The 131,311-nt window shown below is 27.2% G+C and overlaps 4 protein-coding genes across 5 annotated transcripts; 2 read left to right on the top strand and 2 right to left on the bottom strand.

Moving 5' to 3' along the window:
* Positions 1-30,216: 30,216 nt before the first annotated feature.
* LOC132923091 (ABC transporter G family member 20) lies at positions 30,217-74,820 on the bottom strand. Of its 2 annotated transcripts, none has more exons than XM_060986898.1 (16): positions 74,359-74,820; positions 46,088-46,393; positions 43,786-43,945; positions 37,723-37,877; positions 37,534-37,641; positions 37,356-37,449; positions 37,086-37,256; positions 36,697-36,944; positions 35,933-36,140; positions 35,685-35,862; positions 35,478-35,593; positions 35,322-35,392; positions 35,168-35,256; positions 34,370-34,546; positions 34,223-34,309; positions 30,217-31,268 (listed from the first exon to the last, which is right to left on the bottom strand). In XM_060986898.1, the coding sequence occupies exons 1-16, from the start codon at positions 74,409-74,411 to the stop codon at positions 31,054-31,056; spliced, it is 2,436 nt and encodes an 811-aa protein (XP_060842881.1). In that variant the 5' UTR covers positions 74,412-74,820; the 3' UTR covers positions 30,217-31,053. The 2 variants fall into 2 exon arrangements, with proteins under 2 accessions (XP_060842881.1, XP_060842882.1); XM_060986899.1 differs by lacking the exon at positions 74,359-74,820 and adding an exon at positions 53,775-54,117.
* Positions 74,821-112,378: 37,558 nt separating this feature from the next.
* Positions 112,379-121,095, bottom strand: LOC132920055 (transferrin 2). The gene is made up of 15 exons (XM_060982100.1): positions 120,732-121,095; positions 120,355-120,512; positions 118,524-118,656; positions 118,300-118,442; positions 118,113-118,230; positions 117,675-117,854; positions 117,397-117,560; positions 116,983-117,159; positions 116,419-116,583; positions 116,255-116,343; positions 116,008-116,174; positions 115,671-115,937; positions 115,455-115,598; positions 113,716-113,887; positions 112,379-113,653 (listed from the first exon to the last, which is right to left on the bottom strand). The coding sequence occupies exons 1-15, from the start codon at positions 120,802-120,804 to the stop codon at positions 113,425-113,427; spliced, it is 2,379 nt and encodes a 792-aa protein (XP_060838083.1). The 5' UTR covers positions 120,805-121,095; the 3' UTR covers positions 112,379-113,424.
* Positions 121,096-121,346: 251 nt separating this feature from the next.
* Positions 121,347-125,954, top strand: LOC132920057 (small ribosomal subunit protein bS18m). Its single transcript, XM_060982102.1, has 5 exons — positions 121,347-121,436; positions 121,572-121,627; positions 124,851-124,990; positions 125,139-125,349; positions 125,745-125,954. Exons 2-5 carry the CDS (start codon positions 121,585-121,587, stop codon positions 125,834-125,836), a joined length of 486 nt encoding a protein of 161 aa, XP_060838085.1. The 5' UTR covers positions 121,347-121,436; positions 121,572-121,584; the 3' UTR covers positions 125,837-125,954.
* Positions 121,353-123,066, top strand: LOC132920056 (mitochondrial GTPase 1). The gene is made up of 3 exons (XM_060982101.1): positions 121,353-121,436; positions 121,572-121,627; positions 121,859-123,066. Exon 3 carries the CDS (start codon positions 121,912-121,914, stop codon positions 122,854-122,856), a length of 945 nt encoding a protein of 314 aa, XP_060838084.1. The 5' UTR covers positions 121,353-121,436; positions 121,572-121,627; positions 121,859-121,911; the 3' UTR covers positions 122,857-123,066.
* Positions 125,955-131,311: the final 5,357 nt, after the last annotated feature.

Below are 131,311 nucleotides of genomic sequence, written 5' to 3'. Positions count from 1 at the left end.
TCTTAACGTCGTATAAAATGCACTAACAATGTGCTTATGCAGCAAATAATACGATAACCTAGAAAAAATATAATGCGGTTGTATACCATTCCGATTTTATTATAGAAATCAAGGAATATTTATTTATTTATTTTTTAACGACAATTATAATTTTTGCTTTATAACGAACATTATGGTTATAAACTGTAATTCAATTCACTTGGAGCTTACGAACGAGCAGCCTTTATTTTTGCCGTCGATGTTATTCACCGCAGTAATCTATAATCTTGGTTTGACATGGCAATATCAAAAGTCTCTGGTTTTTACTAAAAACATGAACAAAATGTCGAGTTTCATTAATTCATGTCACGTTTTGCCAGACTATATGTATGTATATATATATATATATTGTGTAACTCTCTGGAACACCTTTATATATTATGTCTATTATTTTACCTAAGATAATTTTTGTGGTAGCTGGTGAGTAATAAAGTACACACACATTATTCATCATGCCAGTAAAACACCTTTACAATGTTACAGTAATGCTCGAGTTTCTAGCCAACTACAAACAATAGTTGATACTGTTTTTTTTTTTATTAAATGTTATTTTCGTCGAATTTTATTTTGATTTTATAAAAAAAAAAAATTGCGTGCTTTTAGTAGAAATATGGAGTGTTTGAGATCCCAACGGAAGTTTATATGCGCAACATTAATTGTCCAGTCGATCTTTCGCTGATTTGCTTATTAGTACTGTGCGCAAGTTCATCTGAGCTGTCTCTCGAGTACGATAAAATTATAATTTCAACGGGATGGTTTGTTATAGTCGTCTAACACGATATAGACTATTGAGAAATTAACATCAGATTTCATCAGATAGATTTATCGATACGACTTCTATAAAAATGAAAAATGAAATGATTTATGTTTAAAAATGTCTAAATCACGTTGTGGTAGTGTAGTGATACTCAAAAACATAATTATATAGTTTAATTATATCTAGTAACATTTTCAGATAATAATATTACATCACATAGTACAATAGTTCATGTCAATATAATATAATAATATATTATGTTACACAAGACAATCAAATTGGCTTGGAGCCATTTTAAGGAACAGTTTCAATTACAGAAACGGAAGTAATTTTACTGCCAATTATATACATGTATATAATATATATATATCATTTGTAAGCACATTTCGATATATTAAGTGTGTTTTAGAACGTTTTGAAGTCCAATTACACTAAAGAAGTTATTCATTTGAATAGTTTTTATGTTAATAAATGTACAGCAACATAATAGTTCATGGATTGAGTATTGGACTCAAGAACTAATATAAGGTATAATAGGGTCCGGAACATGATGCATTTGCAAAGTTTCTGAACACTTTTATACAAAACTTGTATTTATAGGAATTTTATTTAAGTTACTTAAAATCCAAAAGAATAAGTTTAAAATTTAATTTCTCTAATTTCCAAAGGTATTAATTATAACAAATTGGAAAAAAACACAGACGCAACATCAAATGTGACGTAATTTAGCTTAATCCTTCAATATTATTAAATACATTATTTATATTTTTGTAATTCTATACAAACCCGCTTTGAAGTGTGTAGATACCTATTTTATTTTTTTATTGCTATTTCGTAATGACAATATTATCGTGAAAAAATAATCTTCATTCGATTCATTTTCTTTTATAAGAAACATATTCATAATTTTTGAAGTTGTTAGAATATTTTTTTTGATGTTTTTTAATATTTTCTTTTGGTAAATTTTATAAAACCATTAAAAATTTTTAATCTTAAAATCTTTAAAGCCTTTTAGATCATCAAGTTCGATAAGATTCTGGCTCTCTGAGTCAATTTTAAAGTATCAAAATAGAACTTATATTTAACATTGCAACAAATTAATAGGCTTAAAATTACTTAATTAATGAGTTAAGTGTCTAAAATAAGTAACTCAAGTTTGAGTTCCAAAACCATAAAATTATGTATTTACAGCGTATGTACTCGTATTTAATAAAGTACGTTTTAATTTCTATGAATACTTATTTTGTATTATATGTGTAAGTGCAAAATATTATTCAATTGCCACATTTTATACATTCAGATTGTAGGTAATCTACAGTTATCCTTAGCTAGTCTCCAATCAATTTTTGAATTTTTAATAAATACAGTTATTAAGAACAATATTTTTGATGTCCTATTTTTTTTTTTTTTCTATGTACATAACTCAACACTTTAGTTATAACTTATATTAAAAATATTATGTAACTATGTATGGCTTTTCAGCTTTGATTGAAAACTAAATTAAAATCTTTAAATTGAGTGATAGTTATAAAATATTTCAATCCTGTACTTGATAAACGGACACTAAACCTGTCACCACACCGTCCTGCGTATAATTCAAATGAATATGTCCGTCGTCCTTCCACGTGCAATTAATAATATGTTTTATCTGTCTGTGTCGGAATACATTAATATTATCATCGTAGGAATGACACGATAGCAAGACAGTATCGTCTATAAATTCCGAGAAGAGAAAGTTAAACGTCAACATCACATGTGCATTCTCAAGCATGTGTCACACTCTTACTTTAAACACATTATCGTAGGATTTTTTCTATGAAATAAACATAACGGTAAGTTTGCAAAAAATCATTCTTAGATTCTGTAGAGGAAAATAAATAGCATATTCTATAATATATTATACCGTATTTCGACTGGGCGTTTTTATTTCGTAAGTTGTAGTAAAATCATATTCATATTCACTATGTAATATGGACCACAGGGATCTATGCCCTACAAGAAGGAGAGAGAGAGAGAGGAGAAATTTATAGAATAAGTCAATAATACAAATGTATAAAGCAATAATTTTTGCATTTAAATAAAAAAATATGTATTTTTATTTTTCATTAATTCAATAACTGGTAATTTTTTTGCAACAAAAAACAATGTTACAAGTCTGTTAGCAACGTTAACATCTCTAAACAGTTAAAAATCTTTAAAGAAAATTTATTTTTCAAATTTAAATGTTTCCATTAATAATATTTATATCAGTATTACATAATATCAGTGACTATATTATAATAGTATAACTATAATATAGATATATATTATAAATTATTGAAATTCTAATTTTTGGTTCTTTCGTAATTCTTGGAAATTTTTCGATGTTAATTAACATTTTTTTTTTTCAAAATCGTTCTTTACGTAACTAATGGTACCCTTTTTAAGTTTTAATCAAATTTCAATATAAGTTTACAATTTTTTAATTTAAATTACCGACTTGTAAATTTTGGTTGTCCTAGTAATAATTAATAAACCCATACTGATTTTCGATAATATGTTGTTTTGTTTGTATATACGTTCTTCCTTTTTTAAAATATTTTTCCAAGCTCTTTTTATCAACTAGGAGTTGAATACAAAACCCAAGACAATTCAGTTTTTGTATTTCTCAGTAGGTTTAGAGAAAATTACTTTTGGTAAGAGAATAGAAACTATAGTACCCAAAACATAGACATTATATTATGTCCAATTATTGAAAGATACGAAATATGTGAATATGTTTTCTATACATTTTCTTATATCCTATAACTGTAAAATTAGTATTGTTTTTTCATTTATACTAATAAGCGTTTCAAAAATAAAATTAGATTGATATTTTATTTTTATGAAGTATTTTACTTAATACTGTCAAGTCATAGCTTATTAAACAACTTGGCTTTTTTTGTTGTGAATTTGATTTTCAAATAAATTCCAACGTTAAAGGAAAGTCGTTTAAACTTTTCAAATTTTAAATACATTTATAATTCAGGGAATTTTCAACAAAGTGTCAACTAATAAATCCTGCTTTCAAAGTGTATATTACATATGACACATTTAACTTCCATATCTTCTCTTTGATACAAAATTTATAATTTCTAAAACAACTATTTTATATACCTACGTAACGAAACCGGAATGATTAATTAGTATATATTTACCCTTTTAATAACATAGCCGTTATAAAATAATATATTACAAGCCGTTTTAAGGGGTTTTACTGAAAAAGGTTTATCTAATAACCATAGTAGATGTTACTCTCTTGTTTTAAAATCGTATTTAACTCTTTTTTATACTAAGATAATTTACATAGTAATCAATACAAATATTTTTCACTCAAATTCCCTGAGTGGAACAATAAAATAATTAGTCTTATGAAAATAAGAAAACATTTTTAGTGACATTTTAACATAGTTAAAATAATTTAATAACAATGTATGTTATTGCTTTTATTATAAATTATTTGGATGATATTAAAATAGATAAATTGTCATTATTTTTGCTAACAAGACATAATAATAACTACAAATCACATATTTAATATAAAATTTAATTTTAATTGCATAATACAATAGTGAATGTCATTCTAGATTAGTATTAGTTCTAAATAGTGTAAAATTGAATTTTTGTTTTTGTAATTTACTCGTATTCTTTAAATATTACATTGTGCGTACTTATGTGTCTTACACATCTATACAGTATACGTATTAGGTAGTATTTATACTTGTAGGTATACATTTAAATATTTCGTATAAATTAAACAATTAGTCAAAATTGTACGTTTGCCAACAACTTTTTAATAGCTTTTTTGAACACGAAAACCACTAGTACATAGTACTTATGTGCTCAACAATCTCATTATTGTACGACACGGACAATTAATCTTATTCTGACCATGAGTTTTCAGTGTTTTCACGTTAGGCTGTTTTTGTAAATAAAGTTAAGGTCATTTATTTGTAGATTGGAAACTGTAGGTATCTACAATTATTCGAATGACGATATTATTTGGGTTTTTTTTTAATATTTCCGTGTAATAAAAAAATTAACGATCATAATATAGTCTATGATAACTCGAAATAACAACAAGACATTGCATAATTTTTTATAGTTGATTTAACAGAAGAAAAAAATGTATGAATCATATATTCCATGGGTACTAAAACATTGAATAATTCAAACCATGAACTATAGTTTGCATTTTTACACAGTCATGGTTCATGGCGAAAATCAAACCTTAAATAAGTAAGTTGTATTTCAAGGCAAGTTAAAAAGAGTAGCATAGCATAATACTTACTGGATTTGCACTGCAACTATATTATATTCCTATGGATAAAAAACAAATCAACAACATGTTTACATGTTAAAATATTGATTTAAAAGAAGAATTAAAAGTTGTCATCGTGTTATTTTTGATAATAATACAGATGCAATGGTTAATAAATCACACTTTAATTATCATATTCATGGCCGTTTATAAAACATTTAACAACGAATTAACAAGGAAATGAATCAAATTAAGCTCATTTTGGTGATATTGAATCGTGTGTTCCTTATAATAATCGAAATACAGGTTATTGTAATGATAACAAATTAATGTATTTAAGTCACATTGACGAGTTTAATGTACATAATTTGACTATCTATTCGCAATTAGTATCAACGTTTGTACATCTTGTATGATAATAATACTAATAATAGTAATAATTATAATATTTATTCAAAATAAAATAAAATGAACGCAATTGTAAGAGTATATCCAGTAGATAGTGAACTATAATTATGTGATATGCTAAAATATAAAGTAAAATATAAAAGTATTTTCTTTATTTCGAATAGCTGATATCAATATTCATATTCATTTTTACTTTTTAATAAAAACTTTTATCTGGTTTTCAATAGTATACTTTGAAATAATTGAATAATTATTTATCATATATTTTTAACAATAAATATTAAATAATAATATTTAAATAAAACTGTAGAAGAAAAACATTTTTAATGAAGGAGATTTTGTAGATAATATAAATCATTATAAACGTTTTAAAATCGTAGTTTTTAGTGGCTTTTAAGACACAGGTAATCAACTATTTGATGCGCAGAGACGCTTCATTGTTTGCGTGAAAAATGACTTGATGGAATTAATTTTATATACTCTATACCAATTCATTTGGTCTTTAAATGAATTCGAGTGGGATTAGTGAACTATAGATCTAGGGATTTATGTCTTGACATTTTTAATATCTGTTAACTATTTCTTTCTACTACCGACACAGTTAATGTGTTTAAATATAAAATAACCAATGCTGTCTAAATGTGTATTTAAAATGCTTATAAGAATTTTTTTTTAAATGACATTATAACTAATTTAATACGTATAGGATCTTGTATTACATTTTTGAGATTATGACTAAGTCTAAATATTATTAACTACTAAATAAAAAAAAAAAATTAAAAATTTTAAAAGCCTATATGAACAGTTTACAATTTTTCTAAATAATTTTCATAGTTTTATGAAAATAACACTGTGTAAAGAAAATAATAATTTGAGTCGAAGTGGTATGTTTCAAGTTTTTATGATTAATCATCATCAGATGAGAAAAAATTCGTTAAAGTTATTATATTATGTTTTAAAATCTAATATCAGCAAAATTTGATCTTAAATCATTCACAGAGCGAGTTTTCGCAAAACTTTTTTTAATTACCTTTGAATGAGACTTGAGAGGAATCTTTAATTAATTTTTCAAACTTAAGATATAAAATTAAAAATTATATGAATTTTCAACTACAAAAAAAAAATAGACTTTATAGTTGTTATTTTTATTTTTTTACAAAAACAAAATCGATATTTAAAAAATTAATTTTAAGAAATAATTTCTGATTTTCCATAATTTTTTATTGTTTTTCCTAATTATTTTAAAAAGTGGTTACTAGGAAATTTTGACCTCTCCCTCCTCAAATACCTGAAAATTATTCTAAATGTTTGAAGTATCTAAACTGTTCCAAAAGGTTATTGATGATACAATTAATAATAAACATACATCATTTTAGAATAAATACATTAGTCACTATGTACTGAACAGTCGTGATTTCTGATAAAAATTATGTGCTTATAAACCAATCAACGATTTGATAAATCTTAAATAAAACTTCTTTAGACATAATTGTAATTTACATCATGAAAACTACATTAGCATATTATTATAAAGGTTTTTCAGGTTTTTTTTTGTTATTATATTAATATATTACATTAGTATGAGTATTGAAGATAATAATTGTTTTAGTATTTATTTGAATGCGACATGGGATTTTCAATGTCAATTACATTTATCCTAATTTATTTAATAATTGTATTATTATTCAGTAGTTTTGAAGTTGTATTACCAAAGGTAAATGAATAAACGCAAATACGTTGATGAAAATAAAATAAGTAATTCTGACAAAGGATGACAAACAATACAATAAATCGCATTGGGTGGCTTCTCTAATAAAACCAACACTGGTAATTATTGTTACATTTATTTAAGCGTCCAATGTAAATTAAATATAATTTTTTAACAATCCTTAACAATAAGAACACAGCATAAGTAAATGATGTATTGGAACTTAATAATTTGCTGGTGGTAAATGTTGAGCTCTTCAACCACATTCCATATTTTAGTTAATGACAAGTTACCCGTCATGCAATTTCTAAATGCTTAGAAGTAGGGTTTCCATTATCTTTGCGGTACGTTTTATTTGAATTGGGAATATAATAATAATTTTGCAATAATTAAATGGCAATCAATTAATTAACTATGATGATAAATTATTATTTGTTATAAAGTTATATAAATAAATAATGTTATATGCATTTTAAAGTTTACCTTCTGTCCGCTTTAGGCTCTTAGCCACTATTCAATTTATTCTGAAAAATCAAACAATTAATATCGATTTTATTTTTCAAAAGTATTACCGAAAAAAATATTTTAAATAAGTGACACAGTGGGATATTTATGAATATAGTTCAAATGTTTCGAATTTGAATAGTTACAATAAATAATAATAATAAAAATATCCATTAACAAATACCATTAACTGAATAGTTGTTTTCTTAAATTCGTTTGACTCCGTGGAAAATACATATACATTATATTAGTTTAGTCCATCCAATTTTAATAAAACTTTTTATATTTAGTTTGCATTTATGAAATGACTTTTATTTAAAATATAAGATAAACTATATTTATATAAATGAATGGATATATTTAAAATTGCTCAACTTATATCCGTTATAGAGATAGCAGGTTTCATAAAAATTTTAATTATAGTTTATTATTTTGGTAGAAAATATGGTACAACAATTTTAAAATTACCTCACCGAGTTACTATAGGTGATATGCTATCACTTACCCTCTGATTGTTAAATTATATCTAAAAAATAATATGCATATAAATAAGTAATTAACTAAATTCAAGTAAATATTTAAATGATTATTATAAAAAGGTTCATTACTTTACTATTATTTAAATAGTTGATTAGTGTTAATTTTTAATATTTTGAATGATCACAGAGTAAGCAATAGGTCGTATTTATTATTCAAATATACCTACGTGGTTTCTATCTATATATATATTTTTGGAAATTGAGGCAGATTTTTTTGTGGATAATCATTTGAATATAAAATATGTGCATATCATAATATAATAAAATTAATTTTTAATTTTTAAAATATATAATTCGAATAATTTTTCAAACAAAAAATTATAAAATAAATAATGATTTTAATAACATAGAAATGACAATTATTTAATTAACATTTTATTTTTTTAAATCATACGAATTATTATGTATGCGAATAGTATCAATAATTCTAAAAAATACATTAAAAATAATTTAATTTTAATGATTTTTAAAAAAAATGTTTTTGCTAATCTGGTTATTTATCATATTATATTGTTCATATGAAATCCATCTTAAAAAAAATAATATATTAGAATATTAGTATAGTTATTGTACGTACATATAACTATTTCAGTATTATCAAATTAAAAATAAATCTAAACAACTATTAACAGTGTTTTTAAGATTAAATATAAAATGTGTGAATATTCTCATTTTATTTTTTCACTTTTATTATAATATTATAAAAACAGACCAGGGGATTAATACAAAATAGAACAAAAACATGTTTCAGATAAAATTGTATATGCAATTCACCGCAAAATGTTGTATTTCATCTGTCCGTTTTGAAATAAGAAATATTCAAATATGTATGGAAATGAATCGAACGTTGAACAAATGGAAAAATTTTATTTCAAACTGCTCAAGAAAATATCCGACTGACGAAAATGCATAAATTGAGGATATTTGAATCACAACTTAAACGCTTTATACGACGTACAAAGCAATACAGTTGTACTGTACGAATACATGATGTTTATCAAAAAAGTACTCATTAAATATTGTCAGAAGAAATTGTGATATGTTATCAATCAATAGATAATGACTTAAATCAGTTTGAAAACATTACGTATAAAATATTTTTTATTAAGCTTAAAATCATATATCATTTAATAGGTACTCTTAATAGTTCGGGTGGCCAACATAATATTTATAAACAACATTATGTTGATTCAATGTTTTAAATTTTGACGAGTGGTGTGTGAAATTATGTTCGTATATGTATCGCATTTTTTGATTTATAATATTTAATAATTTGAAATTATTGATAAAATTTAGATTGAAATTATTTAAATCCGATGAAAATCACCATTTATTTTACTTAAGAGTCGGATGTCATTTACGAAAACTGTATACCTAAGGACACTCGAATAATTATCGTTATTTGACTGCCTTTGTGCAAATAGTTTATGGATCGGATGAGGAACTATTGTAAATGTTTAAAATGAAATATTTCTCCTTTATAAAATCGATTCACGCACAACATTTAATTACTATCCACCGCAGATATTTTGCCAGGTCACATCAATGACTTAGCGATGTACCAAGGCCTGCCCGAATCTGTGGCCTGTTCGATCAATACTGCTTATTTGCTGCGGTCGCTTGTCCGGTGTCTCCATTTCTCTAAAGCCATTTTCTTGCTTACTGTACAGCGTTCCAATTTTAAGTGCTTTGCTTTAAAAAAAAAAACAGGAAATTGTATGCAGATGGCATTATTGTGATACGTCAAAATTGATAAATTACCACCGCTATTCTCCGGACGCGAACAAATAAACTAACCCGTATACAAAATGTCAAAAGTCTTAAAAACACATCAACGAATCTAGAATTTAAATTTTCAAAGTGCGTGTTTTATTTCAGATCGTGTTTCCTATAATGTACATATTCATAAGTTTAATTTAAAGTTAAATTCATAACGCAGACTCTACAATAGTAGCCCGACATTAATTTCGGTTAATTTTCAATGATCCGTTATATTTCAACATCGCACCGATATTATGTACCTCTATTCCTATGCATTAATTTATATCATATATAATACACACGCGTATATATAATAGGTACCGAGGCAAGCCAACAAACAAACATAACATTAATATAATATATTAATAATCGGTACTCCTATATATTACGTTACGATATCGGTTTTCCTTGTCTGCTCTCGTATATTCGCATAACGCATTTGTTTACTTCATAATTAGCATTTCTAATATCATTGTGTTGTCTCAGTGTATTACGTAATCAAGAAGTTGAACGGCTTTAAATATTCTCCACCGACATCTAATCTCCACCGCATTGTTCCGTACACATATAATACCTATTAATTATTGTATTGAATATATGATATGATCCGACACCTACGACAATACGATATTCTTATTGTATTGATGGTTGACGGATTTACTATATTTATCACTATAATAATATTATAGCTCATGTCGTTAATGCTATTGTCAAACGTGCGTAAATATAATAAAAGAACAATGTGTATAATATTATACTATGTATGTATCCTACTCAAAATGTATTATTGTAGTAATTATATGCATTATATGCATCGTCACTATTATAATATGTAATAATATAATAATAATAATAATAATAATAATAATATAATTTGAATTATTAGTTAATTAATCAACTCTAGAACATTAAATTATGATATTTAATAAGCAATACACATATGTATATGTCTTATTTTTCATATATTATAAAGGTATGTATGTAAAAAAATTTAAAGAAAATTTAACAATCTACTAAATATTTTAATTTTTTATTATAATATTATCATAACAGTTTTATTAAAAACAATATAATAATAAAAATTTGGTGATTCAAAAATGAGCCAAAATAATTATTTATTTATAAGTAAAAATGTTGTAATAATAAATATAAACTCTTACTAACTTAGGTTGTTTAATATATCACGTCCATTTATCATAGTTAATATTAAACATGTTAATACTTCTTGTTTCACTTTACTTATGCTTACTCGCTTATATCGTTAGTTACCGAGTATATTGGTCAAATTTAAAATGTTTAAAATGATATGTTGTATTTAAAATCTGGTTTTTTACATCATTTACCTATATAATCGAATCATTTTGGTAAAAGACGTCATCCACCGGAGAATGACGACATTCACCAATATTCATCTTTCACCGTAACATATATACCTAATAATGTTATAAGAATATAAGATACATTACAAAAAATATCTACAATAGAGATGTACCTAAACTGCCTACCCAAGTCGCCGTATTATCATATTATTATTATTATTATTGTATCAATATTTTGATTATGATTTTATTATTAAAACATAATAATTGATATTAATATGTTTAACCTTTTTTAAAATACCATAATAACATCTTAATTAAGCCTTTTTGAATAGTAATTACTAATTAATAGTAAAGACTAACTAAGTACAATAGTTTTTGAAAGGGAACGACACGATAACCATTGCATTTCGATTGAGAACATACTATCTCTTGGCCGTAGTGTGCATAACAGTAGATACAATAATAGATTGCTGTTATTATATTTTATAATGTAACAGAACAGGTAATTTTTTTTATTTATTTAATTTTGTATCCACCCTGTAGTAGTCGGTAGACTATAATCTACTGAAATCATTCGACGGCTGTCGAGGCCCGAGGGTCACGTGTGCACAGACTTCGTGCGATGGACGTTTTCATCCGTACGGCAATCGTCCTCCACAGCTACGCCCCTGCTCATATTATACACCCGAGTTGCATCCCACGTCCATCCTGACTGAAACATGTGCACGTACAACACAAGTTTCACGAGAACGAGTGAAAAGGCATGCAGGTGGTGGTGGTGGTGGTAAAAATGTCGTCACTCCTCTCCGAAAAACTTTTGGCAACAAGTATTATAGAACACCGCGTACATGATGGTCGAACGATAGAGGCGAGACTACCAATAGATGTGCCGGCAGAATAAATGTTGCGTGGAAACGTTTTTTTATGAGCAATTTCTTTGAAAATTGTATCAAAACTGGTCAAATGCGACCGGAAAACGACGGGTGTTCATCGCGGTGAACGCAAAAACCTACCCGCCCGCATCTGTACAGATTTCAACGATAATTGTTTTGATGTTTTATTTTATCATACTATGTTATTGTGTAATGTCGATTAATAATTCTTCTCACACTGCCGGTAATAACAACAAAACTATTTTAGTAATTACATTCGATTGGGAGAGAATTGCACGTTTGCAAAATATTCTACATCTACCATATTCTGTATGTTGTTATGCGTTTGTATGTGATGTATTTAAGTGTATCGTATGTGTTTAAAGACGTCGTATTTATCACATAATCGCATAGATCGTTTGGTGTTACGAATGCGTAGAGAATTAATTATTGTAATCACTTTGCTCGGTAAACAAATTAAATGAGTCATCTGAAATAAAAGGGAAATGTCTGTAATTATTTATAGGTACGTCACGTTTCGAAAGATTTATTTAAAGATTACATTAGTAATCAGTTTATTTTAAAATCATAAGTACAACAAAATTTTAAATGAGCGTGAAATTTCTACTACCTACACATGCAGTTTCCATTGAAAACAAAATAGTTTTATTGAAAATATGCGCTATGTATTAAATTAAATAAAAACTTATCTTTTAAAAAAATATTAATATAATAGATAAATGTCATTACCTCAACTTGTATATTACGATTTATTTAATAAGTACTAATTTATTCTATCTATAAAAAAAAATAATCAAATTGTAAAGCTAAACAATAAAAAAAATAATAACGATTTAATTAAATTTTTTACATTATATCTGAAATTAAATTATTTTAATTATTCGAAAAATTCAAAAGTAATAATAATAATATAATGAATATATTCATTCAAATTTAACATACAGGATTTAAACTGGTAATTTATTTTCAAAAAAAAAGTTCTGTGGAATAGTTTTTGATAAAAGAAATTTGGCTATCAAATTTTTTTTAATCGTCATTTTTTTTCCATCACCATAAAGCTTAATAACCCCTAGAAGGCGTATGTTCGGTATAAATAATTGTTTGAACTTTAAAGTACATCCATGTATTCTTTAGTATTTGTTGAATTATTGAAAATCTAGATTAAATGTCAGTCGGATGAATAATGTTACACGCGCAGTATTGCTGCACTGGTGTTGTAAAGCTGTAGGTTTAAATCTAAAGTTTATATTATTGATACACCTACAATATATTGTATATATTATATATGCATATACAGTATACACAGTCTACCTCCATGTTGTTTATGGGTTCACGTAATGAATAGTCATGGTAAATAGACAGCAACGTTGCATTATTACAAAGTCTCGAAAACGAGGAAATTACAGACACATTTCTTCGTATGGTTATTTTCATCAAATATATCGCCCTCAACTCTCAAGTATAATTCCATTCACTTGAACAACACGTATTTTGCAAAAACAATGTTTTCTTGCAATATTATATAATATTGTATAGTTATTGTATTTGACGACCTTGGATAGACAATAATGTCTGAGCTGATTTTATAAGCAGTTGAGCGAGCTTCATAACGTGGTACCTATAATTTATTATACATGTAGGATAAAGAGTGATTCACCAAGCATTCCAATTTAAATGCTGTATTTTGCAATTGAATTTATTAATTTAGGTTTATTACAAAAGTTGATAACCTAATAGTATGGATCAGAGAACGAAAAAAGAAAAACAATGCGTTTTTTCAAATTCTGATTTTTTAAATTTTTAAGTTAACTTACTTAAAGGCTATATTTTTAAGTATTTAGATTTTTGTAAAATTTAAGAAACGTCCTATAACGTGGACGATTTTTATAGTGAATTAAAAGATTTGGAAATTTATTAGAGTAATTAATTAATTTTTTTTAAATTGTTTGATCATAATAAATACTAGTTTCAATAATACATCTAATTTTTTTGTTCAAAATAATTTTAAGAATTATTGTTTTTAGTATAATATACAATGTACAAATTAAAAATTATTCGTTCAAATTTAAATTTGATTATATCAGCATTTGCAAAATAATCATCTGATTTACAATAGTTTATATAATATCTAGTCGAAATTAAGGTTAATTTTCGTTTGAAAAAAAGAAGTTTGTATTACCACAGGACAGTTCTCCAACGGTATAAAAAGTTTAAGTATTTGAAAATAAGTAATTAAATATTTGTAAATTAGAATTAGAGTAAATTTAACGTTAAAGAAAAATAGGGCTGATAATGATGCTTTGTGAATCACCCTGCACAAATATATATTATATAAGATGAGACTATTCCTTTTTTACAATTTGTTTATAAATATTTATTATATATTACTATTTATTTATGTATATTGTATATATTACGCATGGCATTAAATACAACCTAACACAATTTAATTTAGTTCACAGTTAAATCGATGACAAAATGTTTACTAATCACAGAAACAATAAAATCACCTAAAAGTGTATGTTGTTCGTGTAATAATTATTGATTCATACTTGTGTAATTACATATTTAAATATTCAATATACACATTACACAGTGTATAATATGTAGGTTGCGTATAATATTATGCGTAAAAGGTTGTCATCTGTCGGAAATTATATTTTAATGTTTACTATAAATTTTATAACTTTTCGACCAATTTAATAATAATTTAAAACGCAACGAATTTTCAAAATTTTAGACGATATCTAAAATCTGTTAATACGTAACTGGAAAACGTACTCATAAAATATTAATATATTCTATTAATAAAATTATATGTTTCTGTGATCCTCCGTAAACGATGATGGATTTAATTTTTGACTGACACATAAACCATTTTACACGTCATTCAAGTACCTTACACATATTTTATGATATTATTGTCACCACAAAATTGTATTGCGTTGTATTTACCTAACTATTGTTACACGGAAAATATATTTTAACAGAATGATTAAAATGTATGAAATAAAATATCATCTTTAGTTGAAGAGTGTATGAAATTTAGACATGCTTAAGTTGCCATACAATCATTGCTGATATTTAATAATAGTAATAATAATATTGTTTTATGTGAAACTCAACCAGGCTAATGAACTTTCCATAAAAAAACGTATGATATTTTATTCAACAATACATCACTATGCAGTAGGTACGTATGTAGATAATATATTAAGGTATATTGTTTATAAGTTTATTGATTTATATTGGAAACATATATTGGTAAACAATGCTTGAAGATATAATAAGAAAAAAAAATGAAAACTAATATAAAAATGTAACCGTATTCAATTTATCTTTTGTAAAAATAGATATTGTTATGCAGAGGTGCATTGTATTTTTTGTATGTAGAATAATCCACCGAAATTTCATCACAGCTTTTGTCTTTTCTCAATGTTTTATATATTTTTCATTATTCAACAAATAATAGTCATGGAAAGTAAATTGCAATAAATTATAAATAATATTATAAAATGTCAACAATTTTATCGTGGTATATATTTTTATTATACTAGAATTTTTAAATGTCATATTCTTAAGGTTTATAATTTAATTTATTTAAATCGATATTATAATTTTTTTTTTTTTTTTTAATGTATCCAAGTTAATTACAAGAGAGAGGTGGCTTTTATATTGATGAAAAATAGTGGGATAAATTGGGAAAGATTTTTTTTATCTTGCTGATTCAATTTAATCATTTCTTTTATCGTACTAAAAATGTAAAACACCATTCCCTGAGTTTAACTCAGAATATTATCTTTCAAATTTGAAGTGTCAACAAAACTTAAACCCATCCGCAGCTGAACAGAGAAAATCGATTGCCCGTCCTCCATATTAAATGTTTCGGCCAGCTAAAGTTGTTTAAAATAAGACAAGTACAGTACCCAAAACTGAAATCATTATCCCAGGCAAAGTCCAGCAGCAAATTTTTAATTACAACCTTTATAGATAAACATTAAATATTGTTTATATGATATTATCAATATTTGTTATTTATTTTATTTTTGTACACAAACCAGATATTAAATAGATTTTTTCAAACAATACAATTGATTTAATCGTTGAATCAATATTTTAGTTCAACTTCAAATATTTTGGTTAATAAATATAGTAAGTACATTATACTGTTTGTTCAACATTAAAATTTTCATTTCAGACAAAAAAATCACGATCAATAAATTATGAATTTTCTATTATAAAAATAAGGAGGTAAATATTATAAGGGAGGAAATTTGGGTAAAAAAAAACTGCTAAATTTTTAAAGCTATTTAGTATTTATGTATAGTACTACAAGCATTATATAAAACAATATTTATACTCTAATAAGAAAAAATGATAACATTTTTATACAAATATAAGAAAAATGTATGTGGAATCATGAATTAAAATTTTAAAAAATTTTGACCGAGCAATTAATTTTTTGTCGATATTTATAGAAAAACCATTTTAAATAGATCTTGAAAAGCCGAAATATTAAAAAAATTATACCGTGCATAGAAAATGATTATTTGTAAACGTTTGTTTAAAATTTCAAACATCTACGGTTATTCGTTTTTGTATTGCAACGAAATATTAAGTATTGGTTGACAAGATGTCAAGAAATAGTTATTTTACGGGTGAATATGCAATGTCGTAAGAATATGAACTTCAAACGCTCATAAAAAATTAATTTGAATTTCCGGTAGAAATGTTTTTTAATATTGGTAAAAAACGTATAAAGAGCTTTGTATTAAATTTTCAAATCTTAGTTATGAATGTTAAAAGTTGGTTTGAAATAGTAAATTTCAAGTTTATAAAGTAATTTGTTATTAATTATAATAAATAACCGTTTTTCCTATTTTTTTTTTTATTTTCTTAAGTATAAAGCTGGTAATTTTTTTACTTTTGATCCTCAAAAAACCAATTAGATCCAATTTGCTACCAGAAACTACCACCGGAGTTGAAAATCAAATCATTTTTACTGACAAATCATTATTAATTTTATTCATTACAAGTATACGAGTATAAAGCTATAGTTGTACCTATGGACGTAATAAATAATAATAATATTATGATAGGATTTACTCTCACACTAGCTAATACATCATACGTTTTACATATTATCATAGTATAATAATGTATTATTATAACAGACGGAATAAATCTATTCTGAAATTATTTAGCAACAAAAAGTAAAGTTTACCGCTTTCCCGCTGCCTTAACAATAAAAATTTCTCAAGTCACACCCACGGTGGCATGTCATTGCTATTAAATATATTTTATAACAATAATTAGAATAATATTATTCGTTTAACATGCTCGCAGTGCACAAATTAGTTAGCTGTTGTTACTTACATGGATATCGTGCGTTGGACAAACATTATACTGTAGTCATTAGGAACAAGATAGTACATTATACATATAGTACATTTGACCGATATGGAATATGGGGGCAAAAAACGACCCGAAATGTTGTACAGTAATCTCAAAATCTTAGATAAAGAAAATCATTATTATGCAATGCGATAGAGCAAGTTGGCATAATTAGATGAAAAAAAAATGTTCTGATAAATTTTAACTGTTGAGATTAAGATGACAAGTAAAAAATAACCATACAACTTGATCTAAAAAGTTACGTGATAAAATGAGAGATTAAAAATAGTCTGAAAGTATATTGAAACAACGTGTTAAATTATTTTCTTAAAAAAAAAATTAACAAAAACAATTAATTCTGAGTGGAAAACCGCTATAGTTTATTTTTATTCAAACATTTTTGGTGTCTTAAGTAGATTGAAAATCATTACTTTAACACAGAGTAACTATTGAGAACATTTAAGGACTATTTCTTCAAAATACTATCTGCACTTGATCAATAAAATAGATATAACATAATATGAAATATTTTTGAGTACACTTGTTTCTACCGCAAAGTTTCACGAAAAAAGCAAAATATTTATTTTACGGTTATTTGTTAAGAATATAAAAGAAGTTATTGTATTGAGAATTATAGTGTGACAAAGGTAGCCAATCAGAACATTACTTCCGATTTTCCGTGTATTTTTGTTAGAAAACATTTCCCATCAACTACTAAGCAATTTCTCAAGTTCTTTTGATTTGTTTAAATTATTGTTTTGGCTTTCCATCTTCCATCACATTAATTGAAAATCATCGTTTTATCGTTCGCGTTTATACAATACATTTTGTGGAATTCTTAGGATTTACAGATGATAATGTACATTTACTGTGGTATATTATATAAATACATTAAAAAAAAAAGAAAAAATGTAGTTGTCATATTTTTTTATAATTTATTAACAATAACAACTAACTCGAAATTGATAGAATTAAATAATTTTGCATGTTATTGAAATTATATTATAAAACTTATGAACAATAAATTATACGTTTATTTGACTCAGTGTTTTCTGATTAATATGCACGGGTAACTGCATTTAAACATGGGTGAATGGGTGACCGTAGGTAACATTTTAAGGAGAAAAAGCTAAATAAAAAAAAATCTCAATTTTAAACTATTTAAAATATATTTTTACACTTTTTAAAAGTGTAATATTATTTCAAAAATAAAAATATAAAATGCATATTATTATGTTATAATATTTGTATTTATATATTATAGTTAATTAAAATAAATACGTACTTACAGGGAAAAAATAGAAAATAGTTGAATAAAATATAATCAAATATATTATTCGATATCGTTCAATAAGAACTACTTACATATTTCTTTGTTCTATGATGCCTAGGCAATGACACAATTGAACTATTGAAGTATTTATTAAATTATAAGATAATATTATTTTAACTTTATTCTGACCAATGGTGTGCTGATAGTAGGGAGTTTAGATATTTATCCTCCATTCACCCATATCTAATATCTTGAATTTAAAATTTTGATATAATAAGAATTGTATAAGCAATTTTTTTTATTATATTTATCTTAACCATCCTCCTATCCTCGCCAAAAAAATAAATAAATAAATAATAAACGAATTCTGCATACTTCACTGATACTGATAAGTAATCGAATACTTCTCTTAAACTTCTCAACTATCACACGGTATTGAAATACTCATATTTCAAGTCACAAAGTTTGAAACACCCGTCTAACATATGACGTAACTTTACATTATTTTAAATGTGTAATGATTTGTGCTGTGTAATATATTATTATTTTGTCCTTGCAAATTCGAGCGTGTTCAAAACTTTGTACTTACCGAAAACTTTAAACATCCACACAGTGAAATAACTTGAAACGTCCGAAACAAACATTCTGACCGTTATCGGTAATTGAAATGTATTGATTATCCCTATTATAATTTATACTCGACGTCAGTATATTATATTATAGGTATCATCTACCTACATAATACATTTAGAATAAGTTATTTAAAATGTGCAGTGGATTAATTTCACATATCGATAAGGGTTGTTTTTTTTTTTGTCTTACGATGATGGTCGAGAAAAGTCGGAGGGGGGGGGGGGAGATAGCGACGAAAAACTCAAATTATGGCGTTTCTGTGCATTTTTCGGTTACCCATAGTGGTTATTTAATGCACGATAAAATTCTAACATTTTCAGCGTGTCATTAAAACGCAATTTAACCACAACGGGTACGCTCACTTAATGGTCTGTCGAGATGAAACCGTATAATAAATTACGTTTACCGTGACATATAAAGGTATACGTATACACGACCGCGCGTTGCATAAAAATCCTATGGTGGATTTAATGCGATATGACCGACGGACTAAACGTTACCACATATTATGTAAGATGATCAAATGTCTGGAGACTTTTTACGGAACATAACATTATGTATTGTCGTCTCGAATAACACGTTAAAACAGATATGGCTCCCTGTAAGTCAAAACTTTTCCTCGTCGTGTAAAATAAAATTAGTATCTGCAGAGATTAAAAAAAAAAAAAGTAATTTTAAAGTACTTAACGTGAAATATACGACGTGCCGAGTTGAATACGTACACTGTGGACGGGGTTGTCGGTGGAGGAAAGTGTAGGATGCTGAGTGGGGGCGGTTAGTGTGTCCGTGTGGAGAGGCGACAAGGCCGGAAGTTTACACATACCCGGAAAATATTTTCCGAGTTGAATAAATGTGTCCGTTATTTAGTGCGTACGCGGTACACTCATCTCGCGCGACGCGTTCCCGGTCATGGAAATGATATTATTTATTTTTTCACTTTTTGAATTTTTTACTCGTGCAGATACGTTTGTTTTCACACGGCAAATTATCCGCTTTGGACTTGAGTGTTATTACATTAGCACGGTGATTTCGTATGGTTTCCACCGCGTGTAGGTAGGTACATGTTATTATAAATTCCAACTAACAACCTACCACTCGCACTCGAGGTTCGGCGGCACGCGATTACGATGGAAATTATTTTCGCCATTATAACGTGACCGGGTTGCATTTTGTGATGTACACAAATTGTACGATATCACGACATTGTAACCGTTCAACACCAATATAGAAACCACACGCGTTACCTAATTATTGGCAACGTAGGCAGTATTGCCTCCGATAATATGGCGTAGTTTTAATATTTTAATACGCAGAGTTTTTCTTTTAACACTCATTTATTAAAAAACATTTATGGAAAAAAATTAAAAATTTTACTATTTTCTTATCGGCATAATTTTGTAAGTACCTACTCACTTTTGAATTCCTATTCTGGAGCAAAATATGAGAGATTGAAATAATAATAATTGAGACGAGTGGAGTATTGGGCTTTGTGGAGTACCACTGTCACATTCCACTTCTCTCATCTAGACTTTGAGTTCTTCTTAGTTTTTACTATTTTATTTAACTAATTGTATATTGATTATAATATTAAAATTTTAAGAACAATTATTTTTAGCAATATGGAATCATAAAAGTAAATAGACAAAAATATTAGAAATTTATTAATTACAATAAATATAATTTTAAACTACTTTTTTTTCCAGAAATAAAAAAAAATATTTTAATAATGTCAATACTTTTTAGAATGAATTCTTATTAAAATAATCATCCAGTATAATTATTATGATAATTATTATTGATGCTTGCGTGTGATACAAAATCGATATGTTCTACTGGTATAAATTATATATAAAAGCGTCTGAACGATAATAATTTATCATCATTTTCGACACCTGTAGAGTGGTCTATTAGACTGAGCGCCAAGCGTATAGATACTTATTTATGTATATATAATATGTATATATTCTATGTATAATATTGTTACTTACCTGCCTATAATACACGTGAATATGATTTCATCGGGTTTCGGGGCCGTCCATTTACACCTCAGTTTTCTTTCTCCTTGCTTTTCATTAATCTTCGTTATTGTCGACGGATCGTGCAGAATATCCGATATTTTGTAATATCTTCTTCGCGCCGCACGTCATTGATGTGCATGTCGTTTGGTTTACGTATAAAATCGTTGTCATGAGTCCGCTTAAAAGTATATAGATTTATAATACCGATTACATGTAATAGGTCTTACCCAAGACCTATTTGGTAAAGGTCCCTCACCATTAACTAAACAAAAATATAATTTTTTTAGCTTGATAACTTTTTTTTCCAACTTTCACCATTGTCAGTGGGGAGGTATATCATATGTGTAAATATTATTGTCCCACTGTAACTATTATTTATTTACAAACATTAGTAATACTACATTGATCTGGGAATGTATAGCAAGTCGACTATTTCAATATCTTACAAAAATGTAAAAATTATAAATAAATACTCAAATAATATTTGCATCAGGAAGTCTCCCTGCAGGCTCGATTCACAGAACCAGCAAGCCTAAAGACTTGGTTGATGGTCCTTTTCGCGATAAGGTGTCACACACTTTTGCAGCTGACCTGGACACTCATTTTTCTGAAGCCTATCTGTGGAGGGAAGGAGCTTAGTCGGCCAGAGTGGCTTTCGCCAAATGGCTCTTGTTCCACCTCTACTATCCTCTCGCCCTACTTCCTGCGTGCATTCCAACGTATACCATGACTTAAATAGACTATGAGCAGTGATAAAAAGTGGTAGATAGTTGATAATGTTTATAACGGTCGTTTTCACAAGATGGTATCTTAAGAACAATTAACTAATATGTGTTTGTTTAATCAATACCTTTATATACAATTATTTTTATTTTAAACAATAAAAATATATTCCCCAGCTTAATAATTTAGTTCACACTAATTTAATTAGTAAAGTATAGTTTCCCAAACCACTACAGCTAATGGGCAAGATAAGAAGAAATAATAGGATGCATTTTCAACAAAATATTTATTTATTCCTAATTTAAAAAAATATTAAAATTACATAAAATTCAGAACTAGGCTGATAATTTACACAACCAAACATACCTATTATCCAATTTTAATATTATTTTGTATGTTACATTTAGATTATAAACATGATATTGATTATTAATAGTAGTCAGATTTTTTTAATATGATTTTCATTAATACTTTAATTTCGGTACGTGGAAGGTATTAATAATCGTTTTAGAAATTATTGTTGATTCTTATTTCTTGCTATAATATCCTAAGCATCAATGGTAAAACCAGCTTAGATAATTTTAAAAATTACACAAATTGTATGTTTTATATCATGGGTCAGATATTAAGTATTTTGGTCACAATATTTCACTTTCCCTGCAGTACATGGAATAAATTAGCAAATGCGTAGTCTCGTAAAATAATAACATTTGTGAGAAAAAATGCTCTATAAATGCTTTTATAATAATTTTAATAACGATTGAATACAATATTACAATATTCGTTATCATAAATAAAATGTAATACATATTAACCTAGTGCTAATTAATTAATAAGAAAACACAATAAAAGCTTTATCGACAATTTTATTTCATTATTAAATAGTTTAAATTATTAAATATTTAATTCTGAAATATCCTAAAGTAAAATATCTAAATGGTATATTAATTCATTTTTTTTACCAAAACTACTAAAAATTATTAATGTAAATTATATGATACCAATATAAAATAAATTAAATAAATACTCTACCCTAAGTTATTTACAATTAAATATATTTCATATCATTCTAATAAATTAAAAATGTAATACCTTATTAAAAATTAAAAACATGTAATTTTTTAAATAACTTTCATTTTTGGTTTTTTTTTTTTTTTTTTAATATAATATACTACCTATTTTAGTATATTTTATACATTTAAAAAATAAATAATTGATTTTAGTCGAATAGATAATTTATGCAGACGCACTTTACCCTGTAACACCAATAACAACATTGGGCCAGATATAATATGCAAACTATAGAATATGAATAATGAGAATGTTTCAAGCAAAACCCTCAGGTGCCCGAAAAGTACGATCATTTTTCACGATTTGACGAGGAACCGATTGGGACGGAAAGAACACTGTCGAGTAAATAACACTGGGATGGCATGGTAACGCAACGCACTAACGAAAAATAAACTCTTCAAAGTAGGTATCACTACTAGGACGAAGCTAAGTGACAATAATATTCAAAAATCGATATGAATACTGATTACTGATGTTTGACTATGAATATTAAGCTGATGAAAACATTTATACTGTATAATTTAGTGTCACAATTGATCTTAAAATTTAATACAAAGAGACAAGAGTTATGCTACTTTTGTGTTTTCGCGTTATAAGTTATAACAGTGAGTACAATCGGATACAATCGATAGAATGAACTTTATACAGCAGTGCACAAGTCGCATGTTTCCACCATCATTTAAATATATTTGAAATTATCCGTATAATTTGAAATCGTTGTTAAATCGCAGCGTAGCACAACGTTATTTATTTAATTATGCCTTTCGTTTGTCCTCGTCTGTCTATATATCTACTCTTCTCGTCCCCTTACTGCTTATTTAATGGAAATTAAAATTGAATTTTTAAACATAATCGAAAAAAATGCTTGAAATTATTATAATGGAATGACTATACAAAAACACGATCTCGAAAAAAATTGCCAACAAACACTATGCAATATAATATAATTAAATATATATGTATATACATTTTTATAATGTTTATATTATTAATTTATTCTAGAGCTACAGTACACATTATGAAATAAATAAAACGTCTACGAAAAAGATAATTTGTTCAATCAGTGTAATTATAAATAATTGACTGTTGATCATATTATCATAATGCACTTATAATCACCGAAACCGGGAGCGAAATTATTCCATTGAATTCCCATCGATACGAACGTTTTCATGAACACATATTTTATCTGATATTTATAATTTTAATATGGTTATAAAGAATACCGATGTCATCCTGAGATCGGTATGGATTTTAAAGGGAATTGAATAATTTTAAACGAATAGTGATAGGGAAAGAGAGTGTAATTATTATAATCGTGAACTCGTTTAGATTATAATATATTAATATGTGTTACCTAAACACTAAGTAAGTTATACTAATAGATACATGGCAGTATGGCACATAAGATCATCTCAAGCTGCATGCATAAAATGTAAACAATTTTTTTTTTCCTTCGAGAAGAGGTTTTAGATTCTTGCATATCAACACGTTTTGACAGTCATAATCAAATTTCAATATTGAGAAAACTAAACATAATAATATAAACATAAACCGTACTTGTTTTAATAAAAACAAATGTTAAAAATACTAAATATATATAATTATTATTAAAATATTGTGTATACTTTTTATACCACAATATTGTGTAATCACACGAGAACATAAATTATATAACAAAAAAATGCTTTTCCAAAACACGCATTGATGTGAATTTACCCATAAGTCAAATCCTGTACAATTACCCTAAAAAACCACAGACATTGTAATGTTGATAATAATTTATATAGGTAATATTGTATATGTTATGTAATAATAACGATAAACAACCCGTGTGGCTGAAGTCCATGAATCGATACGAAGAGCAAAATATCATCGTTTTATTTTCGTACTAATAACTCGCACAACATATTATATTATTATAATATGTGTATTGTGTATCCCGTGTATTTCGTATTATCCGATCTCAACCGTTAACATTTTTTGAATTGAATTTTAATGGACCAATGGTGACATCGGTGAATTCCTAATTTTGTTTTTAACATGATCATAGGTTAGGCTAAGGTTTATGTCAATCTACTAACACAATACCTTTCAAGTCGTATTTTTATGTTTTTTCTTCTATGTACCTACATATATTATAGTATATAGAGTTATTGGTACGACAAAAAAAGTACTTGCGTATTAGCGTGTAGATTTTAAGATTTTTTCAAAAATATTGTTTCATAAAAGAGTGTTGCACATCGATACAGTGATTTCCGGTTGGTCACCGAAGGTGTGCATCGTGGTGCAATGGCTTGAGAAGTGGCCAGATACCCATCTCTCCGTAACGTTTCGCTGGTCAACGTTGTTGCGCTCCTCACTGTCAGTCGCTGCAGCGGTGGTCTTCTTCGTCCATCTGAAGTGAAATATTGGAAGACCAATAATATCGTATTATATAAAGATTGCACATAATAATATGTTTCTCGTGGGTTCCAATTTTTAGACGGGCGTAGTGGCCCCAGGGAGGTAGTTGTCCGAGTAACAAGATTATTATAATAGACACGTATAACAAGCCTTAGACTGATGTTCGGTCAGGGTTTGTCGTTATGTGGTAGAACTATTGTTGATTATATTGAGTTGACAGCCAACAGGAATACCACATGTAAAATATATAATATGTTTATTATTTTATTACGTTTAATATTATTTATAATAAGCTTAGTGTCAAGCCAATGGCTCCTTAATCAAGTAACTTCAATATTGTTTTTAACTCCTATTTAACATAATATACTTATCGTACTTATTTAATTGTATAGATTGTATATTTCGTAGAAAAAAAACTAATGTTTAATATTTATTAATTGAATTGAAATACATTTCCACTCGCTTACTGTTTTTTTTTTAAATTTAAATCAATATTTTAATATTGTTAGAACCTTGCACATCATAAAAACTATAGTATAATATATTATAGAAAAAACACATTTGTAGTCAATTAAGCATTAAATCTGAGTAAGCGATAAAGAAAAATAAAAGAGAATATTACATCTCTCATGTCATATTGATTACTGTTATTAATGGATAAAAACTAAAAATAGTAATAAAATAGAAAAACGTAGGTGTGCTCAGAAGTCTGTACGTAGGTATATAGCGTGCGATAAAATTATATTATTCTATATTGACTTATATCACTTTGAACTTTTTAAGACTGCTGTCTGCTTAATACTATCAATTTTATCATAATGATACATATAAGGTGATCTATTATTAAATGTTTACATTCTTTCTTAAAAAATGATTAACTTTTTTTTTAAATATTATTTTTTACAAAATTTCATTTCATTGTAAAATAGTATTTTGAATTTTATATTGTAATCAGTTTTTAATTTTTTGAATGACAATCTACATTTTTAATTTCATATATCACAGCGGAATATTTTTCAGAATGATTTATTACATAAAAATCGAAATTCAAACGAGGTAATTAATCATTTCTAATAGATTTTTAAAGTTTTCATGAATGGAGTAGTGGATCTTGTGGGGCGCTTCTGTGGTATTCTATACCTAGCACTCATTAACAATTAAATATTCATATCTACGTAACTACACTTTCAAAATTAAATCTGTATACACCAAAAGACTTTGAAAAATATTCTACTATGAAATATGTAATACAAATTATATGCAATCATTCATAAAAGTAAAACACTAAAACAATTATAACAAAAATTAAAATAATAATTTAAAAAAAAATAACTTTCAGTGTTGTTTTGCAATATCAACTAAGTTGAAACTTTCTGAAATGTTTGTAAACACTTCAGTGGAACACCTTGTATATAAAATATTGTAATAAATATATTGTTGTGGCGTATGCGTTTTTTATATTTTTTTCTATTCAGAATTGCTTTTTTACAAAGAAGGTATTTTTATTGAAAAAAGAAAATAATAATAATTTCGTATTGAACACATAAAAAAAAATAAGTATGACTGTATCAGTTCTCGTAAATGTATTTTTATTCGTCAACTGAAATATAATATTATTATATTGAATACTGTTTACTTATAGGCAACAAATTGTTTTTGAGTAACGATACCGTCGCATTCTTTCGTCCATTACTTGTGTACGCCATATTTTAACGATACGTAAAATCTTAAATTGCTTACTATACGCTTATACGATCAGAGAATTGTGGTCGGGGAGTTTTTTGGTAATGTAAATAAAATAATAAACAATATTGATTATGAACACGTTTGCAGTACATTTGCATAAACGTCGCATATTCTCATAGGATATATAATATGTATTCGGGAAATAACTTATCGAATGAAAACTGCTTTACGCTACAGAAATAAAAATGCGCTTGTGTATAGAGCTAGATCGAACGTGACTTTGTATTTATTTTCCCCCACAGATCAAGCTCTAAAAAAACGAATTTTTATTAATAAAACCTAGATTCGAAAACCACACAAACCTATTATACGAATATTATACTGTATTACCTATACACACATATATATTATATATATATAGGTACATGGTATTATACTTTAAATGTTTATGCACTTAAATTGGTGTATTTCTTATTTTTCAATTTTTTAATTTGTCACATCTTACTTTAGTAATAACTACAACTTTTCTTTCGAAGAAAGAAAAAAAAGCAGAAATCTTTTTTTTTCCAAGTTAGTGCTCAATTTGACCGTTAATAATAATATTGAGTTTATTATCCTTCTGATGTTAAATGGATTATTATTTTCATCTTGAATAATATTATTTGATCAAACAATAGTAATTAGTATAATATAATAATTATGTGTCGGAGTAATTTTAATTTTTAACACAATATGTTATTTTGCATTGAGTATTGATAATAACTCGTATTATACCTCTAAGAATTAAAAAGCCAAAATTGCGGACTAGGTTGTAAACAGTAATAGTTATACCTAATTAGTTATATTAGTGGTTGATATAATTTTTAAAATTATCAACGAGTATAGTCGTATAATAATTTTCATTTTATGGAATACACCAACAAAATATTTTATAAAATACAAATACTCGTACATTAATATAAAATTTTTGATTGGACAATTGTTTCGTCCATTTATAATATTTGGTTATATAATTATTTTACTTAACAACAAAATTCAATAACAATAATAAGATTATAATAATAATAATAATAATAATAATAATAATAATAAAATATACATTTACTTCATTTAAAAAATTAAATAGAGCCTTGACGTATATTTTAATGTTGTATTTGAGCAAAATAATATTAAAACATCAATAGTAATAAAAACAATATTGCTTAGCTTAGTCATAATAATAACAATAATAACTAAATTCATCTATAAAATTTTAAAAAATAAAATGTAAAATAATCATTAACGATAAAACCGTCCACACTTGGTCTCGAATTGATACCTTGTTCTTTTAGCCGTACCATTTCAAGTGTCGGGAAGTTGAACGTTTTGAATGACAATACAATTTCTATCTGTCCATATAAATTAGAAATATTATACTATATTTAAACCGTACACTAAGCAGGGATGATGGTAGCAGCGACAACTATGACGACGACAACATCCGACGAGAAAAAAAATATAAACGGAAGTTTAGCGACGACGGTAGAGGCAGCGGCAAATAATATTATGACGTCCCTGCTGTCAACCGCAGCCGGCCACCGAGCCATAATACACAGTCATCGACAATAATACAGCCCTCGGAATTTCATCTATATACATAATATACAGCACGACGATATTATTAAGTATTATCACCTACAGGTTCGGGAAAATCCCTTAGCTGCAAGTCCGGGATACCGAATAATCGAGTCACACATGCACCGGCTGGACAGCCCACTACGGACGGATAAATGTCAAGTTTGTTTACTAATAACGACGGTATTATTATAATGTTTTATGGTTTCGCACTCACCGTCGATCGTCTTCCGACTGTTATATTATTGAAAAAAACGTTAATTATGTCGATTCCGCCAAACCCGACGAAATTTATAAACAAACGTCAGCGTGCAATAATAACTATTTGACATACACGCACACCGCGGAATTTTAATCAGTACGAACATTTACTATAGATTTCTAATGACAATAATTAAATAACACTGCGGTGTCGGTTATGCAGCAGTTGTAGTACAACTTACAAAAGTGTGTATTTCGATATACGTATACCACGAGGTGACGAAATTAATAATTACATTATTATTGTATTAAACGGTGTGTACATAATATTGTGGTTTTCCTGTATTGGGTGACCCCGCTGCAAGATCAGTCCTCGTTGTCGTCGTCGTTGGCTATAGGAATACAAATAATATCAACAAAAACAATAAAATTTGTTTTATATACGATTCATATTATACACTGAATTATTATTATGTTATGATAAAAAGTGTAAAATTAACTTCGGTTCGCGACTGCGTTTTCCGACAGTAAGTACTTGAAGTGCGTTATTTTTATAATAATAACACACCGCACACTGAATGCTTATTATTCTACTGTAGTACAATGAAATGCAGTGTATTGGTTGTAGTCTGTGTGTTATACGATTAAAAACAGAATAATTGTATGTATAGCTGATCTCAACTGCAGCGCCCGGATACGCCTAAACGCACAAAAAGAAAAAAAATATCTAGTTTTTGGTTTACTATTTTTTATTAATTTTATTTTTTTATATCATTGTTTTTACTTGTTTATTTTTTTTTTTTTTTACTGGTGCCAGATTATAAATCGGCACCGAATAACGTTAATTTTCCACGACCTTAATATTAATAATAATAATAATAATAATAATAATAATAATATAGTACAAGATACATAATAAGATTTGAAAAAGAAGTACGGAAACGGCGAATCGATCGGTGTTCACCTTATCAATAATAACTACAGTAATTTACCAATCACAAAATGTATTTTAAAATAATATAATATACCGAAGGGCTGTAGACGTTGATACAATATTCGCGCGTTGATTTGTTTTTACGTGTAGATAGTACTATAACAACAACACTACAATACCTATAATACACGATATATTAGTATTATTATACACCGATAATGCCATTTGAATTGAAATCTATTGAAAACGATCCGCAGCCCTTCGATCTCACAAATGTTAACTATTTTGAAATAATTATGCGCGTGGGTGATGTAGATTACATAAAAAATATTCACACACATATAAATATATATAAATGTCTAAAAAATATATATATATAAATACTATATTGTATCCTAATTAAGTAATAAAAAGTCACTGGGTAAAAAAAAATATATATATGTGTACACCTATGTATGTGCGTTATTCGTGTTCATGGTCGCAAATTTGTCACAATATTTATAGACACGTTACACACACACACACGCACAGACATATGCACACGTACATTGTACATAATATAATTTTTGGACGGTAAATTTGATTAATTTATGTCACAAAAGAATGCTGAGCAAATATTATCGTTTTAATCTAAGAAATCATTATACACGTCACGATGATTCTGGTAAGGGGGAGTAGGTGGTGTTGCGGGAGAGGGGAGATACACAATTGGTGAGTGGGTGGAGGGGGGAAGCAGTGTACGCGTTCCCGGGCGGATCCACACAACAACAAAAAAAACATTAAAACTAACACTCGCGCAAACGTCCGGGCGAGACGTCCAGATCGGTAGCGGAACGACGGTGCAGGGGTTGACAAGTGACGGGGATGTGACGAGGGACTTGACACGGAGCTCAGCCGCGCTTGAACTTGAGCACGGCCATGCTGATAGACAGGAACAACACTATCCACGAGATGGTGGACACGAAGCCCAAGTACACGTCAGGTTCCAGCAGGTTCCAGCCACGAGTCAGTATGCTCCGTAGGGACGTCGTTGCCATGGTCAGTGGCAGACAGTAGCTGACGTAACGCAACAAAACGGGCATACCTTCCACCGGCCAGATGACACCTGAAATGAGAAAAAATAATTGTTAAAATTTTTGCGGTGTTTAAATTGCAACGATATTATTTGGTTATCGCATTAAAAACATCAAAATTAATAAATTATTGCAATATAATGTTTAGAGTAGTAGAAACTGCTCGATGGAATTTTTCGCTAATGAATTCCTTTAGTAAGTTTTCTTTAAACATATTTTTTTAAAGCCACTTGACCACCCCCATTTGCAACTTCGCGTTACGCCAAAGTGGGGAAGTATAGAATAACTCAATCTATCAGACGTTATGACATCAACATTTTGGTAATTGTATAATATATGACTACATAAATATGCTGTATGTATTTTATCGATTTTATAAAATAATTGTAATGGAAAAATTTATCGGTAAATCTTTACGATTCAGTCTCATTGAACTGGTCCAAAAGTAATGTTATGGTTAGTCGGTTTTGTAAAATATTGTGTATAGCTGTGTGAAAATGCAATCAATAATTATTAATACAGCTTTGTCAGCTTTTGTTATATTTTTATAATATTAATAATATTCTTTAAGCTGTTATACATTAAATAAAATAATTCCATTGTTCTAAAAACAATTATTTTATGTCGAAATAGTATTATTATTTTTATTTAACACGTCGACATTGTAAAAAAAAAATATAAAAAATATTTAAATTAGTTGTATGCATTACGTCACAAAACTTAAATTTCCTTATAATATGATGTCATCATAATTTTATTTAAATTTTCAAATTTATTTCATAGTTAAGAGCGATTACATCAAACAAAATTGTGTTCTAATAAAATCTTTCTTGATAAAAAAAAAATCGTGAAATTGTAGTGTATTTTTTCGAGTGGGTGATGTGTTATAAAATTGTATTTATCACTTAATAAAGAGAGTCCTAAAATATAGTTTGCAATAAAAAATTATATAAAAAATGTTAATGATCTAGAGCGATAAATTGAGTAATATAATCGTATGTATCTAGAACAGTTAATCCGAATAAATGATATATAATTTGTACTCTATAAGAAATAAATTATTTATTGTTTGTCTATCATTATAATGTTTATATGATACAACTAAATTCTAGGTAATTACAGAATAATCAAAGTGGGGCGAAAAAAAATTGTAAGCATTTTCTTCAAAGGTGGGCTGGTTACGTAATAATTGGGACGTTTACCCATTTACACCTGGTGAAACAAATATTATACTTACACTCGACAATAAAAGACTATGTCCGGTGTGCTGTTATTGCTAATTAGTGCAATATAGGGCGTTGTTTTAATTGAACGGAACTATTGAATCGTCAGTAATTCGGTCTGGGTGGATTTGGAGTGTTAACGCAACAACTCAGATATATAATATACTTCAAATTCAGCTACTCTACATGACTAGAATTACTATATTATAGTCTCATACTCAGCTCCTAACGATGGTAGTTATGTAAGGACAGTTGAAAATATTTTTGTTTATTTTGACCCTCGTTACGTAAAGTTGACTCGCTTTTTGTGTGTTGGTGTACCTACTATTGTTGATATTTTTATTTTATTTTCAGGTAATTTTGTCTTAGTCATTAATTGTTTATATTTGTGCAAAGTACTTTTTTTTTTGCCTTTGGTACGCGATAAAACAACATGTAATATTATAATAAATAAATATAATGTTGAATAAGTAAATATTTTTTATTGTAATATACGATTTAAAGTTCATATTTTAATGTTTGATTAAAAAAAGTACATATACATAAAAAAAAAATTGACTAAATAACATTAATTTCATGGTATTAATAACGCAATTTCTTGTTACTGTTACACCGAATGTATTGTGTATTTAATGTGTTATGCAGGTACTAATGATCATTAATGGCAATAATAATAATTCTATTTTTTGTTAAACAAATGTTTAAAAATATCAACCCAATTATTACCACCAAAATTTTTATATTTAACCTTTTTCTCTTTTGAATTACCATCTAGTAAACAGAATAAATTTAATAACAAATGCTATATCAAATAAAAATCTAGATTATAACTTATCATAAAGTATATTTTTATTTTTTGTGATACTAACAAATAAAAAAAAATCATACAGTATAGGAAACTACTTTAAAAATGCATATTATTATCGTATAAAATATAGAAAACTAGACTTCTTGACCCTAATTTCAAAGTATTTTTCAAGTGTTGTACCTATATTGAAAAAATATACTTCTGTATGGTTTACAACTATGTGAAATAAAGTAAAACTATTAATACATATAACTAAAATATAACCAATATTTGCATTCCATAAGCGATTTGTAAAAAATAATAATAATGAAATCATCTATTTTGGAATTAAAAAATTTAAACAGAGATATTATGAGAAAATGAACAAATTTTAAACATAAAATCATACCTAACTTATCAACTTATGTGAAATGTACTTTTACCGAATCGTGAAAAAATTGCTGAATCTTAAAAATCTAAAATTAACATTTAATATTTTATGTATACAATATTACATTAATACAGAGCACGTTTGTATATTATGTATATTTTAGTCACTCGATTTATATAAATGTACACATTGTTTTATCATAGTACATAAGTATATATTATAACCATCTATACTTAATATTTTAATAAAACGTACGACCTCAAATGTTTGTCGAGAGTTTAAATGATAAATATCACAAATATATTTTTTAATACCACACGTTGAGAGCTTAGTATTAATTCTAGTACCTAATTAAAATTTGATTAGTTAACATTTACAACAGTGAGTAAATTGAAGGTTACCGTGACATTGATATTTATTGTTTACTGACGATCTTTTGAAGGTAATTCAAGATTGCTAACAAATATTAAATAAATAATCATAATTTATTGTTTTTGATAAATGAGTTACGCTCTAACTGCGTGAGTTAAAATTTGTTTTGTTTAAATTCTAATTATATTATGTAGTTCAAAACTATTAACGTACCACTGAGCAGAAGTGTCGGGTAAAAGCTTCCCAGGGCCAACTGGATAGCGTTTCTTTCTAGTTCACATATGGCCGATATAACGAAACCTGTAATAAACAAAGTTTAAGTTTAAGTACGGGAAAATTTTTTATTTATATTTCACTTACCGAAACACATGCCGCAAAGACCCTGCAATATTGTGAGGGTTATGACTAAAGTAATGTCTCCTTTGCATTCCACACCAAATACAAGAATCATGAATATGAGTACAAGTGCTGTCTGTCCACACATGACTACAAATTGCGTAATGACATGGGAGAACAATATTTCTAATGGTGTTACACCTACAGGAATATATACAAAAAATAATATTAGTTTTTGTGTGAATAAATGTTTAACCGCAGATTTTCTCTTGGTTTAAAACGTTGAAATTAAAACCAAGTTTATGGAGGTTCCGATACCATATTATAATACCTCCAAGTTTTGATCGATACGAAATATGAATATAACAGGTATATTATGAAAGTTATAAAAAATAACCAATGATGATCGAACATACTTTTTCTGACAAAAATACAACTTTTTTCCGTTTCAATCATAACATTTTTCGATATAAAATACTGATGCTACTACAGCCGTACTTGTTATAAGATGTAAGATCTGCGAGTGAGTGTAAATTATGTAAAATGAAAGAAAAAACGGTACGCATTCAAATGTCCTATGTAAATACTGGTACCCGCAACAATTTTATTACCACCTCAAGAGCTCACGCCAAGATTAAAAGTCGTAAAACATATCTGATCTTTTTATCGTGTGGTGTGTAGAATGGTGGCTAAATATTCATACGCTTGCACCACAATGGAACTGTGTATACATAATACACGGTGAACAAAGCATACTTGAAACGAAAACTCCACAAACTGTTATAACATTTTATTTTAGTTGAAAATTATGATCATATTTACCGGCAACCCAACTCCTGTCCAACAGACCCTCAGTGCGCTCGATGATAAGTGCCGAAGACGTGAGCGCGACAGCCAAGAAGAAAACAATTCTAGATATAATAAAGCAACATTAATAATACAGATTGATAAGAAAATACAATTCAAGAATACTCACGTTAAAATGACTCCCGGCGCTACGAAATCCGTAAAACTAGGATCACTACTGCCGTATATTGGTTCTTTGAACTGCAAAATGTGAAACAATTATAATTATAGTTATTGTCGTTTTATATTTTTATTTTTAAAATATTGTTATAAAATTGCAATTCACCTGAATTGGAATATCCGCGAGTTTAGGATTTTGGTCACAGCTCTGCAGTAAACCTTGCCCAAAGTCTCTATAAGACAATTGCAAGTCTCTGTTCAACATTAAACCGATTTGTTGGTCTGAAAACGTTAAACAATATACATTTTACAATCAATTGTTTATATTATGTGCATGATAAAATATACAAAATAAATTTGATTCAATATTTACTCGACATGTCAAGCCACACTCGCACTTCACTCTGGTCCAATGTTTCTTCGTCAGATTCTCTACCTAACGCCATTCGTGCTACGAGTGCGTCAGTAAAGTTTTCAGTGAAGTATAGTGCACCCCACGCGTCACCCACTTTAACGGCATTTATAGCTTTCTCGGGGGTCTCATAATAATCCTGAGAAATAGTTTTTATAATCAAATATTCGTATGACACATAATATAATAACATTAATTAAAATACTTACTAATACTACGGTGTCTTTTGGTAAAGCGTTTAAGTACCTACACGAAAACATGTTAAGAGTACAATTATCATAAACTGGACATTCCATTGTATTCCAGTCCATTTCCTTGTTGACTACAGCCAAATGTAAGCCTGTTGGATCTCTACCGATGGCCAAACAGAAAAGTATGACTTGCATTACTGGTAATGCAAATATGAACAACATAACTCTGTAAGTATCATAAAATATTTTAATAATTTATTCAAGAATATTTTTTTAGGATATGTCAACAAAATAAATCTTTTAGATACATTGAACGCGTTTTTAAATGCAATGATACATTAAAATTGTTTACTACAATAAATACAATTTAAATAAATAGTATACGTATCAATTAATTAATTGAACAGAGTATCTAAGTTAAAGGTATTGGTCTGTAACTTGTAGACTATTTAGGACCAATTTATTTCAATTATCTAGAAAATAATGTTAAAAGATATCTTAGATTAAATAATAATATTAATATTTTTTTATAACTAGTTTGTAAATTTAATTACCCAGTTTAAAACTTTTTCATTATTGTATTGTTATATTTGTCATAATTTTGAATTATATATTATGCTATATTTTAATCTCTAAGGAAATAACTTCGTAATAACTCACTACCTTCAACTCAAGCTATGCTTAAAGAAGGTAGCTAAACCAAAATGTTTATTCAGTATACTAATTGTACATGTATTTCTATTATATTTAATAAATGGTTTAATATATAAAAAAAAACTTACCCAACGTTTCTCCACATTCTCAAAAAGTTCTTTTGCAACAATGCCTTTGTTTTTCCTCGAGTAGTGATTTCACAACAACTTGAGTCATATTGTGGCTCCATCATTTGCATTTCTGACAATTTACCATTTATGCCATTTGACTGATCTTGCGCAAGCACCTCCTTTGATTGATGGAAGTTCAAGCCTACTACACCACTCTCTTCAGTTACATAAACAGGTTCGTCCTTTTTACCCCAGTTTAACGTAGCCTGCAAAAGTAAAATCAATACCATCAGTGCTTCTGATAAAAAAACAAAATGTATATTGTGTGCCTACTTAAAACGCCGTATTTTAAAATGTCATATTGTTGTATTGTCCCGATACAATACAAATAATAAATAACTACTTACGAGTGAAATGTTATTCGATATATTGACAGGCGTTTCCTGCGGTTGTCCGTCCGTCCCTTGCTTTCTACTCAATTTTAAAAACACTTCCTCTAATGACTGACAGTGATACATAGACAGCAATACACGTGGAGATTCTTCGGCCAATAACCTTCCACTTCTCATTAAACCGATCTAGACAAACCAATCGATTAGTATTTTTTTATTTTTTAAGTATTGATTACATTTTACTATAATATACGAGTAATATTGTATGCTAATAAATATACTTACAGTGTGCGCTTGCCGAGCTTCCTCGATGTAATGTGTAGTTATAATAACTGTTTTGTGTCCATCTTTTGTGATCTGAACCAAATGATTCCAAATACTAATTTACCAAACAATAATATTCAGATGTAATTAAAAAAAAAAAATACTATTAATTTAATAATACTATCCTAAATAGTTATACCTTTGACGGAGTAAAGGATCTACACCAACTGTAGGTTCGTCTAAAATTAAGAGTTCTGGATCGTGCATAAGAGCCACAGCGAATGAAACTCTTCTTTGTTGACCACCACTAAAATATAATTTCATTTTTATTATAATAATAATAATCTAATATTCTTTAATAAGCATTGAGCTTTCAAAAATTAATTACCTAAGATTTTTCACCAATCTAGACTGGCTTGGCAAATCCAAAAAGTTCAAAAGAAACTGAAGTCGATCATTAATTTCTGACGTTTCCATACCGAATATCCAGCCAAAATACATCATTGTCTCTTTGATGGAAAACTCTCCATACAGAGCTATTTCCTATAAAAAAAAAAATAACATAAAATATTATTTTGATATATAAATCATAAAAATATAAAATATCACTTTTATAGACAAACAAAATATAAACGATTTTCGTGAATTAATAAATTTCAAGTTGAAAAAAATAAACTTTAACAACCATATTATTATTGTATTTAAATTTGAATTAAACTTATTTTAATTTCTATAACTTTTAGGTAATGGGTTATTTGTAATTATAATTTATATTATTTTACAATATTATTGATTGACGTTAGTATACAAAGAATGATACAAATAAATGCAGTTTTAATATTGCTGTTATAAAACCAGTGGTTTTTATATATATTTTTTTTTTTATCAATATCTATATTTAAAATATATATACATATTTATGGTTTATATGTTCGCTTTTATCCGTTACAGTCGGTGATTCTAGCAGGAAAAAAATATTGTGCAGTGCTGGAGAAATCGTGTTTCCACGTATTCATTTTGAATACGAGAGTTTGAAATACATGTGTATCTTACCCAGTCATAACGTTTATTATAATCGATAGAATTGTAAAAACTAAATATCTATCGATACATGCATTAAAACTAAAAATAAATTTAAAAAAAAATGAACAATGTGTTATATAATCATATCCGACTACGTGATAGTTCGAAATCGTTTAGAAAAGAACGTTTATGGTTTGAACAAATCTATATATTTAAATTGTTTGCATCAAAAATAGTTGCTTAAATTAAAACTAATATACAGATACGATGAATAACAACATTTTAAAAACTAACAGTAGGAAATTTGTTTTAATTACTTGTTCAAAATCGACTGTCGAAGACAATATCGAGTTATAATTAAGGATTTTTACCACATAAAAAATAAGGCTTTGTGGTAATTTTTTTTATATAGAAGAGTGTCATTAAGGATATAGATTTTTTTTCTATTTTTATAGCCTTCAAAGGCATTAAACTTGTTTTCTAAATATTTTAACGATTAGGACACAAATTATTCATCAAAACGTCTTCCATATTATAATCGCTTGTCCCCTCCTTTTCGTTATCGATCATTGTAATATCCAGCACAAACTTTAAAATACCAATTATGATGTCGTTACGAGGTCAGTAAAACGTTATGGATAATGACCAATGTTCAGTTTTAAAATATGAAATAGACAAAGTTAAATGATTTAATCTTTAAATATTTAGCAAAAAAATAAATAAATAAACAATTGAAGAATGAGTCCAAGAATAATAATTCTGTGATTAATCAATATTTAGTAATACATTAATGTCTGGAGAGTGAAGACAATTTTTTTTTGTCCTATAGAAATCAAAATTGTCATTACAAATTACTGATGCTACGTGGCGCCGAAGAATAATTTCTAAACAATCGACACGGACGTCGACTATTAACGTCATTCGAGTAATTGTCTAAAGAACGATTGAATACAAATTGAAAATATAAAAGTGTCAAATATTAAACCAGTAATACGATATCATTGATAAATTATCAAAACTATAATATATTAAGTACATAAAATTAACTAATAAAAATCAAATTTATTTAAACTTTTACTTTAAAAAAATGTTATATTATAAATACTTATAAAATAAAATGTAATCAAGACGAATAAAAATACATATTTATTTTAACTTACTTAGCGTTCGATAAAAGTTAATGATTATTTTTTTGGTATAATACCTACCACTTGGTAAATATGTATTTATACAAATAATTGTATACATTATACTTTAGATTATTACAAATAATAAAGTGAAAACATACTATTTTATTTTTCATAAAGAATAAGAAACTTTATTAACATAAACCATTATCAAGTATTTTTTTTTATTTCACATTATATTATTTAAACAAATACAAACTATATAATACGTATACAAATTAATAAATTATTATTGAATATTTTTTTGAAATATTCTCACGAATTCCCTTGAAACTTTAGATTAATTTTTTTTTTAATATAATGAAAGAATGGGGTATAACATAATAATGACAAAACGTAAAATTATGTCATTGAAACTATAGCTTCTTTGCATTGCTATTATTTATTGTATTTAGGGTATTAAAATAAAATAATATTAAAACTAATAACTATTTATAACATATTATAAAATAAATATAATCTTAAGTAATTATAAACCAATTACAAAATATCATTCTGATAAATCCTATTAATTTGTTAAAACCTTCAATTGGAAAAGGTAAATATTAATTGATTCTTTATATTATGCTGTGAATGTGTTACAGACACGGACGTTTTTATAAGTATGCACGTGTGTGAAAAAAATAACTTGAAATACGTGCTCTACTATTTCAAAACATTGCGGAACAAATATGGATTTAAACATGTTCTCTGAAGAGATGTCTTGTCATTGTTAATATAAGTTGACAATGTATTTGTTTGTTTTTTTAAAAAAAAAAAACAAAAGAAGTTGTTACCGGAAAAATTAAAGCTATTATGAAAATTTATCATGAATTCACAATGTGAGGTAATATTTTATAATATTAGACATTTTATTGTTAATAATATGACATAATAATATAGTATAAATACTAATCTAAAAAAATTGACTTATTATATTAGATTTTAAAACTACTTTATTTTATAACACATTTCAAACTTTTAAAGGTAGTTACATAAAAAAAAAAACCTATTTAAATAGAATAAAAATGTCTAGCCAACATGTTTTTAAGCTAAAATGAAGAAAGCTTCATAGCCATTAATGATTGAAATATCCAATACATAAGTATTGTTTTAGATTAAAAACTTGGTCTGATACAGGTTAGAGGGTTTTCATAAAATGTCAGTTGAAACTTTAATATTTTATTCTCAATCCTAGCCATCCCATTCGGCACATCGATATAAGTTCACACAAAATTGTATAAGGTTGTAAGATATTTTTTCACCGAGGAGATTAAGAGAAAAACCACATCTTATCCCAAAACACAGTATCTAATACATCACTATTTTATTACCAATGAATATAATATAATACCAAGAATTTGTATATTATACATACAAGTAAAATATTTGAGATATTTATAAATGTATAACTTAAAGTATTGAAATAATGAAAAATAAATCTTTATAGTCAAAACAAATATAACGTGAGTATAAATTATTACTGCTATTATAAAATGATCGATTTAAATAAAGACCTATAGTAAATACGTGTACAATAAACACTGCTTATGTTAAATAAAATATGAAGTTTTTTACCGGATAAAGTAACAAAACATCATCTTAAAGAAAATGAGTTCATTATATTTTACACGGGCTTTTTCTTTAAAAAAAAATAATAATAATAATGAATAAAATATAATATTTGCTATTAGTTATGTATTTTGTTAAAACAATTTAACTAAAACTTATAATTATACTATAAAATTTGAACAGGGAAAATCTGGAATAAATAATACTTAGATAGCAATTATTGTTTCCTAAAAATCATGACACTCAGAAAAATCTAGTAATATTTATCGTACAAATTATAACTCAAGTTAGAATATCTACTGATTATGTTAACGAGGTGTTTTTATTGTTTAACTTTATGACATGATTATTGACAATTGGTTTTTTTTAACACGTTCTGAAAAATGTTTTACGCAGTAAAGGAAAATCTTAAGTGACGTACTTTTCAAATTAATATTATTATTATAAACTTATAACTTTTTTTTACAACTTTTAAGAACACTAATGGAAAATTATGCTACCGACCAGAAAAGTAGATAGGTACTTACTAGTTACTATACTATCCCCATTTTAAAAGATTTTTCTTTTCAAATAGTCTTATAAACGTTTTAAAATTAAAATTGTGTTTAATTCTGCATAGGAATAAAATGTGCTTAGTTTACAAAACTTTTAATTAAATTATAACTGCAAGTTACATATTTATACAAACATATTTTTCTTGTTTGGTTTTTTGTTCGTCTTATTATTGTATTTTATGAAATAGTAAACGTTAAGAAATCGCTATTTACAGTAAACGGAATGCTAATCAGCGCTAGTAAGTTGCCTAGTTTCATTTTCGGCATATTATTATTATCGTATTATGTTGACTCCCGTGCAACGGGGTTATATTATATTATTATGTAGGAATGTGCAAGTGTTGCACACGACTCGGATCGATGCGTCCCGCGGTTTTAGCAACCATTACAGATAGTATAATAGAAAAGATATAACATTATATATTATATTTTTTATTGTAATAATAAACGTATATGTTGGTATTAACTGCAGTTATTTGTATCGTGGATATGTTTTTTTCGTATTCCGCACATTTACCAGACAATTGATAGCTTGCGGCGAAAGTCAAAGGGGGAAAAAACTACTCGACAATATTGTGTCGTAGGCACGAGATACTAAATATGATTTAATATTGATATAATAATATATCAAATGCAGAGTAACGCTCAGCCTTGGAGGCGTCCTCAAAAAAAAAAAATATTAAATTAAATTAAATGAGCAAAAAAAACTGAAGTTAGCGCGCGTTTGCGTGAACGCGTCTTTACGCCTTGAAAAGCTTTGACCGACCGATCAACGATTTATCTGCGTCGGCTAGCCTTGCTCTATCGGCGACAGCGACGACGCATGATACGGACACGTATAAACGACGTTTCGAGTTTCGACAGACTTTTGCCAAAACCCAAGGACCGTTTGGCGTGTACACGACGCTTACGTTTACTAGTTCGGCTGGGCTTGTGTTAGTCGATCGTACAATAACATACACTCTACAGTCACCACCGCTCTCGCTAGAGGTCAAATGCAAGCAAAGACCACACTCATGAATTATATCGTGATAATAATATTATATATTAGGTATAGTATGTCCCATCTCATTTAGTACTACTAAATATCTCAGCTCGTCGATATTAGAAAAATTTTAAAATATGATTTGCTGTTATAGCAAAATAGTATTTAAGTTTCACATATTTAACTCTTCCAATGCATATGTACGAAAATCACATGGGTTATTTTTTAAACAGAATCCATTATTTAAATATCAGATATAGATAGATTAATTTTTTTAATTAATTTTAATGACCGTGTTGTTAAACGTACAATTGATTAAATTATAACTACCTATTTGAAATTTGAAAATAAACCGATTTTTAAGTGTCTAGAATTGTATGTGACATTTTTACAAAATATGCGCTTTATTAGTACCTTTAAATATCATAAAAAAACAGTATTTTTGTCTGAAGTCATAAGACTGAGATAATTAATGCAACATAAAAGACGGAACATACTGTATACAATATATATACAATATATTATACTACGTCAAAAGTCACATGCACTCGTCGTCTAATAACAATAATAATAATAATGGATTTTGGTTTTTCCAACCAGGAATCCTATGAACTAAATGTAGAAAAGAGATCCAACCGCTTTTTCTGTATTTAATGTAATAATATATAATATTATATGACCTGATATTCGTTAGTTATTGCCCATTTAGTTTGCTTCCATTCCTAATCTGACTTTAAAACAATAAATTGCAACGCATCACGTTTTTCCGGTTTTATGGCAACTGGTTTTAAACATTATGTTTAAGTGCAGTGAGATTTGTAAATATTTTAAGCCTAAACATATTAAAAATATCCCAGTTTCGTTTTAGACCCATGGTACCAGTATTAACCGTTATAACGATAAATTTGTAAATTACTTCCAGCGAAGTATATTAAGTATTGAATTACTTAAAGTATGAAAAGTCCTAAAAATTCTAAGTATAAATAATTTTTTTTTGAAAACATTTAAAAAATTTGATTGTATCATCTATGTACACTGTTAGCGTCATAAATAATTCTAATTTTTCTTTTTTTATCGTTATTAATATTTTATTTTTTACTTGTTGGCTTTTTACTTGTGAAAAGAATAACATTTTAATAAACATTATTTACCTGAGGCATGTATCCAACGCGTTTTCCGGGAACTCCACTTCCTTTAGTTCCGGGCTTTCCTCCGAGTACAAAGATTTGTCCTGTGTTTAGTCGCCGCCGACCAACAATACAGCTGAGCAATGTGGTTTTTCCGCAACCACTAGCTCCCAGCAGTCCATATCTGTAATTTGTTTAAGGTTTATTAGAAATATATCAAAATTTCTAAACCTTAAAAAAACACAAAAAACGTCAAAAATCAGAAACGTCCTTCTCAGAAAATAAATTGCGATAGCTATTCCTAGTGAAGATAAATATTTTTTGGGGTAAATTTACGAAAAAAATAAATATATCTGCTAGGTACAGAAAATACATTTTTTATCAATTAAAATTGAAAATTCGATGAAAAAGTTTGACAAAGAGTACAAATTTTCAGGTTTTATCAAATTAAAAGTTTGAAAAGTCTGGAATATTGTTTTTTTATAAATCATTATTATAAATTTAAATTTTTATAATTTAGTAAAATGTATCAAAGTGTTGTAAACAACATGCATGGCGAATAATAGTAATTATTCGATATTATCGTTAAAACCAATATATTCACGATATTATGCTATTTATTATAAAAGTTCTTTCTACAAAAAAAAAAAAAAGCGATTCTGTAAATTATATAGAATTGATAAGTCTGTGTTTCAACAAGAGTTGTGAGGACAAATTAAAAAAATTTATTAAATCAACGCCGGGGGCATACACTACTAGCACGCATAGACATATACATTATTTAGACTATTAAAAATAATAACGATGCGAAATCACTGATCATCGAAATTATATCACGTATGACCGAATAATATATTAGTCACATTGTGAGATAATCGTAACGCGATCTCTTATACCCTTGGGACACTAAAAATTATTATTATGAAATTTTGTTTTCGATGACCTACGCCGGTCATCGAAAAATATGATTTGCAAACGTCGAATACCGCCATAGTCACTACCGCCACGCTTCGCCTCGTTATCTCTGTGATCAAATATACGATATTATTATTATTATTATTATGCCTATAATGTATGCGTATAACCTACGGAAGATTGCCGGGTCGGTGTAACCCACACAAACCGGTTGCGTCCGGAGGTCGTACCAAGGATAATGCGTCTTTACATGATATTAGTATATTATAGGTAATATATGTATTAGAAGTGCATGCTAGCATAAAAAAAATATACGCGCTTTGACGTCGACGGTTTTAAACTTATAATTATTGTTTGTCTGTAGTTCGCAAACACTACTCTACAATCGTTTAGGAAACAATATTCATGAACCTACGTGTTGAAAACCATACGTGGTATGCAGTGTGCACTTATTTTACTAACATATTACTATGTACCTGCTTAATCTGTTTTATTTGCAGTTTCATCCTGAAAGAAACTGACGTTTAAATTGCGTGACCTAATCGACGGACGAGAGAGTAAGAAAAAAAAAATACTATTATACACATGTGTTGGTTCGACAGCTTCCTAACGTTGTTGAAGACTACATAGCTTCTACACGCGCGAGGAATCCACTCAAAACGATATTACAGCGGTGTATTCAAGTGGTGCGTAGTCGGTATATCATACTTGAAACCGGTGCGAATCACTCGACTAATGTATGGTGTATACAGTGCCTGTGAGAAAAGCTTTTAGAATGACACCGCACAGCTTCCGCGTTTTGACATAGTTTTTTTTTTTTTTTTGACAAAACACGTTCAAAAGAAAACATTATTCTGTGACGCATTGATGTCGGACGATAGTAGATACGTATGATGATAATAGAAAAAAACTAATATTTATTACTTCTTATTTATGAAGTAACAATATAATTTCATTGTTGGTGCTCTCTGAAAAAGTGTAATGAAGCTCGGCTAAAATGTGGTCGCTCCCATACAACTGAATCACTTAGCATAATGATTATTAAGAGGAAACGGAAAGTGTACCGACCTAATATCTTAATGGCATGCACTGATATTATAGGAATATATATAATGAAAACTCCTAACAGAAATAGAATAGTTACAGGACCCGTCGTTAGTTTATATAGTAATAATAATATAATACAGTGTGCCTAATATTGGAAAAACCCATCGAAACTTTGAACTCTTCGAAAAAAAAATGCTCAGAAATTATCGAAGTATCCAGATGATTTCCTTTTTTTGTGGGCACTAACTGAGATAGAGAAAGAGAGAGAGAGAGAGGGAAAGGTTTGTCTCGCTATTCTACTATAAGCAATAAAGACACAAAATAAAAGTATACAAATTAAAAATACTATATCATTTATACTAACATTGTGCCTTTAGCAACCGTCATGTTAAGGTTGCTTAGCACGTGGTTTGGCTTGCTCGCAGAACCGTAGTGCTTGAACGCGTGTCGAACGCAAACGGCCTGCTGGCGGCGCGTCCATACGGTGCTCTGTTGGCTGAGCAATGAAGGTGGCTGAAACGCAGGGTTGACGATTCCACCGCCGCCGTCCACTATTCCCACGCTGACGCTACCGTTGCTGTTCCGGGGCTCCATGGCCACCACGTCCGGAGAATTGCCTACGCCGGACGTCATCGTCGCCTTACCACCGCCGGATTCTTCGTTTCCTTCTCTGTTGGAAAAAATAAATAAACCAAAAAATTAGATTTATATTATTGTTTTTGTTCTCCAAACAGAGTTTAATACAATAAAGCATATGGGGATGGGACCATAAGGGTGTACTACATAATATGGAGTGGTGTAATAACGACATTTGTCTGACGTCTATAAGTACGTGTAGCCATAGGCACTACCACCAGGTTTAAAAATGTGCATGTTTTTCTTTAATTTGTACCACTTAATCGTATCCGAGTAGATATCATTATAATATTATACTTCGATCGACCACACGCGAGAAACAACTTCCTTACACATTAATATTATACGTATTAAATGCAAGACAATCGTACGTTAACAATAATTATCGATTCTTATAGGTACACTTGTTATGAATAGGTGTAATCATTGATTAAGTTTACTGATTGAGTAAAGATTAAGTTAAATAAATAAACTGTTATCGTATTACAATAAACGTTTGTTTCCTATAATACGCACCAAATATATAATTTAATAGTTTGCAATGCATACAGCTCCGTCACAGCTCATTTACACGATTGCGCCGTGATAGTTTATTAATATTTTTATAATATCATATACTATTAACGATTGTATATTATACATAAAAAAAACAGTTTTCTCGTCACGAATAAGTTTTACTGTGTGGCGTTATTATCGATCCTTTAGTGAGCCCGTACTTACTTAATGTATTAACGCGCCAACCACCACTTTTTCACTTGAATCTGACATGTTTTTGAAGATATAAGTTAATTTAAATACTATTTTGATATCATATAATTTATTATAACATTTAAAATTAAACTTTGAATTGATTTAATTAATAAAGCGAAAAGTTTTTGCCTAGAATTAAACCTATAAACCTATATTTAGAGGTGAGTGGCGACGTTAGATCTATGCTGAAACTAACTCTAAAGGAGTTACGCCCTATATTTATATGATATCGATGTTTTAGTTTAAGAAGTGGAATTTACATAGATAGATAATCAATAAACATAATATCTTATTAATCGTTTTCGCGTGAAAACAATAAATGCCCGTTGGTCCAAAGGTATTAAATAGTATACCAGAAATAGATGTTCAGACGTATATTATATTGAAAATACCTACGAAGTCGGTTTACTATACAGACAGTCTATAACTCGTTCGATATTGACCTATACTTACACAAAGAGTTCAGCAATCGGCATTATATGTTTAGTCTTGTTCGCCGTTATATCATTATTATTCGTGACTGTATATTATGAAAAACATGCATTCGCTACCTATTGTGTTTTATTATTATTTTTATTTTTTCTAGTATACCTACACGACGTTTTCCGAATGTATTTAACGAGTGTTAATCGATATAATATATTTTATGCGCGTCTTGTTAGCGTTCAAGGAGATTCCGCTTCCAATGCAATGTTTGAAATAAACAACAGTGTACGATAGGTACACGTATGCAATTACCGTGGAATTTTCGTTGAAATCACAATCGGCCACTAATCGTATCAAAATAATTTTTATTTAAGACTTACATTTACGTGTATCGGAAAATCAAAACACAAATGAATCCATGGATGTTTCGGTTAGTATAGCTAAGACTGCTAAAAGGTCGATTGGTCAGTCACTCGATTTAAAAAAAACTTCCTTAAGTATTACCTTGATAAAAAAAACGCATAGTCTGACATCTCAACCACACACTTAAACAGAAGTGTCTATGTTATCGTTTCCTTACATCTGTTGACAAATCTATTTCCTAGTGAGGCGCTGTACGACGTTTTAATATTCATCGTGAGTGTACCTACATATTATTATATGTAAATACTAATTCGGCAATATTCACGACCTATCACGTTCGGGATGTTGTTTTTTCTCTCTCAATAATATGGTAATTAACGGGGCCCGACGAACAAATAAATGATTTTCTATAATACACGACTATATTAAGTCGTATGGTTTTCGGAATGTCATGCGACATGTTTGTTATACATTTGGTCAACGCGTTTTGACATAATAGTACTTATACATCATTACGTTAACCCGTCGTCAGCGACCGATCTGCGAAGCGCAAATAGATACATATAGCAGCAGTTGTACACCTTGAAAATGATGATTGCGTTGACCTTACATTTTGAGAATTCGCGGTCGGAATGCGAATATATTTTTCAGCCCTGAACACGAGACTGACTAGACGTTGTCGAGTTAGCATTAGTAATATTGTATATTCCCAAAATGTAATATAATATGGTTTATCAAATTATATTTGTATCAGACCTGTTACATATATAATATTATAATATATGAAAAGTTTTGATTTTGTTTTCATAAAACATTAATCAAACGAAAACAAAGTAACATCGTCTCGAATTCGAGATATACGTAGGCGTGATATCCGCATGACTGTATATTATTTAATGTCCAGCATCAAAATATTTCCATTAGCTCAATATTTGTCACCATTGTGGTTGATAGAATTGGTAGGGGGTAATTTCATACGTCGAATTTTTATGGATAGTGGGCGTACATTCATATAATATAATAATTAGCAATTTATCTTTTTTAAATAGAATCATTAATTATTGAAAGTCGGTGACGATAATCCTAAAACGTATTTTTGGTAAATTATGTGCTTTTACTCACATACACAGTTACACAGACGTTTTATTATTATTATTATTATTATTATTATTATTATTATTATTACTATTACTCAATCTCGTTAAAACACAGATATAGTGAATTCATGCATGATAATATGTATGATAAAACTATATTGTTCAGTCTTTTCTTACTATTAAAGATACACCTTTTAACCATTGGCTTATTGATGCGATTTGTCATACAAACTACAAGTAACTTTAGAGAAAAATATTAAACGATGCTTTGTCGGTAAAAAATAAATTATTAATGTAAAAAAAAACTTTATAATCATAGGTAATTATATGAAACAAAAATGTTGGTTAAAAATTGTTTGCAGCATAGTATTATACATATAATTTGTTTTTTTTTTACGGTGCTTTAAATAATACAGGGATAGCGTGTGTAGCCTCCGCTGCAACCTGCACCGTATTCACTGGTCACGCCTATGTCCGCATATATTTTACACATCGATATGGTCTGGGTGTATAATACAGCATTATCATACAGTTGTAGATTGTGGGCCACACCGATTACGCGGGTTACCTAATCCAAAGTGAATGTAAACGACCGATCCGGAAACGACGAGCGAGCGTCTCGCAACGGGAATATTATGCCCTGCGGCTTTGCGTGCGTGCGTCAGCGCCCGCTCGTAGCGAAATCGTTCGCGTTGACTTTGTGCCGTTCTCCTACCCACTCATCGCTACAACTCTCCTCCTGGCTCCTGTTATATACTATCCCGTGGTAATATATAGTCGTTCAGTCTTACCGACCTAAACTATCTGAAACCCATAAAATCCCGCAATAAAAAAAGAGAGAAAATACGATTATAGTATATATCATGTTTTATTTTTTTCTCGTACAAGTACTCGTGAGGACAACATAATAAAAATAATGCAATATTATTGTCATATGGGCATATGGCCGTTATGCGTAAGCGAGTTTTCGCCGCATCAAACGATACGTGTCGGGACGTTCCGGGAACGACCTCAACGTCGTTTCGCAATAGCACATAATATTATTATGATTATCGTTGTACGGCTTATATAGGTACGCGTTTCCTTGACCTCGCCAAACTTCAACGGTCCGAAAATGACAACTCCGGCGATGTGCTCCGGTCATTTTACACTGAACTGAAATTTGGGTTTTCTAATAGCGCCGTGATATACAACAATAATAGGTATCCGTGAAAATTACTCCATTTAAGATTATTATTATTTGTATTATTAATCGGTATACAGGGTCGTTTAAAATATGACAATATGCTTGATAAATAATATTATTCAATAGACTTAAATATATATAGCTATATGTGATGCACGGTCACTGACGTTTTTAGTTATCAATTTCGTCGTTGGAAAAAAAATTAAATATGATAGTTAAACATAATGATGCGACATTAGTATATTAAATATGAAACGTTATATTGTGTATATTATTATTAAGACAATGGATAATGGAGCTCCTCACACGTCCTTCTTATATCTTTATTAACGTTTCTGAAACCGAGCGTGGAATTTCAATGTTAGTAGTATTACACATTTTATGTGTGTATATTATGTGAGAATCTTTTGCAATAGTTTCTACGAATATTTCAACAAAGTAGACTACAAAATTACAATGGTAATATTATAATTTATAAGTAATAACATATCTACAAATAATTAGGGTGCTAATAACCAAAGTAGGTTGTGGATACACCTCGTTATAAGAGCGATCGATTGTAATAATTAGATTACAATAACCGATCATTGGAATATTATCCGCACGACAGTAACCTATATCCAATAATAGTATTTGTGCCATTTTTCATTGTTTACATGCGCGAAAAACGTCGTCTTCATTCATGTGACATGCCCTTTATAGAGCTATTCAACCTTGACAATATGTACAGTTTACGAAACATATTTTGTTATTAAAACTTGTTTGTATTCATTGAACCCCCGCCAACAGCCACAGTTTTAATTAGTCACCGAAACGCATACACATGTATTTGCTTTTTCCAAATTATTCCACGCGAGATTATGTCGGAGAAAATGTATGAAATAGCACAATGACGGTCTGACACAATGCTATATTTAATAAAAGACTACGATGTGAGGAGTTATTTTTTTTCTTATCGAATAAAACTTTTTTGTTTTTGAAATTTATGAAACGTATATACTATATATAGAGGCTTACAGTATTGATATATTACTCCTCAAAAAAGATTTTATACGAAAACGGTAAACTGTACGTAAACTTAAGCAGAAAACTTTAAATGTTTATATTATAAAAATGGAAATATCCAATAGCGAAACGTATTTATCGCATGAATCGATTCATGGGCTAATAATATGATGACATTACGAACAAAAAAAGCAATATCAAGAATCAACATTCATTAACGAAAATAAAAATTTGCCACAAATCGATTGTAATAATGCAATGGCATACAATATTACAATAACATTGGCAACACGAGTCTAAACAGTAGTCTGCTGCAGGTTAAAGGTGTAAGAATAAAGTTGAAATAATAGCAGCCACACTGGCGCGTAAACTATTAAGAATGGGTTGTTTTGTAAATCGTGTGTTTTAACAGCATAAGAAAAAAAATTGCTGACCGCACGTCGCATGCAAGTGGTGGTATGATTAAAATGTATATAATACATACCTATATAATATCTATTCCGTATAGCCGGTTATCTAATGACACACAGAAGCAGGTTATTGCAACAGGTATCCGAAAAATTCCATAAATATATCAATTATTATTCTACGCGCAGTGAAACACGTGTAATGTACCCAAGTAGGTACCTACGAGACTATATTATAAGTACTAAACGTTTCGTTGTCATCGCAAGCCGAGACGGTCAAAAACCGTGCAAAATATATAAGTAGATTTACGACAAAATTATGAATTTTAATGTTCGCATCACATTCCCAATTTTTATCAATCCGATTTTCCTTTTGTTAACTTTGTATCCTACTTGTCAGACAATTTGTTACAAGATACAGTATTTTTGCCGTTTATTGGACCCGCAGTTAATTTACTCATTCGTCAATTGTGGACTCAGCAAACAGAGGCTGGTTCCGATTTACACATATTTACTAGCTCATAGAAAAAAGTACATATACACTACACTGCTTAATGATGATCAAAATGTATTTGTAAAGATATATTTCCACATATTTTAGTCAATATCCCCGATTTTCTTTATCGCATGTATTTATACATATTCCTGAAAATTATTTGAAATTTTTTTTAAAACTAATTTATTCATTATGAAACAATATTTTAGAATTATTTTTTCTACAACATTCATAAGCTTGCACTCGTATATTTTTGCGAAGGGTTCAGATTCGTAAAATATTGTTATCGCACCCTAAAAATACCGCATATAAACAAAAACCAAGTAAAATATTATATTGCGAACTAGCGAGGCTTAATACTTAAGTATATATTATACTATTAAACAATAAAAATTCGTATATTATTATATCGTCATCGCGGCCCCGACCATTTCGTGGTCGTCTCTCGGTCTGGCCCCGCGGGCATACTATAATCTCGGGTTCGCGTCGGCCAATCAAAAATTACCCGTGCAAATATAATACAATAATCGTATAATAAACGGCAAAATACATATACCTGTAATATATTATTATATATATAGGTATACACACACGCGCTCGCGCATATTTATCCGACCACGGTTTTGTAACTTTACGATAATATTTCGTACACAACACAACCTGACTCGACTGACGACGACCTTGTTTCGGAATGGCTTGCGATTACTATGCGGAACGGCAGCAGCGCGCTGCGTAGTGAGCGTATAAATTAATTTTTTTCATTCGGTTTGGGAAAAGAAAAATTGCCAAGACGGATCCGATCGGAAACACATGACGTGCGACATTATAAATTTACCGACAGTGTTGTGTGTAATGGGTAGGTACACCTCTACGCCTGCTGCGTGCGTACGCCGGTCGAATGCCGTGTAAATACGATACGCATATACAATGTTACGCTGTTATTATTATTTCAATATTTCTACAATGATAATAATATAGTATCGTGTGGTAGGTACTGCAAATTGCAATACTATGATTATGATGACTATCGTCGACCGTCGTCACAATTACCGGAAAACGCGCGTCTGGTCTCGAAATCACGCGCACACCCGCGGACGACGCGCGACGGCGTAACCGGTTTATCGGTTTTAACCCGCCCGACGATGACGTCTTTGGCGGAGAAAAACCCCGCACGCGCGTCATCATCAGACCAATCGCATTTTTCGCCCGCCGACGACCGATTTCTACTAAAGTTGTTGTTATATTTTACGCCAACTCGATAAATAACGATACGTATAGTACCATCGGATTGACGAGCGAGCGAGGTTTTTGCGAGTGCAATTCCCGCGTAATGATAACAATAATATTTGGCGTACTGACTCGCACCACGGAGTCGCGTATTGACAGTTGTCGTTCGACCAGAAAAATAATTAAAACCTAATACGAATCGTAGTTTGCAATGCCGTATACACCGCGTGCACCAATAATCGCGACTAATTATTACTATATGATACAATATTACATTATATTATAATTATTAAATTGGTCAACGATTATGAAATAATGTCAATTATTAATATTATATATAGATCGATATCGCGCACAGGAATATTTTTTATGCGGCACAATACTCGATTGGCACGAGATTACGAATTATAAATAATCTTTTATGAGAGGGGAGGGTCTGGTAGAAATAAAATACAAACTTTGACAACGATGGTGCACGGTCCAGTCACCGCAGAAAATGTTCGCGGTGTAGAGTATGCAGTACGTATGATGATATGATTTGGAGACACTAATTATTCGGCAAACACTGGACGCACATTTTTCATTTAAAACGCACGTACGTGATTTTATCTGGAAATATTTTATTGTACCGTACGGACAATAATAATTATTAGACGACGAAAAAAAAATAAAAACAGAATGCACGAAAACGATCAACGAAAAAAAAATATAAACTAAACGAATATAAAATATAAAATTAAAAAAAAACACGAAGTGAACGTACCGGGGACGGACCGCGGCCGACGACAATAGGTAACTACTGTGGTGGTTAGGAAAGAACGACAGTGCCATCGACCACAATGCCTTCCTCGATGGACCCCACCATTTTTTTTTTCCTTTCTTCGTCCGAGCGACGAATAATATAACACAGTTGTCTATGTGTTTTTCCACTATCGTGTGTGACCCCCCGTCCATATCATATCATGTGTGTACGTACACGTTAACAACACGAAGAAGCGCCCAAGTCTACATAATAACACGGTGTCTACCTACCTGCTATATACACGACCCGTAATGTAATTTATTAATATTGCATGTCTTTGAGTCTTCAATACATAATAATGATGATGTACTACACCTACTAGTCGACTATATGTATAAACAACTATATAGTTTATCGATTTTGATTAAAATACCTATGTAATTATTGATTGGGATAAACAAAACTATACGATATTTCTCATGCCGGTATTGTTTGGACCTCATACACGCACTGCCCAATCTACGATAACTCCTAAAAAACTATTTAAAAAAATGTTTTGCATCATAAATATGATATAGAACTTTAAATTAATTAAACTTATCGTTATGTTGAAGTTTAAAATCAGTATTTTTATAATATTGAATTATTAAATCATTTTACGGTAAAAGGGAACGACTATAATCGTAAATCAATAATTTCCAGAAAACAAAGAATAACCTCTTCCCATTTAAATATATTTATACATTGACTGTAATGGTTTTTTTCATTTTTCATCGATAGCTTAAAATAAGAAAATTTAAAAATATTTGTTACTATGACAGTGGAAATCGCGTAGAACCATTTGTATACAAGATAATGTAATTACAAATATGTATTAATTTATAACTATTAACTATCCACCGTTCAATTGCATAAAATGTACAAATGTAAGAAGGATTTTGATTATTTTAACTAGGTGTATTAATTCAATCTTTTAAAATTCATATCGATAAAAATTTGGTATGTATTAATATCAGTTTTTTTTAGTAAAAACAAATTAATAGATCAATTAAAATTATTGTGTTATAAATTCAAAATATTACTGTATAGCATATTCCATTTTTTATTGATTATAATTTAGTATATAAAATAAGTGACTCGAAATGAAACATACATTATAATGAATAGAGTAAATTTCACGAAAGTATATTTTAACCATTATAAGCTAATTTAAAATATGTTTTGTAAATCAAATATTTATAAATAACTAGTTTTTGTTTTAATTTACAAATTTAAATCAAAAATGACATACGTTGACATAGTATTAATAAAGACACCGTTAACAACTACTAGAAATTACTAAAAACTATTATTTTCACTGATATTGAATAAAACTCCAATATACTTAACTAATAATTGTTCAAATGGATTTGTTAATTCATATAAAGAATTTATTATTGTTCGCTAAATAAAAATATGATGATAAAATCATTGAAATTTGGTAATGATAAAAATATAAATAAAATAACAAATCCTTATGCTGTATTATATTACTATTAGTCATCATTAAAGACATAAAATGTTATTATTTATTTTTATGTATATTATGTTTCAAAATAATAATTATTATATGAGAATTTATTTTTTTTATTATTATTAAACACAAATAGCGTGAAGAGATTACAAAATAATTATTTCAACGTTTTTATTATGAAATACATATTATTTTAATTATAATATAATTATATTTGTATTTATGCCATTTATGGTAAATCGTTTTAACCATATGATTTAAATACAAATATAAACTAAACGAAAAGGTTATTTTTATACTTAATAATATTAAGATTACCTAATTAAAAAAAATTATAATTATATTTTAAAATATAAAAAACTACTTATTAATTATAAAATAGTGTGATTCCCGCATTGCACAATAATTTTACAAAAAAAAATATTTTTACCGACAAATTGTCGGATTTTGTTAGAATAAAGTTTTTATATAATTTCATTGTGCAAAGATTAAAATTTGTCGATAAAAAAAAAATAATAACAACCTTGCAAAATTATGTTTCGGTTGCTGACAAATGAGCTTATGATATGATCAATTCATTTGTACATCAAATATATTATACATTGTGCAATTTTCATTATATTCTATGATTTTTTTTTTTTAAATATGATTTAATATTTTCAGCTGAAATGTATCGATAGGTTGTAGGTACCTATAAATAAGTTTAAAGTAAAATTCAAATGAAAACCACAAAATATTTTTAAAAATAAGTACTTAATTCCCAAATTATGCCATTTATTACCTATGTATAATATAGATATTTTATAACATAAGTAGTATAACAAGTAGGTAACATTTATAATTTCACCGTTCTATAATGAAGGTTAGGTTTTAAAATTTTAGCTGTTTAGTTTTTGACTTATTGTTGAACATAAATACTAATAAGATGAGAAAATAAAATCAAAATCATAATTTGTCGTTAAAGTTGGTTAATGATGAAAGTTGCTCAATTAATTAACTTGCTTGTATATAGGTAATACACATTGTACATGCATTTCTAAAACTTAAAAAGTCAATAAACCATTTAAGAACGATGCAATAATGTATATAACAAATTACGCTGCTACAAAGTGTAAAAGCGACTGATCTACATTAAGTGCTGTGTGCAACAACTCGATGAACTCGCTAAATACTGAATACGGAAATTTATTTAAGAAATAGGGTAATTAAGTAAAACACATGTTTTATGTATATATACTATATATAGTATATGGTTAAATTATTAACTGTTATTGTAACAATATAATATTGTAACTTATAATGGACATTAAATGAGCGAACTACTCTAATGTTTATGTAAGACGAGAAGAAATACTATACCTATGTATATAATAGTTTATGCCATCAAGCAAACGTAAATAATTATAAGTACTGACATTGTTTTATTTTGAGATGGACAGTTTCTATTGGTACGCACACGCAAATAATTAAAGAACAAAATATTTAGAATAACTACATGGTTTTCACTATAAATGTCGTTGTTATAATAATATACTAGCATTTATACTGATATTATCCGCTGATACTTTAATATTATAGGCTTCAACAAAAGAATATTATAATAATCTCTTATTATAAGCAAATTATATTCTATGCGTTTGCGCGTATATAATGACGTTATAATGTACAGTGTGTGTATACACGTGTAGCATGACGAAATTATATTATTTAGTGTGCAGACAGGCAGGTACGTTTGGAATTTCGTTTCCTCACCTGTAAATCGATTGAAACGGCGTTAAAGTTCGGTACAAAGATATTGGCGACGCGAAGAGAGTTTGCGGCACAGTCAATTAATAATGCATATTTTATAACTAGATGGAAACTCAAAACGCATAAATAGATGCAAGCCGGTGACGAACTGCGATTATCCGATTATCATCGTTCTCGTTGCAGGCTTGGAAATATTTTAGCGTTCATCTATTTCTACAAGCGTTGAGTAAAATAAGTTCCATACCTACTGCAGCACATAATAGAACCTAGTAGGTCGGGTTGTATGCACCGCGACGACAGCGTACGTTACCGTAGTGTTACATAAAACGTAATATAATTAATTATTACAAAAATAAATAATATTGGATTGCGCAATATTTGTTTCGTCTAAATACCATTCAATAGTTTTCACTTTTAAACGTTTGTAGTGGACAACTACAACCAGAAATATTGTTGTATAAGACATAAGCACATACACACGCACACTTGTATGCACGTACTCATGCATACACACGTATGAACCACCGTCGATACTATATAATAATTTACTGCGGTGACATTACGTTTAAATAAATATATTATGTACATGGTCGTAAATTATAATTTTTATGTTGGCTGTTGTATGATATAAAAGTGACGAGCGATCTGGGTTCGTCATAATATTGTTAATATTTAGAGAACCCCAGGTAGACCGGATCCTTATAAATATCATGTCAAACGGATGTTTAAACCATTTGGTTGGAACTTAATTCGTTATACCTCTATATTATTACACTCGATAATAATTAATCAGTTTTCGCACATCCCCGTGCGCGATTACTGGTCCGTGAATTGCTAATGGCGATGAATTTAACAGCTATTCACGGTAAGCCGACATTTTCAACGTGGTTGCTAGGTACTGAATTATCATCGTGAAACCCAATAATACTTCGCTACTTTAACGGGGAGTAGACGAATTTTACCAATTCCGTATATTGTTCGTTAAACGCCATAGATAATTCCACGAGAACCGTTGCATTATTTATCATTATCAGCATAATGGTATCAGCTCCATATACAATATAAATTAATTTATTGGTGAATTTTTTATTTAAATATAAATATTATTAATTACCAATGTAAGTAAACAAATTATAAATAACTTAAGAAACCACGACATCAAGCACGTAAGTAATTTACAATGTCAATAACGAACAGATCCGATTAATTATATTCAAAACTGCAGCTCATCGATCAGAGATCCAGAGTTCAGAAAAGCGGCGGCAACAGTGATTTTTATAAGTGATACGTACATTGGAGTGTGTACCGAGTAGGTACTTACAGTTGTAATAACTTTAATATCATGTGATTATGTAGAATTTATTCCGAGTCATACCCGGTCGTATTCGGCGGTCCAATCAAATGTGGAGTTTTTCTGACAATGATGTTTATATTTTAAGTTGAGTCGTCCAGTTGCTGTAACTTGCTGTACTCCAATGGAAAACTTGAGGTAAATCTGGTGTTGAAATGATGATTTGTTACAGTCCTAACCTAATCTACGGAGGTGACACGTATAATAGCGTTTCGACGAAAGCGATATACAACTGAATATTATATTTTATATGATTTAAGGTAATTTTTTACTTCGTCCATTCCAAACTATAAATATAACGCCACCGCCATAACTATGTTTTATCGTGATAATATATTATGTACAACACTATCATCATAATGCCACTATATTCGCGATGACGTCAACGACGACCGAGACCAAGACTATACCGCAATTACCGCGTTCTCCCACTGCGCAGTGTTAGGCCACCATAATATTTTAATTCACTATATATCGCAGTCAGCTTTTAATATATTGATATCAATAATATCGCTATCGATTTTTCCGCAGTTTGCAATCGCCACTTTGTAATCCTGTGTGTACGTGATGCCGGCGTGAGTGTGCGCGTGTAGCATTTCAAATCACATTCTACGACGACGACGACGATGATGATAATATATATTTATATATAGTTTTCGTGTGGCCCGAAGACCGATCGACACGAGACGACGACGGTCGTGGCCGTTCGAAAAACGACATTCTTCGGCACGCAAGTTGCATAATATGATGATCACGTCGACGAGACAGGGGTGCTCAAAATACGTGATTTTCGTCCCCCGGATCAGGCGAGATCTCCGTGTGTATGGGAAAACGTTCGTTTAATACGAAAGAAAATATAATAAAATCGTCTACGATTTTTCCCGTGAACTCGCACAAATTATTACGTCTGGACCACTATAATATGTATTATATAGTAGGTATATAGCTGGTACCTTGCCACGGGTGAAAGCGCCACGTGAAGGTCTCCACGGCAAATATTACGGTATGGATTTTACAGCAGACAATATTATATACACATAGTTTCCCCACCCTCTGTTTTCACATTGCTCTGTGATAAACATATCATAATATATTACACGTGTCTATATTTTATCGTACACTGTGATACGTGTATAAACGCACGCAGACGTGTGTAGCCTGCAGCGTATGTATTTATACGATTTTATGTATATTTCCCTCCCAGCGGAAAACTGTACGTTTGACGTGGCCGTCGGGGTCGTGGTGGTGCGGGAAAATCGGACAATACCAATAATATCCACTTGACCCACTTTCGATGTTTTCCCGGCGCGCGCTGAGAATGGAAATCGTATTAGATAGGTACGCATGTTATTTGGACACACGTCGGCTGTCGGGCCTCTGCGTTAGGCGACCGAGGAATATAATATCTGTACATGTCTACAGTACAACCACGGTCGTGATGATAACAATATTATGATTGAAATCGCAACGAGCCAATATCGTGGTGTTACAGGGGGTAGCACTCGATATTATAAATTATAATAATATAATATGTTGTGTTGTACGCTGGTGGTAAGTCGAACGGTTTACAACGAACAGCTTGACGTATTGATGAGCGGTGATGGCGGAAACGGTGAGACGTTTTCCGGTCCAACGATGTGATTTTGGTCGGGGGATTCTCAATCAGTTACCATACGTGCGCTTAATCTTATCGGCTCCAGTTGCCGTGGTTTTTACGTATGCTTGCCTTTGTAATAAATGTATACTCTTACGTGTCGAAAGCCAAAAACAACACATAGGTCGGTGGGTTGTCGGATTGTGGACATACAGCTAAAGCTGGTGGGGTTAGCCATAGTAGCCGTCGCAATGCTGTCAACGAAGTTTTCCCACGTGTGTTTGAGTGGATCGTTTATCACTTCACGTGTGTCATACGTATTACACGCATCGTATAAAATACTGTATACTTATACCCAAATCGCATTATTTTTTACGTTCCATAAACATTACGTATTATCTGTCCTGGACTGCGACCTCTGTCCGTACATCGACATTTTAAAGTCAGACCGAATCTATCCGGATCACGTGAAACAATGAGTGTGTTGGACCCGCGACGGAAAGAGCAAACGAGTTTATGTTATATAAATCGATTTCTTGTTGGCTTACGCGATGTTTACTAACGTGTTAATACGACAGGATTATTCAGTATCCGACGCCGGAAACGAGTTATGCGCATATACAATTCGGTAAAATTCGAGTATGTGTGGTTTTTTTCATAAAAAAAAAAAATAATAATTTTTGGAGTTACCTATTTCAATAATTTATAGTATAGTTGTACGAGAGATTTGTTTTTATGGATAATTGGTCAATTAAGCATAGCCATAATAATTATTTCAATACCAACGTTTAAAAAGTATGAACCAATTTATAATAAATTACTGTACAATATATAATAATATATATCTTGTAATCATTTAAGTCGTTTTCATAAATTTACCAACTGTTCTAAAAATATATTTATTTTTATTTTATAACTAGGAAGTGTAATTATTTATAATGTCAAAGTGTTAGAGATGGCGTATCTATATTCTATACAAAAACTAAAAAACTTACTATAACCAACACTATTATTTAAAGTTTATATCAAACAAGACGTTTTACTTTAGTTTGTAGAACTGGAAATATATATATATATATATATATAAATCAATAATCCTTTTGAAAACTAACGCAAAATGAGGTCGGACCCTACACAAAGGAAAACGTATTTGTCATTATTTCAAGTGTATATGTGCTCGTACGATTGATGAAAATCTTCTCTCTTAGCCATTGTATAACTCGATTATATTTAAGAACAGTGAAAATTGTTACTTTTGCAATAATCGGATGTATTTGTACAACAGTTTGAAAATAGGTTTTTAAATTCATCAAATTTCTTTATTTCTCTTTTTTCACAAGCGATCATCCAATTGAAATTGAAATATTTGAAGCTAAATTGATTGATCAACCGATCAGGTATTAATATTGCTTAATATAGTTCACTAACACTATCTACTAAAATAGTCACTATCATTATGTGTTATATAACAAATAATATATTATATTAAAGCATGTACTTGCTCGATGAAATCATTAACATAACTCAATGTGGTATACGTTCAAATACCATGTTTTAATAATATATTTTTATCGGTAATATTTATTAAACATAAATCGAAAGCTTATAATCTGTAATGCACACGTAGTTAATGTACGATGTACCTATGTAATATAATGTTTGCATAATTTATAATTCGTTGAAAACTAACTACGGGAACTCTAAAAATGGAAACGGCGTTTAAACCAATGCTGACACATTCATTTTATTTTAACACTTATCGTATATAAATGATTAATATCGCATAACTTATATTGACATTCGGCACGATGGTTTGTGTGTTTTATTCTAAATGACTTACGACAAGGTGTTAAAAACGCGTCGTGTGTATCGTCATCATCGTTATATACTAATAACACTAATAGTTTACAAGGCGAAGCCCTTTTTGGCGGCAACTGTTGCGCAAAACTCTTTATTCTCGCGAATGCGACAAACGATAAAGATGTTTTCATAATGTACGCACGTGACGTATAATATTATGATTGTTATACACCGAACGTTGTACGAGTAGGTACAGCGAGAAACGGTGCAAGACATTGTGCGGAACACCGGCCGACAATGAAAAGCAGAGACCGCGGGAAAAACAAAGCGAGGAAACTGTATAAGAATCACTGGAGTGCTGCCACGGCAACAAATGTAATAATATAACATAATGAGACGGAGAAAAAAAACCAATGACGACACGAGAGAGGAAAAAGAGCTTTCGCCATAGATATGTACGCCGTTGCCTCGAAACCAAATTATTATCGAATTACCTTCACGGTCACTACGTCCGATAGTACTTTCACTTTTTGCCGCCGCCTTCGGAAACTAAATATATATATATAATATAGTCGTACCGGTCATGTGTGTGTGAATATATACATATTATATTATGTTATGTTATAGTTGTTGCGTCTTCTTGTGTATTCGTCTGGGAAAATATGTACGTGGCCGAAGTGCGTCTACGTCACTACTTATACTCATTTATATTATATTAAATATTATACGATCGATCGCAATCCATATTCGATGGGTTAAAAGCAACAAAATGTAATATTATTATTGAGTTATAATATTACGTTCCGGGGCCGTGAAAGTCCGCGTTCGTCCCGTTCTCCTATAAAAGCTATACACGGGAACTGACTACACGAGCGTCCAGTGAAAATAATACGAGAAAAATGCAATAACGTGCCGCTGTCCGACTGAACGACGTAATAATAATAATAATAATAATAATTAATAACATGTATCATATTTTGCAGCGTCGAGTCTGTCGTTCATCACGTACCTATGTATACATCTAAATTACATATATATGTATATTATGGCATGTTTACCGAAAGCCCTTTAGCGACACGGCCGAAGTGTCGGCGACCCGTGTTGACGACGCCGCAGAAGGTTATACGGCGCTGAAAACAATATTGTGACCGGATATCATTATAATAACAATAATAGTATCACATCAGCAGCAGCTGTTTGTATATACAGCCTGTTTAAAAAGACCAGATACTCGTATAGTTGTACTCGGGAGACACTACAGTGTCTAAGCTTTTTTAACGCAACTATTCAGCCGTTGGTTCTTTGCCCTTACTGCACCAATGTCCATATAGTATATTATATACAATGTGACCTACAGATATCAAACGGTTTATGTATAATCTACAGGGTATTCATCTATATTTTAAGTTTAAAATAATATTTTATTAAATGTATTTACATATATTTTCATTAGCCACATACGCGCCATTTCAAGAACCCATAACTGCCCTCGCACCACTTTTGTACGGCACAGATCCTCAAATTCGAGTTGAAAGGGTCAGGGGCACATTCCCGAGGATCCCCTCTGCTCTTTCACACACCCAAGCGAATTCACCCTTATTTTATGAATTACATCGTGGTCAAAAACAATACGATCATCATATTATGCCTAACGTATTTTTTAAACAAAACAAAATGACATGTGATTGGCTAATAAGGCTAAAATATGAAAAGGCAATTGTTTTAACTGTAGAAATAACTGAGTACTACTTGTACAAAAATCATCTATCCTCCGTAGGCTACCATGTATTAATTTAAATCTTCTGCAAATAAGTCTACTACATTATTCTTATCATAATCTCGTTATGACATTGGCAAGGCACACGAACGCATTCGGATGGTTTGCGGTATATTTTGATCGCGCAAGCGCAAACGCGATGTCATTAACTCCAAAAATATATCGATGGTTTGTAGGAGCTATGCATTATTTGCTGAGAGAGAACATACTATGAAACAAAAGAGACGGCCGAATATCAAAACCGTGGAAACGTTGTATGCGGCAATAGCGTTCAGTCCGAATATTTACGAGCGTATAATAACGATATTATTATATTATTGTCGTTTGTTATATTACACTATAATCATCGAGTTGTAAACTAAAGCTATAAAAAAAAATGAAAGAAGTTCTGAAAATATAGAATACATCATAAATTACTATTAAACATGGTTTTTATGTCAAAAAATAATGACATAACTTCTAAGATAGACGTTCGCACGTGGCACAACTCCATATTTCCTCGAACCACAGATTATGCATTAATAATATTATTACTATTCCGAATTCCCAAAGTACGTAAGTATAAGTATTAATACACAAACCGACGAAAAGCGCGTATCGGATGCTGTCCGCGACGATATTATCTAACAAATTATGTCTTATTATTATCGAAAACAAACCGTCTGGTATAACGAATTTCGGGTCATCAACCAGTAAGCTCCGTTTCGTATTATGACTTATAATTTGTCCGAGTAAACATGTTTTGAAATAACAAACCTCTGATCGTCACAACTAAACATCTACCACCGTCTTATGTGATCGAGTTTGTAATTTGTTTATTTTTGTATGATTATGTTTTTAATGTCCACAAAAATTCAAATAATAATTAATAGGTACAAGATAACCGACAGACCTATTTATGAAAGTAATCGAAAATATAAGTACAACACAATAATAATAAATTACTTTCGCTGAAAACAAAATTAAAATAAAGAAACACCGAGGAATTTAGAAACAAACAAATTATAATTACTTTTTTAACAAGTATAATTTTGTTTTAAAACGTCATACGAAGAATATAGTATAAAATAAATTTGTGTATATTACAAACTACGTGAGTTAAAATTTAGCTCAAATACCGACGTAGAACTTAATTCAGTGCATTTTTCGCCTGAAAATAATTCGTCATGCACGGTTTTAAATTTTTCAATGTATTATTGTTAAATATTATAAAGAAAACGAGAATAAGAATGAATAGAAATAATTTTTTTCTGAAATAGCTTTTCCAATTTCATAGTATTTTGATATTTAAAAAATTAAATTTAAAATATTATCAAGTTAATATTAATTTATTGATTTAATTTCCTCAAATATAAGGAGAATAGTTATAAGCAGGGTTAATAAAAGAAACATTTTTATTTAGTATTTTTTTAAACGTATTAAACATTTTAATTTATAACAATACTTCGTTTCAAGTGTGATGTCTATGTATATTATAAAGTAACATCATTATTATTATATTGTCTACATCATAGTTTAATTGTGTATGCCGTAATATACAAACAATATGGATATTTCTTAAAAAGAAATAAGATACAATCATACATATATTATATATAATTTTAAACGTTTATTATTAAAATATTTTAATAATTGATTAAAACGTTTTTAACACAATATGCTAAAAATAATTTGTTTAAAATACATTCTATTTTAATTATATTATAGAGCACAAATTCCCTATATTTTTTACGTTAACTCTATTTTGCAACATCGCCGTTTTCTGCTAAAATTGACCTTCCCGTTTACCGCCAGTATAATAATATATGTTTCCGTTTTCTGCCAGCCAAAAATTTCAGTTTTTAGATGTTGATAACCCCTTATTGTAAGAATTGAAATATATAGACCATTTTGATAATATTTTCAAATCATGCCTTTTCTTTATTAATATAACAGAAGGAAGATTAAGTTCACAATACATGCGACGGAAACTGATAATTATTATCAGTTAAGATAAAGTGTTGCTATTTTATCTTTTATCGATTTTACGACATCTATTTACTTTTATTTTTTGATAAAATTCGTGAGAAACAAGTGAATTCAGCATAATGGAAAATATAACTATTGAAAGTAATGTGATAAAAAATAATTAATTTCAATAAATTTTAAATATAACACAATTTATGTCAATACAAATACATTACAACACAAAGCATGATGATGATAGCCAAGCGTTGAAGAAGCATGTGATAAGTACAATATATACAAGAAAATCTATTGGATATATAAGTGCATTGCACTTAGTGCAAGACGATAGAAAATTATTCTAACTGAAATAAAAAAAAATAGTAATTTATAAAATATTACTATTTTCGATATGGAATCAAAATATATATAATATATACATGAAAAACGACGAACAACTATACTTCATAATCTTACTAATATAGCTGATGCCCATAACGTCCTTAATTTATAATTGATATGAAAACGTTTTATTGATAAATAACAAAAAATACCTAAAATAATATTTTCATGTGAATCAAAGCTTAGATTATTGTCAATAGTTGATAGCGTTTTACGTTTATTATAAGAATGGAACTTTCGATTATTGTGTTCGTTTATTGTTTTTTTTACAATTTTTTCAATTCATGGATATTTTAATAGTCGTTACATTCCATTCATTTTTTGCTAATTAGTAATAAGTTATTACCAAATAAATGTACATAAACGTATATCTACATCATATTTTGAGCAACAATCAAAAAGTGCAAAGACTTGGAGTTATTTTTTCTCTTTAAAAGTAAATGATTACTTCGAAAAGGTTATACTTCATGCAGTTTCTAAAATAAGATCGCAAACCAATATTTAAAGATGCCGGTTTCATTCAACACAATCTTAATATCGTAAAATACAAAAAATCGGTTTATCAAGTGTATATAAAGACGTATATATATAGAGTGTATATAAATTCATAGCGTAAAACGTAGAAAAAAAAAATATTAAAATAACTATTTATAATAAAATACAATTTTAAATTATTTTAAAATCAAGAGTTTTAATTTTAGACTGTATTTTGTATAATTTACTGAGAACGACTTAATTTTGACGTTTTACTTGAATGTGTTATTTTAAATTAATTATACTTTTTAATAACTCCAGATATGTTTTCAAAGTAACACTGAAATTTGGAGTAGTTGAAAATATAAATAGTTATTATTATAAATATTATGTTGATAAACAGACTTGGCGGTAAACGGAAAAGTCGATTTTGGCGGAATAGTGGGCTACCCCTATATAGCACTGGTAAGGTTTATTTTATTGGTATTATTAGGTATTTGTTTACTATGTGCTAGAAGTAAAACGATACAAGTTTTTATAACAGAAAATATCTATACAAATTAATTGAAAACGGACTTGATCAATAAAAGGCAATTCAATCCAAGGGTAAAACAATATTACCCGTGATAATTTATACACGGGTACATTTGAAATTTACCTAGCCACTGTGGCACTATGCACACAATTATTGTGTAGGTACAATATCATTTTACCTATTTAATTTGGCCATTCACTAATATAGGTACATTATTATATTGTAGTAATTACTTATAAATCGTGTCGAAAATACCTACTGCAGTAAAAGCGTATAAAATTTTCAAAACAAGAAGTTAAAGATAAAATTACCCGTATTATAATTAACCCTGACCCTGTTGTAATACGGTAGGTACACCGTATAATATGTATATATTATATATACTATTGTTGGTCTGATATATAGATATAATATAACGTATTTGTCTTCAGTTGTTTATTTAGGTGTCATTCGAAACGTATACTTCAATAAACAAAAAATTAATAATAAACCGTAGTAGTTAAATAATAATAACGTTTAATTTATTTATTTTTAACATACGCAACAGAAATTAGTTTTTGAAACATTAATTGTTTCTAGAATGTTGTGCTTAAAATATATAATGGTCATAAAAACGTTCTTAAAAGTCAAATATACTATATACGCATAAAGTGTTTATTGTATGCAATTATTTTATTTGTAATATATTAGACATAGTAAATATATAGTCACACACTTATTTTGTATACATGTTAAAATTAATTAAAATCTTAAACGTCCATTTATCATTGATAATATATTTAGTATTATTGAAAAACCGACTAAAAACTAATACTTCAACGTGGTTCAATTAAATTGTATTAGTTTGCCACGAGGAAATGCTTATTTAGTCTGACGTAAATCAAAAGCAATAATTTTTCTTGACTATGATTGTTAATCAAATTTGATGACGTTTTGCAAATTACTGTGTATAATGTTCATTACGTTTAACTCTTAGGTATATAAAAATAATAAATCATAAAACCATATATTATGACATCTATTGTAATAGATGTCCTCATCTGTATTTATTTTTATATTTAGTATAGTTCTGTACGAAGGTTATTTATTATCTCTTTGGATTAAAACATTCCTTTGGTTTATTTAATTAAACGTTGTTTAGTTGTTTTCCAACAATTACAAAATTCATCAGTTATATACTTATGTTGCTCAATGTATATTATGGTATACAAATACAACAATATTAGTTGTTATAATACAATAAATATTATGTAGGTATATACTATCTGTTCTTAAAGGATTTTAAACGCAGTGTTTACTTACACATTAAAATTTAAAGTATATTCGTACAACCTTTATTTATATTGTATTTACCGAAATAAAACTTATTAAATACTGCAGCCTGTAGGCCATTTACTCGTTTAATTATCCGGCATAAGTGGTATATTTTAGTTACCAGGTATGGGAATAAAATATGAATAAATATGAATAGGTACAGCATTTATTTATTTTAATATCAACGTTATTACCACAATCGTTTATTAAAATAATATCTCTAACCTTCAAATTATATTATTATTTTGAGTCATGTTATCGTAAAATAACCTTACAATATGCTTGCAAATAACTCGTTAAATTTTCTCGCGCGTTTAATGTTCATATTTGTTTTTTATATGATAGTTCTTTTTTCATTTTAATTAATAAAATCAAAAACACATATACATTTAAATACATTAAATACTATTATTATACTACTGACTTCATTATAATTTGAGTTATTTTAAAATAAAATTAAAAAACACAGAAGCTGATTTAACTTTAAACGTAAATTCCTTCTTTAACGATGTGACTTGAACATCGAATTGCTTTTACACGGCGAAATAATAAATATGTAAAAATAGTTAGCGTTAACTTATATACCCTAAACATAGCTAGTATATATAGTAATATTAAGTACATATTTTTATAAAAAATAAAATTAAAAAACCAGAAGTAATTTTTTATACATCTTATTTTAGAAAACGATATTTGTGTATTTTACAAGATAATCATAATGTTTATATAGATAACTAAACTTGTAAGTGTTAAATAAAATAAATTGATGACTTCAGTAAGTATACCATGTTCTATTAAGTTAACTAAAGTATAAAAAAATAAACCACTAAAATAAATGAAGGTTTTACCTAATGTAGATTTATAATCAATAAAAACGTGTTTTATAATTTAGGGCAATCAGCAAATGGTTAAGGCAATTATATAATAGAATAATATGTATGTATTACTTGAAAAGTATTATAATTAAATCAAAACCAGCAAGGACGCTCTAAGTAATTATTATTTGTTGTTTTTTTTTTTAATAAATTTTGGTATCTTGATTTATAGTTTAAAAATATGATTATAATTACTTATATTGATCTTAAGTGAACACATTATTATAGAACATACTGACATACGCAAGTAGAAAATGAAATGGATAGAAGAAATTGTAAAAAGAAGTTTTGTCTACTGACCTACATTATCATTGTTCTGTTTTGTATTAATTTTAACCATACACATTTTAGTGAATAGTGATTTCTAGGAAAATATTACCGTGACTTGTGTCATTTAAACGAGATGCATTTAACCAAGCATAATTTAATATTGTAAACTTATATTCAAAATCATTAATGTCTAATTAATATATTGATGAGCATGAAAAATAAATTTAATAAAATGTTAGTTTTTGTAATTAATACATATTATCTTGATAGAATTAAAATATATAAAATTGATATTATTTATAAAATCTTGTGTAAAATATAGTTAGGTAGTTATATTAGTCAGGTACACATAATTAGAAAAATCTAGCATTTTTAGGTGACATTTTTTAGATAAGACAATATTTTCTTATGTTGATTGATAATGTATTCGATTACATTTATGAATGATTACGTCAGTTCTGAATAATCTATGAAGGTCAGTTTATAGCGATTTCGGATCTTACAACTACTTACGATACTTTTTTTTTATAATCGCGTAGGTAATAATAATATTATACATATATATCTAACATATTATTATAAACATTATACAATCATTAATAGTTATGATACATATATTATGTTTATTTCAAACGCTAATAATATGTAAGTACCTGTGTATATATAAGATAATATAATCGACTATATATTTATTTGTGAAAGCTATAACATAATTGACAAATATTATAATAAGATGAAGATCAATTTTAAGTAAACGTTTTATATCTTTCATCATTCATGAATTTCATTTTATAAACTTCATGATGTACACAATCACAGCACTAATAAAGTTAATTTCCATTAGTATTCTTACCTATTAAATTATTATATTATAGACTTAAATACATAAAATAAATGGTCATATTATAATTGTGATGGTGCTATTTCTAACGATTTTTGACGAATGCGATTTGACCTCGAGATAAAGCTATTTTCAATTTCTGTAGAAATATATATAGGTATATTACTTTAATTAACCTTTCATGATTTTTAACGAAAAATTATCAAGTTCTAGCATGTCTATCTAAATCTTGCATAATGACAACTTGAGATAAAAACTAATTTCCACTATTTATAAGTCTGCATATAATGTATGTGTTTAGACGTTGTTGTACTTTATGATAATTTACAAAAGTAAATTAAATATTATGTTATTTAAAATCTTGTATCTATTATTGACAGAGTATAATATAATTAATGATGGATCTTCAATGTCCAGTTCATAATAAATTTAATAGTTTGTAAGCACATGTACTGAAATTCAAATCACATTATCATACGAATGGCTATATAGTGAAACTAACAAAAACATTTTCTTAACACAAATCAGAGAGATAGACGATTAGATAAAAAATGAATTCCAATATTTTATCCCCTTTAAAATAAGAAAAAAAAATTGACAGTAAAAAAGATAAAATATACGATTTTTCTACATGGGTTTCTACAAAATAATACACTCAAATCTGATAAATACGATAAATATTACATAATCTTTAAAATGTGCTTTTATATAGAAATAGAATTTTTTCTGTATGAACTCCATGTTAACAAATCGCACACATTTTTCACCGTTGAAAGCTGCATATATACTCAGTTAATTTATTATATATTATGTAAAAGGATACAATCCGGACTTGGGTGGTGACAGATTTTTATTAAATTTAATAAAGATAAACATCATAACATTAGTTGACGTTTCTAGTAGTGCAATTTTTACTGACAGTATTTCGAAGATGAATTAGATCTTAAGAATAAAATATAATAATATACAAAACGTACTAAATCAATATATCATGAAAAAGCTAAGAAAAATTAAAATAACCAGCCAAATATTTGGAAGAATATAAAAGACGAAGTTAACCACATCAAACTTTATAATAGATAACTATGTAATACTTTACAAAAATCAACCCGTGATTCACAATATCATCAAACCTATTTTTTTGTAATGATGATAATATTTATTTTTTTATTTAACTATTTTCAATTCTAGATTCTAAATGACGAAGAGGTATTGGTTTATTGTTTATTATCTAAATCTTTTTACTTAAGTATAAACTAAACATTGGTAGGCATAATAATATTATGTTATTTACTTAATACCATTATCCTCCTTCCTACAAACTAAATTATTAAGGTTTCAATTTCGTTATCTTTTTTACCCTTTCACTTACGTTCACTTTTTTTCAACAATTTAGTCTTATACGGTCTTTCGTTATCGAATGATGTGTATTGTATATTTTAGTTAAATTAACGAATATTATTATTCACTTTTAGCTAGAGTTTTGTATTCACTTAAATCTCAAAAAAAAATATATTCGGTCAAATTATTGATTTTTAGATAATAATTGATCAAGTTATTTTCAGTATATTATTGTAATAATAGATATATATATATATTTCATAAATAATTTATAAAATGGTATACGTATACCTGGCATTAACTTAATATGCACAATATTTTATGGTGAAAATGTAAAATGATAAGTGATGAGAATTAAATAAACATTCAAGTCATAATTTATAGGTCACGACACTTTTTACAAGATCTGACCTTCGGGAGTGTGGTAACTAATAACTACCAAAACAAAAACCTATGTTTAAGACTATGTATTATTGTTCATACATATCTTATAATTTTTTTCTCAAAAGCTTGTAATAACGCAAAAAGTGAGCATATCATTACAAGCTTAAACAGATCTAATAATACTTTTACAATAATATTAAACAATATTGAATTATTCATGAAAGATTCTAAGTTCTGTTTATTTTATTGTATAATTATATGCATTACAAAAAAATAATAATTCATTGTGGTATTGAATACCGAAGTAAATATTAAGGTGTTTTTTTTATACCATGTGTATTTCAAGTATAATTCAATTGAGATTTATTGTTGGATAATATTGTGTAATGAATAAAAATCTAAAATAATACATAATGAAACTGATAAGAAAAATTTGAAATTCATAATTTTGTTTAGTTATATTTTATGATAAAAGAAAATCCCATACAAGAGTTATGTAGGATTTTACTATTGTTGACGAATGTTTGTATCATTACGAATGACCTTGACACGGATTAGCAGTCAATCAGCTTCCGGTGATAGCTATGATAACTATATGATATATGGTTAGATCTATTATAATATATTATAACAATATTTTGATGGTTCAATTAACATTATACACATTGGTATGTTTCAGACGCGTCATGTTTGACTATATATGCATAATAGGCTTATTAATTTCCGTCATTATAGTTTGCCAAAAAAATAAATTAATGGAATAATATTATTATGTATGCGAATGAAAGTCGTAAATGATTGAATAGTTTCATGTGACGGTGAACGTAAATAGTTGATAGAATATTAATATTATATTATATAAATAAAACATTAGATTATTTATTCTTACAAAATGTGTACCTATATAGTATTAGTATACTATTGTAATAGCCAATAGGACAATAGACAAAAATTGAAAAAACAACATTGAGCCGTAGAATTACTAGTGTAGGCAAATTTATATGACAACATGTATTGGTAATTATCTAAATGACGTATAATGTATATATTTTTTTTCGTTTCCGGAACTTCGATCGCTCGGGGCTTACAAAACGTAAACGGTAAAATAGTAACGTCGAAGAATAAAATTGTTAACAATATTTTTCCTGTATATTATATGTAATTGCTGTGCGTTTGTGCCAGTGACGTATGTAATACGTATGTACGTAAGAAACGCGCGATGCATTATTATTATTATTATTAATTGTTAATCAACGTGTTCAGCACACGCAAATAAAAAAAACTCAGTATTCATAAAAAGTGATCAGATCTCACGGCCGACACCCCGAAACCAGCTTTCCCGATGGTCGGCGCGTATGCAAGCGACGGCTACGGCATCAGTGGCGGTGGGAGCGCTCGTCGTCCGTGGCGTAACAAACCGGTATTCGCGGTGGTTGTCCCCCTTTGCCGGCCGCCGCCACTGGCTATACTCGCACGGCCGCCGCCACCATCGATTTCTTCTTCGGTTACGTAACCAAATGGTTAGGTTATGGACACTGTACGGTTGTAACATATCGTGTGAAACGGAAAGAAAAAATAAAAAAAAACGATTTTCTCGTAAAAAACCACAGCTACCTGAAGACTAGTAACTACCACGGTTAGTAAAAATTATACTGGACACATTAATAATATTGTGATATTTAATTAAGTGCTGTAATATTGCAAAGATCCCGAACTTGTGGTTTTTATACGACGATAATTATTGTCTAAAAATATACGCCGTAGACCGGCGCGATTAGACTATCAGAAATTAAAGAAGCGACAGCCAAGTTCACAGTTTTCAACTAAAAATCAACTTAAACTGTGGCTCTGTACACACATAATATTGTAAGTACAGTGCCAAATTTGACTGACTGTCACATCTTCTCGCGGAAATCTCAGCACTAACAGCGCGTAGACTTGAACGATCGCGGCGTATAGGTACTGGTTCAAGGTGAAAAGCGTTGTCGCAAAGGCGCCTTTTCAACACATCATCAAAACGGTAGCCAACGAGTAGACCAATCGTTGTTTTACTGTTCAATTTAATACTACAGTACTGTACACTGGTAGGGGCTGTCTGTGGGTTAGATACGGAGTGATGTCGTTGTATGTACTCACGTGAGGCTTGAGCTCCAGCTGAACATCTTCCGTATCTTATCCTTGTCGTCCATGTCGTCGTCGTATTAATCGTATTCGTGTGGCGAACCTTAGCGAATCGCGCGTCGACCACAAATATTATCGTATATGGACAGAAAAGAGATAAACCAAAAATTCCGACAGAAAGAAAAAGTTTATTATTACAATGTCGTTTAAACGTCGCGAGCGGACGCGTTTCCGATGTTATATTCTTATTATATTCTTATTATTGTTGTTGTTTTACGTTTCGACGCGAACGCACACTGCATTCACGCTCACACTGCACGAGTCACCGACGCGACGGTAGTGAAACGATTGTGCAGACTTGGCCACCGCCACCTCCACCGCAGCCGACGTCGTCCACAGGTGGCAGCGGGTTGGTGCCGGAAGAATAATAATATAATATAGGTAATATATAATGTAGCTGTATAGCTATAGCAATAAGAGGCGCTCTACGAGTTTGGCGAACGTATTATTCGCACGCGTAATAATATTTGTCCGCGTGTGCGTGTGTGTGCGCGCGTGTGTGTGTGTTGGTTACGGCGGGTCGCGAGCGCGCTCGTTTTCACTCTTCGTGGTGGGACCGTCCGTCCGTCGGGTACGTGTGCGCGCGCGCTCGCCCAGGAAGGTCGACCGGGTGTACCGGTTCACGTGCGACATTCCTGCGACGACATTCGACGATGGTCCTACATAATAGTAATAGTAATATTAATAATAATAATAATGTAACGCGCGTTCGCTTTTTTTTTTTCATTTCATTCTTTCTCTTTTATCACAATAACGACTTATCATCGAAGTCGTAACATCCGATACCCGAGCTGTATACGCGCATTAGAATGTTCGACGTACCTACTTCTACTAGTACACCTGTCTAATACTGTTTTTTTTCTTATTATAGTTTCATCTTTACGCGGTTTCCGGACGATTACGGGTTGGGTAAACGATATTACAAAAAAACGAGTTTGAAATAATATAATAATTACAGTACTTGTTATCATTATATTATATTATGATGTATTAAAAACGACAACATTATTACAAGTTCAAAAATTACATAAAGTCAAGTTAACTTTTCAGTTAAGAATTAAAAGACAAACTCTAGGTATATTTTACTATTAAAAGCTATACATTGTATTGTGTATTTATGCTGGCGTGTTGTGATACAAATTACGCAGGTTATTCGGACTGTTATGCATAATTTTATTGTGTATGAATATTTTAACTTAAAATAGATAAATGCATAACCTTGAAAATATATTCGCCTTGTTTATTATTAATATTTTAATATATTATTATCTAAATAACTTCAAGACTTTCAGAGTTGTCTGTATGCTGGGTATGTGAGAGTACGCAATAAGACAGACCTTCCGCGGTATATCTACCTTGGAACTTCGTATCTATATATATTGAGTTAACGTCGGTTTTTTTTATAGACGAAATTCACAAATCTTCCACCGACGGAGGATACGATAATAAGTGTCAGATGTGCGATATGTACCTATTTGGTAATTAATACGTGGTAGACCCGCAAATGACATTTCACGTAAGGAAAAATAAAATAATACCGACCGGCGACAATTATCATTTTTGTTGAACCTTCAACGTTTAAGGTTTTAAATTATAATAATAAGTTCCTATACTACACTTGTATTAATATCAATCAATAATCTTAATCACTGTACTGAAATTGTACAATATTTTTCGAATATTATTAATCTAATTGAAATCGTTTCATATCATCGATTATGATCAAATTATTAAACCTAGATATGCGCATATCACCAAGTATAGGTATAAAAAAATGTTTAAAAAAAATGTGACGAGTAGATTTTCTATAGTTTCGCTCACCTCGGAACAAGATATAGTGATGTATTATTTATTAAAAATTTGATCTTGACAATGTATTAATATTCGTGACCGTCGAAAAACCTACTCTTAGCGGAAATTCGTTGAATACGTAAAGTTACTGGTAAACGTAATAACGATTTAGAGATTTAAACATGCCTTGGACAAAACTGTAAAAATATGAGGTTTTAAAAATTTTAATATACCCGATCATACAACCTTGCATTTAAAGTTATTATCAAAAGATAACATTGATATGAGATTAAAAAAGAAATTACCATTTTTTTAATCTTAAATCTCGATAGAGAAAATGGTGAAAATAATTTTTAAAATGTGATGAATATCATATTCAATAACAGCATAAGGATAGCCTTGTTTAAATGATAAAATAGTTAGTTCTCAATTCATTAATATCTTAAAACAAGGCGATTTTATTAAATCTATATAAAATTAAATATTCAGAAGAAAAAAATTGTATGCTTAACATAATAGAAAAACTTTGAAATAAAAGTGTAGATATGCGTACTTACACGCAATACATTTAAATAATTAAAAAATATTTATTACGTCACCATATAATTATTTATAAAATTAAAATTATTGTGTAGGATACTTTCCTACGTTACTCAGTACTCATTACAGAATTAAACTTTTTAATGATGCATTTAAAATACCGATATTGTAATTTTATTGAATTTTTTACACAGGAAATCAAGATCTTATGTAAAATTATACATCAGGTAATATTATGTAATAGTTTAATTGTAATATTTTCTTTTCACAAAATACATAGTCATATAGATAATAATTTTAGTTAAGTTGTATCTATATTATCATTTAAAAATAAAATAATTCAATGTCAGTGATTGTACACATGTGAACTTTATTATAATATCCTTATCTAGTCAACTAGGTAATAAAATCAATCGGATTTCATTATAAAATTATTTGAGGTAAATAAAAAAATGACTAATATTAATTAACTTATTGCATTGCATTAAAATTAATTTAAATGCAATTATCAAATTGTTTTTAATATTTCCGTCAGTGTAGTCATGAATCATAAGAATAATATTATTGTAACCGGCTCGTTAAACTTGTGATGAAACATTTGTATAACATCAACAATTATTTTTTTTTTAATATAAGAGTGTAATTTAGTTTTAAATTATTTCTCAGTGCTTCAGATTTTTCTTGCGGTAATATTAGGTATCAAAGCAAATGTGGGATTAAAACTATTTCGGATATGCTATACGTACGTCTGCATTACCACTTACTTTGATATTGTTGAATTAAATGCATGATGTGTACTTACTATGCGAATTAAAAACTGCTGTGCTCACACTATTCTAAGTTTATATTAGACAAATACAGAACAAACAAAAAACTCGTATTACTTCATAATTCAAACATTTTATGAATAAACAACATTTAATTTTTAACATAAATAAAATCACAATCCACTATAATATAGTAAAATAATAATTATTATATGTTGCTGGTAAGAATTTTTCAGTGCATGACAATGTGCCGACATAACTAATTTGATGTATTAATTTGTTCATGTATAACATAGTGAATAATATGAGTTAATTCTTATCGTAATATAATAATAATAATAATAATAATAATAATGATAGTAATTATTAATGTAGCAACAGTGAACACTGTATTCTGTCGTTTTTTCAATTATTCTTGTAGATAAACTCCCGTAGGTTATGACTGACCTATTGGTTGGACCTATTTACATATTATGTATGATTTAATTCAGTAATTTGTTTAAACTCAACGAATTAATTTGTTATATAAGTACGTTATAGTTTGACAAATCATATTATAGTAACCTTAACGGTCGAGATTGTGTGACGATTAAACGGTTTTATAAATTGCACGCGAAAAATATGTTTATTACTTTTATATTAAATCTTCCGATTTAACAAATCATAAGATTCATACGTCAAGGACAGTTTTGGATGAAATTATTTTAAATTTTTTCTAACGCGTTCGTTATCAGTTGCTATATGATTATCATAGTATACACGTATAGGTTGTACTAATCACTAGAGCTATTAAAGTCGAGAAAGCCTGATATTCAGCAGCTCACATTAGTTAGTGTTGCAGTTATTGTGTACATGTTTCAGTGCTCTGAGGTAACTTCCGTAACGACTCCTAAATTTATTATAAATAAAAAATTGAAAAAAAATTTTAAATTTAACTTTTCGTTATTATATAACATTTAATAATATGTTTAATATAATTTCGATTACTAACACACAATATGAGAATACAAACTATATTCATGGTTGCATTTTCTTGACAATTGTTTGACATAATCATTATTTATTATATTACTAATAAACCACTGTGTCAATTAAAGGTTATTCAGTAATTAAAGAATTAAGGTTATATATTTTGTATTATTTTTCACATTTACTTTAACGTAGGTATTTCATTCATTTCATTTTCAATTTTACAACAAGTATAGCTTTGTCCTATTGTGTGTTTTTTTTTATGTTTCTATTATCTATCGTTGTTATTTGAGAGTAGGCAAAATAATATTTTACAGTCAATGCTAAATAATCTCATTTAAAATTGGTTTTAGAAAAATCTAACGATGACTTATAGTTTTATATTTAACAAAAATAAAATATGACGTAGTGCAGATGTGTATTTAAAATAAAAACTACACCATCATACACAGGTATGTCATTTAATATTATTATATAGAGAAGTAAAAGATTTTTACTCGGATTTTAGTCTATAGATACATATTTCGCAGGTTAAAATGTACAATACACCTACATTGAAATAATAAAAAAAAAATGTTTTCAATACTTATACTGATGTTTACTACGAACACTACCACAAGTATATTATACATAAATTACTTATGGACTAAAATATTAGTGGTTGAATAAGCCTTGATTATTACGACTCGACTTTTTCTTCTATTGTCCCTATACAGATATAATATAGGCCAATAATATTATCATTAATTAACTGCTAAAGTACCTATGTGGGTTTATGAAAGTTTTTTCTTAAAAATTAAAATAGGTTAATTGCGCATTTACTCTTCTTTCAGACTAATAACTCAGCCACTGATTAGCGACGGTCGTATATACATACTTCACTTAGTGTCTGTGGATAATGCGTTAAATGTGTTTTGTTATTTCAAACTTTTGTATGAAATTATCATTTTTTGAGAAACAAAAGTGTTTTACAAACAAATGCACGAAAGTCGATGCCCCTACTTACTGAAACAATGCAATGACACTTGATATATACCTATAAATAAAACAATTATTATAGATATATTAATATTACATGTATTGTAGTTTATATAAATCATAATATTATAATTATAATTTCTTCTAATTTCTACTATTTAAATTTAATTGTTAAAAGATTGATAAAATATCATCTAAAAACGTCATATTTGGATAAGTGACAAGGTGTCAGATAAATAAACTTTTTTTGGTTGCTTTCAAGAAGCTTCTGTAATCTAAGCATGTTTACTAGTTGTTTGATTATTATTCGTAAGTCATAAATCATGTCCTTCTTATAAGGATTCACTTTCGACTGATAAAAGTTTTTACTATATTTCATAACGATTTTCTAACTACAGTTATCAACGTGGCCCTTTTTTATCATTTTATCGCTGAATCTGGTTTCATTGTACCTACTCTAATTCTTGTCAATTTATAATTAATACAATTTTTATCTTACGATGACTTAATATTTAAAACACAACTTAAGTTTCGAGGTACTTATAATTTAATTATTTTTCTCGAATAAGAGTATGTAATAATTATAATACAGATTCAACTATATTTTATAGAACTATAATAATTAAAATTTTATACTTAGTTAAGAATTGTCAATTTTTTAATGTAATTTGATTATTCAAACATAAAAAATACAATGTTTAAAATATTACAATATTTTCTGTAAGTTTGCGTTTTGTGAGAATTTATGTTGATTGAGATTTGTACTGTGGTATTACATACTATATATGATATAATTTAAAGAATATATAGCTAGAAAATTCAACTTGATTAACCTCCCTCGGGCTAATCAGAAAAATATAATAACGGTTCTGTTGTAATTCATGACAATTCTAAAAATGAAGAATGATTTGAGTTAAATTATGCTCAATGCAGACAGAGAATATTTAATATATATATATACATAATTTTAAACCAAACTAATTATGTAAGTTTACCAGAGATTTAAGACATTCTGAAAAAACTTAAGCTTTCTTTAAAGTTTTTAATGAAAATCAAGTATTAAAACATAAACTACAATACAATTGAAAATAAATCATGGTTAACTGAAAATTATTTATATATTTTTTTAATATCGATAACTATTCAAGTAGGATTGATTATTGATTATATATTTTCTAATAAATAAAAAATATCGTATACTATTGTTCTTAAAGAAGGAAATTGATAATAATAAAAAAAAATGGGACGTAATTGACTTTTTTGGTTTATCTTTATTGTATTAAACTGTAATTTTATAATAATATGTACTTATTTGAAATAATTTTTATGTTTGAAAGAAGTATTATCGTATTAAAATTGTCTACTATTGTTCCCTGTAAATACACATTAAAATATTAAATTATTATTTTAAATACGTATTTTTTAAAATAAGTTGAACTTTCGCTCTTTAAACGCTACAGCTTATTTTTCTACTTGAATTTTTGGCATATGATAACTGAATTTCATTTTCAATATTAAATTAAATCATGTTTTTAAATTTTAAATGACTATAAGATTTATTACATAAATTAATACAGTTTTAATCGAGAATAAAGTTGTAGTTGGTGAATTGAACCTAATGAAAAATGTACAATTAGTAAATGAAAATAAAAATTTGCTAATTTAATGACCAAAGAGCAATCATACTCTATAAATTACAATACTAAAATAAAATAATCAATTTAAATTCAATGACAATTGATAAAAATAGTAAACGTGACTATTTATAAGACTGACTAAATTTTTTTTTTTAAAAATACACTCCTTTTTTTAATTACAATTATTAGTTTTTATAACAGCAAAAGTAGAAAAAAAGTTTTTTCTAACAAGGAGTATATGTGTATACAATATTATGTATTTTGTTAATTTTTAAACAAGGTAATTTTAATTTAAAATTTAACATTATAAATAATACTTTGTGGTATATTATAAGTAAACATTAAAAATATACAATATTTTAGTCTTGAGAATTAAGATATCTAGTGAAATACATTTTTTCTTGCAGGTTTACTGTAATAAGAACGAAATTTTATGTAAATAAAAATACGAAAATATCTCATACTCAAATTTATTGTAATATTATTTATCGCAAATCACAGTAAGTATATTTTTATTACAATATAACAGAAGTGAAAACATTGCTAATAAAATATTTTAATATTACTGCGTGGAAAAAAACTAATAACTATAAGTCTGGCAACAGGGTGTGGGTTATGTTTCTTGACGTTTTATGAGTTTTATAATATTCTGACTTTTGTATAATACATATTATAGTGTAATATATTATTTATTTATTTATTAGATGTTTAGATGGTGAAGTTCAAATGTGAACAACCTAATCATTATATAGGATATTTGATAAAAAATAAAAAATAAAACTCTATATTATTAGTAATCATATTGTATTTTTCGATTAATAATTAGACTCATTATATAACTATGAATATTTAAAACTGAAAATCATTAATGTAAAATATTTCAATTTGTGATAATCGGATAATATATTCATGAGAAATTGGCCAAATATTAAATTCCAAACTCGATATAGTCGTAATATGAGTAATATTATATTTATTTGTATTTTAAAATTATAAAATAAAAAACCGAGTAAATTACTCTGATATGTAGTAGGTTTTGAGTATGCAATGATGTACATCATCATTGAGTTGGTCACTTATTTCGTGATTATTTTTTCCGCTATTGTTTTGAAAAATTATTTAAAACCTATTGAAGTATTTTTATCATTCCTTAAAGATGGTAGACTAAAAAATATTCATCATTGTAATTTGTAAGATTCTTAGCTTAGAATTTAAAAACGCTGCAAGAAGATATAATCATTTACGATATGATTTATTATTATCTATTAATATTATTAAACGATAAGAAATATTAAATATATACAAAAATAATTTATATTATATCATAAGTCAAACGAATTTTATAAAATTTTAACAATTTTATCATTGCACATTGATTTATTATAAAATTTTATCATTGTTTTGATATAAAAAATTGTACAAACCAGAAGAATAAAGCGAATAATATGCGTATAAATGAAAGTATATGCGGAAGGGGCAGATATGATGGTGAAAGTATGTCCAACAAATTTATTTTTGTAAGATATGTTTAAATGAAACACTAGTCATAAAATAAAATAGCGAATCTTTTATTTTATAATATTAATATTTTTATGTTAAGGAAATAAACAGAAAAAATATAATATATATTTAGAGTAATTAGTTTTAGTTTTTTTATTCGAGGATATAATATATTATAATATATAACTACATGACGTATTAGGTGAATTTGAACTACAAGATTATATGTTACTAAATGTTCTAATGAAACAGTAATTCAATACAGCTATTATAAGTACTCTATTTTTTTAACTCTTATTATATAAATATACTTAGAATAGTATATCCTTCACTACTTCAGACATCAAATTATACTGAAGTTTAAAGTTGTAATAAATAGTCTAACACAAAAATAATATTTAGTAAACATGGAATTAATTTTCATCGAAACATGTATATCAAAATTTAACATTCATAAAATAAAAATTACATTATATCCAAAAAGAAATAGCACATTTAATTGTACCAGCTGGTCGAAAATACAATTATTTTAATATTTGTAGTCATATGAGTGTACTACTCAAAAGCTTTTATACAACTATTATATTGATATAAATAACTTAATACATTTATTTATCATAAAACGGTTAGTTCCAATTTAATCAACACTAGTGTATTATTATTGATATAATATTGTTATTGGTACTAAGTAGGCATAATATGATATTTATATACATATATTATATGATTTTTATATTAGTCATTGACTCATTGTATAAGTTAATTTTTAAATCAATTATCATGGTATACACATATATTAGTTATTTAATTGATATAACTTATATCTTATATGTATATAACTTTGATAATACTATAAATATATAGGTAGATTGTAAATTTGACCGCCTAGGACCTGAGTCTAATTGTGTCAAATATGACATGTGATGTGTCGATATGTAAATGTATTTTCAAGTAAATCGTGTCTCGAAAACGTTCTATTGAATTGGTTACCTGTTTTGAATATTAACTTAATAATTACCGGAATTCAACTCGAACAAAACAGAGTTTAATATAATTTTTTTTTCTAATACATTTTTATCAATACATTTTTAATCAATATTAAAGCAATTATATATCAATATATTTAATGTAATACAATAAATGGTAAGATAAAGTAAAGCAATGGTCAAATTGAAATGTGTTGTCCCGGATTTTATGTTATCTGAACACTTTATAAACTATAGTTGACATTTATATAAAAAAACAAATGATGACGCAGTCGTGTATAATTAATTATTAATTTAATTGTATACATAGCTGCAGCATATGTGGTTAAATACATCGCATCGCTTAATATTATACTATACATTTATAGTACATCGAAACTCGACCATTTGTCAAACAAAAGTTAAACTAATAATATACCTACCTATCTCGAAAATTACTAAGATTTTATTGATTTAAATATTTTTTTTCAAACTTATGAAAATATTTAGTGATTTCTAAAAATCATATATATAATATTATATAGTTTTTATAAGTCAACTATAATTTAATACAATTATCAATGAATAATGTTATTAAAAATGAACAATGATTATAATGCGAAATATACATGAATATCATTTATGTGCATTTCTTAGTTCGTATAAGTTATTAGGTAAAAAAATAAATTAATATAATAAACCTTTTATCGTCAATGTTTGACTCAATAATTCATTGTATTAAATTGTTATATATTGTCCATGATTATAATATAAATAGCCTATTTTGTTCTCAAATGATTAATATAAAAATATCAGACTATTTAAAACACTAATGTAATTTTTAAAGTATTTCGAATTCCTCATAATAATCGTAGAACGTATCTCCGAATAGATATTTATTAAAAATTGAATTACTCATGTAATTAAACATTCTTATCAGTTAAACATTATACTTCGCGTAACACGATTGAAAAACATCAGGAAATACATTTTTTTTAACTCATTCATAAAAATGACTAAGTACAAAATTGTAAAAACCTGACCTAAACTATTTGTAAACTTTACTTAATCTCTGATTTTTTTTTTTTATTATTATTAAAGTTTTTCTGACTTCTTGCCATTTAAACTTAGTGATAAGCGCATTGAGTTATGACTTATATATAACTAATTAAATAGGGTGGATTCTATATATACATTTCAGCTTACAAATTGGTATACATTTAAAAAAATATAATTAGTTTATTTGCTATTTTTCAATTTTCAATAAAATTATAAAGTGACAATAGTTTAAAAGGTTTTTTTAATGTATAGTCATTTATAAACACATGTATAATATACATGTATTTAATTGAATTAAATTACAATTATACAAGGACGATTTACCGATGTATCATTACTTTTAACAAATGAAATTCATTAAATAGACTAAGTTGGTGTTGATTATTTCTGAGAATTTTTCCCACAGAATGTCTTTATTGGTAACTATTAAAAATATAATTTTGTATATAATTTAGTATCAATAACATCATATTATAATAATATTGTACTCATACAATTTATTTTATTGAGATACTGAGATACAACGCCATTTATAATAATATAATATGTTAGGTACATAATATTACATTTTATATAGACGAAAACACACTTTATCAAATGTCTGGATTATATTTTAAATTATAAGATTAAATTTTTACTTATTCTATTGAAAAATGATCTATAATCGACTTATTGAGATATGTTTTAAAAACATCTTTGCCTCACTAATGCTTAGAATTTAAGCAAGATCCGGTTTATTTATTTTTATCAGAATAACGACAATGATATTGAAGGTATTATACCGTTGTTAGATACGTTGATAATTTTATTATCTGTTCTAAATGCTGATTGTAGTTGAGATATTGCCGATATTGGAGATATTGGTTTCTGTAATATATTAATATTATATTATAAAACAGTAGCTACATACATTGATAATCTTTAGTCTAATTAAAAATAACTATAATATAAGAATTATTGAGATTCACATTTAGTTTTAAGAAATTTAATTTAATTCTGTACATTATATGGCACTATATTTACATAAAATTAATAATATATTTATCAGCGTATAATCTGTGCATTAATATTCTTCAATCAAACAAACAATATATTCATTGAATATTGTGGTTATTTATTGTTCACGGATTGAATTAATTGTATTAATAATGAAAGCCAAATAATAATAATAAAAAAAACCCATTAAATTTAAGGTCCAATCAAAGTAAGTCTTTGAAGCAAACTGAATATGATATATTATGACGTGTCCGTGACACTTTCTATTGCACTTTTTGGTACCTAGGTACCTACCTATTATTATTTTTAATCTAATCGATCCGTAATTGCTTTATAATAAATGTGATGTTTTTCATTTTCAATATATTTATTTCTTTTAGTTATACAATTATAAATGTATTGGTTTGTTAGTTATTCATAATATGTTTTTTTTTTGTGCACTTTTTAAGTCAATATAAAATGCACGTATTAAAACGAAATCTGATATTTCCTAAATAAATTATAACGAAAAAAATTTTTCTATAACAATTCAATAACAGTTGTTGATATATTTAAAAACATATTTTGTAAGTAGTTTAAATGGATGTGTATTAGTTCCAGAAAAAATTTCTAATACGATATTAATATAATCATAATGAACGTAATTTGTATTATTCACGTAGTAAAAAAATTGCACAACATATCATTAATATTCTCTTGATGTTATTATCACTGCGTAGTTGAGATTTCCGGGATGTAATAGTAATATATTATAGTATGGGGTATGCCGATAATAATATTGACGCATTTTCATCATAATTGTGTCATCAAAAATTATTTGTAAATTTGTAATTTGCAAACGATATATGGCTATCAATTAATTTTAACATCTAAATAAGCTTTTAGTAAAAAAATTAAAAGATTAATGAAAGATAATATATCCAGTTAGAATTAAAAAGTTGTATAAATTATTTTTTTAAATAATGTATTATTTTTAAGTATATTTACTTATATCAACATATTATTACGTTTTATGACCAAAGATAAGTGTAAAAACATTATCACGATTATATTGTGTTTATAATTCGATTAATTTTATTTCATATATCCATTGTAATTATATCTAAGTACCAAACTTATTTCAAAACTATAAAATATTAACAGTTTTATTAATTATTATATTGTACTATAAAATGACGTTTAATTATCATCAATTTTAAACACCGTGATCAGCATATTTTGTATGACAATTATTCAAAATTACTAATTTAATGTTTTTTTATTTTCTTATGATTATGCTGTACCCTAATTATATATTTTAATATTTACATCAAATAATCATTTGTTAAAAAATAAAATTTAATTTATAGATACTCAATACTTCTCTAGAATTTTCAACTAACTGACTATGGCATAATACCTATATATTATATAAGTACATAATATGTACATAAGCAATAATGTCTCACTGTAATATAAACCATCAATAAATCTGTTTTAATACTAAATATTTTCAATAATTTGTTATTTTGTAAAACATATTTAACACTCCGAAACCCGCAATTATTGTAATTTTTAAACTAATATTTTTATTTTCTGGTTTAAAATTTAAAATTGTATATTTATTGTTTCATAAAAATCTAAGATCCGGTAATCGTACATATTATTTATAAATATTAATAAGGTAAGCTAAAAATTATCATTATGTATTAAAGTAATATAAATTTTAAATTTTGTGCTAGTAAAGTCGTACATAATATGATATAAATGTATGTATTATTAAAAAAATGTAAAACATACAAAGTAAAATGGCTGTTCATTAATAAGTTAAAAAATTAAAATTAAGTAAACAATTTAAGTTGATTGATGGATACGTGGAGGTACGTCGGTCAACACTTGTTGGTAGAAGTCCGGTTTATTAAAAGATAATATAATTAAATGTCCTCTCCTTTTTATTTTATTTGTCAATTCAATTAGTAAATGGATATAACTAAAATGAAATGTTTTTCTCTTTGCTGGTAAATAGAAAAAAAAATATATATATGGACATTGAAACTCCTAATAGCTGTCATCTACTTCTAGCTGAACTTTATATCTCTGTTTCTTGGGTATAAGAACTTATTGGTGTTCAATTTAATATTAACAATTACCATGTAGTGTCTTTTTCTAGATGACACGTTATCATCTCTCATTCTTTCTCGTTCAACGATATTCCTTTATAAAGTGTTTTCCGATCTAAAGATCTGGATATCCACATTAAACTTCGATAAACATATTATATAAACGTCACAGTTAGTAAAGCACTTAAAGTTCTTGGCTTCATTGCTCGAACTCGAAGACATTCAGTTTGTCAATTCACCTTTGGACCATTTATGTCGTGTCGGTTCGTTCAATACTAGAACGAGGTGTGATATTTTGGTATTTTTACTTTGCTAAGGATCAATTAAGACTTAATTTGCTCTTGGTAAATTCACAGAACTGAGCACAATCGCCATGATTACTACTCTACATACAATGCGCGTTTAATACTCCCTACACATTCTCTTCACGCCGCCATGAATCGGACAACCAATTCCTCACTCGCCTTATAGATGGCTTTATTGTGCGTACCTGATCTCCTAACTATAGTTAACATCTGTGTACCTTTTTTATTTTTATCATTCTATTCATCAAATTCTTTATTCAATTGATAATGCGTGTATAATATAATGTATTTTTTATGTTTTAATACAAATTTCTATAAGATTTTATAATTTGTCACTTGTAATTATTGAGGAATAAAAAAATAATATGTTTAATTAAATAAACAAATACAACTTCCTATAGTTATTTTGTAACTAGTAAAATATGTGTCAATTGTTCAATACTTAACATAATTAAGCACGAAAGCACACAAAATAGTAATATTATATGTAACTAAATTATTGCGAATAAAAATACATATTTTACCTGGAATTATGAAGTCGTAATAATTGATTCAAAAGCAAACGATGAATTAGTAAAAACGGTTAAAATAGAAATTATCTTAACTTTTAACACTTATCGCTAACACTGCGATATCTCAACTAATTAGTAACTATTTTAATGTTATCTGTGATTGCCGTTCTTATGTCCCCACCCTAATTGTTATACTAGGTACTTAATAATCATGATAAAAAATGTCGCATCATCAAAGACACTGGCGTAGCTGTCAACCAACATATTTTTTGTATCGTTACATCATGATTCACGATAAACACATATCCTACATAGATACTAGATGATGTGTTAGGCGTTATACATTTAGTACATTTAGTACACAATTCAGTCTATAATTTCTGAAACCCTTCAATATATAGTGGCAACCATTTAAAATAAAATCGATTGATTAGAAAATAATTTTATTTAAAGCAATATAAATGTGATGTTTACAATTAATAGTGTTATTGTTTATTGTTAACTTTAATCTTCGAATTTGCTATCATAATAAAAATATGAAATTCATATTATAATGTCAACACTTTTTTTTTATTTCATTGCATAATACATAAACATATATGTAGTAATTATTATTTTGTTAATTTTAAACATCTTGAAATTATATAATCTTATATTGATTAAATTACATATATATTTTTTGGCAATATTTTACTATATAATGTTATTATGGTTTATATTTTCAAGAAGTAAATATTTTAAATAGAAAGTTTATCTCATTACGAGTTCACTGTAATTAGTTGATGTAAAGAATCAATACGAATTCGAAATTTCATAACCAATTGCAATCGTGTAAAACTTAAAACACTTTAAATACTTTCGTATAGTTATAGAATATAGGATATAGTTTATATTTATAATAATATGCTTATAAAGTTATAAATACTAAAATATAAATGTAAATTTAACAAACTTTGCATACCTATCGATTAACTGAAAAGAGTAATTCTAATTATTGAGATAAAAATCTTATTCAAATCAAAAGCATTCTAAATATTTTACATAATTAATATATTTAGATTTTATTATAGTATTTTTATACTAAATTTGTAGCGCCTATATTTATAATAAATTAATAAGTGTTAGTGATATATATATAGGCTGACAGACTGTCATCGCTCAGAATCATTTTTCGTATTCAATTATATTATATTATTGAATTCAAATTGTATACACCCATGAAATGGCCTAATTTACTGACCTTATATTATGTAGATACAGTAGACTGCTATCCACTTGCCTACCCCCTTTTTAATATTTATTTTATTTTATCTGTATTAAATTTGTTTATATACAATATACATCTCTGTATTATTTATGCTTATTATAGTAGTTTATTAAAGTACAGTTATATGTATATTTTTAATAATTAATGATATGCATTTAATATAATATAAATATTTATTTAAATTCATTATCATGAATTAAACAGTCCAAGTTCCCAGATAATATCGATACATATACATAAGATACTAGCTAAAGCTGTTTATGGTTTAACCTAAATAATTTGAATATGTACTTACATATTAAAATATATCTTATACAGTTATACAGGATAAAAGTAAATATTTTTCTGATTTAAGTAGTTTCTAACTATTAACAATGGAACTAAAATTGCTATTAGGTCCATAGCATATTTCATCAATAAAATAGGTAGTTCATAGATTTGTAGGGCTTTAAATTCAATTCACAGTCTCGCTTATATGAGTGTGTATCATGTGAGTTTATAATTTGTTATACATTTTAATAAATATAAATAAATTATAATAAATAAATTATAATTTATAATAATATAAAAATATAGAACTGTAGATAGTAAAGAAATATGTAATTATTAATTTACATTTTATTTTGAATTTGAATAAATAATCTATACCTATTATGTATAAAAATTGTATACTTTTTGTCGATAATCGCATAATTTGAAAACCGTTGGACCGATTGCAATTTTTAAAATAAAAATGTTTATAATAGTCCAAATAAGGTTTTTATGAAAAAGTTATTAAAAAAATTGAATAATTTGGAAAAAATAAAGTGTTTTTTTTCGATTGGATTTTTGTATGAACTCGTGACTAATGATACACATTCGTGTATTTATTGAAATTTGGCATATACTAATATACTACGTAGACATAGAGTATTAATTACAACAATACTTTCAATCACTCTCAAAATAACGTTTGTCGGATCATGATCAACTAGTATGTTTAAATATTATAATCAAATAATTCAAACATTTTACATAATTTAATTTTTAATCAAAAAAATTACTTATAAATGATATAAATGAAATACAGTGCATTTTTTGTTACCTATTAATTAACTGTTAATTTAATCATCATTCAGTCATATGTGTTTTAATATTGCTTAATGTGGCATTGACAATGTTAGAAAACTTTATTATAAAATTGAAATAAGTGACCATCATAATGAATATAAATATGTATAGAATTTAAAAAAAAAATTACATAAATAAGATAATAATTACTTATTATAATTAATGATTTATGTAATCATAGTTTATTAAGATCAATATAGAAAATAATATGTTCATGTTTTTTTTTAATTTTAAATTATTAAACGTGTGAAATAGCTTAAATGTTTTAATGTAAATTATATGTTGAAATGTATTAATTATTTGAATGAAATATAAACATATTTTAGTATGATGACAATACAACTAGCAATTGTTATTATATTTGACATCTAGATATAACTAACAAATAAAATTCCATTTAGTAAAATTGTATAAATGTTGATCCATTGTGTATCAATTTAAATAGGCAAGTAATAAAAAATAAGTAGTATTGCTTATAGGTGATACATAATATAATATTTTTATATTAATGATAATGATTTATTTTTACTATTTGTATTACTTACAGTTGAATTGTACAGGAATAAAATAAAAATATTACTTAAATACTAATTAAGTACAATAAAACAAATCATAATATTTAATTTATAAAAACATATTATTTCAAAACTAAAATGATAAGTAGATATTATAATAATTTTTGGCCTTAGAGACTTTGTATTACAATTAAATATTAGTGAAAAACAAAGGAAACAATATTAAATAAAAGTTATTTATAAAAAGAAAGAAGAAAATATAAAACTAATCTAAAAAGTCTATATGATTAAAAAAAATGATATATTATAAACTTTTAATTAAATTGTCATTTATATAATTTAATCAGTCAAATATTCCGATAATATATTTATATATAACTTTATGTATTTATTTAATATTATGACTTAATTAATAATTATCATAATACCTAGAAGTTAATATACAAACATTTTAATGTGTTCAAAAATAGCCTACGGAAATTAAATATACTTTTTTACTGTAGATATTCTTGCATATTTTATCATTTTTTTTTTAAAAAAAAAAGTTTAAATATTGGTTCTCTGTAGGTTCAAATATATATATATACAATATACATATTATAACCATACCTAAGTTTACTATTAATTAATATTTGATAATTATTTTAGCATTTATATGGTAAGTATATAATATACTAATTACACATATTTTAAAAAAAAAATGTAATACACCTATATTTACCTATCCGTGGTTTTTAATAATTTTAAAATTTTTTTAAAATGCATGCTTACAGAGTTTATAATATAATTTATTAATATGACGTATTAAATATAATTTTTTCAAATAATACTACAGCCTTGAGTTAGGAATTTTCTTTCACATTTAAACATTTCTAATTAGTTGTTATTTTTATTCGCTAATTAGATTTTTTTAAATACTTACACTATATAAGTAAAATACTATCTAAATAATCATCTAAATAAAATTGTATTTGAATGATGCCAAACTCATACGCAAGTATACTCAAGAAAAATGTATATTAAAATGTCAGAATAATATTGTTACATACTAGAACAATATAAACAGTTATAATTTTATTTTCGCTGTTCAGATGAAGGCTGAAAATATAAGATTAGAATTGTTTTTAATTTTCAAATACACATGACAAGTTATATTAATTTTAAAATTGTATATACTTAACATTTTACTTTTATTTTGTAAAAATAAACTAATATAATATGAAAATCAAAACATTGTATTTAAAATTCTATGGTCTACTTTTTTTTTAGTTTTTTCGATAAAATTTTACCTATCATTATTGGTATAGTTTTACCTGTGTTATGTTATGATTCTGTTTAATTTACAGAATTTAGTTTATTTTAACAACTATTACAAATAAATTACGGTTTATAGATAATATTTTAAGGCTGCATACGAACTGAGTCCTAATACAACTTTTTAGGAAGAATTGAGTCCTGGGTTGTTTTAAAGTATTTAATAATTGAGTTCGTGTTTTAATACTAACTGAGTCCTGTAAAACTTTAAAATAAAACATTTTCCTTCCCATTTTTACAGACTAATATTTTTTTTTTTTTATATTTTATTATACAATAATTGAATAATGTATGGCTATAATATAATATAAAAGAATAAATAAATTTTATTTGAGTATAATTAAATGAATATAGGTGATGATAAAATTACATTATTTGTATTGGTAAAAAATTGTGTGATAAACATTGTATAAAATTAAATCAACTAGGTATATCACGTACTTGTCTCCATATATGTAAATTATGGTACCTAGGTTGTATATTTTACTCAAAATAATCCCCGGACTCAATTAATATATGTTTTCCCGGTTCAGGTATTGGGACTATAATGAGTATATAGCGTATTTTAAGACTGATTTTATATAGTTAAACGAGTATTTAAAAACCTTCATTGGATTATTTTAATAAAAAATTTTTAATTATAATGGTCTATAGATTCGTAGCTTAATTTATTTAATATATTGTGTTTGGAAATTTATACTAGTTAATTATTTTATGATGGACTACTAAATAATAAATATTCTAAAAAAAAAGTTTTTAAGTTTTTTACTTTTCATACAATTATATACTTATTTTTATTTTCATATTCTACAGCAGAAAATTATCATCCTGTATAATATTAGAACACATTGCTGCATACAGACTACACGAATAGCGAATAAACATAAATCAAGTTTTGATTATTACTATTAAAAGTATCAATTTAAATGGATAGTTTTGTTAAAATTATATCCATTTTTTACGATTCTCAATAATTAAATTATATTATATATTTTTATAATAATATATAATAAAAGCCAATTCTAAATAATAGGTAGATAATATACATAAATTAATATTGAACATTTTTAATAATATTTTTATTGTTTTTCGGAACATTTTGAATGTTAATATTTAATAATAAATAACATTTAAAAAAAATACATAAATCGACCTTTAATCAGAAAATAACTTACTTGTATGTCACGCTGTTGAAACAATTATGTCTCTTTTTTCATAATATTGTTTAATTTAATTTCTATTTTAAAGTCTACAAATACTTTTAACATAATATTAAATAAATGCTATTTTTCACTCGATTATTTTTGACAATATCTAAGAAAGGCCTTCGTATATGTTAGAACCGGCTTTAATAGCGAACGACTATAATCTACACTTCCCGCTCCGGACCTGTTTTGTTGATCACATTCACCACTCAAGTATTCCGCATCCACCAGAAGTCATATTTTTATATTTATTTGTAATAATTACACTTGTGTATTAAGTTCTATGTTATGACTGTATCAGCAATACGAAACCTATTATAATTTTTTCTAGAGGCTTGAATTTCTCTGTTAGGTATATTATTAATTATTTTACAAAAATATTAAACTTCAATTTTTTTTTTTCAAAACCAAACTATAATTTTAAATGATTCTATTTAATAGAGATTTTATATTTATAGTATTTATATATTTCAGAATACACTGATTATAATTTTTATCATCCAAGAATTATGCTGGTCAGTGAATACAAATAAATAAAAGTATTAATGAAATAAAATCAATATGAAAAAAATACAAATAATTATATTGGTACCTAAACTGGGTGAAATAAATTAAAATTTTTTAAGAAAAATAATGATTCTTAATTAAATTAAAACTATTTTAAATACTAAGACATTTCCGAAGCATCAATAATCAGAAATGTGTTGTCCTGTTCACAAGTATTACTCGTTGATAAGTTATTTAAAGTTTATAAACAATATTTAAAATTAAAGCATTTAAATCGTTCGATGAAAATTATTTTTACACGTAATTATTATTTTGTTATTTTATAGTTTATACAGTATATATTATTATAATATGATTAATATAAATATATAAAATATTAAAATATTTACTGGAGTATGTACGACTAATACAATAATACTGTATATACTGTATATTTAAACTGTACCTACTATACCTACACATTTTTGTTCTATTTCGGCAATACCTCAAGATATTTTGTTAACCATAAATCATAACTTACCTTTTCTTATTCATCAAATTAAAAAAAAAAATCACGTAAAATGATTTTAAAAATTATACTTAAATTTACCTGTTATTTAATTTATCTATTTAATTTTAAATCCAAAATAATAATAATAATGTTATCATTAATTGATTCACATCGGAAATATTTGTTTTCGATTTATTATCCTTGAATTAAAGTTTTCAAACATATCCAGTATTCATTTTATTCAGTTCAGGATATTATGAAAAAATCACGATACCAGTTTTGAAGGTTGGTATATTTATTATTTTTATACGATTTTTTCCCTCTCTTAATCTCGTTTTCTAAAATAAGGATTCATCAGAATACTCTATTAAATGACCTTGTTCATATATAAAAATAATGCTTTGTGACACAATTAGTTGTACATTATTTTTTTAAATAAAAACTATCAGCGATATTTAATTTAAAATATATTTCATTAAAAATGTCTTAACCCTCCCTTCCCAAAATATAATAATTAATTACTCTATAACTATATCTGCGCCTATGCATATGTGTCTTAATCAAATTAATTTTGAAAGAATATCGCCACAAAATAAATAATGAATAAATTGTAAAATCAAGAACATTGTGAGTAAATAAATAGTCAAGATACACCCTGTAAAATAAAATGTCTGGTAGGTATTATTACTAATAAAACAATAGTTTTGCGTCGTTTAAATTACGTGTTTCAAAGTACATAGGTAATTTATGGTTAAAGTATTCGAAGTGATAAAACAATACATCTGGAAAACGCGTTAGAATACATACACGTTTGTAAAGTCATGATTTATGATAATAAACAACCATTATTGAATATAAATGTATTTTACTTTAACTGACTGATTTTAATATTATGTAAACATCAAAAAATATAATGATACATGAAAGTAATAATGTCAAAACAAGACTTTAAAATAAAGAAACTCAAACTTTGATTAATATCATATATAAAAAATGTGCTTAAACATTTAATACTGTATAAAGTATATTATAATGTAAGTTAGTGCCTAAAGATAAACACTATGAATGCGATTCAATTATTTTTTTTTTTTTAATACAATGTTTAGGTATATCCGTTTAAAAACTTTATAAATTTACTATAACTAAAATAATAGTTAAGCCAACTTTAAGTTTTCAACATTTCAATTTTCGCTCTCTAAAATATCCAATACAAAAAAAACTCCAAATGCTTATAAAGTCAGTATTATATTTTTATGGCTTACACTTTACAGAAAGTTGTCTGACAAACGTTCAGTCAAAGTTTCAAATCTTTAAATACACTTTGTAAAATTGGGAATAGACAAAACATTAAAAGAAAAAAAAATTATATCATAAAAAACGTATAAACATTTATAATGGTTTTAATGTTTCATATACGTTTTTGTTTCTTAGTAATAAACTAATTATATTAGTTTCGATACAATTTTTTTTACATCATTAATATGTGGGGTAATTATTACTATATTATACCATAATATAATTTATAGAAACAACAATTATATTCTACATGATAATCAATGAGTAATAAGTAATATTATGTTTTGATAATAAAATCTGTTAGGTAAATTGTACTTCAATAATAAATCTCTATTACTCTATGGGTATTTTTAAATTTATTTTAGATTACTTGGTCCATTTATATTGATGGTCGTACCAGGGATTATAAAAAAATATGAATAAAATGATAGCTTATATATTAAAAAATGTTAAAATATTTACTATTATTACATTTATTATGAAACTAGAATTGGAATGGTTGGGGTTTTATGGTGTAGGTAGTGAAGAAGATGACTGTTTCAAATTAATGATTATCAAAAAATTTCCGAAGGATATTTTTAATAAGACTAAATCAATTTCTTATAAGGATTAAAGCGTGTTAATGTAAGATTTTGTTTTATTAAGCCACATAATTAGGTCACCGTGAGTGACTATTGAACAAATTATAGATATCTGTTTATAAAAAAATATAAAAACATTTAGATAAATATTAAATTTAGTATAAAGTGTCTCAAAGCTTATATACAATTTTAAATAATACCTTATTATTTTGATTTTGTATGTAAAAGCTCTGAATAAGTACAGATCGGCTGAAACAATTTAAAAATAACATTATATATGTAAAATAAATACATGTACTTACAAACATAATTACTATACTAAATAAGATCCATTTGTTGATACTACTTAAAATGTAATTTTTTTTAAATGTATTTGACAAAACTAAATGTTGACAATTAATTTTATTAGATACTTAATATTTTGCTACCATTAATTTTTAGCTATTAAAAAATATGATATCGGCGTTATAATACAAAGTTTAATTTAAAAATGAAATTTGATTATCATATTGTATATTTGTATATAAATATGTACTGTTTAACATTTTTGTTTTTAAAATAATAATAATTTAGTAAGTTGCAATATTTAAAAGGAAATGATATTATGGAACAAATAACATTTCATATCTTGAATACAGTTTCGAATTTTTTTAATCAAAAGATTATAGACATTTAAACATTTTGTAAAAAATCCTCTGCCTGCTAAACTATATCATAATATTATGATAGTGCTTCACTTATTGTTCGTCTCTTATAATTTTTTTATAACATTCGTTATTAGTACTGTAAAAATTAGCGTTTATTTTCATGTTGCAAACTTAAATCCATGTTATATTTTTTATTTTTGTACTTGAACTAATAATCTGTTTTAACTAAATTAATTTTCTATTATGTATATATTTAGTTAATGTTATATTAAATTATTTTTTTATAAAAGGAAATACTAAAAAAATGTAAAATTATCATATAGATAATTCAGTATTAGTCATTAAGTTATAGACCAGGTATTATTGATATAATATAATCATTAATTTGTCCATTATAAAAATATCACTGATAGACAAGCGTTTTAACAGAGATTTTAAACCTGACTCAAAAGTTTAAGAACGTCAACAATTATTCAGAAACTTTCTAATGGATTGAAAGGTGATTCTCTATAATTATTCAATTGCGTATTTCTGATTTCATATGTAATATAAGTTACATAGTTAGGTACTAAATTACTACATTATACTTAGCAGAATAGTAAATTATTCACCTAACCATAGACCATAGTCAGTTATGTATTAAAACTATAAATAAGTATAAAATGTCCATTTTTTCATACAATTTTAGACATAATATTATACACTATATTATAATAGAATATGCACTTATATTCCGTACATAATACGTTCATATATTAATAAAACACTAAATACAATATCGTAATATTGTATTTGTTGTTCGACGTGATAAGGTTTTAATTTAAATGGAACGGTTTTTAAATATTAGATACATACCTATAGGAGTTTGTATCGTGTAACAAAGTTTAGATATTTACTACGCTCGCATAATGTTTCCACGTGTGAGTATCTACACACCAAAAAAAATATTATACGGTCATAAGACATCGCTGTCTATTTTTTAAATAGGTACATTCATTTTTGATCACCATAAGGTTAGCTCGAGTCTTTCAACTAAGAAAAAAAGCCAAAAATAGATGAAATCTAAAATATAATATTATGCTACACTCCACGATTGAATGGTTACCCGTATACAATTTACGGAATATAGATAATTAAATAACATTAATCATGAATATTTATCAAACATCTTATAAAATCAATAGTTCTGTCGACCTTATCAAATTTTATTATAATATTGTATGTAGCGCTGACTCGATTTACTCTTTTTTTATCGATAAAAAGTAAAACGCTTTAATAAGTACATAACCCGCTTTTAAACTGCAACATTTGATTGAACGCGAAACGTTTAGCTTAGCTTCCATCGTGTTTTGACGTTTCGTCGGCATTAACCTGCACGTTTTTCCTCACAACTCGTACCTGTCGCACGACATCGTCAATCACCCGTTAACTATAGCGAATTGTCTTACTCGTTTCGGACATCACTACGATCCAATTTAGATTTCCAAGACTTTGCTATTACATAAATTTCCTTGTGACGTATTTGTTGCCCAGTACGAAACATGCGTTGTACTTATTTATTTGATGAGACCATTTTATCAATCATTGTCGTTATTATTTTTTTAATATATACACCCTAAGTATACATACTAGCTATATGCTTATATAACATAACTTAAAAACAAATAAAAAATGCGGCGTATATATAATAAGGCATATCTTCTTGATGTGAGGGTTGTGGTCTTACTAAAAATGCATTATAACCGTTAATATAACAGCAAAAACAAGCCGTAAGAATTTGTCTAAATAAACAAAATGTACAATAACCAACCACTCACAACTTTAAATTGTTAAGTGTTTTACCTGCTGAAAGCTTGTATAAAAAAATAATTATATGTTTTCAATGGAAAATTATAAATGATTAGAAAATTGTGAAAAACATATTATATAATAAAAATAAAATATTAGGGTATAATATCTTTAAAATCAAACTATACTCGTATTAAAAAAATAATTTGGTAAATAATTTAATTCATGAGATATCTTATTGAACTTCCTTTTTTTTAATTTAATGCAAATCAATAATAATAATAATAAATATGCATTCTATATTTCTAAAATGCCTGCAGACATCGTTTTAACATGCTTAATATAAATAAAAATATTATCAATTGGTTATATCCGTCATTAGACTGTTTGTATGCATATATAAATATAATATCACTTAACTTATGAAATTCTGTTTATATATGTATATAATATATATGGATTTATAATATTATTATTTTCAAACTCTCTATCGGCCTATCGCCACTACCACCACTACCACGACAAGATTGCTCAAATCGGCGTTGGTGTTCCACGCATTGTGAACTAATTCGACTGGTATAGGCTATTAGGATTTTATATAGCACTTGGTATTTTTTCGAACGTAATCGAAACTACTCTCTAAACTTTCCTGATGTCTCTAAGAATAATTTGAAATTTTTGTCAAAATCGATCGAAGAATTTTTTAGTATATATTAAGCTACAAATAAACATACCTACATTTCTATGTATTTATAAGGATAATTTAAAAGTTTCTTTTGTTTGTATAATCAACGACAAATTTATAATAAATTAACAAAAAAATTATACGATTTTCATAAACAAAAATGAAATTTATGTGTGAACAACCCTAAAGAGATTTAAATACGAAGTTATGAATACTCCCAGAGTCTCATGCAATACCTATGTATACAAAATTTGGTACCCAACTGGCAACTGGTTTAGTAGTTTCCATGTCGATAAGCCCGATACAAGCGTAGGTAGTAGGTACATTAATTTCTATATAGATGGGTAAATTATAATTTTTTCAAAAATGTGATAGAAAATCAATAAACGTTTAACCTTAACATAATAATATATTATATTTAATAACGCCATGCATCATTATGTCACGCAAACACTGTGTATAGACAATAGACCAACAACAGAACCAGTTTTGTCTTCGTTTCCTATAAGCCACACAACACTATTATTGCCCTTATATGTTACACTAAGCAGTTTTCACTAGCACCGACTACTGTACCTACACAATATAGAATGATAAAAAAGATGTCTTGGTGCTCTCCGTGAGTTTTCGTTCATTATTCACGAACATAATATGGCAATCCGACTAAATAAATAAGAAGTAGCGTGCAAACATCGTCGGCGCGCGGCGGTTGTGACCAGACAAACATTATACTCTTTACCCGTATAGGTATATACTTACAAGCACGGAGGCTATCACAACAGCTATATTGCTTACAAAAATGTTATCAGCTGTGCAGTGCGACAAGTATTACAAACAGAAGATAGATAATGAAAAAATATATTTAATTTAACGTTGACGAGTCGTCATTCGGTTTCTCCTGTCCTTTTACAAAATAAGCAACGTGCACGATTTCCATCACGGGCACACATCACATTGTGAGAGCTTAACTTCGATTGAAATAAATCGAGTTTCGGGGTTTTAAAACCAACGACATGTTTTGATTAATTTCGACGCGGAGGCTCGAATGCACATTACGAATTCAACTGCATGAGTTGTTGTTTATCGGGTTGTCCGGGCGAATACCCCAAAGCGCCGTGATATTACATGGTAATTATTAAATAATTTTAAATTGAAAACATAAAAAAATATTTTAAAAAACAAACAGAATTATTATTTCAAGTGTAGATATAGTAGCATTACCGTGAATAACAAACCAAAAACAAACAAACACTGACGCAATTTTCTTCTATGAATATAAATTGGTATGATATGTGTCTTCTAGATATGTTCATAAATAGTGATTACTGTAGCTAAGCAGCTAAGGAATAATATAAGATGCGTACACGCCGTAATAAATAATCGCAATAATTGAAAATTATTATTGGTATACTAAATACTAATTTTTTATCCCGGAGCCTCAATAATAATCTGCGTCGCCAGTATTATCAAAATATTTGTTTTACAATAACATAATATAATATACGTATTTAAAATTCAGATATTTATTGGTTATTTGTTATTTTTATTATTTAAATCGACGAACGCGCATGAATACACTACATTCATATGATTGCTCAAATCCTTGAAAACTGCAACGTTTACAATTGTCCAAGTACCTTCTAATTAAATAGCGCGAGTAACTCGTATCCAAGCTTGAAAATTTCCGGTTTTTCTTGAAATTATTTTAATTTAAATTTTGCTATTTTGTTACTGTAATTTTATTTATATTTGAATATTTTTTATGCTAATAAACATTATTATATTCATATATTATATTTTATGTATTTATTGCTCCTTTTTGCTCGCAAACCTTGACAATTTGAGTTAAAAAATGTTCAAGAATATATTGTTTAATAATAACACAACCAATATGAGTGGTACCTATCAAAACCTGAACCCGTTGATTCATTTTTTTTTTTTTAAAGCTGATACAAATATACAATAATAGTATGTTTATATTTTATATTTATATAGTATTATCTATGATAAAATATAAAATACTGCTAATAGGTACCTATGAAGTAGATATTAAATTTCAACAGAAATGTAGTTAGTACACTTTAAATATTCTTGAATAAAAATAAAATAATCCTATATTGCTTTTTACGTTTAATTTTTTGTCTATTTATCACATTTTAAAATAATTATTACAATACATTTTAATATAATACTGTATAGTAATTACGTTTGAACTTTGTTTAATAAATACCTGGTAACTTATATAATATATATTATTATTATTATATGTTTATATTATTATAATTTGCTTGGGATCATATTTCACAATAGAGCTTCCCTCTTTTTCTTAATGTATAATTTTAGATATTCTATATCTTTAATGTACTACATTTTGTATATCATTTTTATTTTTCATTAATACCTAATTACTTAAATTATACATTATATTAAACAATATATAATATTAAATAAATATGATAAATATTTAATATATATAATAATCTTAATATAATATAATAATTAATACAAATTAATATAAACATGCTTCCAAAGGTGCATTAAAATAATTATAATACTGTATAAAAATAAAAATATTTTTAATGTAGAACCATAAAATAACAATTTTAGATAGTAAATACAATTAAAAAGTTAAGAAAGAAGGACAAGAATACACCTAGGCGCATCTAGCTAACGGTTTATAAGCAAAGGAGTTTGTAGAGCAAAATTTTGCGTACCATATGAATGATCAAGAAACTTACTCAAGAATGGGAGTCAATTCTATCAATTCTACCATCAAAGAGTTTATGAAGGAAGTGTATGGCGAGTGTAAGGAGATAAATTTTAGTAAAAATATAGAACTGTATGAGATGTTTGTGTACACAACCAAAAGAATGTGTGAACAAACAATACGCTTAAGTCTAAAAGTATAAAACAATATTTAAAGGTTTATATTACCTATATAAACGTTGAACACAATATTTACATTTTGAAATTTTTTTTTCTATCAACGTTTTTACAACATACGTAGCAAATCCCCATGAAATGTAATTTTTTTTTATCACTTTGTACAGTTTTTGGCGGAAATCGAGAGAGAAGTGGCAAAAAGGATGGAAACTAATACTAATCTAGAGGATTAATTCTGAAAATACGAGTAGTTGACCTACTGAAATATTACCGTACTTGGAAATGGTTTATGAAAAAAAGGTCATTATGTAGGATCTAACAATTTCCCGTTATAGAAAGGGTTACATATTATGGTACCTAACATTGTATGATATGAACATTAATTTTATTTTATTCAACTTTTTTTTAGATCATCATAAAATCACGACAATAAAATACATTACGTTATTCGTAATCTTAATGACATGAATTATTATACCTAAACCACAACCATTTCTTTAATATATGTGTTGTGTTCCATTGTATCCTGTAAAATTACTATTCATCTATTTTTTGATCCCATTACCAAAATGTATTCACAGATATTTCAATGAATGTTTTCAAACTATTTTGGCCTTATTTCTAATGTGACTACAGTCATATGAAACCCGTAATATTTTTAACATTGATTGTGAAATTTTATACGTCAGGTCATGTGTCTATTTATTCTGCATTTTTTAATAATTTTGTATTTAATTTAAATATTTACCTAGTATCCAACCGTATTAGAAATATAACAAAAATATTATAATAATAACTGTAATACTATATTATATAACTAAGTTTGAAGTCAGTGACATTAATAAAAATGCGTGGTGGTCATGTAGGGCAATGATACTCGATCCATATATTCGTTACTTGATATAGTCCTCGGAGGTATTAAATACAAACAAAATATAAATTTTTAAAAATAATCTAAAAATGATAATCATTTTAACACGAAAATATTGTTAAATCATTTTTAATGTACTTCAATAAATTTAGCGTTGACACTGTTGACAGTTTTTAGTCATTTTGGCCACAATATCATACGCGTATGAGATTAGGGGTTAACTTATGTTTGTAAGACTTTTTTTTGTTAAACTTGTTCCTATGGTTGCATTTATTCATAACTATAATTGTTACACGTCTTGATGATGTTTCTATGGTGACATACTTTAGACATTACTATATAATTATAATAGTTATTTTAAAAGACGAACTTATGATCTAACGCCTTTAAAACTAGGGAAAGTTTGTAATTTTGTGGACATGTTTTGGAATATCCGTATACCTAAATTAAATTAAACTATACATATAACACAACATCAACTACAATTAAATTATAATCTAAACAATTCTGTAGTATATACCGTGGTAGATTTAACGTCGTACCATTGTAAATACAGGTTGTTAACAATTCATATATATATATATTTATTTATATATTTATATATAATATATTATGTATATTGAAATTTAAGATAGTTCCACCGGTGAGATATGGGTCTTCGATTTCTGAAATTTTGTGATATCGATTTGTAAGGACTATAACGGTGCGTTGTTAATCGAACGGTCGTTTATGAAGTCTAAGTAAAAACTATGACGTGAAACACGAAAACTGAAAACACGACCGAGGGAATAACAACGATAGCTTTTGGCGATGGAACAGTTTAATCGTTTGAACTTGCCGCTCAGTACCAAATCGGCTTATCGTGTGACTCCGTCCCGCTTTGTTATTGTAAATATACAATCATATTAATAATAATAATAATAATATTTTGTGATAATTCTGTGATTTAACTAAAAACTGCATCGTCGTCGTAACATCTACGTATCGTATGAAATGTATTTGGTACTAAAAACTACATTCGCGGTGAGCCACACCACCCACACTTCGCCGGCGGCATCATGAGCGACATATTAAACATCATCATTATTGATATACGCACTAGTAGATGATGACGTGTGAAAACAGTCAGATCCAAAGGTCCAAGGCATTAACTAATTAAAAAGTTAAATTTTTTTGCGACTTATCTCATTAATTCATTTTCTAATTTATTTATAGATTAACTAGCTAATTAATTAAAATTGTAATAACTTAGTTTTTCTAGTTAAATTGTGTATTAACATGTTTAGATGAAATCATACGCATAATATGCACTATTTTATATATCTTGTAACGCCTGTATAGTTAAAACTAATCAATTCATTATTTTTTTTACGTGTAGTAACTTAAAGGTAATCTACGTAGATATACATAATATAATTACTTGTAATTTACAAATAACAATAGTACTTAGTACTTACCTGTTATTATATAATATTATTTTAGACCTGATATAAAATAATATTAATTATTAACTACTAAAAATTAAAAATATACGATATTATATACACGCTCAAGTATTAAATCTACCAAGTCTGTTACAATAGGACTATCAATGAATGAGTAGAACACAGATCATGAGATGGTGTCGGTAGCGCTAAAAATAATCATATAACACATCAAAAAAGCTGTGCAACATAGATATTTGGATGAATTAATGTTTCTCCGGTGCTTATAACATAAAACACAATAAATTTAAAACTTATTGATTAGTTTAAATTTATTTAGATACCTTCTACGGTTTCTGAGAGACAATCTAAACAGGTTTGTGAAATTAAAATTTAAGCTCACGTCAATGAAAGTAAAATAGAAAGTATTACATATTATAATATTAAACACATTGAGCATAATTTGTAGTGTCAATAGGTACCATAAATATTTTGTGATATTACAATATTTAGATATTTTCCATGTAAGTATATTGTAATACGATATTGTTATTAACATATTTTACGTGAATTTGTATTATTATAATGTTTATCTAATATAATATGATAACAGAGAAGACAAAGTGTTGAAAACGCATAAATACATTGAAATATTATATAATATATCTGTAGCTAATAGTAATAGTAGTTAAAAAAATACACATATTGGCAAGACCGATCATATGGTATATGATATACCACACATATTCAAATAATTTTTTTTCTAATATTATACTATTGCTCACCGTCAATTTAATACTAGGATATACATACCTTCTATATAATTAGTATTTACTCACACTCCTTCTACATAACGACGTAGACGTAAATGACGTGTTAATAATTTACTTATAAATTATAATACTTCAGTCGTGTTTTTCTTAAACAGACGGAAGTAATTACTTACATTTTCTTCTTCTTATTATTATTATTATAGGCCAATAATAATTATTTCATGAACTTGTATTTTGAATATAATATAGTAATTTGAGCGTAGATAGATAACAAATTATTGATAGTTTTATTTATTTAAAGGCTAAAATAATCTGTTCAGCCGATCTGGTTGTTTTTTCTAGTAAAAATGTAAAATCATTATAACGTGTTAACCAGGCTACCGAAAAAATAAATTTGTATTACGAAAATAAAATGTAAAAGGTTACTAAAATTGCACTTGTTTTTATTAAGAAACTCATCAGACTATACTTAGAATAAATTTTATATTATAATATTATACAATACATATTTCCATATTTAATTTGCATACCTATATAATTGTATTGTTGTTAATATGTTATGCTATGCTTTGGTTTATATTAAATTGTTATGACTTACGAGACGATTTAAAGGCCATTGAGATTGTAATATTAGATTATTTAGATTATAATAATTGTGATTGTGGTATTACCATCGATCACTCAATTTCACTCAATAGTATTACTCAATAATATGTATAGGTACCTGTACCTAAATAGTTGATTTGTATATCATATATGTATATTTGAATATATTGTAAGTTATCAATGTCGTAACTAGAGATTTATTATTATATGGGTGGGTAGTGATGTTGGATCATAATTAATTTTTTTATTTTACGTAGGTTAGATACGTAGGTACCAAAAGGAAAAAAAACTGAATTTGCTCCTAATATAGGCCACTCTGATTTTTTTTTTTTATAGAATTTATAATCAATTAAACGTGTATATTAAACGTGCTTTACGTGTATATACATTTTACAATAAAATATATATATATATAACTTTATACCCAATGATTAATGAATAGTATACTAACATATTAATAATAAATGTAGTGTGTTGTATAGGTATGTAGCCATTACATTAATCTCTCTAAATACCTATACAATGCTTACCTCGTATTGATATAATCATAATGACGTGTCTCTGTTTTTCTAGAATTTAACTATGGGTGATAGCGATGTACGATATATCTAACCCTCTGAATTTAAAGATTTTACCGGTTCTCCTTAGCATACAATCTGTAAACAAAAATAATTCAACGCCCTTTATCGCAGTAATATTTTTGCCATCATTTTTTCGAATGACATTTTTTTTTATTCCATCGTTGCCTATTTTTTGCTACTCAATATAGTTGCTTATGATAAATTATTTCCAAGGCCTCTAAGTCCGCCTCCACTCCAACAGTATTTTATAAAACGCTTATTACAATAAAAAATTATTGTTATTTTTTGTACCTATTGTTTAACTTAACTATATTAGTAAAAGATAAAAGGTAAAAGATACTATCGCATTACTAAAGGAATTGATAAATCGAAGCAAACATTATTAACATATTTTTTTAAAGTTTTTTTGCTCAGTATTGATAAAAATATAATTCTTTTTTTCACACTATTTATTAATAACTAAAAATGCATTTTATGGTTGTATATCGTATAATTCATGCATTCTACGACAACAATGTAACATAACTATTAGATATTAATACTATATGTTGTATACCCTGTAACTCCCCAAAAAATGTATCACCAGTGTGATTTATTTTCCAAGTTTCCAACTGGACAATGATCTATATTGATTGTTTTTATAATAAAATAAATGATCAGTTAAATTATATAATAGTACGGGTTACGACCTGAAAAATTCATTAGGCATAGGCCACTGAGATTATATTACAGTAGCTATACGGGTATTATAAAAGAAATCAACAGATTTACATACCCAATTAGGTAGGTTATATACGTTTCCACTGAAAGTGTAATTAGCTTTTCTTTTTCCATCGTAAGTGTACATTTTCCATAAAATGAAATTTTTACCGATACCTTTGATCGGTTTTTAAATCGTTGCTAAATAGGTACGTGTACCTTTTAGAATTTAAAAATAATGTTTATTTTAGATTTTATGAACATTTTCTCAGAAATAAAAACTGTTTTAAAAGCTGTTATATGGTAGGTAAGTTGACATATTACCATACTGGTACTGAAGTAGTGAGTTTCGACTCACAGTACAATTAAAGCAATAAAAAATAACACAAATAAAGTTAATATATTTTTTTAAATATAACATAATAACAATTTATAACGTCGGAATTGTTTTTATTTTCCAATATAATTTTCTCAGAATCTAAAATAAACATTATTGTAAAATTAATGAAAAATTATAATACATGACGCATTAATGATATTTAAATTGTTTTTTGTAAAGACGTAAAAAAGGTCAATACCTTATTTCATGGAAATCGACAAACATCAATTTGACAGAAACGGGTATTCATTAAATTATGAAAAAATTTAGAAGTTTACTGGACCAGCATATTAAGTTAAGAAAATATAAATTACAATACAACTTGATAACGATAATTAATATGTTATAAGTAATGAAATAATGAAAAAAGAAAATTATTATTAAATAAGCTTATAATTAATTGGTAGATAGCACAAAATATAACAGATTTTGGTCCGTAATGTTTTGTAGGTTTAGTTACCCTTTTTACTGCATTAAAGATAACACGATGAAAGACTGCAGCAGTGACTCGCGGACCATGGAAACTACGACAATGTTTATTAAATATTCTCTGTTGTGCATTTTAATTTTTGAATGCTACAAAATAAATGTGGAAACCAAAATTCCGTATGTAAATTCTAATCACATGCTGTGTTGTCTTTTCGCACGTCATCGTCCAATATAAAATATTTTAAAATAGAGTCTAACCTACATCAGTTAAATGTTTACAAACAATTATAAAATCCGTAGTTGATCATAATTTACTGTACTAAACGAAGGATATTATATTGTATTGTGTGATGCCCGGGCCGGTGACGTAACGTGGCTATTTTTAATTATTCTTTTTATGTATTGTTACTGAAGTATGAGCACCAAACTCTAGGTATAATAATAATATTATGTTATGTTATATATATTTTTTAAGATAAATAATTATTATATTACTAGTATAGTAAATTTCAATACAAAAACAACACATGGCATGTGCTTCTCAAATTTAATATCAGGTGACTTACAATATGACATAATATAAATGTATAATATGTGTGTTTACAGAAACTGTTTCAAACAAAAGATTTATTTTTAATGTTTTATTAAAATAAAATTAGAACTTAACTTATGTATAAGGTACTTAAATAATTAAATTGTTCAAATTCTTATAAGCAACATGTATATTATATACATGTGGAAAAAATCTTCAGTTAATCATTGCAGTTTATATTCTCCTCTAAAAATTGAATACTTTTGAAATATATTTATACGCCGAGTGTTATTTGTATTTAAAATAAGACTTATTCAAATATTTTTTAATATTATGTTAACATGACTATTATGACTAAATACTTTTAAAAAGTATTCAAAATACATATTTTACGAATACTTTTTTTAGATATAGATACCTATAGATATCCTAAGAAACTAGGAGCATCTTATGAAAACTTAATAAAATCGTATAAATTTGATATTGAAATATTTGTACATTAATTAAAATTATAGATACCTATAGGTACTTAAACTTATTTATAAAAATTAAATCAATATTTTTATTTTGTTATATACCTTCTATTCGTACATATTTCGATTCTTGTGGTTATTAAGTTCGTAAAATCATAAATGTATAAGCAATCATCGAATGTAAAATTTCCCATCTCAAAACAGTTACTTGTTTTACGAAATTATAATATACCTATATAGATATATTTGTATGTCAGAAATAAGTAAAAATATAGTAAAATTTATTATCAAATAAAATAATATAGATTTGACTTACGCTTGTCTTTGTTTGTCCGATATAAAAACGTATTTCAATTAATTATCAAGAATCATAGGTAAAGACGAATGATTATCAAATATTTTATATACCTATAAGTACACAGGGTAAACAGATAGGCAATAGCTTTTCAAATTAAATTAAAATTATTACACAACCATGTATATTAAGTATTACCGAATCATGTTTGGATCATTTAGAACGTTGTACGATTGTAATAGAATAGTCGGAAAAAAATAAAGAAAGATTATTTAAGTGTAATAGTTGAAAAACTTACAAAACGAATTTTCAATAAGATTTTCTTTCAAACAATGTCAGAAAAAACGATAACGGAAGCGCTATCTAGGTTATTATTAGCACTGGTGCGCAAACAACAGTTGCCGCCCGCTTTCGTCGCTAGATGGCGTCGGTAAATACGATTTTTTTTCAAATATCCGACAAATTTGCTAAACCAGTAGTTCCTAAACGTTTTTGGTTCACGTATTCCTAAAACTAAAAAAATTTAAAATTGTGCTTCCCTCAAATAAATGAAAAGAACATTTTTCATTAGTATATTTTATACTATAGTACAATATCAATACTTTCATCGCGTCTCACAGTTTGGGAACAGTTGTGCTAATCGATGAAGTTTACGAATAATATCGCGTACCTATACCCTACTCAAAGCTGAAACTCAGTTGCTTTTCCGTAAATAAATTATCAGAATATTATAGTAGGGTTTATTAAATTATTTTTAAAAAATAAATTTCTTTACAGATGTGTACCTCTTTGGCAGAAAACGTTATTGACAGCAGCTGATGTACCCGTTGAGAAGTTAATCTGGTTCGACAGAAAATAAATGTCTGTTTCCTGTTTAGTCAGTGATGTAGGCGTAGGCGTACAAAAATAAGTGTAAATAAAATAAATAAATAGAAAAAAAACAATATTCATAAATTAATAAATGATATTATATTTTATTTTTTATTCACATAATCGTGTAAGTAGTTGGTACCTAGTTATTAAAAGATGACGTATTATCATAGGCGTAAATTGGGGTGCTTAGGGGGGCTTATCCCTCCTACATTTTTTAAAATTTTTCAAGAAATTTAAGGTTATTTATTAGAGCCTAGAGGAAATTATAATAAAATGTATAAAACGTAATTCCTAATCAGGATATCCGATAGGTATTAGGTAAGTGTTATATTATGTGAATATTTAAGCTTCATGTATGAATTTTGTATTGTGCATTTATAATAGAATTAAAATGATTGAGCTATTTTGCATCATTAGGCAGAAGTTTCAGGTTAGAACCGTTCCGAAAAAGACCGATTTGGACCGAAACGTCTGAAACCATTAATAATTTTTCATATGAACCGATATCAAAATTGAAAACCATATTTTAATGTACCTTGTACCTACAGATGTTTTTGGTTCTTATGGTTCTTTTGAGTACCTACCAAAATCCAATAAATCCTATATTCCTATCTAATTATAATGATAGTGAATAATAGTAATAACTAATAATAATATCGTAAATCTGCAAATTAAGTTTATCAATTATAGAAATATTATTAGGTAGGTATTCATCATTGCTGCGATTAGAATGCGTTACGGTTTTACTAAGCTTTTTCGCTACATTTATAAAGTATTATATATTATATGCTGTACCTATATAGAGTAGTAGGAGTATGATAGAGGGTTAATTTTTCATCGACATTTACTTAGGAGACAGTTGCCGCTTTGCCGGTAAGCACTACTGAGCTGTATACATTTATAACTTGGTACCTATACAATAGTATTTAAAATACAACTACTTATAAATAAATCTACAAAAAATCGTCAAAAAAGATTTGAGTACAGGTCCATTTCGCCAAAATTTGAACATGAAAAGGCTATAAAATAAAAAATATTCATACCTACCTAATTTTTGGTATTTTTTCAGATTTTTGATTCTGAGCGAATGCATGTATTGATTTTCATATATTTTTTTATTTTTCTGTTTGAGTACATGAGTATAATTTGTTGATAAAATGCTTCAATTTTCAAAAAAAAAAAATGGGATGGTTTTAAGTATCTATCAAATTAGATCTAGTTTGCTCTTAAGAGATTTAAGTATAAACTAATTATAAGGAACTTGGCATCAAATGTTTAAGCCTTAGCTAAAACATGCAAAATTTCATACATTTTCAACACCAAAACAGTTAGTGAGATTTTTCTAATTTTAACAAATTTTATTAAAATGTTTATAAAATAACTGTACCTGTGTATTATGAATATTTTTATATTTACAGTTTACACAAACTTTGTAATACTGTGAATGAATCTGTTACATAATATATATTAAATATCTATTTGTATCTACCTTTTTGTTATGGATTTGAGGAATCATATTATAATTAGAAATATTTTGTTTATTTGAGGCACTTTTTTTAATTATGACAATACTTTATAGAAAAGTATATCATTCATCATCAATGTTCAGTTTGAAATAAAATAAAATTGTTATGTTTTAAGGTAATGTAAAGCATATATTATATTTATTTAATTGTAATAGGTGTACATTACATGATAATAAATAATCAGATGCTATAATATAGAATTAGTGGATACAATATTACCATAACAAAATGTGTCTACAACTCAAACAAAACATGTTGATAACTTTTTGAGCCGTGATAAAGTAACTAAGCCACTAAAGTCTAAGAGTATACATTTTAAACATTAACTCTACTTCTTGATAGTAATATAAAATTATCAGCGTGAAAAATATATAAAATTCAAAAAAATACGTACAAAAATAAAGTAACTTGGACAATAATATTATATATAAAAATATTGATTTGATCATCTATAATTTATAATTTAATAAAAATGGACGGATTATTTAACAGAATTACTCCTTAATTAAACGATTCAACGAAAAAAAAATATACAAAAAAAGGTCATACATAACATATATACTTAATTACACATTGTTAAATTGATCTAAATTTGTAGAATATATATATATTGTATATATACATACAGTATCAAGGTTTATTATTGTATAATTAATATATTGTATTGTATTATCAGTAAAATCTTAAAATTAAAAATAATAAATGGACGGATAATTTGAATTTCACAATATTATCAAGTACAGGTTATAAATAATACACAGCATTCAAAATATTAATTTTTAAATAAATGATTAAACAATAATATAATTTGATAAAATAAAAAAGTATACAATAAAGGTCATATATAAAATAAATATTTTTTAGACACATTGTTAAATTGATCTAAACTTGTAGAAATACACTTACAGTATTATTATGGTAATGTATTTTATCATTGTTGTCTTATGTATTATCAGTAAAATCTTAAAAACTAATAAATGGACGGATCATTTTAATTTTAAAATTATCAAGTGCAGGCAATAAATAATGCACAGCATTTTATGATTGAGATTCTACCAATGATCACAATATGATGATTAACGAGCAATCAAAACAATAAATGATGCCCATAAGATTCTTACATAATTTAAAAAAAATAATTGAACACAATAAGTCTATAACCAAGCGTGAATAAAAATTATAGATAATAACATAGTTATAATTCCCAATGGTAATGATATAGTACCAGATGCACGACAGTCAACAAGACGACGTGCTCGCATGAAATTTGGTCCTAACCACTCAGAGTAATGTCTTAATGAACTATCGATAGATGCAAGCTGTTGGGTAGCATCTTGGAAGATCAGATCACTGTATGGTTCTGGTGATGTAAACATGCTAAAACTGAAACAAATTTATCATAGGTATTTTATATTAGTCAAAGATAAAGATTATAAAAAACTTACGTAAACTCATCCATAGTTTTTCTGCCATATAACTGCTGGGCAGCCATAAACAGGTTGGTGAATGCCATGACTTCAGTATGATTGTACGCATTACCACCACGAGTTATAACAGCATTAGCTTTAACTTTACCCATGCTACATCTCTTGTAATCATCAATTGATGTTCTAGTACCTGTGGAAAATAAAATAAACATTATATTGTTAAATGATATTAATGGTAGGTAGTACATATTTTAATTAATAGCATTGTTTGTTATATTGTTCTATTCTAATATTTATTTAATATAGGTAACATCTGATCTTTCTCGAATTCCTGATACAACATTAAGTAGGATTGACATCAAGAAGTAAGTTGAAACAATTATGTTTTATTGAGTCATTTTGTTACAGCAAAATGTAATTACATACAAGGTTAAATTAGAGAAGAGAGGTCTCTTTTATGATAATGCTTAAATAATTGAGGTTTATTAAAATAATGTTCCTTTTGAATATCTAAATTAAATTGTTTTTAACATAGGTATTTACTATTTAGTTAAATCTCCATGCAGAAAATGTAAGTATTCAATAAATATTGAACTTTTAATTATGGTTTTATAATAGTTCAAGATCGTTGTAGTTGTAACACATTTATAATAACACATTAATTTGTTATTTTTGGAATAATTTAAATTATACTAGAATTGATATCGTAATAAATCATAAAACAACTGTTAGATTTATGTGACTGTTTAAAACTTAAATATCTATAATTATAAAAAAAGTATAATACAAATGTTCATTTGTATAAAATTAAATATTATAAAAGAGAACAATTTAATTTTGATAATAAATATAGTGGTTATACTAATATATAGAGTACATTGTATAGAAATACCAATACCATGCTATATTACTATGAATTAATTAAAATAAAATTCCTTATATACATTTTTTTTTAACTAGTATGGTACTGATTATATTAAATAATAAATATTATTACTGAAAAGGTATTTTCCATATTAAAACTAAGAATGGCATAATATTAAAAGTTTAAGTAAATATCATGATATTTGCCAATATATTTTATGATCAATATATAAGATACATTTATATACAATTTTAAAATTACAAAGATCAAATTTAAGTCAGAAAAAATGATTACTTGAAAAAAAACCACAAAATAATTTAAGTGAATAAACTGCAAAAAAATAATAGAAACAAAAATCCTTATGAGTACATATAGTTATATAATAAATAATACGATATCTTATAACTAAATATTTTGTTGAGTATACTGTAACAAACATAGAAAAATTTTTATTTTTAGAAATAACTATCCCAGTTACTAAGTGTATAGTATAAGTCTGGCAGTACTTAATTTTGAATACTGAATTACCCATTTAAATGAACTTATATGGAATTTTTTCATGCAATTTATTAAATTTAATAAATAATAATTATAATAATAAAAAAAATATATATTATATCTTAGTAAACATTTGTAAAATGTGTTTAGTCAATGGGCTTTTTTCATGGCTATTTATTCTGTGATTCACTATAAATATTTTATTCACCCAAAACTTAAAAAAATAAATATAACCCTAGAAGCCTAGAATACAAATAATCTAAAAGTACTCTTTTATACCTAGATATATATTTTTTAAATTAAAAACAAATTTAGATAACACACTGAATCAACACTAACAATCAACTAGACTGTCATAGATATTCTACCTTTATTTTAATACAAGGAAACTTACCATCAGGACACAGAAGTTCAAAATCATAACTTAAAGTATTCCTTGCCCACCACTGCTTGCGTTTTCCATCTACATTCTCGTACACTGTGGTATGTTTGACAAAAGCTACATTTCCACCACCTTCGACCAAACACCTTAAAGCTCCTGTATAGAAGAAAAATATGATTTATATATTAATTACTTTAACAAAATTAATAATTTTCTAAGCAGCTTTACCTGTGTAGCCATAAAAGTCTTCGGTAGCATCGCGTTTACAGTATCGATAACTACCACCTCTACATAGATGACAAAGGTTATCATAAGGTAAACCTGGGTTATATTCATTACTCAATGCACCAGGAACACAAGATTTACTAAAGTATTCGGAAGCAGCTTGTATTGAGTCACATCCATAACTTCGTATCCAACCATTACTCAACAAAAATGCCATTGGTATTATCCATCCCCCACCAGAATATAAGCCTGGGTGACATGTCATTTTTCCTAAAATTGTAGGCAAAATATAAGAATATAATATTTGTTTAAATTTAATTTTAGTAAATTTAAATTAAACCTTTTAAATATGTTAATTCAGTACTAGGATCCTCTTCTTTAGCGACCGCCACAACATAATATTCTGGTTCGGGTAAATCATACATTTCAGTGATAAATGGTATTTCATCATAATGCAATCCAGCAGTATAAATATCACCAGCATCCATCACTGCGACATCTGCATTTCTATTAACACAACATACTATTAATGTGACTCATTTTTTATAAATAATGTTTTAAGCAATTACAATTTAATTTTAACTTACCCATTTCTAATAGCTTGCATACAATGCACTTGACTGTAACCTCGGAAACAATGTAATTCAGGAACCAAAAGTTGAACTTTTAGTGCTAACTATTGTAAAAAAAAAGAAAATTAATAACAAATTAGTAAAAAATAATAATTTATACTTTTAATCAATATATTGACCTTCATTTTAGAACATTTCTCCATTTCCGGTTCAGATGTTACACAAAGTGTCATTTTGGCAACAGGACAATAACGTACTCCGAGTACAACATCCATAGCATTTCCTAAATAACTTGTATATGTTTGTTGGGCTTCTTCTAAGGGTCTTAAGCCTCTTGTTGAATCCTATAACATTTAATATTTATAATTGTTATAATTTTTTGAATAGCATACATTTTTAATTTCCCTATTTTGAATATATAAAAATTGAAATTACGACAAACGGTTTATGAGTTATAACATACGTATCTACCTGTAAAGCAATGGTGAGCAAAGTGAAGTGATATGGAGATACTCCACAAAATGTTGGCCTACTATTCGATTCAACTGAACTTTAAATACTTATAACTCATAATCTATTCATACAAATTTCAATTTTTATGTATGAAATACTTCGAAAAATATTCTGCTTTTAATAGTTTTTCAAATAATGATTAATGTTTGACATAAGAATCACTCAGTATAAAAATAAAACATAATCAAACCAAATTATGTTTGGAGGCTTTTAAAATAATTTTAAATTACCTGCAACAAAAGATTGTGGTGATTGTCATAAGCTGAAGAATCAAATAAATAAAAGCTTTTGTTTAAATTGTTGTTAATTTGAGACTGAGGTTGATTGAATCCTCCTATCCAGTTGATGTCTGGAGTTGTTGTGAACAGTTGTGTGGATTTCGGTTTACCATATAATTCAACTACTTTCTAATAAAATAAAAATTAAGTTATAAGTTATAAATAATAGTTAAAATTTGTATTAGTTAAGTATGTATACTATCACAGTTAATCAAAATTTACCAAATACAAAATGGAAGTTATAGTATTTTAGGCTTTTCTTAAAATAATACAACAATATTTTTGTTTTTAGCCTTTTTTAATGTCTGTTTTTTTTAACAGTTTAATATATTTCTATCATGCAAATTATTTGATGGTAGAAAATACCTGTAGCCATTTTTGGTATGAATTACGAGTAGAAGAAGATCTTGCAGATGTCGTCATAATAGCATCAGTAGGTACTGGCCCCCAATTACAGTTTCTGAATTCACTAATTGGACGCCGTGAACCATCTACGCACAAGAGTTCTAAATCTTCTTCTTTGGTTTTACCTAAATTTATAATCAATAAAAATTATTTAACTTATTTAATAGAGAAGAAGAAATTTACTCTGTTTAAATAATTACAATAATAAATAGAATGATCAATTATATCTTATATCTTACTAAATAATGATGGATCCTTTATCATTTCCAATACAGTTGTGTGTCGTAAAAATGCAATATCACCAGCTTCAATCAAACATCTGAATGCTCCCTCATCACCAGCATATGGATCGTTTGATGTACATTTTTGGCCAGAAACTTTGCTGGCGCATAAAATACACAAGCGGTCAGAATTATCACCTAAAAAAAAGTTAAAAGTTAATAAATAAGTTTGTTTTTATGTTTGTAAAAGAAGAAGAAAGAATAAAAGTGTATATTATGTTCAATATATTATTTCTTATTTACTAATGATATTATGACCTTTTAACCTTATTTAACAACACATCATATTTTTCAGTCATTATGATTTATGACAATTAACAATTATATACATACTTACATATATATATATATATTATATTTTGAATTGTAACAAGATTAAATATAAAAATGAATTACCCATTGGATTGTATTTGTCAAGTAATGAATTTACAGCACAACTGTGACCAAAGAATTCTATAGTAGTTTTCACATGGTTATTACAATCAAAAATGTTCATATAACCCTTAGAAATAAGCTGGAAATAAAAAAAATCAAATAATATTACAACACATATCAAACAATTTTAAATAATAGTTTATCTTACAGTATTTATTGGTATATTCCATCCAGCTTGAGTACCAACTCCAGCAAAACAAGCTTTTTTACCCTTCAAATTTCCAAGGTTATACACGTCATTTAAAGTATTTTTTTTTATTAAAGCAACTGAGTAATATTCAGTAGACCCATCTGAAAACAAAATATAATAATATCTTGTAGGTAATTAAATGTCTAAACACTGTAAAACATTTAAATCAATATATTTAATACCTTCAAATAGTTGTTGCATTAATGGTATCAAACTATTATATCGACCACCAACAAATACTTCTCCAGCGTCTAAACTCAAAATATCTGCTGCATTGTTATCTAACTTCATCATACAGTCATCTCTATTGAGCCCCTATACATTTTTAAATAAATAAATAAATATTTGTATTGCATTATATATTATCTAAATTTACATCAACCTAAAAAAGTATGGATTACTATGGTAAACAATTAACAAGAAAATCTCTACAATATTTATAATAAAATTAAATTTTTAAGGTATGTATTTTTATTTTTTCAAACAGATTTAGTTTCAGGACAATTTTATTAAATTTATATTCACAATATAAAAATTATTATTACTTTATAACTGCTTCTGTTATTAATATGCATGTGAATATACAAACATATCTATTTGATATATAAATATTAAATACTATGATGTATAACATATACTTTTAGATAATTTCTCAAGATTTTCAAATACAATGTTTATGGTAGAGGTTCCTAAATTGTAAATTACAATTTACTATAGACTCTGGGTATGTTGTACTTATATAATATACTTCTATAATTTTATAAGATGTATTAAAAATTGTATTTTACTGTTCCATATACTACAAATATGAAAATACTGAAAAATATTTTTAATTTAGAAATAAAATAATTTTAGCTCAAAAATAAGATTATTGAACATAATTATTTTTAATGAAAACTATTAAATACAATATTGTTGATAAAATAATTTTACAATAAATTTACTATTGTATGACTATAATCATTATAAATTAGTTTGTCATTGAATATTATTTTAAGCATTTTCAAAACATAGTCATTATGATTATAATTGTTTTCGTGATATATGTATGAATATTTGTACCAGAGTATTTAAGACTTTTTGATTTGATTTTATACATTTTTTCTATAGATTAAATAATTATAATAAATTAGGTAGAAACCCACTGCATAAATAATGTTCAAAGTAGTCTACTAAAAATAATTTTAGTACAAGGTAATTTATCAAACTTAGAATTTTTCTTTAATAGTCTAACTGATATAAGAAATATTATTATTTATTTATTACATAATATTAGATCTTCTAGAATTCAGTATATTCTGAGAAAGCAACAACATTGACCAAAGAAGTTTGGAATTCAGATGCAAGTACTGAAGTAGCAAAATATACTATTTGACAGTATTCAATAGATAATTACTTTGAAATGTATTTAAAATACATATTCAAATTTAATACTCATTAAAAATAGTGTAAGATTACAGATTAATTAACATTTTTTAAATTTATTTTTTTTATTAGAAATATGTTTTTCTATTTAATATAATTTTATTAAAAATAGTAAATATAAATTGAAAAATATAGTATTTGAAAATTAGAAGATATTTGATTTTATATACAATTACTTAAAGCAGTGTTTTTCAATCTTTGTGTTATGGAGACATATTATTAAAATAAATCATATTTTGCGACGCACAATAATAAAATAAGAATAATGGGTAATATTTAACATATATTAGTTTTTGTGAATTGTGTCAAAAATGCTTGTACATTTTGTCTCATTTAATACTTTGTGACACATTTGGACATATTCAGCGACATACCGGTTGAGACACAATGACTTAAAGAATGTATTTAAAATACTATTTTTAAGTAGGAAGGTAGGTATTCACTTTTTTCAGAAACATTTAAAATAGATATGTGTTTGAATACTTGTAGAGTATTTTAATTGGAACTTTTACTCGAGTAGTTAACAAAACTTTTAACTTACTGTAGCGTCTGTAGGTACTTATAATTTGTCCAAAACTTAATATTTACCTGTTTGCAAATAAGTTCCATGAAATCTTTGGGGTTAAATCTCTGTCTGTCTCTATTGACAGCTGCAGATAAATTTAAACATTTTGATTGTTCTTGGACATTTAGTGTACACCAAGTGATACGATTAGTTTTATCGTTTTGTAAATCTGATATGTACCCTGTAAGTGATTTAAATTAAAATTATGAAAATTATTGACGGGTACTAATGTTGTTGCCATTATATATTTTAAGAATTAGAAGATACCATTTTGTACCTATATAAAAATTCTAAAAATTAGTAATTGAATAAATGCAAAAAAATATATCCAATTATTAATTTATAAAAGGAAAAAATGAGGGTGTGATATTTCTATTATATTACAAATATTATTACTTACCAAATACGAATACAATATTCGCCAAAACTAGACAAACAGTCAAAAAGGAAATGAAATTGTTGGATGTCTTCATGATGTATTTTCGTGGTGGTTAGGAAATGTCGATTTAATACATGACAACCAAAGGGTGTACTAAACAACTACTGAATTATGATAATTTAAGAATTTCAGGAAAGTTCAAGTTGAGAACATATTTTTTAAATCAAGTTCACGTCTATTCATTTAGTCACAGTGCTCACTACTCACTGCCCACTAGTCGATGGTCGTACACTGGTACACTGAACAGTGAACACTCGTAGAAAAACAATAAAATATAAAAAATTAAGGATAGGTATAACACTACCTAAAGACATGAGTAATAGAGTATAGACAAATGAACAATTTATTATTGCTGTAAACAAATACCTAACAGAATGATAACCGCCACAAGTGGGCGCAGCAAGTAGCCCTGCCCGTAATTGCTGTCATGGACGAAAAAATTAAACATCGTGATTGATAACGTCTGCCGACAACGCGGTACGAATAATTGCGATAAAGATAATGTTCATTTCATTGATATATGATAATTAATATTATTTGATGGTAATTGCTAATAGTCTACTGTCTGATTTAGAAGTTATTGTTTATTACAATAATATATTATAGTAAGAGAAAAGAAAAGAGATATTTTTAGCTATCGAACTCTAAAAGGAATATTACGTATTTGTAAGTATTTTAATTTACATAAATTCTAAAAAATCTATATTTCTACGATGTATATATATTATTATTATATATTATAAAACTTAAATATTATAAAACAATTATAATTAGTTAACATGTATTTGTTGTTTGTCACAGAACAGTTATTCTAATGTCAGTCACGATGTTTGGGACTTGCCATAAGCTACTGAAAGGTAAATGTTTTAAATAGTATTTTAATAATTGATTCAGTGTCTATAAAGTAAATTGAAATTTATGTTTTCATTTACTTTAGTTATTAAATTGTGTGTACGGGTTTAATTTAGGTAGTTCATTTAAATATTTATGCGTTTATTCTTATGTTCATGTATTCACATTTGTTATAATCATTGCCTTTTTCCTCTGTGGTCTGGGACTGGTGATAAGTTCAATTATTTTTTTTCCAGCTTAAAATATTCTCAACATTTTTGTCTAAAAAGAATCACATTCATTTTTAAAAATGACTTCCAAGTTCAGACAGAGTTTCAAAGTTGTCGACAAAGCTCTTTTACGCTGGTTCCCAGGCCACATGGGGAAAGGCATGAAACAAATGCAGCAAAAATTGAAATCAGTTGATTGTATCATTGAAGTCCATGATGCCCGAATACCACTTTCTGGCCGCAATCCAGATTTTAAATACTCTATTTCCGGACTGAAACCTCACATTTTAATATTGAACAAAATGGATTTAGCTGATTTAAATTATAAGCAAAAAGTTGAAGAGAAAATTATGCGTGAACAGAAAATATCAAAAATTATATACACAAACTGTAAAAATTCTTTATGTCCAGGTGTAAAACAAATTATGCCCACTGCATTAAGTTTAATAAAAGGATCAAATAGATATAACCGTTCAGAAAATATTGATTCTCGAATAATGGTTATTGGTGTGCCTAATGTGGGAAAATCATCTTTAATTAATTCTATTAGAAATACAATTCTTGGAAAAAAAAGTGCTGCTCCTGTTGGAGCAGTAGCAGGTATTACTAGAGCAGTCCAAAATCAAATTAAAGTGAGTCATGACCCATTAGTTTATGTTCTTGATACTCCAGGAGTAGTTTCTCCAACGATTAAGAATGTTGAAACTGGATTAAAACTTGCATTGTGTGCGACTCTACAAGATCATCTTGTTGGTGAAGAGATAATTGCAGACTATTTATTATATTGGTTTAATAAAAATAACCATTTTGATTATGTTTCATACTTAAATTGTGATGAACCTACTGATGATATACGAATTGTGCTAGCAAAAGCTGCAATTCATCGCAAGTCTAGTATCAAGTATCTAAACTTTGATGGGTCATATATTTATCGACCTGACATGCAAGGAATGGCTAGAAATTTTTTAAATGCATTTCGTACAGGAGTATTTGGAAAAGTACTTTTAGATAATGATTTATTGTAAAATAAAAAATACAAATAAATGAACATATTTACATTTATCAATGAAATTTTTTTTGTGTTTAGAAAAAGAAAATATAACTAAAAACATATAATTTCTTTGTGCGTTAGTTTTAACAGTTTATTATAATTGTATATATTTTTATTTTAAAATGTTTACTATAATTATATATAGTATGAAATCTGTTAAATATATTAAAATCTTAAAGATAAAGTTGATTTTTAATTTTAGTAAGTTGAACATGAAATCATTCTTAATCTGGTAACTTTTAATCTGCTTATTGAAATTATATTTAAAGATTCGACGAGGGACATTGCTTGGCTGCTTTCCCAACTTATAAGTCTTGAAATAAATTCAACCTTTCAGTGTAAATACAATTTTTTACGATATTTTTTCTGACAATTAGCTTAAATTATTAATAACTAATAATTTTTTGTTTATCTTATTAATATATATTTTAATTTTCTTTAATTTATACAATATCATCTAAAACTATAGTAGTATAATTTTACTGAAGAAAATCAAATGTTAAATGTTATAGTTTATACATTTATAAAAAAATCTATTATGATATTCATAATACACTCGAAAACCGAATACGTTTTTCTTCCCATTTTTATAAAAAGTATATTGTCTCTAAAAATAACTTAACAGTAAATTATAATCAAAAGGTATGCAAGAAAAAAAAAATTTTTTTCAGTAATATATACAAAAACGAAAGTTATTAGCACATTGCAGGAATGGCCTATTATAATATTATCATTAATATATAAACGTAAATTAAGTGTATAGATTCAAAATATTTTTTAAAAGAAAAATGTAAAATGTAAAAATAAATTTTAGATGTTTCAATTTACTAATTCGATCAATAACTTTAAGTGATAACTTAAAATTAATAATAGATTATTTTATGTTTTTTTACTAGGTAATGTCGATGAAAATTGAATTAAGTATTTACGTATTTATTTATAAAATTACTATAAATTCTGAAATATGCACGTAAAAGTGACGTAATTAGGAATTTTTCTTAAAGGGGGGGATTACATTTATTTTTATTAGAACACTGTAAACTTTATAACTTCAAAACAAAAAAAAAACCTTAAACTCTATTAAAACACAATTATTTATTATTGTATAGTTGGATTACTATTAAATTATAAATGTTGAAATATATTAGTAGAATAAGGCTCCGTAAGATCTATAGGGGGATATATATATATGAGGCGGCATCACCCCAGTACGGCAGTACCCCACTTAATTACCCCCATGGTAGGTATATATTATTATACACATATCGCTTATTTACGTGTACAAGCTATACTATAGTCTATCTATCTAAGTATTCTAAGTAATTAGGTTATTCCATGCGAATATTAAAGATAGGTACATTAAGTATTAGGAATACTTTTATTAATAGCGTAATAAATTATGTCTTACAATAACTACCTAGGTATAATAATGATTTTATATATCTAATTTGCATATTTGTATGTTCCTACTATTATATATTTAAATAAATTATTGTTCAAGTCGCGTTTTGATTTAATTTTCAAAACAATTGTTCTAATTCTTTTGAAACTGATTAAACTGAACATTAATATTATAATATAACCATTTCTGCGTTATAATTTTATTCTGTTGGAAATTTATTTCTTAAAGGAACATATATCGTAAATTAATAATCTAATAAATCTTAACTTTTGTCATAATATTTTATTTAGATTTAAAAAAAAAAATGTATTAAGTTGAATAATTTATAATACCTACAAAATATAAAATTGTGTTTATTTATAAGTTATTAGTGTTATTACCATAGACTGAGTGGTACACATGTATTAAATAATAAAAAAATAAATATTGAGATAGGTATGTTATATTATTATGTTATTAGTCAAACAATGATTATTTTATCTTTCGTTACTTGTCTCGTGATTTTATTGTTATTGATTACTGATTTGTATGTAATATAAGCACTGTACTTACGTTTATTTATTCAGGGATAAGTATCGGAGTAAGCACGAGGAATATGGGTAGGTTCCGAACAAACAGATTTAACCCATGGACAAATTTGCAAAAAAACACTGATAAAAAAAAAACGAAAGTTGTAAACGAAGATGTGCAGGCGTTTAAAAGTGAGGTACTAATATAGACCATATTTGTTAAAATACCTACATGCTGTGTATAATATAGTTTTACGCGGGTTAATTTTTTTTTCATTACACATAAAAATAATCTTTTATTTTATTCGCTGTATTACTAATTTCATTAAATTGTTTGTTGTCAAGCATTTGGTTAACATACCTAACCCGTACGAAAAGGAAAAACGGTCGTGCATTCTCTGCAAAATGAATATTGTTCCGGACTACAAGAACACCAGGATGTTATCGCAGTTTATATCCCGTTTTACTGGCCGTATTTACGGTAGACACATTACAGGTCTTTGCCGGCACAAACAAGAGCATGTTGAAAAAGAAATTAAAAAATCTAGGGAAGCCGGTTAGTACTTATTACCTACTTTATGGATCCTGCACCCCCCAGCGTTATTCCGTATTTGTTTCATTGTAAATAATTATACGCGTGTTAGGTATTTATTTTAATTTTATTTCTCTCGTATTTTAATATTATTACACCGAATTTTCAGTCGACGGTCATAGGTACAAATATTTAACGGGGCTCGTGCAATTATTTTTGTACTTAGTAAACCCACGTTTGCTGTATGTCTCTTTTTTTTTCCAATTTTTAACCAATGTCAAGGCAGATACTGATGTATCATAAACTAATTATTTATGTAATAAATTCAATAATTTATATACAACGTTTAGTTTGAGTATAGACATTGACTGTATCTAATTTTTAACGTGATTTTTATAGTTTTATTATTTTGGTTTCAGGTTTGATGCCGTTTTATTTTAGAAATCCAGAATTTAGCCACGATCCTAAACTATTTGACCCTGACAATCCTTTTAGACCTCATAGTTATTAGTGTTATCAAATCATTTTAAAATTAATGTTGTATATTAAAAATAAATTGTTCAGTTCATAATAATAAAATGTAGATGTGAATTTTATATGCAAATATAAAATGTGATTTAGTTTATGAATATCATATCTTTTTTTTCATGCAAAGTGTCTAGATTACTTATCTGTCTTATCTACATGGTTACAATTAAACAACTAAACATATATTTATCCTAAAACTATATACAAATAGGTATGTACAATATATATTATATATTACAGTATATGGTACAGATATGTACAATGTACTATATAATATAGATGGTGTATAGTAAAATTAAAAATATATAATTTAAAATCTTAGTTTGTTACTTAGCGAAATGTTTAAAGTCATACATGAAGATCTGTCATATTATAATATATGTACATAGGAACTATTTGTCTACTTTTTATTTTTTTATATTTTTATTAGTGCCAACATTTATCATAGCACAATAATTTAATGATAAATTGTAGATAATTATGTAAATATACATATATATAATAATAATATTGAAACAGAATTAGTGATATAAAATAATAAATAATAATAAAATGTGTAATGTTAGAATATATATTATATCAAAGGTCAGTTTTAAATGAACTGGTGCAGTAATAACCTTATTTACCGAAATTACGGTAATAATACCTAATTAAAAAGAACTGTAATAAATATATATACATTTTGACTGGCATTATTGTGGACAGAAGAGTTAGTTAATATAAAAAAGAATGTCTTAATAATTCTTATGCTTCTATTTTATTTTTAAATTAAAATGATTTATCCAGTTATGAAATAAACAAATAAAAATTGTTAACTAGGGCAGGTGTCTTTAACCCACGAGTCACGACCAAATGTAAACGGCCACTTTGTACGATGAAAATAATTTGATAATAATTGGTAAAGGATATTTTTTACAGTGATAGTAAACCGGTAAAAGTTAATGGATTCCCTTTTTATTGTTTACCAGTGGATAACGAGGAAGAAGAAGTATTCATAAGGAAAATGAAAGTACAATATTTATCAAAACGTCATTGTCTAATGACAGATTCCAATTTTTGAAAGCTATGTGTCAAATTATCTCAATTTTATTAATTAGTCTAGGTAACTAAATAAAAAAAGTTAAACTCATTTTTAAATACTTATGATACCATAAATAAATGAATTTATAGTAATAAAAAAAAAACTCTTGTGACACTAACAGGGGAGGGAGGTCATTTAACCTTCCCGTAGTGTAATTCTGCAATCAACTACACCTATGTGATTTGGGAATTAATTCATACGTCCCCAAATAAACTCGGGAATTAATACACTCACATTGATTGTATGCATACAGCACTTTTTATTACAAATGCAGCTCAAGAGATTTTTAAAAAATAATAGGTGGCCTGCTGTTAAAAAAATTTAAAAAGACCCGGGTCTCGAGGGCTCTCATCTAGTGAATTTCGGTGGTTTTATTGATATTTTAATTACAAAGCATATTGAGTATTATATATGAGTATTTTTATACTAAGTTTTAAAATAATTATAACTTGTTTCAAAATAAAATATCAATAAAAACCTCCAAGATGACCTGATAATAATCGTACCTTTAATTTTTTTTAACAGGTCAATATTTACTCTAATTTTAAATATAACAAGAGTAAAATTATTGTGAATGTACAATTTGCAATGTTGTACGTTTGTAAAACGGAGACAACATATTATTCGGACGTGACGAGATTTTAATGAAATTATTTTTCAGAACAGATTTAGGATGGATTGGAGTTGAGAGAATGAGAGTTGAACGGATTTATACCTTGGCCATCCTAATAGTAGTTGGAGGTGTGATCGCTACTACGTTAAGGCGTACGTATCAGGGCTGCTTTTGTCTTTGGAATAAAAGTGTGACAGGAGATATTTTCCTTGCCTGACATAGCGGAAATCATGATGACAATAATTATCAGAGGTATATGCCTCTATACGTGTAGTAGATAGGGAAAATTCAGCACCGCATGGAAGCGTCTATTGGAGCTGCGGAGACGTCTGGCGTTGATCCTCGGTGCCGTGTGCGGTTGCTGTTGACGTCCTCGATCGTCCTTACTATTATCGCTTTCGATTCCGCTGGTGCTTCCTTGATTGGTTATGATTTATAACCAACTAGTTTGTATTAGTAACTATCAGTTTATGTATCACTTTACACAACAACATTACGATATACAATAACCGAATGCGTGTGCAGTCACTAAGAATATATCGAACAAAGATAGGTACTCCGTATTTCCACGATTACGACCTCTGGTTCAGTATAGGGCAAAAGCACCTATTATAATATATTTAATTGGATAGATTTTTAATATTTACATTTTTTATAAATTTAAGCATGTTTTAATTTAAAATAATTTCGATTATTTTTAACCATTAAAAATGTATTCAAAATTGTAAATATTAAAAATCTATCCGGCCAATGCACAGGAAATACTCTTCTTTATAAAATATATAAATATAATACTAGGTAGGTGCTTTTGCCCTAATCTGAACCAAATGGTCGTAATCGTGGAAATACGGAGTATCTTTGTTCCTATATTATGTGGGAGATATAGACAGAGAAAACAAATGCTGAGTAGCGGCCCTTTAAAAAAATACAAAATTGTAAAATTCAGCGTGTTGCATATTGCACATAATAATAACATAGGTACCTACTTCGAGTGGTCAGAAAGTTGTAGAGGAATGGACGAATGAATCCCAAAATATGTTAGTCTGCTACTATATTGTTCAACTAAACTTGTATACTTATAAGTAATCACTACTTACTTAACCAACCAAATTTGAGTTTTTTGTGTTGGAATACTAGGAATAATATTCTATTTCGGAATATGAATTTAAAAATACATATTATTTTCATTTATAAAAGTAAAACAATTTAAATATTCCCAATGATAATAAATAGTAAAAAATAACTTTTTTTTAGCAAAAATGTTGTTTACTATAACGACTTAAAAATGCATAAAATAAATATTTTTATTCAATTGAAACATTGTGCTCTCTGATAAAAGAATCGCCATGATCTAAAGGTTTTTTTATTAAACAGTTTATATCATAATATATTACCTATAAATTTTTTTCAAAACAATAATAAGCTCTCAAATCATAAAAAATAAATTTTTCTATAATATATTCAATCTTCATTCTTCATATAAACTAACTTGTGTGTAGTGACTCTTTCAAAATACTTTATCATTTATAAATTGTTTTACGTTTTTTGAATAAAAATATAAAATTATATTAGTATATTGCTAATGGATAGTATGCGTAGTGTTCTGAAATAATTTTATTTAAATAACTAGAAAACATTGGTTAAAAATTCCATCATTACTGTACCTTCTAAATTCTATTCAATATTATATTATAGGTGTATCCGAAATTCAATAGGAAATGTTGTCATTGACGTTAATGCCTATTGCCTACATTATTATCTACCTAGCTATTTGACGGTAACATACCTATTTATAAAATATAGTCATTATTATAATAACATCTGTCACAATAACACGCGATGTAGGTTAATGAGGTTAATTGGTACCTTCATTTTTTTTGTTTGGAAATTCACATTTATTTTATTGTGTTTTTTCTATTATCAAACACCTAGGTAACATAATATAATATTATAATGTTGATAAGATTAATATTTTAACCTTAGCAGGACATTATCAGCTATAATCTATTTTTTGTATGATAATCTATAAATAATAAATAGTAAAATAGGTTGAATATAATATAGGGACCTGCCTATATAGATAAGGCAGACCATGTATTACAGCCTGCAGGTAATACAAGAAATTATGATGATTAAATATCTACATCATTTCGAACAAATTATATTTTATTATGGCTAAACCATCATAATATACTATGTATAGTAAACCAAAAATTGATTTTTTTGTCCGGGAATGTGGCCAATAGCGAATAGCCTAACAGATTATTTCGAATTGGTGATCGGATTACACAGGTAGTTTCATCCCGGATGAAACTTATGTTGTCATGGATTTTGACCTCGTATATGGATTTTGTCGGTTGAGGTGATAACAATAAAGACGAAATGAATGGGATTACCGTTCGTACAATAAACGAATATGACGGGTTACATCTTAAATCACACAAGAAATTTTCACTCTGACCACGTAGAATCTGGTTGATAAAAATCGTACTCGCCTAGAAAATTGCATCAGACCGAGAATTAATCACAGTAAATCATTACAAATGAATAATCAAATATCAAATTCTGTTATTTAGAGTTTTATTGAGCAATTCGTTACAGATTATTATAAAAACTAATTAAATTTAATATTATACTTAAGTTTAGTATGTGCTATAAATTATAATAACTATGTAGGTACTACATCACTCAAAATTCTCATTGGATGCATCGCCTACGTCACTCTAAATAATACATCTAATAATTTAGAATACATATTGGTACCTACCTAGTACCTACTTACTTTCTACATCAGTGGTGTTGCCAGTGGGGAGGTTGAGGGGGCTGCAGCCCCCCTGAAATATTAAGAACATTTAAAAATTATTTTAATTCTTAACGGTCTATACAAATCGCAACAAAAATCTTAAATTTTATTTTACAAAAATTTATCAGCCCTCCCTGAAAAAAAATCCTGGCTACGCCAGTGTTCTACATAATATATTATATAAATAAAAATCATCTGCGCTACCTACGCACGTATGTGCCTATTATACGGAATCATGTTGTAGAATTTTGGAATTTTATATAACTTGTAGGTAAAATTTTTTAGACGTTTTGTACACAGATTATTATTATTATAGTGTTTGGAATATATCTAGACGCCGCTTCACGTGAACGTAGATAACGTTAGGTTTAGGTACCTAGCTAAAATGCAATAAGGCCAACAGCTAGTAATATCTGATGAGTGACTACCAGAAGCCAACGTATATTGCCTACCATAGCTGACAAGAAAACGACTAGTTAACTGATATTTATACTATACTGTGAGCATATTTAATGAATAAAAGCAATAGAAAGGCTTTAGTAGGTAGGTACATCAAAACCAGCAACAGGAGTACACCTCTACCTAAATGACAATACAAGAATGAGATAATATTGATGACACAGCCGTTGGCAAGCAATTTATTGAAAAAGCAGAACCTATACCATGGAAAGTACTACAGACAGCGGTGATGGTGGTGTACAAGGACTTCAATAAATTACTATTTCCACAACGAATCCTAGTCCCTTTAATATAAAGACTATTCATCATTTTGATGTTTGGGTCATGCTCGGCCGAATCATTATACGTCACGCTGACGAAGTGGCTTTTCTTTATTCTATACCCTGTACATTTTTAATTAAAATTCTTAAAGAAACCATATTGAGAATACTATATCTTTACCATGTGATTGATCGATTATTATTGTTTTTTTTTTTTAAGAACGTCAGTTGTTGAAAATTTC

The sequence above is a fragment of the Rhopalosiphum padi genome, chromosome 2 (assembly GCF_020882245.1).
Source record: "Rhopalosiphum padi isolate XX-2018 chromosome 2, ASM2088224v1, whole genome shotgun sequence".
Taxonomy (NCBI): Eukaryota; Metazoa; Arthropoda; class Insecta; order Hemiptera; family Aphididae; genus Rhopalosiphum; species Rhopalosiphum padi.
The sequence above is the reverse complement of the archived record's forward strand: the minus strand, read 5'-3'. Positions and strand labels throughout refer to the sequence as shown.

Coding starts and splice junctions, on each gene's coding strand:
- LOC132920055 (XM_060982100.1), bottom strand. CDS start 120,804: ATGAAGACATCCAACAATTTCATTTCCTTTTTGACTGTTTGTCTAGTT. Junction 118,443..118,523: donor AATGCAACAACTATTTGAAG/GTATTAAATATA, acceptor TTTTGTTTTCAG/ATGGGTCTACTGAATATTAC. Junction 117,561..117,674: donor AAAGGATCCATCATTATTTA/GTAAGATATAAG, acceptor TTATAAATTTAG/GTAAAACCAAAGAAGAAGAT.
- LOC132923091 (XM_060986898.1), bottom strand. CDS start 74,411: ATGGACGACAAGGATAAGATACGGAAGATGTTCAGCTGGAGCTCAAGC. Junction 37,257..37,355: donor AAGCTCGGCAAGCGCACACT/GTAAGTATATTT, acceptor TGGTTTGTCTAG/ATCGGTTTAATGAGAAGTGG. Junction 36,141..36,696: donor AGAATGTGGAGAAACGTTGG/GTAAGTTTTTTT, acceptor TGATACTTACAG/AGTTATGTTGTTCATATTTG.
- LOC132920057 (XM_060982102.1), top strand. CDS start 121,585: ATGTCAGTCACGATGTTTGGGACTTGCCATAAGCTACTGAAAG. Junction 121,628..124,850: donor TTGCCATAAGCTACTGAAAG/GTAAATGTTTTA, acceptor TTATTTATTCAG/GGATAAGTATCGGAGTAAGC. Junction 124,991..125,138: donor TGCAGGCGTTTAAAAGTGAG/GTACTAATATAG, acceptor TTTGTTGTCAAG/CATTTGGTTAACATACCTAA.
- LOC132920056 (XM_060982101.1), top strand. CDS start 121,912: ATGACTTCCAAGTTCAGACAGAGTTTCAAAGTTGTCGACAAAGCTCTT.